The sequence below is a fragment of the Lepus europaeus genome, chromosome 6 (assembly GCF_033115175.1).
Source record: "Lepus europaeus isolate LE1 chromosome 6, mLepTim1.pri, whole genome shotgun sequence".
In the NCBI taxonomy this organism is placed as follows: Eukaryota; Metazoa; Chordata; class Mammalia; order Lagomorpha; family Leporidae; genus Lepus; species Lepus europaeus.
The window spans coordinates 114,677,199-114,821,377 of NC_084832.1; the positions used below are offsets into that span (position 1 = coordinate 114,677,199).

A 144,179-nucleotide genomic window follows, 5' to 3' on the forward strand; every position below is an offset into this window, starting at 1 on the left:
GTGTGTTTTTCACATGCTGTTAACACATAAGTCGTAGGTATTAGCCTTTGTCTCGCACACAATTGCTCTGTAATCCTTTCTTCAAAATATAAAAATATTTGTCAACTACTTGTAAAAGAACCAAATAGGCATAAAAATACAGACATTAAAAGTTTTACTGGGGCCGGCACCATGGCTCACTTGGTTAATCCTATGCCTGAGGCATCAGCATCCCATATGGGTGCCGGGTTCTAGTCCCGGTTGCCCGTCTTCCAGTCCAGCTCTTTGCTGTGGCCTAAGAAAGCAGTGGAGGATGGCCCAAGTGCTTGGCCCCTGCACCCGCATGGGAGACCAGGAGGAAGCACCTGACTCCTGGCTTCGGATCAGCATAGCTCCGGCTGTAGCAGCCATTTGTGGAGTGAACCAATGGAAGGAAGACCTTTCTCTGTCTCTCTTTCTCACTGTCTATAACTCTACCTGTCAAATAAATAATTTTTTTTAAAAAGTTTTACTTAGGAATCGGTATTAAAGTGATTATGTACATTTGGGGGAAATCTGGAATGGCAGTAAAACAATAAAAACTGATTATTCAATTTGATACACTTTGGAGCCCAGAAAAATTGTTTTAAACCGTAATGCAGAATATGTGTAGCCTGTCACATATTTTACCCTTCAACATTTTTTTTTTTTCAGTCTGAGAGGAGACACAGAGAGAGATACAGGCAGATTTTTCCATTTGCTGGTCCATTCCTCAGATGGCCCCAACAGCTGGGGCTGCAGTGGGCCATGGAAGCGAGGAGTCAATTCAAGTCTTTCGCATGCATGGCAGGGACTCAACTACTACAGCCTCACTACCGTGCGCCAGGGTGCACACTAGCAGGAAACTGGAATCAGGAGCCAAGCTGGGCCATGAACTCAGACACCCTGAGGATGGGATGTGGGCATCCTAACTAGAGGCTCAGCCGCTAGGCCAAATCCCTGCCCTGGCAAATAGTTATTAGGTGCCCACTAAATGCCAATCATCAGCTAAGCCTAGGGAAATTAGAATTCAAGAAATTCCAGAATTTAGGTATGCTAGATATCTGGGTATTTTTTAACCTTTAAAGTAATTTATTTGCCACTTATATATTTGTATATATATTTATATAAAGTTCTCATAAAATATTGATCAGCATGTGTGAGCTTTTCATTACTACCATTGAAATAACAACAACAAGGACTGCTAACGTAACTTTATCAAATTATGCAAGAAGTAGTATCTCAACATTATTTTTGAGTAATCTACTTTCCTGATTTAGAATATTGCCTTTATTACATAGTAATGCGCTTTGTACACTTTTTTGTTGTAGTGGGATTTGGTTATTCCTGGCAGGAAGACGTGATGCAACATTCAGTAAGGTGCATTCCCCTCTCATTTTGCACGTAATGGTCTTCAATAAGTTTTGACCCATCAAGATGTTAGATGATGAAAATTAGGCACAGTTCGCTATGTTTCTTAAACCAAACCCTTATTGTAATTTATAATGTGCAATACACTGTCTTAACCCTATGGAAGGTAAAAAGACGAAAATCATAGGATTCTTGCTCGTAGGAGGACATCTGATATATGAAAAAGAGCTACCTGATGCTAGGGATGTGATAGAACAAGTACCAGTGACGTGCTGCATAGCGTTAAATGTTTATGAGGTCTTATATCTGAGCGCACAGCAGAGAGCACAGCTTTTCTTAGATGTTTAATGAGGTTATTACAGCAGATTTATAGACGATGGTTCCCTCTGGTTATGTTAAAGTTGCAAAGTGCAGAACAGGTAGTATCTCTAAAATCTAAGTACTTAAAGGATTCTTCCTTTTTCTTTTTCTTTTTTTTTTTTTTTTCGGTCAGGGAGGGGGAGGGCAAGCTTGTCCTTGAATATCTGGTATTGCAGATGTTTTAAATTCCTGTACTTTACACTACTTCGCTCTACAATGACATTAACTAACTCTGATTCTCTGTTAGGTGTACAGGTGCGGTTTCATTTTAAATATGTTTTCCAAGGGGCCAGCACTGTGGCATAGTGGGTTAAAGCCCCAGCCTGCAGCATTGACATGCCATATGGGCATCAATTGGAGTCCCAGCTGCCCACTTCTGATCCAGCTCCCTGTTAATGCTCCTGGAAAAGCAGCAGCAGATGACCTAAGCGCTTGGGCCCCTACACCCAAGCTCCTAGCTCCTGGCTTTGGTTCAGTTCTGGCCATTGCAGGCATGTGGGAGTGAACCAGCAGATAAGGACCTCTCTCTCTGTCTCTCTCTCTATATAAATCCGTCTTTCAAATAAATACAAATAAATATTTTTAAAAAATGTGTTTTCCATTTGGTGGGTGACCTAATGGTTAGACATGCATATGTAATCTTATCTTACAGAAGTTTGTTTTGCAAATTCCTTACATTGTTTCTCTGGTAACTGAATCTAACTCCATTGTAATTAAAACATTTATGACCAGAGCCCTGGGATTTCTATTCAGTGATCCCTTCATTCCCTCATACAAAATGCTCATTATGTAACTTGTTATGAACTGTTCTTCCGGTCTTTTATATGTGGCATAATCATTAAAACCTAAATCCACAATGTGGGTGTCACAAGGCAGAATTCTTTTGGTGTCTTAACAGATGTTAAAAACAAAACAAAACAAAAAAAAAAAGGACAAGGCAAATTTGGACTGGGAAAAATCCAGATAAATTTCACGAAGAAGATTTCTGGAGAGTTAAGCTGTGAAGAATGAATGCGATTTGAAGAAGCGAACATGGGAGGTAGGAAATCCTAGGCATTACACCTTCTCCTGGTCATGCAGAATACAGGAAGAGGGCTGCAGTGCTTCATAATTCCTTTATACCTTCATAGCTTGTACCCTCCAGGTATGTTTTGCAAGATGCTGGACACTTTTACTGATACCCTGATCTGTAGCCATGATTTGTTCCAAACCCAAAGACAACACATGAGCTGGCCAGAGGCCAAGGAAATGGTTGGGCAGGAGAGCTCAGCATAACTACTACTGCGCTGGGATCACAGTGACTAGCTGAGGGCTATTCTTACCTGAGATTAACAGAGTTTCTAGAAGTAATGAGGCAGGTGTAAGCATGTATTTATCAAGGATCTTGAAACATGTCAACAGAAAAGATCAACTGTGGCTCTGCTCTCCTGGGGCTAATGTTCCATTAGAAGAGATAGGCACTGAAAAGTACACACAGATTTCAAGATAGCCTACATTGCAAGAAGCCACATACAAAAGAGTAAGACAAGTTGTTAAGAGAAGCAATGGAACGTATCCTCTACCTCCAACAACTTTTGAGAAAGATTTGAATGACAGGAAGATATGTGGAGAGAAACCAACAGGCAGAAATCATTTGATACCTAACTTGTTGATGAGAAGAGGAATAGAGGTAAAAACCAACTGCAGAAAAGAGAACTAGAAGTCAGTCAGCTATTTTCAGGCTAACGAGAAGTGCTGTTAGGTCTCCAGTACTACTGTTTCCTTTTTCTCAAATTTTATTTATTTATTTTATTTGTTTAAAAGGCAGGGGTGGGGAGTAGGGGGAGAGAAGGAGGGAAGGAGAGAGAGAGCGAGAGCGAGAGCGAGAGAGAGAGAGAGAAATTATTTTCCATTGCTGGTTCACTCCTCCAAATGCCTGCAACAGCTGCGGCTGGCTGGACCAGGCTGAAGCCAGCAACAGGAAAGTCAATCCGGGTCTCCATGTGAGTGGTAAGGACCCAAGTACTTGAGTCACACCCGCTCCCTCCCAGGGTGTGTACATCAGGAAGCTGGAATCAGGAGCACAGCTGGGGACTCACAGCCAGCACTCTGATAGGGATGCAGGTGTCCTAAGGAGCAACTGTTTTTATTATTATTATTATTATTCAATTATGCATTTGGAAGGCAGAATGATGTAGTTAGAGACAGATCTTCCATCTGCTGGTTGACTCTGCATATGGCCTCAGCAGCTAGGGCTGGGCCGGCTGGAAGGCAGGAGGCAGGAACTCTGTCCAGATCTCCCAGAGCGTCAGGGGCCCAAGCACTCAGGCCATTTTCTACAGCTCTGCCAGGCGCATTAGCATGGAGCTGGATCAGAGTGGAGCAGCCAAGACCCAAACAGGTGCACTGATATGGGATGCTGGAGTGATAGGCAGTGGCTTAACCAGCTGCTCTAACCACAAGGCCAGTCCTAAGTTTAAAATTCTTAAAATGTCAACTGTTTAACAAAAAATACACACAACTTTTAAAAAAACAGAAGTGATGCTATCTGAAATGTGGAAACTAACGGTGTATTCTTTCTCTCCAGATTGGAAGGAATGCACAATCTAGCATTTCTTGCAGTACATGATAAAACAAAACAAAACAAAACAAAACAAAACTACCTAAACAGGAAAATGTTGAATCAACTTCTTGTGCTGTATTGTGAAATTTGACTTTTGCTTCTCTTTAGTTGATGTTTCCTGTTATTTATGAGATATTCCTTTTGTGATCTGTAAAGTTTCTGAACCATCAGAATGTAAACTTTGGCAAATAAGGTGAATAATCTTGGATGTTAAGTCCGGTAAGGTTTAACTAACCACTAACAGGCGTATTGGCAACGCCAAGGGTGCCGCAGGGAGAAGACACGGATTCAGAGGTCAAATGCCAACCCTTTTTCCTCCATCGCAAGGAACGGCTTGGGGATCCCCCGGTCCCCAGCGCCGCCCTAACAGCAGAGACAGCCGCTCTACAGGCATTGGGACCAACGAGGCCAAGGGCACACACCCTGACCCTCAACACTCCTCCTTTGCTCTCATCCTTAGCCCAGACTCCCAGATGCGCGTCCCGGCTCTGGCTAACCCTCGGCACCGTCAAACCTCTGGCCCTAAGAACGACTCCCTTCACGGGCAGCAGCCGGCTGCCAATGGAGATCTCAGCGCAACCCCGCGGTCCCCAGCACGGCAGCTCCTCGGGGCCCAAGGCGAGGCAGGCTGCCCACGCTCAGGCCGAACACCGAGGCTTTCCAGAACAACTCAGGCCCGCGCCCGGTCCCGAGCAAGGCGGCCGACGCTCGGCGCCCCGCAGGGCTCCGGGTCCTTCCCCACCGCGCCGCTCCCGGGGCTGCGGGTGCCAGTCCCCCCCGCCCCGCCCCCACCGCGCCCGGGCGACCCCGCACCCCGCACGCGGCCCATTGTGCCGAGAGCCGCAAGCCCCGGCCGCGCAGCCTGACGCAGGCGGAGGCCCCGCCCCGGCGTGACGCCAGCGTCAGGCCAGTCCCGGCAGCCTCTGCGGCCGCCCGCGGTCGAGCCCAGGCGAGAAGGAGCCTTTTGCCCCGTGAGCGGCTCCGGCTCAGTTCCGCTGCTGCCCAGACCCCGCTCGGCGACACCGCCGCCGCCATCCGCTCTCCTGCCGCTCGCCCGTCCGCCCGAGTGCCCCCCAGCCCTCCCGCGAGGGCGCCCCGGCACGGAAGGACCCAGCAGCCTGTCGGCGCCCGCCGTGCTCGTGGTCGCCGTCGCCGTCGTCGTCGTGGTCGTCTCCGCCGTCGCCTGGGCCATGGCCAATTACATCCACGTCCCTCCCGGCTCCCCGGAGGTGCCGAAGCTGAACGTCACGGTCGCGGATCAGGAGGAGCAGCGCTGCCGGGAGGGGGCCCTGAGCCTCCTGCAACACCTGCGGCCGCACTGGGACCCCCAGGAGGTCACCCTGCAGGTAAACGGCCCCGCTCCGCCTTCGGGGAGGTGACCCCGTGTCGGCGGCGTCGCACCTGGGAAGGTCACCACTCCCCCTCGCCTCGCCGGGGATGTCCCGCGGGCACGCTCTCCGCTCTGGAAGCGGCTTCGTGGCCGACGCACCCATTCCGCACGGGCAGGATTCCTGTTGCTGCTTGCCCCTCCTCCCACCGCTCGAACTGCAAACACAGACCTTTCCCCCTGCCCTCGCACGGGATCCCGGCCCGCGGGCCCGAGCCGCCGCCTCTCCGTCCATAAATAATGCAGTAATTAATCCTCTCTGATCTTTCCCTTTGCCTCCCCTCCTCCGCTTCAGCCCCATTGATGCCTCGCCCTGCGCTTCTTTCTTTCTTTCTTTTTTTTTTTTTCCACCTTCCAAATCCTCAGACTGGAGAGAGAGTACTGACGGTGGCCACGCGTGGCTAGATGGAATTCGTAGGTAGCACTGCACACGGTGTTTTACTGGATCGTTCTGAATCGCTAGAACTGTCTCAGATCAGTCTCTGATCCTACAGCGAACGGTGCCTTGTGGCTGTTTCCTTTTCCCGAGCCCACTGCATTATTCACACACAGACAACAACCAAACCTGGGAGGGGAGCAAAACCGCTGAGAATCTAAAGAGTTTAATATCTTGGAAGTTATCCTATTCGTATACGTGACGTTTATTTTGAATATTAATTGGTTTTCACTATCGCAGTATGTAGTTACAGGAACTATTTACAGAAATGAGCCTCCTTTTCCAATGTAAACAAAGCAGAAAGTTAGAAAATTTCGAAGCCTGGGGTATTTGGGGTTTTGCTCCAAAAGCGAGCAGTAATGAACGGAACTTTGGTTTGAATTAGCCAGATGATTGGCCTCGTTGTGACGGCTGATTGACTCAACATGTTTATTGATTTAATTCTTGCCTAAACTAGCAGGCTACCTATACAAAGATGAATAAAACATGAAGAGTGTCCAGGGCCAAGGACAGTTCCTGACACTGGAGCTCTCGGGAGTGGGACTTCCCTTTCCTACTGCGTAGAAGTTTCTAGCAGATTAAAAGGACCCATATGTTTTTTGGGGAAAAAAAAGTTAGAAATTTAAAGGAAGTGTTTGTTAGCCAAGTAAATAGGAAGGAGTGAATCCAAAAATTTGCTCATGTAATTAAAAAAATTTAACAACCTTTAATTAAGGAAATGCCTTTTAAATTGAAACCTCATAATTGTTTTAGTTTATTATTTATTAACTTATTTGTAGTTAAGGTCTTAAAGTGATTTTTTTTTTCAGTTCATTATAAATTAGTTGTTTTAATAATTAAAGGCAGTGCTACTTCCTGGTATGCTCTGCTGCTGGCAGATCATGTTAGTTCTTAGGCAGTGACTTTAAAACCAGAACCTTTGGAATTTGCTTTGATGTATTTGTCTGTAGAATGGTAATAATGGCTGCTGTAGGGTTCCGTGTGGTAGGCTCTGGGATTAGGTGAGCTTTATGCTTTTTTTTTTAAATCATATAGTTACCCCAACAATCATATTTGGTAGGTATTGTCTTTTTTAGCTGAAACTCAGTGAAGTAAAGCCAGGATAAAGGTAAAAGAAGAACAAAATATAGTAACATCAAACTGATGGTTGGAAAGTATTTGCAACTGAATCTTAGCTTCTTTGTGGCACATTTTAAGACCCTTGGGTGCAGGATCTAAACTTGTGATGTGAGCAGGTGAAGGGAAATGCTCCTACTTACTTTGCCCTAAGGGTGATTATTAGCTGGAGATACACCCCCTCCTTCTGCAAGCCAAGCTGTTGGAACAACCAAGTTGAAATGATTCACCTGTCACCTCAGGAGATCTCTCCCTCACTTATCTGGAGGTTTACAGTTTTGATTGTTTACGTTTCTTTGGATAGTCATTGTAGGGAGGAATACAGTATTGAAGTTCTCTTAGGTTCAGCAAAGTAGTCTTCAGGAGCCTCTGAAAATTATTTTTCATTCTAAAAGAGCTGACAAATGACTGAATCAGTGCCATACGTTCTCTCAGGGCTTTCGAAGTTGAATGATGATGTTTGTCGTTCATTAGTCACTATGTGAATTTTTTCGTTAACTTGGGGCCTATAGTAGATGATGGCAAAGGCTTAATAGGTAGGATAGTAAGACCCTACTTATTATTTAGTATTATAAAACTAACATCTGTTCTTTCTGAAGGGTCTCAGTGAGATTGCTTGCTCTCTGATACCTTAACCGAATTTAGTTTTTTGTTGACAATATATTGTTATGGTTAAGAACGTGCGGTTTGGACCTAGTGCTGGTTTTGAGTCCAGACTCCGTTCTTCACTAGCATGCTCTGCTGATCAAGTTACTTAGCCTTAAGCCTCTGTATTTGCAGCTGTAAAATGAATCCATTGATAGTTCCTACCTGGAAGAGTTATTGTGAGCGTGAAATAAATGCTGTCTCTTCTGGTTATTGCTGCCAAGCATCTGTTACATGTGGATGCCTGACTCCAAAAACAAATGTCTTCCCTTTGAAATTCCCAGTCCGATGGGGAAATCAAATAAGAAAATAATTGCAGTTCAAGGTCCTCGCTCAGTATCCATGGGGGATTGGTTCCAGGACTCCTGCAATACCAAATCCACAGATGATCAAGTGCCTTATTTAAAATGGCCTAGTATTTGATTATAAGTTACACACATCCTCCCTTACTTGACATCGTCTCTAGGCTATTTGTAATTCGTAATACAGTGTAAATGCTGTGTAAGTTGTTAAACTGTTTTGTTAGGGAGTGACAAGAAAAAAAGTATATGTGTTCATTACAAATGCAGGTTTTCTTTTGGAATATTTTGTTGGTAGAATCTGTAGATAGAAGGCTGCCTATACAGTGTTTTTGAAATGAACATTCAAATTTTGTTCACATCCAAAGATTATAGAAGAGCACTTAAAAATATATTGTTCTTTCTGCTATACTACAAGTTTATGCACATTTTTGAATACCACGTTCTTGAAATCTTCATTTTATTTTTTAAGCATATACACGGACACACTCATCTTTGTATTAGGTGTGTAGCTGCACAACAGTTTTCCTATCCCCTTTCTCTCTTTATTGGAGCTTGTTACCTAAATATTCTATTAGAAATCAATAACCCCCTTTAATACTGATATTTAACATTTGATATATTTTTTTTAAGATTTATTTATTTCAGAAGCAGAGAAACAGACAGTCTTCCATTTGCTGGTTCACTCCCCAAATGGCCGCAACAGCCAGAGCTGGGCCAATCAAAGCCTGGAGCCAGGAGCTTCCTCCGGGTCTCTCATGTGGGTGCAGAGGCTCAAGCGCTTGGGTCCTCTTCTGCTTTCCCAGGCCCATTAGCAGGTAGCAGGAGAAGAAAGATGGGAAGTGGAGGCAGCTGGGATACAAATTGGTGCTGGCATCACAGGCAGTGGCTTTATCCACTATACCACAACACCAATCCTATAAAACTTTTAAAGTATCTTTCACTTAAATAATGTGGTTAAAGATAATATATATTAGGGTGGGTGGTTTAACCCAGGGCCATATTGAGTATGGCTAGAGAGATGTACGGTGTTTGATAGGGTTACATATATTTTTTAAAAGATGTAGCTATAAAGTCAGAAGCTTAAAGTGCTAGTTAATTTTCCTTTATTAATGACGCTATGATTTATACTAAGCCAACTGCTTCATCTTTCTTGAGTACCTTAGACCTAGGTACTGCCTGTTGTGGAAACAGTTTAGAGAATTAAGCGTGGTGTCTAAAATTGTTCATTCACATGTTTTGGTGCTTCATTCTTCATTACTCTTTTCCAGAACTCCTGTCCTCCCCATGCTATTGGGAAAAATAAACTGAAAGTATTGTGAACTCCTAAAATTCAACAGTTTTGGCACTAGGCGTAACACTAAGTTTTGACTGGATTAATACAACTAACTGTAGCACAAAGCAGGCACTGATGAATGTGATGAATGTGTGAAAGAAGACTTCATAGAGATGAGGGTGCCTGAGCTAATCTGTGAAGGAAAGATGTGAGCAGATGGAATAGGGGATCACCTCTGGGCAATGAAAATTTTCTCACGGAGGCCATGAAGCTATCCCATGCATACTTTGGGCAAAATGTGAACACGAAAAGAAGTGGGAATGGTCTTGGGAAAGGAGCTGATTAGATAGGAAGTTGTTATTTTATTATCAAAGACATAATGGGTGCTATTATTTTTAAGCAGGTGAGTTATAGTGAATATTTTTCCTTTTTTGAGGGAAGTAACAGAGTATACTGTATACTGTAGAGAAGTGTTGGTCAAGGGAGATGCTTTGAATTGAGGGAATCGTGATCACTTAGGACATTGGTTTTGAAACTGATGGTTACCACATGCTAATAGATGCCAAATCAGTGTAATAGGTTGAAACCACTACAGTTTAAAAAGATGAGTTAGAATAAAACATGATGTGCTACATCAGAGAGTCTTTCAAATAATATGGCAAATATTGTTTTTTGAAGTATGTTGTAATTTTATACAAAGGTGTATGTACTACCTCATATGAGAAATACATTTCTTTATTGGTAGTGCATTCACAATGGTTTAGAAACACTTGACCTAGAAGAGACTATTGTGTTAGTCCAGACCAGAGGTTCTGGGGCCAAATAAGGACAAGTGGCCTTGGAGTCAATGTCAGGGACAGATGTGACTTCAGAAAATCAAGGTACAAGAATTTTTTTTAATATTTATTTATTTGAAGAGCAAGAGTTACAGAGAAAGAGAGAGAGAGAGAGATCTTCCACCCGTTGGTTCACTCCCCAAATGGCTTGGACCAGGCTGAAGCCAGGCACCTGGCGTTACCTGGGGGTATCCCACTTGGGTGCAGGTCTTCTCTTGCTTTCCCAGGCACATTAGCAGGGAGCTGGATCGGAAGTAGAGCAGCTGGGACTTGAATCAGTGCCCATATGGGTTGCAGATGGCTGCTTAATTCACTGCGCTACAGCACCAGCACCCCTCCCCACCACAAGACTTCTTAATTGCTTACAGGTGAGGGGAAGATAAAGGTTTTGTTTTTTTGCTTTGGTGAGTGACAAAGATAGGGATGTAATAGAGGAACTATATTAAGGAATCAGAGTGTATTGCTCTCTCTCTGTTGATTTTAAGAATTTGTTTTATTCTCTGATGTACCAGATTGTCTATAAATAAATTTTAACATCCTTTTAAAAACTGAAACAACAAACATACAGAAAAAGACATGAAACACAAACTGTAGAGCAGATACCTGTGAAATTCCAACTTAGGGAAAGAAAGAATTTTTGATAATCCAGGATACCTCCATATCCTGTCCTGGCCATAACCTCTCCCTCCCTCTAGTGGTAACCACACTAGCAGTGTTTTGTTTCACTTTTTAATTAACAAAACAATACTACTCCTTTTTTTGCAAATTAGCATTCTTAGAAACTAATATGTTAAATGTGTGATGATTCTTTTAGGAGACCACGAAAATGTAAAATAATTTAGTTTTATTAGAAAAACATGTATATTAAACTTTGAATAGGGAGGAAAAAGTCATTTATTATTCTTTTTCTGTTCACAACTGTTTTTATTTTTATTAGCTTTTACTTCTCCCAAACACTTTATATAGGTGCACTCAAATGGAAAGTTTTTGTATTCCTTTTTTTGTTTGCCTTCATGAACATTTCCCATATTTTTATGGTATTAATTACTTTTTGATAGCTATACACATAAAATTTTATCATGTTAAATATTATATGGCTTAATTACTATTAAAATGACATCAAGTTTTAAATCCTAAAGAGTGTAGAGAAAATAAGAAAGGCCTCATAATTACCTAAACCTGCTAATTTTGTTTTAAAAATATAGATCATTTTTCTCTTAGTAAAATATTTAAAGTATAAGACTATATAGTGAACAGTAAGAAAATCTGTTTCTAATTTGAAGTCATTCTTTTTAAAGGTGATTTTGTGTACATTTTCTTTTGTTCTAAAAATTAGTTAATTATGTTTTTCAGTGTATATGTTTATAAATATTAATAAATATATTCTTTTTGTGTATCTGTAGCTGTTATTCCTCTCTCCTTTTTTTAAAGGTTGATTTATTTGAAGTCAGAGTTACACAGAGAGAGAGGTCTTCTGTCTGCTGGTTCATTCCCCAGTTAGCCTCAATAGCCAGAGCTGCACTGATCCGAAGCCAGGAGCCAGGAGCTTCTTCCAGGTCTCCCACGCGAGTGCAGGAACCCAAGGACTTGGGCCATCTTCTACTGCTTTCCCAGGCCACAGCAGAGAACTGGATAGGAAGTGGAGTAGCCGGGTCTTGAACTGGAGCCCATATGGGATGCCGGCACTGCAGGTGGCAGCTTTACCCACTATGGCACAGCACTGGCCCCTGTTATTGCCTTCTTTAAAAAATATTTATTTCATTTATTTGAAAGAGTTACAAAGAGAGAAGGAGAGCCAGAGAGATCTTTCAACTGCTTGCTTACTCTACAGATGGTCACAACAACTCGGGCTGGGCCAGGCAGAAGCCAGAGCCTGGAATTCTGTCTGGGTCTCCCATGGGCTGTCTGCTGTTGCTTTTTCAGGCACATTAGCAGGAGCTGGATCTGAAGTGGAGCAGCTGGGACGTCAAAAGGTGCGCATATAGGATGCTGGTGTCGCAGGTGGCAGCTCAACTGGCTGCACTACAACACTAGGCCCAATTCAGTTATTTTTAAAATAAAATGTTTATGTATTTATAAGTTTTATTTATTCATGAGAGATAGAGAAGGGGGGAAGAGCTCCCCCATCCACTGGTTCACTCCCAGATGTCCACAGTGGGCTTGGGCCGAGCCAGGAGGCAGGAATTCATGGTACCAGGGAACCACTTGAGCCATCACTGCTGTGTGCCAGGGTCTGCGTTAGCAGATAGCTGGAGTGAGGAATGAAACATGTAATCGAACCCACACACTCTGAACCCAGGCGCTGTGATGGGAGAGGCAGACATCTGAACTGGCGGCTTCACCACTTGGCGGAAGGTCTGCTCTTCAAAAGGCAGGGATCTGCCATCTGCTTGTTTACTCCCCAGTGCCTGCAACAGCTGAGGCTGGGCCAAGATCAACTGGGCTGCATCACAGGATGCGTTAACAGCAGTCTGCCTTGGAAGCAGAGTAGCTGGGGCGGGGACTGGCATTCTCATCTGGGATGTGGGCATCACAATGCAGCTCAACCCAGTGAGCCACAGCACCCACCCCATTTTATTTATTTATTTGTTTGTTTTTTAGAGATTTATTTATTTGAAAGTTAGAGACTGATCTTCTCTCCACTGGTACCTTCCCCAAATGGCTGCAACAGCCAGGGCTGGGCCAAGCTGATGTCAGTAGCCTGAAGCTTCTTCCAGGTATCCTGTGTGGGTGTTGGAGGCCCAAACACTTGGGCCATCCCTGCTGCTTTTCCTAGGCCACTAGCAGGGAGCTGGATTGGAGTGGAGCAACTGGGATTCAAACTGGTGCCCATATGGGATTCTGGCATTGTAGGCGATGGCTTTACAATACCGTCAGCCTCCCCTTATTATTTTTTAAAACTCTTTATTTTTAATTGACACATAGTAATTACACATATTTATGGAGTGTGGTATGACATTTCAATACATGCCATACTTAATCTTTTAATTGGATTATTCTTTTAAATTTAATGTAACTACTTACATATTTGAGTTTTTCTGTCCATCTAACTTTTTGTTTACCCATTTGTTTTTTTGTTTTGTTTTTTGACAGGCAGAGTGGATAGTGAGAGAGAGAGACAGAGAGAAAGGTCTTCCTTTTTGCCATTGGTTCACCCTCCAATGGCCGCCGCATTGCGCTGATCCGAAGCCAGGAGCCAGGTGCCAGGTGCTTCTCCTGGTCTCCCATGCGGGTGCAGCCCAAGCACTTGGGCCATCCTCCACTGCCTTCCCGGGCCATAGCAGAGAGCTGGCCTGGAAGAGGGGCAACCGGGATGGAATCCGGCGCCCCAACCGGGACTAGAACCCGGTGTGCTGGCGCCACAAGGCAGAGGATTAGCCTGTTGAGTCACGGCACTGGCCTACCCATTTGTTTTTTAAAAGAATATTACTCAGTCTTTTTTAAAAAAAATTTTAAAGATTTTATTAATTATTTGAAAGGTAGAGTTATAAAGAATGAGAGTGAGAGACAGAGAAAAAGGTCTTTCATCCACTGGTTCACTCCTCAAATGGCCACAATGGCTGCAGCCCGGCTGATCCGAAGCCAGGATCCAGGAGCTTCCTCCAGGTCCCCCATGCAGGTGCAGGATCCCAAGCACTTGGGCCATCTTCCACTGCTTTCCCAGGCCATAGCAGAGAGATGGATCAGGAGCAGCTGGGACTAGAACTGGCTCCCGTATGGGATGCCGGCACTGCAGGCAGAGGATTAACCTATGGCACCATAGTGCCAGCCCCTACACATCTGTTTTATATGCCTGTATCTGTCTTCAGGTTTCCTTCATTTGATAATTTGTCCAAGTCTTAGAGGAAATCACAGTGTATTATGGAGTGGCAAATATAATTAAACAAATTATAGTGCATGTTAGTAAATGTTACAGATAGGGTACTAGTCTTATAGAGACGGTCTGTCTCCTAGAAGAGTTATCTGTTGTGCTAGAATTTTAAAGGAAGTTAAAAGTTAATAAAATGAAGAAAAGAAAAGGCAAGTTCATCAGATTGTTAGATAGCTTGAGATGTTTCAAGAAACTTGTATAATTTGTATTTTAGATAAATTATTCTGGAAACAGTATAAAGTGATTCCCTGCCTCCCCCCCAACAGGAGAGGTAATTAAACTGGCAGTGAGGCTATTACAGTGCTCTGAATAGGAGATTATCAGAGTTGTACCTAGATTATTGTTTGCAGTAGAGATGGGGAAAGGCAGGAGGAGTTAAGAGGCACCTATGATGTAAACTTTTAAAGTGTGAAGATGGAGAGGAAAGGATTCAGTAATGGCTCCCTGATGTTGGCCTGAATGCATGGATGGTAGAATGAATTGGTATCATTGAATAAACAGTTTATCACTGGTCTTGGGCAATTTGATGATGTATTTTCATGTAGTTTTCTTTAAGTTTTTATTTCTTTGAAAGGCAAAATTAGAGAGAGAGACAGAGGGAGAGAGCTTCTGTCCACTGGTCCACTCCCCAAATGACTACAACAGCTAGGGCTGTTCCAGGCTGAAGCCAGGAATCCAGAGCTGCTGCTTAGTTTCCCATGTGAGTGCAGGGGACCAAGCACTCGGGCCATCTTCCACTGCTTTCCCAGATGCATTAGCAGGGAGCTGGATTGGAAGTGCAGTGGCTGGGACTTGAACCGTTGCCCACATGGGTTGCTTGCATTGCAAGCTGCGTGCAGCTTAACCTGCTGCCCCACAGTGCTAGCCCCCAATATTTTTTGTTTATTGAATCTTTGAGGTTAGGGTTCTTCATCATATTTGAACAATTTTTTTTTAATATTTATGCATTTATTTGAAAGGTAGAGTTAGAGAGAGACAGATCAGTCTGTCTGCTGGTTCACTCCCCAAGTGGCCACAGTGGCTGGGGCTGGTCCAGGATGAAGCCAGGAACCTGGAACCCCATCCAGATCTCCTACATGGGTGACAGCTCTTCTACTGCCTTCCCAGGCATATTAGCAGCGAGCTGGATTAGAAGTGAAGCAGCTGTCCTCAAACCTGCATATGGGATTCTGGTGTTGGAGGTGGTATCCAGATTTGCAAAACATTTAAAAAAAAAAAAATATGGAGCTGGCACTGTAGTGCAGGAGGTAAAGCTGTGGCCTATGGCACCAGTATCCCATAAGGGTGCCAGTTTGAGTTCTGGCTGTTGCACTTCCTATCCAGCTCTGGGGAAAGTGCCTGGGAAAGCAGAGGAAGATGGCCCAAGTCCATGGGACCCTGCACTCACATGGAAGACCAGGAAGAAGCTCCTGACTCCTGGTGGAAGATATTCTTTCTCTCTCTCTCTTTTTTTTTTTTTTTTTTTGACAGAGTTAGTGAGAAAGAGACAGAGAGAAAGATCTTCCTTCCCCAAAGGTCTTCCTTTACCCCCCAGATGGCCACTACGGCCAGTGTGTTGCGGCTGGCACGCTGTGCCAATCCGAAGCCAGGAGCCAGGTGCTTCTCCTGGTCTGCCATGCGGGTGCAGGGCCCAAGCACTTGGGCCATCCTCCACTGCCTTCCTGGGCCACAGCAGAGAGCTGGCCTGGAAGAGGGGCAACCGGGACAGAGTCTGGCGCCCCAACCGGTACTAGAACCCCGGGGTGCCGGCGCCGCAGGTGGAGGATTAGCCTAGTGAGCCGAGGTGCTGGCTCTGGCTTGCGCTCTCTCTAGCGCGTGCGCTCTCTCTCTCTCACCCCCCCCCCCACCTCTCTCTCCCTCTCTCTCTGTAACTCTGCCTATCAAACAAACAAATAGGGGGCCCGCGCTGTGGCGCAGTGGGTTAATGCCCTGGCCTGAAGCGCAGGCATCCCATATGGGTGCTGGTTCGAGACCTGGCTACCCCACTTCTGATCCAGCTCTCTGTTTTGGCCTGGGAAAGCAGTAGAACATGGCCCAAATCCTTGGGACCCTGCAGCCACGTGGGACACCCGGAAGAAGTTCCTGGCTCCTGGCTTTGGATCGGCACAGCTCTGGCCATTGCGGCCAATTGGGGAGTGAACCATAGGGTGGAAGACCTCTCTCTCTCTCTCTCTCTCTCTGCCTCTCCTATCTCTGTGTGACTCTGACTTTCGAATAAATGGATAAATCTTTAAAAAAAAATCTTTTTCTTGTAAAGATTTATTTATTTGAAAGAGTTACAGAAAGAAGTAGAGACAGATAGAGAGATAGGTCTTCTGTGTGCTGGTTCACTCTCCAGTTCTCTGCAACAGCTGGAGCTGAGCCCATCTGAAGTCAGGAATCAGGAGCAGCTTCTGGGTTTCCTACGTGGGTAGAGAGACTCAGGGACTCGGGCCATCTTCTGCTGCTTTCCCAGGTGCATTAGAAGGGAGCTGGATCAGAAATGAAGCAGCTGGGACTCAAACCAGCACCCAAATGGGATGCTGGCACTTCAGGCTAGGGCTTTAACCCACTGCACCACAGCGCCGAAAGGCAGAGTTAGCAGAGAGAGGTAGGGAGAGAGATCTTCCATCCGCTGGTTCACTCCCCAAATGGCTACAATGGCTAGGTCTGGGTCAGGCAGAAGCCAGGAACCAGGAACTCCATCTTGGTCTCTAATGTGGGTGGCATGGTCCCAAATACTTGAGTTATCATCTGCTTTCCTAGGCATGTTGGCAGGGAGCAGGGACAGGAAGCAGACCAGCTGTGACTTAAGCTGGTGCTCATATGGGATGCCGGGGTCTCACTTAGCCTGCTGTGCTATAGTGTTAACCGCTGGAAAACTTTCTCTCTCTCTTTTTTTTTTTTAAATTTTATTTGAGAGAGTTATAGACAGAGAGAGGGAGAGACAGAAAAGTTTTCCATCCGTTAGTTCACTCGCCAAATTGCAACAACCAGAGCTGGGCCAATCCAAAGCCAGGATCCAGGATCTTCTTCAGGGTTTCCCATGCGGGTGAGGGGCCCAAGGACTTGGGCCATCTTCTAATGCTTTCCCAGGCCGCAGCAGAGAGCTGGATCGGAAGTAGAGCAGCTGGGACTCGAATTGGTGCCCATAGGGGATGCTGGGGCTGCAGGCGGAGGTTCAGTCTACTATACCACCGTGCCTGCCCCCTGAAAAACTTTTAACCATCATGTTTCTCCTCCCTTTTTCTCTTCTTTGGAGACTTGATATATTTCAAAAAGTTCATAGAAAAGACTGCACATCTCCCAGAAACTTTGAAAACCTTTTCTGTGTGTGTATTTGTATATGTGTATGAAGTTGTTTTTTAGCTCACTCACATTCTTCTCTCTCATTTTTTGGAAAAAAAATTATATATTTGAGAGGTAGAGAGAACATGCTCCTATTTTCTCACTGATACCCTGGATCTCTGTAATGGCCAAGGGTGGTCCCGGGGCGAGAGTCCAGAACTCAGCCCAGGTCTCCCGCATGGGTGGTGGGAACCCAGTTACTTGAGCTATCACCATCAACAACAGTGCCTTCTGGGATCTGCATTAGAAGGATGCTGGAATGGGGCCAGAGATGGGAATTGCATCCAGGCACTACTGTGTGGGAATAGAGTGTCTACACTGGCATCCTGACTACTAGGCCAAACACCTGCCTTTGAAATTACTTTTTTTCTTTGTTTCATTTTTCAAAGTTTCTTTGGCTGTGTCTTTAAGTTCACTCTTTTTGGGGGCGAATGGGCAGTATCTAATCTGTTATACTCAATAGAATGTATTTTTCACCTTAGGCATTTTGGCACGTTTGGGGTATACACACACACACACACACATTTACTGTCTTTAAATTTTGTTACGGAATGTAGAACATTTTTAGGGGATATAGTTTTTAAGTTTTTGTCTGCTATTTCTAACACCTATTTATGTCACTTCTGGATTGATTTTGATTAATTTGATTCCTTCCTTTCTCTAATTATAGATTGTATTTTTCTGCCTTTTTCATATGCCTGATAATCTTTACTGGCATTCACTGTGAATTTCAGTGTATACTGAACCCATTAACCCATGAATTTGGAATTTTTCTCACGTGCTTGATAGGAACAAAACCATTTCCTGCCCCACGTCCGTGTCACACACTGTTTCCTGTAATTGTTTAGAGGTGTTCTTCCTTGAGCCTGTGTCCAAATCAGTATTCTGAATGTTTAGCGGGGACACTCGCAGCTGTAGAGCTCGCTCTCTTGCTGCCTCTTCCTGCTGTAGTACTCTGTGCTGTATAGTTTACCTGCCTTAATCTCCCTGACTTCTCAGGTCATCTCAGCTGAAGAAGTCCACACAGCTCCATCTTAGTTCTAATCTGTGCTGGGGCTGGCAGTTCTCTTAGGGCATAAAGCCGAGGCAGTGGTAGGGCTCACTTCATTTGTTTGCCCTCTTTCAGAGATTACTGGTTTCTGTTGCCTAATGTCCAGTATCATTTTTTTTTAAAGATTTATTTATTTCAATAGTTAAACAGAGAAGGAGAGGCTGAGAGAGAGAGGTCTTCCATACACCGCTTCACTCCCCACTTGGCCACAACTGTTGGAGCTGTGCCAATCCAAGGCCAGGAGCCAGGAGCTTCTTCTGGGTCTCCCACATGGGTGCAGGGGCCCAAGGACTTGGGCCATCTTTTGCTGCTTTCCCAGGCCATAGCAGAGAGCTGGATTGGAAGTGGAGCAGCCGGAACTTGAACGGGTGCCCATGTGGGATGCCAGCACTGCAGGCGGAGGCTTTACCCGCTACGCCACAGCACCGGCCCCAGTATCTTTTTTTTTTTTTAAAGTCCAGTATCTCGAAAGCTGTTACTTTCATATATTTGGTCTTTTGTTTTTGCAGAGGAGTTTTTTCGAGTAGGAGGGTAAATTCTGTCCCCGTTAGTTTGTCCTTGGCTGGAGAGAATGTGACCCAATAGATTATTTAGTCCAGTGATTTTTCCACCCTTTTCTCTCTGTTGAGAACCGTTTGTTCCAATAAAATCGAATGCCATAGTCCAGTCTGTAAAATAGATGAAAGTGGGCTGATGTTAGTGTGATACACATGTCATAGTGCGTGTTAGGGAGACAGCAGAACTTGGCCCACTTGGATTCCTATTTTTGTTCTCTCAGGATTTCACAGCCCTGTTTGAAAACCACAAATAAGTATATAAAAAATCAAATGAGGATATGATGCAGTTACTAGTTAAAGAAGGAACAGAGGCCAGCATTGTGGCCTAGCAGATAAAGCTGCCACCTGCTATACTGGTTCTTGCCTTTGGCCTGACGCAGCGCTGGCTGTTGCAGCCATCTTGGGAGTGTACCAATGGATGGAAGATTTCTTTCTCTCCTTTTCTCTCTGTAACTATGACTTTCAAAAAAAAGGGGAGCAAACCATCCAGGAAAGGACATTAATCCTACAACTTGAGTTGGGTTGTGGCAGTGTGTATATATAATAGTATAACTTAATGTTGACAGACCAAAGGTCTAGTAATATGATTGTATTGGGAAAATGAGGATAGGATAAGTAAGGGTGCGTATGTAGGAGGAGATGATAAAAGAAAGCTGCATTTTATAAGAAGCCTTTACATAATATGTAGACTTTCTGAGAATGATACTTAAAAATAATTAAGCTGTATGAGAGTTGAAAATCAGTTGGGAGTGATATTTACTGTTGATTGTTAACAAGCTTCTAGTATTAGTTGATAAAAATATAAATTACAAAAATAACAGATAATAGTGTCAGAAGTGAAAACATTGAATACAATATTTCTCTTTGAAGAAACTTGGGTGAGAAGAGAAGAAGGAAGTTTGCGACTAGAAGTGGGTGGGATACATGACCATGTAATCTGTTTCCAGTCTCCTGGCACTTGGAGCTTTTAACCTTTTCCTACCCTTTTTATAGCTATCTGCTAAACCTAATTTGTTTTGGAATTGGCTAACAAATCAATCTTATGTTATATTATGTGATTCTCTAATAGAAGCTCTAGAGTGTTCGTTGTGCATACATTGCTTAGTTATACATATCAAAAATACAGTTTTCTAAGATACTCAAGTTAAAATGAAGTGAATACTCATAGGTCTGTTATCAAATTCCACATTTGCTTCATTTGTCTTTATTTATTTTATTTTATTTTTAAAGATTTATTTATTTATTTGAAAGTCAGAGTTACACAGATAGAGGAGAGGCAGAGTGAGAGGGAGAGAGGTCTTCCATCCACTGGTTCACTCCCTAGCTGGCTGCAACGGCCGGAGCTGTGCTGATCCGAAGCCAGGAGCCAGGAGCTTCTTCTGGGTCTCCCACACAGGTGCAGGGGCCCAAGGACTTGGGCCATCCTCTACTGCTTTCCCAGGTCAAAACAGAGAGCTGGATCAGAAGTGGAGCAGCCGGGTCTCGAACCGGCACCCATATGAATTGCCGGAGCCTCAGGCCAGGGTGTTAACCCACTGTGCCACAGCGCTGGCCCCCATTTGTTTTTAATTCCTTTGAAGTATTTAAAGACAAATCTCAGAATTGAAGTCATTGTCATTGTGTATTTCAGTATACATTTATGAATATAAAGATAGCATTTTTTTACATACTGATAAAGCCATTGTTGCACTGAAGAAGGTGAGGAATAATTTCTAGCTATTCTTTAGTAGATGCTCCATAATCAGATTTCCCCAGGTTCTTCAAAATGTGTTTTTTACACTTAACTTGTTTGTGTCAAGAAACAAAGCTGTATTCATAAAATGGTTACTTTTTTATTAAAACAGTTTTTCTTTTTGAAAGACAAGAAGAGGAGGGAGAGAGATCTTCCACCTACTGGTTCACTCTCCCAAATGCCTGCAACAGCTAAAACTCTGGGTCAGGCTAAAACCATGGACAGTAGAGACCCAGGTTGTTGAGCCATCACTTAATGTTTCCTAGGGTTCACATTAGTGGAAAGCTGGAATAGCGAACAAAACTGAGACTTGAATTTAGACACTCTGATGGGGGATGTGGGAATCCCAAGTGGTGGCTTCACTGCTGAGCCTAACTCCTGGCCCCTTTGATTTTTAAATTAGTTGTGCGACAGAGAAACAGAGCGAGTGAGCAAGAGTGAGTGTGCTCACTGGATGGTTCACTCCCCAGATGTTTGCCATGGCCCAGACAGCCAGGAGATAGTTTAGTCCAGGTTTCCCACTTGAATGGCAGGAACCCAGTTAACTTGAGACATGACCACTGCTTGTCAGGGTGTACGGTAGTAGGAAACTGGAGTCTGGTGGTATAGCCCAGTGTTGTACTCAGGCACTCTGATACAGGATATGGCTGTCTTAATTGCTAGAGTAAATAGTTGCTTTGATTGTTAATATTTTTAAGTCCTTTTTTTTATGCAAAAGATTTATTATAGGCAGAGTGACAGATCTTCTGTTGGCTGATTCACTCCCCAAATGGCTGCAATAGCCAGGTCTGGGCCCAGCTGAAGCCAGGAATCCCATCCTGTTCTCCCATGTGGGTTTCAGGGGCCCAAGCACTTGTACCATTTTCCACGGCCTTCTCAGGCAGATTATCAGGAAGCTGAATTGGAAGCCCAGAAGCCAGGACTCCAGCTGATATGGGCTGCTATGGCTTAACCCGCTGCACCAAGATGCTGGCCCTTTTTAGGCCTCTTTAACGACCCTCATTCTGAATTTGTATGTTTTCTGTTGTAATTCTTTGTGGTGGTTCTTTTTTTAAAAAAATGTATTTATTTATTTATTTGAAAGCCAGAGGGAGACAGATCTTCCGTCCACTGGGTCACTTTGCAAATACCTAGCAGGAACTCAGAGTTGAATGTGGGTCTCCCAATGTGGGTAACAGGGCCCCAAGTACTTGAGCTGTCATCTGCTGCCTCCCAGGGTATGCCTTATCAGGAAGCTGGAATCTGACGTGGAGCTGGGACTCCAATCCAGGTGCTCCAGTATAGGATGTAGGTATCTTAACTGCTGCAGCAAACGCCCATCCCTGTTCTTTAATTCTCATACTCTAAAAATACAAAGATCTGAAAGCTTGGTTAGATTCCAAGTCAGGTGGTACAGCATACTTCATATAGCATCACATCAGGAAGTGTACATACCTGGTGGTTTAGTGAGTTCAGTATGTGACAGATAATTCCTATCCTAAAATTCCCCATCAATCTTTTCATCAAATGGTTTTATCTATTGAAGATTATTGTGTGAGTAGTAATTTCATTCAAAGTTGTAAGGTATTGATTTTCTAGTTCTGCTGTTTCTTCCACATTTGTCAGTTGGAAATTCTTTGGTGAAGAACTTTTTCTCATTCATTTGGGTGGCTTCAGTACTATGAGATATATTTCATAGAAAGTACGGGATGCATGCTTAGTTCTGTTTATTTATTTATTTATTTATTTTTAAAGATTTATTTATTTATTTGAAAGAGTTACAGAGAGGGAGAGGGGAGAGGGGAGAGAGATAGACCTGCTGATTCATTTTCCCAAATGGCTACAACAGCTACATCTGGGCTAGGCAGCAACCAGGAGTGAGGAACTCCATTCTGGTCTGTGAAGTAATTGAAAAATTTTAAAGAGACGTTTGGATTGTTGAAGTTTGTTAAAAGCTAGGTCTTCTTCCTATTTCTGATTAACATGTACATTGTTTTTCAAACCATATAATAACAAAATAGGAAACAAATTTAAGAACCATTATTAGTTTACCTAGTATTTAAAAGTTGGTAATATTTAAAGATTAAAAGTGATTAGGATTAAATTGACTAATTTGCCGGATCCCTTTTAGGGATTAAAGTTTAACAGAATATAACAGTCATATAGAACCAAATGTAGGATAGTGATAACTTGAGAGGATAACTGCAGAACGACATTTCTGACAATTAATGGCTTTGTACTTTTTTTTTTAAGAGATTTATTTATTTGTTTGAAAGGTAGAGTCACAGAGTGAGGAAGTGGAGAGAGGGGAGAGAGCTTCCATTCCCTGGTGCACTCCCCAGAATGCCCCCAACAGCCAGAACTAGGCCAGGCCAAACCCAGCAGTCAGGGACTCCATCTGGGTCTTCCTTGTAGACAGCAGGGACCCAGGGACTTGGACCATCATCTGCTGCCTTCCCAGGTGTACTAGCAGGAAGCTGCCTCTAAAGTGGAGGACCAGGACTTGAACTGGTACTCCAGTAAGGATTGTGGGTATCCCGAAATAGCAGCCTCCAAAGTTTTAAACTATAGTTGGGTAAATGATGAGTTAGTTTTAGTGCCTAGTTAGTACAGAGGAGGATGAAAGTTAGGATTTTTGAATGGACTTCAAGAACTAGTATTACTGATTTCCCACTTGCTTTAATATACGTTCTGTGCTCAGGTGTTTTTTTTTTTTTTTTTTTTTTTTTTTTTTTTTTTAAAGATGTATTTGAAAGAGTTACAGAGAGGCAGAGGGGGAGAGAGAGAGAGAGGTCTTCCATCCTCTGGTTTACTCCCCAAATGGCTGCAATGGCTGGAGCTGGGCCATTCAGAAGCCAGGAGCCTGGAGCTTCCTCCAGGTCTCCCACACAGGTGCAGGGGCCCAAGGACTTGGGCCATCTTCTACTGCTGCCCCAGGCCATAGCAGAGAGCTGGAGGGGAAGTGGAGCAGCTAGGACTCGAACCAGCACTCATATGGGATGCTGGCACTGCAGGCAGTGGCTTCATTTGCTATACCATAGCACTGGCCCCATGTGCTCTGATTTACAAAAGGGTTTGAAGTACTTAGAGCTGTTGAAAAGTCCCAACACTTTCATTTAGAAAATACTGTAGGAATCTCTGTTTATCTCTTTATCTTCCTCTAATTAAAATTGTGTTTTTTTAAGACATAGTATTCTATTTTAAGCTATTTGAACTATTATAATTATTTTAAACTATTATAGATTGAGTACTTAACACATGTTTAATGTGTGCTTAGTAATTAAAATTGTTTAAATTGAGTTTTTTGCAAGTAGAGATTTGCAAAAATGTAAATTATGGTAGATTATAATTGTATGTTTAAGCCTGTGAGCATTGGTAAAGTTTTGTCTGTGTAATGTGCGATACTTGGAAGAGGGCGATGTTCCCCTCCTCAGAGACATTCCTGTCTATTGGACTTAGGAGAGGTTGTGTATAAGCAGTACACAAACTTTGCAGCACAAGGCAGACAAAGATACAAAAGATATTTGAAAAATTGTATAGAAATACTAGAGACGCTACACTTCTGGATCAAAGAAGACATTGTAGGCAGTAAGGGCAACGTTTTAAACACTAGCATTCCTTTTTGTTTAAAACTAGAATTAATTATAAACAGACTAAACAAAATTGTATCCAAAGATTGTTTTATGTTAAGTATTGGATATTTCCTTTTAATTAGCATTTAACTCATTATTTTCAAACTCTCTTGTATCCCATTCCTTAAAAATACATAATTTTTTTCTCTTTCTTTGCAGCTCTTCACTGATGGAATCACAAATAAACTTATTGGCTGTTATGTGGGGAATACCATGGAGGATGTAGTCCTGGTGAGAATTTATGGCAATAAGACTGAGTTGTTGGTTGATCGAGATGAGGAAGTGAAGAGTTTTCGAGTGTTACAGGCTCATGGCTGTGCACCACAGCTCTACTGTACCTTCAATAATGGACTGTGCTATGAGTTTATACAGGGAGAAGCATTGGACCCAAAGCATGTCTGCAATCCAGCCATTTTCAGGTACATTTCTTTTCCTAAATTTCTACTTTTGAAAAATGAGAGTATTATGTGTGTGTTAAGGAAATTTTTTTTTTTTTTTTTGATAAAAATTTTTTTATTTGAAAGGCAGAGTTAGAGGGAGGTACTCCATCTTCTGGTTAACTCCTCAGTGGCTGCAGTGACCTGCCTGGGAGCCTAGAAACTCCATCATGGTCTCCCATGTAGGTGGCAGTGGCCCTAGCACTTGGACCATCTTCACTCCCCAAATTGCTGCAATAGCCAGGGCTGGGCCATGCTGAAGCCAGGAGCCAGGAACTCCATCTGGGTCTCTATTTTTTTCTAAAAGGGGCATTATAACAAATAAGCATGTTCACCAAAGTCCCATTAGTCTTGTTACAGGGATGGATGTATTATACCAACTACTTGGAAGTTGGCAGAACTTACACTGTTACAGTAAGAGAAACTTATATTTAATTTATTGAAATCCTTACCTAGAGGCACTGGGAGATGGGGGAGAGAGTGTCCAAAAGCAAGAAAAAGATTGCAGGCCTGTGTTGTGGTACAGTGACCTAAGCTGCCACTTGCAATGCTGGCATCCCATGACAAAGCACTGCTTCAGGTCTTGGTTGCTCTGCTTCTTATCCAGTGCCCTGCTAGTATGCCTGGGAAGATAGCAGGTGACAACCAAAGTACTTGGATCCCTGCCAAGTAAAGTTAGTGGAAAGTAATGGAATCTGATGCCATGTTGATAGTGTATTTTAGACAATATGCCTCTTTTTTTTTTTTTGGACGGGGCAGAGTTTGTGAGAGAAAGAGACTGCCTTCCGTTGGTTCACCCCCCAGATGGCTGCTATATCTGACACGTTGCACCAATCCGAAGCCAGGAGCCAGGTGTTTCCTCCTGGTCTCCCATGCGGGTGCAGGGCCCAAGCACTTGGGCCATCCTCCACTGCCTACCCGGGCCACAGCAGAGAGCTGGACTGGAACAGAGGAGCAGCCGGGACAGAACCAGCGCCCCAACCGGGACTAGAACCCGGGGTGCTGGCACCACAGGCAGAGGATTAGCCAAGTGAGCTGCAGCGCTGGCCAATAAGCCTCTTTAATGAGCAAAGTATCTTAACGGAGCCACACTGCCTCAGCTTTATGAACTATGTGAATTTGGACATCCTATTTAATCATTGTGTGTCTTAATTTTGTCATTTGAAAAATGTGAATTGGTCAGTGTTGGGCAGTGGGATAAGCCAATGCTTAGGGCACTCGCATCCATTATCAGAGTGCCTGCTTTGAGTCCTGGCTACTCTGTGCTGCTACTGCTGCTTTTTTTTTTTAAGATTTATTTTTTATTTATTTGAAAGGCATAGTTGCGCACACACACATACACACACAGACAGAGAAGTCTTCCATTGACTGGTTCACTCCCCAGATGACCTCAACAGCCTGGGGCTGTGCCAGACCAAAACCAGGAGTCAGGAACTTCTGGTCTCCCATGTAGATGCAGAGGCACAAAGCATTTGGGCCTTCCTCTGTTGCCTTCCCAGGTGCATTAATAGAGAGCTGAATCAAAAAGTGGAGCAGCCAGAACTATGGGAGGAGTGAACTGGTGCCCACTCTGCCACAGCACCAGCCCCTTCTCTGTGCACCTGATCCGTTTCCTGCTAGTGCACCTAGCAGACAGCAGATGGCAGCCCATGTACTTGGGTTCCTGCCTCTGGGCTTCATCCTGCCCTGGCCTTGGCTGTTAAAGGCATTTGGGGAGTGAACCAACAGATGTAAGATCTGTCTCTTTCTCTCTCTCACTTGTCTTTCTGTCAAACAAATAAATAAATAAATCTTAAAATAATAGTACTTTCCACTAGGGTTGTGGTAAGGGTTAAATTTGTGAATATGTATCGAATATCTTATCTGAGGTGCTTGAGACCAGAACTGTTTAAGATTTGATTTTTTTTCAGATTATGGGATATTTGCATATACACAATGAGGTGTATTGGGCATGGTGCCCAAGTCTAAACATGAAATTCATTTATGTTGCCTGTATACCTACATACATATCCTAAAAGTGACTTTATTCAGTATTTTTGGTATTCCTGCATTTTGATGATGACCAATCACGTGAGGTCAGATGTGGTTTTTCACTTAGCGATGGCATGCTGATACTCGAAGTTTTGGATTTGGAGCATTTCAAATTTTGTATTTTTGGATTAAGAATGCTCAAGAAGTATGTGCCATTGAAAGCTTATACCAGGGGCTGGTGCTGTGGTATAGCGGGTTAAGCCTCTGCCTGTGTGCTGGCATCCCATTTGGGTGCCATTTCGAGACCTGGCTGCTCCACTTCCGATCCAGCTCTCTGCTATGGCCTGGGGCAGCAGTAGAAGATGGCCCAAGTCCTTGGGCCCCTGCACCTGTGAGGGAGACCAGGAAGAAGTTCCTGGCTCCTGGCTTCGGATTGGTGCAGCTCCAGCCATTGCGGCCATTTGGGGAGTGAACCAGTGGATGAAAGACCTCTCTCTCTCTCTCTCTCTCTTTCTCTCTTTCTCTCTGTAACTCTGACTTTCAAATAAAATACATAAATTTTATTAAAAAAAAAAAAAAAGCTTCCACCAGTGCCTGGCATATGTTAGATACTATGTGTATTTTCCTTTCTTTCTTTTTTTAAAGATGTATTTATTTATTTATTTGAAAGTCAGAATTAGAGAGGAGTGGTTTCTAGGTACACTGTTTCTTTTTTAATAAGACTTACCTTTCTGGACTTCTGAAGAATTTCTGATGACTTGAATGTTAGCTAAAAAAACTATTAAATATTAATTATGCTAATTATCATGGATGTTACTAATCCATTGGTTTATTATGCTTGTTGAAACCTATAATTTTGAATTTTGAGATTCAGACATAGAATTTTTGTTTGTAGGTCCTATTTGCTTTGACATGTAGTGTTCCTGGGAGTATAGGAAAGCAGCATATAGATGTGGCAAAGCAAACCGTTATTGTTAGTAGCTTTCCTTCTTTGTTCTTGCCGGATGGTATTAACCAATCTTGGAACTCTTGACTCCTAAGCCAGGATGAGGCCTCAGAATTCTTACCAACCAAGCAGTTTTATTACCTGTTTGTTCTCCCTTGTCTATATTTGTTTTTATCTTAACTTTTTCAGGGAGACTTTTATATTAAAAATTCAATATTTTGTTTTAAAAAATGATAGTAGTGGGTATATTGCAGTTCTGTTAATAATTGTCAGGACTGGTTATAAGCATTTGGTGCAGCCTTTAAGATGCTGCTTGAGTGGAAGATAGCCCACGTACTTGGGTCCCTGGCACCCATGTGGAGACCAGGATAGAGTTCCTGGCTCCTGGCTTTTGCCTGGCCTGGCCCACCATGGCTGTTGGGGAGTGAGCCAGCAGGTGCAAGGTTGATAACTCGCTCTCTCCCTCTCTACCCCATTCTTTTTTTTTTTTTTTTTTTGACAGGCAGAGTGGACAGTGAGAGAGAGACAGAGAGAAAGGTCTTCCTTTGCTGTTGGTTCACCCTCCAATGACTGCCGCGGCCGGCGCACCGCACTGATCCAAAGCAAGGAGCCAGGTGCTTCTGGACTCCAATGCGGGTGCAGGGCCCAAGCACTTGGGCCATCCTCCACTGCACTCCCGGGCCATAGCAGAGAGCTGGCCTGGAAGAGGGGCAACCGGGACAGAATCCGGCGCCCTGACCGGGACTAGGACCCGGTGTGCCAGCGCCGCTAGGCGGAGGATTAGCCTATTGAGCTGCGGTGCCGGCCTCTATCCCATTCTTGATCATTGTAACCCTCCCCTCTCATTTCTCTGCCTTTCAAATAAATAGCTTTTTTTTTTTTTAAAGATGCCCAGGTTCAAATCAGATGTCTAGGTTCAAATCCCAGTACCACTTCCAGTTCCATGTCCTGCGAATGCACACTCTGGGAGGCAGCAGGTGATGGCCCAAGTGCAAAGGTTCTTGCCATCCATGTGGGAGACTCATGCTGAATTCCAGGCTCCTGGTTTTAGCCTGCCTTGGCCTCAGCCATTGTAGGCATTGAGGGAGGGAACCTGCTGATGGAAGATCTCTTTTGTCTCTATCTCCCTGCCTTTCAAATAAGTAAATAAAAGTTGAAAAAGTTGTGAGTACTTACACATTAGCAGTTGGAGAAATGACATACTAAAATGGTTATGATGGTGACTAATAGGGAGATAGCACTTTATATGAGTTGGGCACTATCCTAAACATACTTTAATAAACCTAGGACATAGGCAAAATATTACAATCCCGTTGCAGTGAATGTAAACCAAGGTTTTAAGTAATTTGCCTGTGATTGCATGGCTAATAAAAAGCACACACTGAAAGAGACTAATGATGAGTAACAGGCCTTTCTACTGACTCATGGAGAAAAAATTTAAAGGAAAGTAGTAAAACCTTTTTTACAGTGCTTATAAAAAGAAACCTGTGGGGTGTTTGGCCTAGTGGTTGAGACACCTGCATCCCGTGTCACAGGAGCTGGGTTTGATAACCGAGCTCCAGCTCTTGTTGCCAGCCTCCTGCTGGTGTAGGCCCTCGAAGGCAGCAGGTGATGGCTCAAGTAGTTGAGTCCCTGCTACCTGTGAGGGAGACCTGAGTTGAGTTCCCGGCTCCAGGCTTCAGCCTTTGCTGGCAGTTGAGATGTGAATTAATAATTGTACAGGTTTTTTTTTTTTTTTTTTAAGATTTTAACTTGAAAGAGTTACAGAGAGGCAGATTCAGAGACAGAGAGAGGTCCTCCATCCGCTGGTTCACTCCTCAGATGGCCGCAGTGGCCAGAGCTGCACCGATCCAGAGCCAGGAGCCAGGAGATTCCTCCAGGTCTCCCACGTGGGTGCAGGGGCCCAAGGACATGGGACATACTCCACTGCTTTCCCAAGCCATAGCAGAGAGCTGGATTGGAAGTGGGGCAGAGGAGACTTGAACCAGTGTCCACACGGGATGCCGGCACTGCAGGCAGTAGCCTTACCCGCTATACCACAGCGCTGGCCCCTATAGAGTTTTTTTTCCAAAGATTTTTTATTTATTTATTTGAGAGGTAGAGTTACAGACAGTGGGAGGGAGAGAGAAAGAGAGGTCTTCCATCCGCTGGTTCACTCCCTAAATGGCCTCAATGGCCGGAGCTGCGCCGATCTGAAGCCAGGAGCCAGGAGCTTCTTTCGGGTCTCCCACGTGGGTGCAGTGGCCCAAGGACTTGGGTCATCTGCTGCTGCTTTCCCAGGCCACAGCAGAGAGCTGGATTGGAAGAAGAGGAACCGGGACTAGAACTGGCACCCATATGGGGTGCTGGTGCAGGATTAACCTACTGTGCCACAGCACCTGGCCCTAGAGTTTTTTTAATAGGAAAGCTTTTCATAACTATTAAGTAATGTCAAGTACAAAAACTCAGATAATTATACAGTGATTAGTCATATTGATGAGGCTGACAGTATTGATGGAGGATGATAATTTGAATATTCAAACTGACGTAAAGGAGAAGGAAATAAAGACTGGATTTCAGAGGTGCACACTAGGATCCTGAGTGAGATAAGGGTCCAGTGATGAGTCTGATCTTGTTTGAGTCATGACTCTAAATGTTAAAGTTGTTCAGCATGATGCAGTTGACGTTATTCATTACCATTGTGGTTGTTGTAGGGACCATAGCATTGGCCTCTTGGTGGGGGAAAAGACGTTGGGCTCAACTGCAAATACAGCAAAGGCACCTGGGATGAACAGCTGAGGAGCACGGTGGGAGGTCAGCGGCAGAGGTAACAATAGGTGCAAGGGGGATACCCGAAGGCAGACCAGCGTAGTCAGCATCACTTGGGGGATGGAGGCTGATGACAGCTGGTCAGATGTCAAGGGAGATCAGGTGTAGAGGATGGCTGTTCTTGCAGTGAGCTGACTGAGCAGGATTCTTGCTAAAACTGATTGTTTCAAGGAAATACACAAAATGCTTAGACGATGGTTCAGGAGGCTAATATTTGGACAAGTGAAGAAGAATCTTGGTGGACATGAACTTTAGGATGCGTAACTTTTTTTTTTCATGCTTCTTTTGTTTTCAACAGGCTAATAGCACGTCAGCTTGCTAAAATCCATGCTATCCATGCACATAATGGCTGGATTCCCAAATCTAATTTGTGGCTAAAGATGGGAAAATATTTCTCACTCATTCCCACAGGATTTGCAGATGAAGACATTAATAAAAGGTAAGTGTACTTCTGTGTTTTAGACTGCTGTGCTCTATAATGGAATTTCCAAAGTAATTACAAGGTTTTTGTGCATAAAATCTGTTTTTATTTCTCTGTTCGTATTGAAGTAAAATAAACATGGTTTTTTCTTTGTTGTCTTATTTTTTTTAAAAAAACTTTTATTTAATAAATATGAATTTCAAAAGTACAGCTTTTGGTTTATGGTGGTTCTTCCCCCCCATGACCACTCCCACTCGCAAACCATCCCATCATCTACTCCCTCTCCCATCCCATTCTTCATTAAGATTCATTTTTAATTATCTTTATATACAGAAGATCAACTCTAAAATGAGTAAAGTTTTCAACAGTTTGCACCCACACAGCCACACAAAGCATAAAGTACTGTTTGAAGACTATTTTTACCATTAATTCTCATAGTACAACTCATTAAGGACAGAGATTCTACATGGGGAGCAAGTGCACAGTGACTCCTATTGTTGATATAGCAGTTGACACTCTCATTTATGACGTCAATAATCACTCGAGGCTCTTGTCATGAACTGCCAAGGCTATGGAAGCCTCTTGAGTATAAACATGGATTTTGACTCTTAGCACTACTGAAGTCACTGCCTTTGTACCCTTCAGTGCCACTACTCCCAGAACACCGATTATGGCAGCAAGCAGGGGTATTCAGGAGGAGGTCAGAAGACAAATATAGAACATTTGTTTGGAAATGATTGTGAAGAAAAGAACACTGTGAATGGGTACATTTGCTCATATTATGAGTTGATCATAGAGACCTTTTTGAGAAACATTTCCTTTTGTTCAAGCTGTTTTGAAAATGCCTAGAGGTCTGCATTAGAGCAGTGGAGTAAAAAAGTTCGGTTATTAGTTTACTGTGACTATTTGTAAATATCAATGAGATTGAAAATTGAATTACAGGGGCTACCATCTGCAGTGCTGGCATCCACATCCCTGCTAATGTGCCTGGGAAAGCAGCAGAGGATGGCCCAAGTCCTTGGGCCCCTGTGCCCACATGGGAGACCTGGATGAAGCTCCTGGCTTCAGCCTGGCCCAGCTCTGGCTGTTGTAGTTATTTAGGGAGTGAACCAGAGGATGCAAGATCTCTCTCTTACTTTACTCTCCTTCTATTGCTGTAACTCTGACTTTAAAATAAATAAGTCTTAAAAAAAGAAAAGAAACTTCAGTTATGGGAATCTTCATATAAAACTGACTCTTCAAGTTCAAAAGATATTTCATTGTTTTATATATAAAAACGTATGGATCAGTTATTAAGACACTAATGTCTCAACATTTTTATATAGAGTGATTATTACTATCACAAAAATTGGAGATTTTATTATATTTAAAACACATGGGAAGGCCGCACTTTATATTCAGCATGTCTTTGCTTGAACAGCAGAGGTAAGCAGGAACTATAGATGTCTCTGCTTATTTATTTTTTATAGTTCATTAAGGAAAAGTACTTATTAAATTGTTATTTCAAAATTTAATTGATTCCCTGTATACCATTGATCCTTCATGTTCCTTGGTTCTGATCCTCTGATTCAACCAACTGTGGTTTAAAAATACTAAAAAAAATTATATCTCTATACTGAACGTGTAGACTTTTTTCTTGTCATCATTCCTTAAACAATACAGTCTAAGAACTATTGGTAGACCATTTACATTGTGTCAGGGACTGTAAGTAATCTAGGGACTCTAAGTATATGGGAGAATGTTTATGTAGTACAAGAGTGCACCATTTTTAGGGAGTTAAGCATCTGAGACTTTTGGTATTTGAGAGAGTGAGGTAAAATGGGTGTGGGAGGTGGGTGCTGGAAGCATTCTCCCTCATGTAAAGGGACAATTGTATGCTTGTATTTGCAGGTGGTTTGTCAAACTTTGAATTTTTTTTTTAAGATTTGTTTATTTACTTGAAAGTCAAGAGTTACACAGAAAAGGCAAGGCAGAGAGAGAGAGAGAGAGAGGGGTCCTCCATCCACTGGTTCACTCCCCAGTTGACCACAATGGCTGGAGCTGTGCCGCCGATCCAAATCCAGGAGCCAGGAGCTTCTTCCATGTCTCCCATACAGCTGCAGGGGCCCAAGGACTTGGGCCATCTTCTGCTGCTTTCCCAGGCCATAGCAGAGAGCTGGATCGGAAGTGGAGCCGCGGGGATTTGAACTGGCACCCATATGGAATGCCGGCGCTGTAGGTGGCAGCTTTACCCACTATGCCATAGCGCTGGCCCCAAACTTTGAATTTGATAGGAATATTACACCCTTTAAATTAGGATAGGTAGGGCCGCTGCTGTGGTGGAGCAGGTAAAGCCACCGCCTGCAGGGCTGGCATTCCGTATAGGTGCTGCTCCACTTCCCATCCAGCTCTCTGCTATGGCCTGGGAAAGCAGTAGAGGATGGCCTAAGTTCTTGGGCCCCTGCACCTGTGTGGGAGACCCAGAGGAGGCTCCTGGCTCCTGGCTTCAGATTGGTGCAGGCAGCTCCAGATGTTGCCGCCATCTGGGGAGTGAACCAGTGGATGGAAGACTCTCTCTCCCTCTCCTTCTCTCTCTGTGTAACACTGACTTTCAAGTGAATAAATAAATCTTAAAAAAAAAAAAATTAGGATAGGCAAGCTTATGTACTATGTGCAGTAAGCTAGATATTCAGGAAGGCACAGCATAAAAATAGAGAATTCTCTTTTGAATGACTACTGACATACTTAGTGGAAAACCTTTACATCCATTTTAGTTTGTATACAAAAACAATGATACATTCGGCTTTGAGTCCTGTTATTTCCATTCAGCACTGAACCTTCTTGTAGATAGATTCTTGAACAGTGATACCATTTTGAAAAAAAGTATAAAACTTTGGGAGTTGTGTGTAGAGAAGAGTGTGGTAGTGGGGAACATAATAGGCAGGAGCCACCTGAATAGGCAAATTCGATGTTGTACAAAAAAAATTTGTATCATATTGTAAAACAGAAATTTTACAGCTTTACAGTTACAGGGTAATTTCTGAGACTGGAGAAAGAAGCAAGAGAATATGATTTCAAAGTAATAAGGGACAGGGATGGGGCCGGTGCCGTGGCGCAGTAGGTTAATCCTCTGCCTGTGGTGCTGGTGTCTTACATGGTTGCCGGTTTGAGTCCTGGCTGCTCCACCTCCCATCCAGCCCTCTGCTATGGCCTAGGAAAGCAGTAGAAGATGGCCCAAGTGCTTGGGTCCCTGCACCTGTGTAGGAGACCAGGAAGAAGCTTCTGGCTCCTGGCTTTGGATTGGCGTAGCTCTGGCCATTGGGGAGTGAACCAATGGAAGGAAAATCTTTCTCTCTGTCTCTTCCTCTCACTGTCTGTAACTCTACCTCTCAAATAAATAAATAAAATCTTAAAAAAAAAAAAAGCATTAAGGGAAGGAGAGAAAGAGTATATTAATAGCAATTTTTTTTTTTTTTTTTTTTGACAGGCAGAGTGGATAGTGAGAGAGAGAGAGACAGAGAGGAAGGTCTTCCTTTTTGCCGTTGGTTCACCCTCCAATGGCCGCTACGGACGGCGTATCTCGCTGATCCGAAGCCAGGAGCCAGGTGCTTCTCCTGGTCTCCCTTGCGGGTGCAGGGCCCAAGCACTTGGGCCATCCTCCACTGCCTTCCCGGACCAGAGCAGAGAGCTGGCCTGGAAGAGGGGCAACCGGGATAGAGTCCGGTGCCCCAACCGGGACTAGAACCCGGTGTGCCGGCGCCGCAAGGTGGAGGATTAGCCTAGTGAGCCACAGCGCCGGCCCTTAATAGCAATTTTCTAAGCCTAGTGATGCTATTGTAGAATTAGTGGTAGCAGCCTACTTTGTTTCATTTTGTTTGTTATCAAATTAATAAAAACGGCATAATTGTGGTGGGCATTGTGGTATATACCCACATTCCATACTGGAGTGCTGGTTCTGTCCTGGCTACCCCAAGCTAATCCAGCTTCCTGTTCGTAGAATTTGCCTCAGAGCCATTAGATGTTGGCCCAAGTACTTGGATTCCCGTCACCCACATGGGAGACCTGGGTGGAGTCTCTGGTTCCTGGCTTCAGCTCAGCTGATCTGCTTTTGGGGACATCTGAAGAGAAAGCAGCAGATCCTCCCTCTTGCTCGCTCTGTTTCTCCCTCTCTGTCACTCCTCCCTTCAAATAAATAAATACATGCTCAAAAAGATACATAATATGACGTAGAGGTGTGTAGGATTAAAAAAAACCTCATTATTTCTAGTTTTACTTGCCAGTTGTCTCCCAACCTTCCCATTTTCACTATGATGAAGTTGCAATAATATTTCTCCTCTTAACATATTCAGATAGTGTGATACACCTTCTTTGCTTAGGAGCTGTAAATAATAGTCTATTGACTTTCTGAGAATTTAGCTGATTTCTGTTACGTTCACACTTTGAAACTTGAAATACTAGTTTAATACAGTCTTTGTAACTTTAAATAATGTACTTAATATTTTTTATTAATGTATTTTCCTGTATAAAATGGAGATCAATGTATTTAGACTAATATTTAGCATATATTAGATGTATGTATTACTTTTCCACACAATTTGTAATACTGTAGATACATTTTTTTTCTGCCTGTAATTTAAAAGATTTTATTGTATTTGAAAGGTTAGGAAAGAGGAAGGAGGCAGGGAGGGAGGGAGAGATTTCCTACCTGCTTGTTCATTCCCCAAAAGTCCACAACAGCCAGGACTGGGCCAGGCTGAACTCAGCTGCCTGGAACTTAATCCAGTCTCCCATGTGGAAATCAGGGACCCAAGTTCTTCATCCATCGCTGGTGCCTTGCAGTGTCTGCATTACCAGGAAGCCGGAATCAGTAGCAGGGCTGGGACTTGAACCTGGCACTCTGATACGGAGTGCAAACATCCCAAACTGCGACTTTACTGCTAGGCCAAACGCCTGCCTGCTTCCCCACATTTTAACTATTGCTTGTTTTCTTTTTATTTATGTTTAAGTTCAATTGCAGTTTCTTTTATTCTGACTTTGGAACAAAGTGGTCTATTGTGATTCAGGAGTGAAAAATAATGGAAGAGACTTAATTAAAGTAGATGTTAATTATTAATAAAACTTGGACAAAATGTCATTGAGATAAACAAGGTGTAACTCTTCTTTTAAAATGAAAAGGTTCCTAAGTGATATCCCAAGCCCTCAGATTCTTCAGGAAGAGATGACTTGGATGAAGGAGATTCTTTCCAACCTGGGCTCACCTGTTGTGCTTTGCCATAATGATCTATTGTGTAAGAATATAATCTACAATGAGAAACAAGGTAGGTATTTGACCTTAGCAGTAAGTAAAGTTGGTTTCTTTTGTGTTCTTAGTGTTACTTTGATCTTTGTATTAATACAAATACATTTAATTCAAAAATGCAAGTATATGAAGTCCTTAAAGATTTTCTTTTAGGTTATAAAGTCATGGTCACTGTGATAAATTAGAAATATGTATTGGTGCAAAATATTCTTTTTAGAATTGGTTTGTTAGAAACAGTTTGTGGTTCTGTTGGATTTTTAAATGTACAATGATGAAATGATTTTCTTTATAAATTTATGTGTAAAATCTAATTTGGTTATTCATGATTTTAAAGTATACCTGCTTGTAATGGGGTCATGGAATATAAAGACATTGGCATTGCACTGTTTTATAAATACAGAAATTGTCTCACAGTATTAGAAGTAAACATGTCCCCAGGTTTCCCATTACCTGTTCATTATGCTGATTGGTTAGCTATCTGGACACTAAGGAGAGAGCCACAGATGGAGTATATGTTATTTATGATTGATCAAATTTATATGTACTAAAATAATAATCAAGACCTTCTAGTAAATCATTTTAACATTTTTGATGTAGTCAGTGATACTTTCGATGGAATTTTTTGTGTGTTCTTATCTTGCTGTATTCAAATTCCTTCTGTTTTCATATTTAAGAAACACTTGATTGTATTATATCATTGGGTAAAGTGGTTTGAGGTTTGGTTGCTGAGTGATAAATGTCCTTCAACTCTAAATTGGAATTTAAAAATGCAGTTTTGGTTGAAGGATTAGTATTAATTTGAAACTATTTGAAACTGTGAAGCTATTGCATTTTATAGGAAACCAGTTTTTGAGGATAGTCATTATAGTTGGAAGGCTTGATTTTCGAATCAACAGTGTGCTGTTGTAAATATACTGAAGCCAAAGGAGTCTCATTAACATGGTCATATTAATGGTAAATTACTTTTGTCACCCTTCGTTTTGATTGTAAATTGAGATTATTCTGATAAAAGGGTTGTTAACTATTTATAGCTAACTTGAAGATGTTCAAAGGAACACTGTCAAGGGTAGTAGAATTAAGCACATATTTTGAAAAACATTTTTGAATGTCTTTGATACTTTAATGTAGTTTATTAATTCTACTTTTTAAAAACATACTGAGCTGACATCTTTATTTGTGAATCTTGAAATTTTTGTGTTTAATCATTGTTTTTTTTTAAACTAAGGTATATACTAAAACATTAAGTACTTGACAGTGTCCTTAAATGTATTTTTGTCTGTTTATTAGTTACAATTGTCATAGTATATATGTATTATATTATATCCTGGTAACCAAATCTCAATGCCATTTGTAAGACAAGGGCATTAGTTATGCATTAAAGCCATGTATTAGCTTTTAAGTTCAGTGCAAGACCCAGTACATTTTGTATAATGGAATTTAGAGTGAGGGACTTCATCTTACATTTGAAGTGGACACTCAGCTTTATTTTTAACTGCAAGTTAATCAAAGAGAATCTTTATTTTCTTTGAAATATAATTTTAATCTTTCATATTTTTATTTTTACAAGTTTTATTTTGCATATTCATTTCACAGAATAAACTTGCTTATACAACTAAAAAATATGGGACCAAAAAAATCAGATTACTTTGTCTTTCACATTTTTAGAGTGTGTCCTGTTTCATGGTAGTCAACTTTGTACCATTTGTTTCTTGTCTTTGTGCTTATGTTTGTTTGTTAGTTATGGAAATGTTTTCCCCCTTTTTCCTTCCCAGTGGTTTTCTGTAATGTCCGTTAGGAAGTCTAGCTCCAATCCTTTGGCGGCCACTGGGGGTGAAAAATGACCTGTGATTTGTTGATGCATAAGCATTTTAAAAAAGTTAGCTAAAATGCTCAGGTAAAATCTAGAATTAATAAAAGTGTGCCAAGAAACTTTCTAGTGTTTGGTATTGTTTAAAATTAGTAGCTATTGGTTTTGAGGAATTGTAACATAATGTACTTGAGTCTTTAGTTATAACTAGAAGATAACATTCCAAAAATAGGTAAGATTTGGTAAGTTTAATATGCCAAAAATATGTATTTGAGACTCTAGCTAGCATAGGATTAATACTATACTTATGTAAGTTATCTAAAGATCGATTAATAGCTGCAAAGTCATTTACCTTAGCTTATCTTGTTGTTCTAAAAAACCAAGTTGAGTATTTGGAGATAATTTCTACATAGAGTAAATGATTAAGCTACATGTTCTATTCACAAATTTTTTTTTATTACTTCATTCATATGACTGAAGCTCAGGGCTTCACTATTTTATACCTACGCATGAGATACAATTAGATAGAAATAATTAAATAAAAGCCAAAGGACTGACCTTGACATCAGCAGGCGAACTGTCTAGATTATGTTTCAAACCATAATTTCTCAGAATCACTAATTTTAGACAAACTTCATAAACTTACTTGGATCATCTTGAAGTCTGCATATATTTTTAAATCATAGCAATTTACATTTCATATACATTAACTAGAAAATCTCTGTAAAGCAGATGTTACAAAGCTTTGTAACAACTGAAAAAAGTCAGAACACAGGTTTTGTTGCCATTCTCTGCTCAATCGCAGAAGTTAATGGTATTAGAGGTCATTTTATCTTTGTGTTTATGTTTGGTCTTTAACTGTATCAAAATCATCTAGAGTATTTGGCCAAAATGCAGATATGTGTACCCATTCTGTGACCAGCTGAAAAAGAATTCCTGTAGATAGAATTCAAAATATGCATGTTTAGCAGTTTCCCTGGCACCTCTTGTCTTTTTGATAGTATAACACTTGAATTTATTTATTTTTGTGACTAATAGAAAATATTTACTTTAGGTGGTTGCTGACAAGGTTTAGATCCTGTATGTAAATGTGTATAGCTCTGGACCAGGTACTTTGCAGCTCTCGGCTGTGGCTGAGATGGCCTGGCCATTTTTTTTTTTTTTCCTCTGAGAGGCTAGATAGCATGCATGTCTTTGAGATTTTGTGTCCCCTCTGTGTTGTAGCACTGCCATCAATACGTAGATACGTGAATGTGGCTGAGTTCCAATACATCTTTATTTTCAAAAACAAGTGGTGAGTTGCATTTGGCCTGAACAAATAACTTAGTTTGCCAACCATGTGTTATGTTTATAGCATGCATTTTACAAAATGTATCTGATCTGAAAAAGTGAAAAATGGTTACAATAGGCTGTAAAGTTAACTCTGTGCTGTAACAAGAAGAATTAAGGTTTATGGTAGTTTGATTTATCTCTAAGTGGAGCCTATAGTTCCTATCATAATTGTAACCCCAAGTGATGAATTTAAAATTTAAAAATTGTATACACGTACAAGTTAATGGGTATATGTATACCTATTTACATATTCATATACAGTGCAAACAGAGGTTTTGAGCACCCTGAAGGCTGTGGGCATTTTTGCAGCACATGTTCCAGGAACTCGAGGCATCTCAGGAAGAAGTACTGCCTCTCCCTGCCCTCAACATGTCTGTTGACAGGTCTCAGCAGTGTGGGGCAAGAGTGAGCTTCCTTTCTGAAGTTGATCCTGTTAAGAATTTTGAAAAGTTAGTGCCAGAAGTTAGGTGGCTGGTAAACAGCAGCCCATTCCTTGCCTGAAAGGACATCCTAAACAGGTAAGAGAAGAATATTTAATGACGTAGAATTTGTACACAATGAGCAAACTGAAAGCAGTGGTCCTTGCTCCAGAATCATGCCTTAGCAGGCATCTCTTAAGTTAATCCATTATCAGTTGAGTAGACATTATACTAAGTGAACAGATTGTACTGTTGCTATTGACTAACTGACTTCAACTCTGATATTTTGATTTCACTAATCTTTTGACTTTCAACATACCAGAAGTAATTGCTAAAACTTGAGAGCTTGCCGTCTTATGTCTGGATGCTATCAGAATGTTTGTTGGTCTGATGACTGTTGGTGGCTATTTCGTTGCCTTCCCCCCACCCCCATTTCTTCAGAAAAAGCTCAGTAGAGATTGAATACAAAATTTTAAATTTCAGTAGTGACAATCACAGTTTATTTTCTCTGTCAGCAAAATGTAAGTGGATTTGTAGCTCTTTAAGGAAATACAAATCAATAGAAGAAAAGGAATTTTTTTCCTTGTAATTATGGAGTAGGCCAGATTTTTCTTTATAGAGTTTTACACACTGTAAATAGGAAGTGAGTGAGTCACCGTTCTTAGTCATTTGATTGGCTCTAACTCTTACCACTACGTTATTACTCAGGAGAAGGCGATGCTGTGATTGCATTTATTTTATTACGGTTATAATGACTGTTTTCCTAGTAGTTTCAGTTTTTAAATTTAAATAAGTGCAAATTTAATTCTATATTTGATAACCTACATTTTTCAGGTTGAAAGTTTTTATTTATTTATTGAAAGGCAAAGTGAAGGAGGGAGATACACAAGAGCAATTTCCTGTCTCCTGGTTTACTCCCCACATGTCCACAAAAGCCAGGGTTGAACTAAGCGGAAATCAGTAGCTATGTCCTCCATTGGTGCATTCGAAGGGGCTTGTAATGGATGCTGGAGTAGCTGGAGCTTCAGTTGGCCCTCTGACACGTGACGCTGGCATTGCAAGCTGTGGCTTCGTCCTCTGTGCCTCAATGCCTGCCCTGGAGATTCTTTTTTCAGTGAGGGATAATCTTAACCCTGTTTTAATTTTGTGTTCCAGACCACTGATTAGCAGAAGATAAAATATCCCTAAGTTTATGGAATAAAAAGTTAGATTGTAAAAATCAGAATTAAATTACTAAGGGAAGAATGCTCTAACTTTACTAGATTAAATGTTCTTTTTCTAAAACTTAATCTTTGAAACCCACACTGTGTGCTCAATCACGCACTTGAATAAGAATGTCAGAAATGCCATACTTTCTCCCTCAGTATTTCATGTCTGGTTTGTCCCCTTCCTCCCAAAACGATGTTATTATTTTGTCTCAGAGTTCCCTGCAGAACCTCCATTTGTTTCCCTGGTGTTTGACTGTTTCCTGTGTCTGGGGTTGCTCTGTGATTAGCAGGATGGAAAGGTGGAAGGAAGCCGTGTGCTTAGCAGAGGTCTCAGATCACCACGTGGATACTTCATGTGTAGCACTGTGGTGAAGTCTGAGTGAGCACTGCTGGGCGGCGGCCAGCAACGCAGAGAAAGCTTCCCAGACTGGAATACTCCTGTCTTTTTCTGTGTAAGAGAAAAACCATTTTGCTAGCATTAATATGATTGTGGTTACACTTCTGTGTTCTCCTTCCATCCGGCTATCACAGTTAAAAAATAGAATGAGTTGGAAGGATTTTCAGGTTCTCATTTGACATTTGCTTTTTCACTTCTGTCCTACTTTCCTTAACAAAGTAAAGGATTCCAAACAAATGTATCATGTGGTAATTATGTAGCCTTGGGTAATATATTATTAACTACTTTTCGGTTTTTAAAGTACTTTAAAAATTAGAAGATCATTTTTAGTGCACTGAAATTTGAACAGTTTAACTCAGTAGTGTGTTGATTTTATTACTGTAATGAAGATATGCAAAAAATGTAATAAAAATGTAGATTTTGAAAATTGAATTTATAGTTTTATCCATTAATCACATTTTATTCATTTTGTGTTTGTCATTGTGCTAATTGTACAAAGGTAAATGATATAGCAGTCCTAGTCTATAAAATAGTATTCTTTATTTTGTAGAGGTCAAGGATCCCTTGAGAATCTGGAAAATTGGAATTCCCCTCCAAAGAAAATGCACATGTGCATAAATTTTTGTCTTTCTGCTCTTTGAAACTCCGGTTAAAAAGTCATGTCTTAAAAGAATGAACAAGATGGCCATGCCATAGGAACCTAGTAATAGTGAAACGGACATTACTCTGAAAGTAATGAGAAATTGTGGAAGTCAGTTAAGTTATTAGGTGGATAAAGGTATAGTGTTTGTTGTTAGGAAAGCATTTTTCAGTAATTTGATTTTTCTGGCACCCTAAGTAAGGCTGTGGGCCTCTTTAATTTTGCTTGGTTGCAGAAGATTAAATTTAAGGTTGAGTTCCACTTTGTTTGCAGTAGTTTGAAAAAGAATAGTTAATGCAGATTTTTAAAAAAAATTTTTTTTCCTTTTAAGCTTTGTGTCTTGTAAAATGTGAGTTTGCCAAATTTTCTTCATCTGCTACAGATTAGGTATGCCATTGTTGCTGCCATGTGGCGGCGCACCCCGTGCTTCTTAAACGCACTGACTGGAGGTTTATCGCATCACTTGTTCACATGCACGGAGCCTGGTAACAGCCTCATCTGTATCTTGTTAGCTTCATTTTCTTATTATTTAAATTTCATTATTTATAAACTCAACATAGCATTTAAAGATAAAGGCTAGTTTTAATGAATTAATGTTACTACAAAAAGTCACTGCTAAAATTTTCATACTGAAACTTTTGTTAAAATGATCTCTATGTTTTAATTAAATTATATGTACTCAGCAAGCAGGCATATTTTATGTGCCATTTAAACTGTATTTGCCAAACTCTAAATATAATTTTGAAAATTGAAATCAAAGCTTTTATTTATATGGCAAAGTAACTTCAGGTCTAGGCTGTGTATTTTTATTGGCATCTTCAGTTTATATGAGCTCTACAAGAATTTGTGTTTAGAGAGCTACTATGATCAACAGCTACAATTCTAAGATTATGTAATCAGACTGGTTGGTTCAGTTGCACAGCTTGGTCTGTCTTACAGCCTGATTTTCTGAAGGCTGCTGGGTAGGTATCTCCGTTGAATCAGTGTGGTCAGTTTCTTACATACTGCTAAGTAATTTAAAAATTACAGAAAAATGAAAGAAAAATTCACTGTCACCTATGAGATGAAACATTTTGCTTTGGTTTATTTCCATTCTCCTCTCTCTCTCTTTTTTTGTTCCCATGCACTGTGTAAGGTTTTGTTTTTTCTTTAGACATATTTTAATACTCTGGATCACAGTGTTGTTTATTATTTAGTATCATTTTTCATGTTACTTCTCTGATTCCCCAGTTATTCTGAACACGAGATTTTTTTCATGACTTTATTTTCCTTTTTGTGGCTGCACGTATTTTACCATGATGAAGGTCTTCACCATGTCATTCCTGATGATTTCTAGAAAAGAAATTTAAAAGCATGTTCCATTCTGTAGCTTAGTAAAATGTTTCAGCTAAATGTAAGACTTTGCGAAATAATGTTCTGTGAATTCAAGAATATACTACTTGCTTGCAGTATGATGATTTATTGTCACTAGCATTTAAAAAATCTTAAATTTATTAAATTTTGATAATTGATATGATTCTTTGATTATTCTATTTTGCTCTAGATTTGATCATTTATACAAGTTTAGAATTACATGTTACATACAATCTTAACTTTTTTTTTTGTAAAATCCTGGATTTGCTGTGACTTATTTTTGTCATGTAATTTTGTTTTTCTCTGTGTTGGAATATGATCAACATAATTCCCCAAATAAACATGCAAATCTATATTGAGACATCATAGTTCAAAAGCTGTTTTCTTTGAAAAATGCAAAAATGTGTAAACCAGAAGTTTATTTTTTTACATCAGCTTGATATTTATTTAAAAGACAAGATCATTAGGCAGTTCTTAGACATTTTCTCAATAAAAGCAGCTTAGAAACTGTTGCAGCCACCTCTGTTCATGTGTCCATGCTCCTGTAAGTGTTTCAGTTTGTGATCCCTGATGAAGACAGATTTTTTTTAAATGTCTTTCTCTTTTTTTCTTTTTTAAAAATCATTCCTATGTCTTGTCCAGCCAAATCCTCTATCATGCTGATTCCTCAAGAAATGAAAATTCATAGTTAGGACTATGTCATTTGGACAGAAAGAACAGAATGATCTTTGGAGAATCATAAAGAAGTATATATTTTAGAATAAGAATGTTTTTAGCTTTTGTGAGTATTTCTCAAGTTTATAAATGTTAAAGGGAACTATGGGCAGCCGTCAGTGTTGGCTGTGCTGCTTGCCTGCTGCTCCTTGCAGCATGTTCGATAAGTAAATTAACTATTTAAAACAGAAAACAAAAAAAGAAAAAAAAATATGCCTCTGCTTTTTTTTTCAAGGATGATAACCTTAGCTATGTGGCATCCAGGAACTATAGAAGAATATGATAGCAATGAACCACATTGGTGATACTGCTAAGTTAATTAGCAATTAAGGTTTTGTTAAGATTGTATAAATTTGTAATGATTGCTAGTTAGTTAATTCTAATGAAACCTGAATTTTTAAGTAACTGATGCCCCCATGTGGTGAAAAACGTTTTTTACTTTTGTTGGAATGTGTTTCCTCTTTGTTTTATAAAGTGGACATTACTGTTCTCAAAGAAGCTGTTGACTAGGAGATACAATTTGAGTTTTGTAAAGCTCATTGCCATTAAAATTCACAGCCTTGTCCTGTATTGTCTCAGAAGTGCATATAACCAAGCACGTACAATGAGACAAAATATTGGAAGCTATTTAATTACAAATAGCATAGGGATTTTCTGATCTTATATGTGATTTCTTAATGTCTTTTTTTGTGTCTCACATAGGTGATGTACAGTTCATTGATTATGAATATTCTGGCTACAACTACCTGGCATATGATATTGGCAATCATTTCAATGAATTTGCAGGTAAAATCCAGGGCTTAACTAATATAGTAACTTATTTAACATTGAAATGTTTTCAGAATTTTGGTTTTCTTTCTTTAAAGAAGGTGAACTGGGTGCTCGAGCAACATTTTTCCACTTTGTTTTTCTCTTTATTTATTACTGGAGGGAAGAGGAGAGGACCAAAATTTCTTGCTTAATTGCCATCAGAAAATAATGGGTAGGAGAAACGTAATGACCATGGCTTCTGTTGAGACCTGATGTAGGTCACAGTGCTTTATAAATCTCATCTGATTTTTTTTTCCTTCACAACACACATAAAAGGTAATAATCCCAGTTTACAGATGAGGCATGTAACACACCAAGGTCAAAGTGAAACACAGAGACCTAATATTTGAACCTAATTTTTAATTTTGTAAAGTTTTGTTTATTTGGCTTTTGGAGGGGAATGGGGAGAGAGAGAGAGACATACCAGTAGGGATGAGTGGGCTGCCTTCTGCTGAGTCACTCCTTACGTGCCTTAGAAGCCAGGATCGGGCTAGACCAGAGCCCGGAGCCAGGAGCTCAGTCCAGGTCCTGGATGTAGTGGCATGAACCCAACTGCTTCAGCCATCACTGTTGCCTGCCAGAGTCTAAATTAGGAGAATAGAGTCAGGAGCCAGAGCTGGGCATTGAACCCAGGTTCTCCAAGATGGGGTGCGAGTATCTTAACTGTAGGCTGAACACCTACTCTTGAGTTTAATTTTTTGTTCTTTAAAAAAAGCCTTTGCTGTTTTCCATTATAAACTTGAGCTTCTGGGGTGTTGTTTAACTTAAAAAGTTTTGTCTTTAGCTATGAATATTGAAGAGTTATTCATTTTTACTCTGGCATATTAATATAGCATCACTTAAGCAGAAAAGTTTTAGTGTTTTTATGTAAGAGAAATTAATTTAAAGTTCACTTTATGATTAGAAACACAAAATGCTCTAAAACTAAAGGTTAGGAAATTGCCTTGGTTGGTTTTTTTATCTAGCAGGAATTTTTCATTGCTGAATTTGTGTTTTCATACATTTGTGTATTCGTGTATATACTTTGGGTTTTAGTTTACATGCTTTAGTTATTTCCCTCTACCAGATCTAACTCATTTATGTCCCATGTATGTGCTGTACATCTTTTCACAGGGGCAAAAATCAGCTGTGCATATGAGCTATCATGGTATTTGAATTAAATTAGCTAAAACTGTAAAGCTAGGTAGAATTTGGATGTGCAAATAGATGAGAAATCAGGGTGCTACAGTTAACAGAGGAAAGCTTCAAAATGAGTTATTTAACTTTTGTAGGATATAAGATTGCTAAGACTAGAAAGTTGTAAGACCCTGTGCAGTAGGGTAAGCCACTGCCTGTAACAACAGCATTCCTTTTAAGTATCAGTTCAAGTCCTGGCTGCTCTGCTTCTGAACCAGCTCTCTGCTAATATGTCTGGGAAAGCAGTGGAAGTTGGTCCAAGTGCTTTGTCTGCTGCCACAACATGGGGGACCCAGAGGGAGTTTCAGCTTCCTGGCTTCAAACTGGCCCAGCCCTGGCTCTTGTGGCCATTTGGGGAGTGAACCAGCAGATGGAATATATTTCTCTCTAACTCCAATTTTCAAATAAATAAATCTTCAAAAAAAAAAAAAACCTAGAGATGTATGTACCTCTAGACTGATTTATGAAGAACCTTGAATGCTAGGTGAAATAGTATGAACTTTATTTTCTAGATCTTTCAGGACATGCAATGAACTTTGTATGATAATAGGTTTCTTTCTTTTTTCCAAGGCAAGGAATGGAAAGAACAATATTTCAGATTTGTAGATACAGTTGGAATTATTGTTTTCTGAGACAATATTACATGGACAAAATCTCAATAAAACCTATATTTCTTAATGTGAGTCATGATTTTAAAAAGTTAAGAGCTGTAATTTGAGGTAGTGCCCCAAATGTTAAGAACTGACGGCATTTTTTACTGAAACTTAGCTTTGGGACTTCTGATACAAGTGGTTCAGTGTACACATTTTAGAAAATAACAGAAGCAATAAGAGTTGCTTTTTGTGATCAACACTGTTTCATCTTAATTTAAGATGGAATATAGAACAATTGTTTCTTTTTTTAATAAATACTGTTTACTTAACATCTAGTATTGCAGTCAGAATTGGAAGGAAGCATTTTGTTTATTTTGTGAAAAAAAATGTTGATGCTAATGATTATTAAGGTATGCAGAAGAGTGTTGTTCTTAAAACCTTCAGCCTGTTTTTTTCTTTTAAGGTGTGAGTGATGTAGACTATAGTCTCTATCCAGATAGAGAACTACAAAGCCAGTGGCTGCGTTCTTACCTGGAAGCCTACAAGGAATTCAAGGGCTTTGGCAATGAAGTTACTGAGAAGGAGGTAGAGATACTCTTCATTCAAGTCAATCAGTTTGCATTGGTAAGTGTCTATAAGTAATGAAAAATTCTAAAAGTTTTCATCATCTTATAATAACACAGTTTCCTATTTTAAGTTTTGTGAATTTTTGTTGAAAATTTGAGGAAACAGGAAGTTTAGAGTTTATTATCCCATTGTATTGCTTTGGAGGACAAAACCTCTGTGTCATTCACTACTAATATCCCAGCCCCTAGAACAGGGCCTGGCCAAATGACAGCTGCTCAGTACTTAGTTGTTTAATGAATAAATTCTAGTTGGGGTTAGGATTAATGCGTGATACAGTTTTTTGTATCAGTTCTTTCTCTTTACATTACATTAGGAAAAACATAATCAAAAACAGATTTATAGGATGGCGACATTGTGGTGTAGCTGTTTAAGTTGCCCCCCATGACACCAGCATCTCACTTAGGTGTCGGTTTGAGTCCTAGCTGCTCCATTTCCAATCCAGTTCCCTGCTAATGGGCCTGGGAAAGTAGTGGAAGATGGCACATGTGCTTGGGCCCCTGAACCCATGTGGGAGACCTGGAAGAAGCACTTTCCTCCTGGCTTCAGTCTGGCCCAGCCATCGCTGTTGCAGCCATTTGGGGAGTGAACCAGCCCTTCAAATTAATTAAATAAATTTTTTTAAGATTTATTTTATTTCAAAGGCATAGTTACGAGGGGAGTGGGGGGTCTACCATATGCTGGTTTACTCCCAAAATGGCCACGATGACCAGAGCTGAGCTGATTCAAAGCCAGGAGCTAGGAGCTTCTTCCAGGTCTCCCACATGGGTGCAGGGGCCCCAGGATTTGGGTCATCTTCTACTGCTTTCCCAGGCCATAGCAGAGATCTGGATCCAAAGTGGAATAGCTGCTACTTGAAATGGCGCCCATATGGGATGCTGGTACTGCAGATACTGGCTTTACCCACTACACTACTGTACTGGCCCCAAATAAATAAATCTTAGAAAAAGAATATATAGAAGAGATGAAGTTTTCCCCAATACATTTAATCATCACATCTTGATGCTATCATGATATGAGGAGGTTGGGAGAACCAGTAGAATTCTGTTTTCATGATTTGTCTAGTGTTTTGTCTTCTTGGCCTTCTTTTCCTTAAGGCGGCTATTTCTTTTTTGATTTAATGCTTTAATGCATGATTATTTTGACTGTACAAGCATCTAGTTTTAAAACAATAGTTCATTTAAATTATCTTCTGAGAGTAATGATGCACTAGAATGAGCTTTCACAAGCTAAGGTGTTAGACAATTAAATTGAATACCAGGAGAAAGTTATTTTAGCTGTTTCTTTTTAGTTTTAATACAATTAGTTATAATACAGTTGACCTGAGGAGTTATTTGCTGTGTTGTCTACAAGTAGACCTGAATGGTGAGCCAAAGTGTATTGTTGCCATGGTCATAAAAGCAGCATTTCCCTAGAGTCACTCAGAATACATCTCAAGTAAGAGTGCAGAAATTCGACTTTACCTGCTGCTCTTCTATCTATTTTTAGTGGACCTGTTGGATCAGTTAAAGGTGTGCTCTCCAGATGGTCCTAGGATATATGCTCTTTCTGTTTATTTTTTGCAAAACATGATATTAGAAAATGTAAAGTTTTCTTATTAGGTCATTTAAATCTTTAGAATCAGCTCAATGCTACCATTTGGGCAGTTTCTGTATTAACAAGATAATTTGTATTTTCTCCATGTAGCCATTTAATTTCTCATTTGTGTGTGGCACTGAATTTATTAATTTCCACATGAAGTTCATGTAGCTCCTAAATTCTTAGTTCATAATCCTGTTGTTTGCTATTAAAGTTCTAACTTGGATTCCTTTGCAAACTTTGATGGTATACGATACCTTTTTTGGATACTGTGATTTGTATCTGTATAAAAGATAATGACTTCCAGCTTGATCACCAAATTGTTCATAGATATTATTTTTTTGAAAATTTTATTTATTCATTTGAAAGGCAGAGTAAGACATACACACAAACACAAAATATATATAGAGAGAAAGAGAAACAAATCCTCCATCTGCTGGTCCATTTCCCGTATGGCCCAGGCCAAAGCCTGGAGCCCTCTAATTATTATGTATGTGCCTGTCACATCTCAAATGCTTGAATGAATAAGTGATTGGGAATGCAGGATGAAATAAAAACAAACCCACAATCTTGTTCCTTTGTCATCTTTCAAGTGCTCTTGAGAATAGTGCAATCTGCTTTTCCCTTACCTCTACAGAAAACTGATTTAGTCAAGGGTTCCCGCTAATGATGTAACTGCTGTAATCCATTGAAACCTTCTAGTCCTTGCATTCATTGCTTGATCCTCCCATAGCATCTGACAGTACTTACCATCCTATGTTAAAGTTTTCTCTTTTATTGACTTTTGTGATATAAGGAGATGCACAAACTATGATTGTAAGAGTCATGCAGTTAATTGCTGTACATAGAGAATTTCCACTTTAGGTTCACAGTGCTGAAGAGGGAGAGAATTCTGTGACCAGATCTCACAGGGAGGGTATTTGATAGGAGAAGCTATTAACCATATGTTGAATGAGTCTCCCATAGGGGTGCAGGGGCCCAAGGACTTGGGCCATCCTCTACTGCTTTCCCAGGCCATAGCAGAGAGCTGGATGGGAAGAGGAACATCTGAGACTAGAACCGGCGCCCATATGGAATGCCGGCATTTCAGGCCAGGACGTTAACCCGCTGCTCCACAGTGCTGGCCCCAAAGCTTTCAATTTTTCTTTGCAACAGAGATGAGTAGCCCAGAAGTTGAAATGCTCTTTAAAGGAGATGCTTAGATACCCATTCAAATGTGAAAAAATTTAGGTAAATCGCAGAATTTGTCATTTCATTTGTACTTATTTATCCTTTTTGGGGATTGAAAGTAGTCAGTGCCTTTCGCTTTCATCCATTTTTAAATATCCTGTTATATAACTTTTGTGAATATATAAATATATAAGTATACTGTTATATAAATTTTATAACTATATAAATATATAAGTATACTGTTATAAATTTTTTCATTTTTCAATCTATACCAAAATAATATTTTTGTGAGGTTTTATGTGCGATGATTCTCTAGTGTAGAATAATTTAGTTAATTTATATTACTATAAGAATAAAAATTGATAAACAGTTACCTAATTCTGCTTGAAATGGTCAGAAAACCTAGGTTGATGCTATTTCTGTTTTTTTTTTTTAATTGCTCTTGTTTGTGTGTGTGTGTGTGTGTCTCCCTCACACACACACACACACACAGATGAGGCACAAAGTGCCTATCTTCTGGCTTACTCCTCAGATGGCTGCAGATGTGCGGGCTGGGTTAGGCCAGGCCAAGCCTGGAGTGAGAAACTCAGTGCAGGTCCCTTAGTGAGTGGCAGGAACACAGTCACCTGAGCCATCCCTCCCAGAGTCTGCCTTTGCCGAAGGCTGGAGTCGGAAGGCAGAGCTGCGTACTGAACTCAGACGCTCCGATGTGGGAGTCTGAACAGCTAGGCCGAAGCCACAGCTGCTGTTACTTTTGAATGCTGAGTGACTCCTGATTTTTTTAATCTGTTTCGCCACTGAACAAACTTAGTGGAAGAGAACAGGGTGCTATCCACAGATGATTTTATAGCACTTAAGATATGCAAAGGTAATTTAGACTAGTGGTTCTTGAATTGTTGGATCCTGGGACTCTGTGATACTTTTATTATTTCTTTGAAGGCCTTTATGAGCTTTTGCATTTTCATGAGTTAGTTATCAGTATTTAATATTATAGCATAAAACAAAATTCAAAATATTAGATATGTGTTTTAAAAATAAATTTATTGCATGTTAATACAAATGAATATTTTTAAAATGAAAGGAATTCCTTAAACATAAGACAATTTGGTGAGGAAAATGGCATTATTTTATATTTGTGCAAATTTCTTTAATGTCTAGCTTGGTAGAAGACAGCTGGATTCTTATCTGCCTCTGCATTTCATCTGATACATTGTTCTGGTTGAACTATATAAAGTAAACAGTTTCACACATGTTGTTGCAAGAATAATTTGCTTTTTCAGATAATTGTGGATATCTTTTTTTGGTACTATGCCAAACTCAACAAGTAGTATTTGTTTCTTTCTCTTTCTCTTCCTCTCTCCCTCCCCACCCCCTTCTTTGTTTCTTTCTATTCATTTATTTGAAAGGTGGAGTTGCAGAGGCTGAGGCACAGAGAAAGGTCTTCCCTCCTCTGGTTCACTTCTCAAATGGCCGCAACAGCTGGAGCTGCACCAATCCGAAGCCAGGAGCCTGGAGCTTCCTCCAGGTCTCCCAGGCAGGTGCAGGGACCTAAGTCTGAACCATTTTCCACTGCTCTCCCAGGTCATAGCAGAGAGCTGGATGGGAAATGGAGCAGCCAGGACTCAAATTAGCACTCATATGGGATGCTGGCACTGCAGGTGGTGGTTTTACCTGCTTTGCCACAGCACTGGCCCCAGTAGTAGTTTCTTAAAAGATTAGTGGTAGTGTGTATTCTAAACCTATTCACTTTTTTTTTTACACACTTACATAAAAATGGTGTGCATTTGGTGCAGTAGGTGGGATGCCTACATCCCATTTCAGCATGCCTGGTGTGAGTATTGATCCTGCTCCTAACTCTAGCTTTCTGCTAATGTGCACTTTGGTAGTCCGCAGGTGATAGTTCGAGTACTTGGGTCCCTGATGCAGAACTGGGAGACCTAGACTGAGCTGGTTTTGGCCTGGCCCAGCTCTGGATGTTGTGGACATTTGGGGAGTGAAGTGAAGATGGGAGATCTCTCTCTTATTTTCTCTCTATCTTTCAAATTAAGTAAATTAAAAAATTTATTAAAAAAATGTTTTTAAGTTTTTTTTTTTCTTCAAAGTCAGAATTACAGAGGGAGAGGGAGAGGCAGAGAGACAGAAAGATCTTCCATCTCCTGGTTCACTCTGCAAGTGGCTGCAACAGCTGGGGCTGCGCCAGGCTGAAAGCCAGGAGCCAAATACCTAAATCTGAAAACTAGTTCATATACCAGTTATTTTTTCAAGTAAAAATGATATTCCATTATAAATAATGCAGATTCAACCCCAAATAAATTTACGTGCTTTTTCTCAGACAACCATTGTACTTTGTGTACACAGAAGACATGCTTTATGTGTATTTCCTATTTTGTCCTACTGAGTAATAGAACAACATATACTCTGAGGGAGATAGTCAATAAAATTCATAGTTTTTATGGCTTCTTGATAGATATTTGTATGTAAGGTTGACTTGACAAGTAACATTACTATTAGGAAAATAGCCTAGAGCCTCAGAAACCTCCCATTGAGCTCATGTACTGCTTTAAGAATTACAGATTTGGATTTCGGTAATTCCTTTCTCGATTTTAAGATACTGCCTTAGAGGGACCTTTTTTGAAAATCTGTCATTTCAAAATAACAATAAGTAATATTCTGTTACATTTTTCTTGCATACCACGTATAGATATTAGTATTAGCTTTAGTTTATAGATGAAGAAACAAAGGCACGGAGTTGCTCAAAGACATACTCCAGAGTTGGATTTTTTTTAGAATTGTCATGTTTCAGATGTGTGTGCTTTATCTGTTTACCCTTTGCTACTATCTTGTTTATACTTTTCTACATGTGTTTTTGAAAAGTGTATAACCCATTAGTGGTGGTATTTGAGTAAGATAATCAAATTATGGTTGTACTTTTTTTTAAGGTTAATTTTATTTATTTGAAAGGCAGCATTACAGAGAGAGAGAGAGAGACAGATAGACAGATCTTCCACCTGCTGGTTCACTCCCAAAATGGCCGTGACAGGCGGATCTGAAGCCAGGAGCCAGGAGATTCTTCCAGGTCTTCCCACATGGGTGCAGGGGCTCAAGCACTTATGCCATCGTCCACTGCCTTCCCAGACCATTAGCAGGGAGCTGGATTAGAAGTGGAGCAGCAGAACTCAAACCAGCAACCATATAGGTGTTGCAGACAATGGATTTACCCACCACGCCACAGCACTGGCCCCATGGTTGTACTTTTAAAATAGAGATCTTTGAAAAAGTAATCTTCAACAATTCTATATGGAAAATAGAATGTCTAATATTATTCCTCTCTCTTTTTTAAAGATTTATTTATTTGGAAGGTAGAGTTACAGAGAGAAGGGAGAGACAGAGTAAAAGAGATCTCCCATACACTGATTAGATTCCCCCAAATGGCTGCAACAGCCTGGGCTGGGCCAGCTGAAGCCAGGTGCCAGGAACCTCCCATTTCAGGTGGCAGGGGCCCAAACATTTGGGCATCTGCTTTTTCAGTGAGGTGGATCAGAAGTGGAGTAGATTGAACTCAAACTGGCATTCGTATGGGATGCCTCCGTCATGGACAGTGGCTCAATCTACTGTGTCACAATGTTGGCGGCATTATTTCTTTTTTAAAAATAATAGCCTGGCCGGCGCCCTGGCTCACTAGGCTAATCCTCCACCTGCAGCGCCGGCACCCCGGGTTCTGGTCCTGGTTAGAGTGCCAGTTCTGTCCCGGTTGCTCCTCTTCCAGTCCAGCTCTCTGCTGTGGCCCGGGAAGGCAGTGGAGGATGGCCCAAGTGCTTGGGCCCTGCACCCGCATGGGAGACCAGGAGGAAGCCTGGCTCCTGGCTTCGGATCAGCGCAGCGCCAGCCGTCGCAGCCATTTGGGGGGTGAACCAACGGAAGGAAGACCTTTCTCTCTCTCTCTCACTGTCTAACTCTGCCTGTCAAAAAAAAAAAAAAAAAAAAGAAAAGAAAGAAAGAAAAAGAAAATAGCTTGGGGGCTGGCACTGTTGCATAGCGGGTAGCAGGTAAAGCTGCCTGCCGCCTGCAGTGCCAGCATCCCATATGGGCACCAGTTCGAGTCCTAGCTGCTCCACTTCTGATCCAGCTCCCTCCTAATGTGCCTTGGAAAGGAGAGGAAGATGGCCTAAGTCCTTGGGTTCCTGCACCCACATGGGAGACCTGGAGAAAGTTCCAGGCTCCTGGATTTGGATTGGCACAGCTCTGGCAGTTGTGGTCATTTAGGGAGTAAATCAGCAGATGGAAGACCTTTCCCTCTCTCTCTGCCTCTGCTTCTGCCTCTCTGTAATTCTGCCTTTCAAATACATAAATAAATCTTTTTTTAAAAAATAGTGGGTCTGACACTAAGAATCTCTGTTGCTAAAAGTTGCAAAGGAAGTTAGTGATGGAGCCTGTAATTGCATCTCTACACGTTGTAGTTTAAATTAAGAATTCTTTCTGGTACACTGTGCTGTTTGACCTAGCAAATAAGATTTTATTTTGAATACTGAGGTTGTTGCTGTTGATTAATTTTTTCTTAGAGGCCATTTATTACTAAAGTGAATTTAGCTGAAACAAAAGCTTTGACTTTTTCTCTAGAATATTTCTAATTAGCATAGATGGAGTATCTCTTGGGAAATGAAATCCTATTAGTACTAACATAGCATATTTAACTGAAAATAGACTGTAAACCATACACATTTGTTTTACAGTTGTAATTTCACAGTAATTCCCCTTTATGTCCTGAGATCTATTTTTCTCTGAGATAAATAATTTGTTATTTTATACTGTAGTTTATTGTGCAGAATTGATCCACTAAAATTATTTTCAGATGTTTGTCACTGTAGGGAACTCTTTACATTTAAATATATTTTTTGTTTCTGAGATTTGGAGGTTCTTTTTTGTTTATAGTTTTCTGTCACTTAGCGGAAGACCTTTGAAAATGTGTTATAGGAAAGCCTGTTAACAAATATAGCCATTAAAAACATTCACAACAACCTCCATCAGCATCCTGCTGATGCTGAACTCTGCTTTATACAGGTTAGGGGAATTGGACTTTTAAAAAGCTGATTTATTTGAGAGAGAGAGACAGAGCTCCTGTTTGCTAATTTACTTTCCAAACGACCTGCAGTGGCCAAGGCTGAGCCAGACCCGTAGCTGGGAGCCAGGAACCCAGTCCGGGCCTCCCATGGGGTGAAGGGACCCAGTTACTTGAACGAATGCCTGCTGCCTCCCTCGTTGTGCACTAGCAGGAAGCTAGAATTGGATTAGAGCTGAGACTTGAATTTAAGCACTCTGATATGGAGTGTGGGTGTCTCAAGCCATGGCAGCTCCTAGGCTAGACAGTCACTCAGATTTTTAAGAAATATTTAAATATTTAATTTAAGAAGCAGAAAGAGAGAGAGAGAGAAGTTCATCTACTGGTCTGCTTTCCAAATGACTATAAGGCCAGAACTGGGCTAGGCCGAAGCATGGAGCGGAGAACTCAATCCATGTCTCCATGTGCGTGCCTGAGACCTAACCCTTCAACCATCACTGCTCACAGGGTTTGCATTGGCAAGAAGCTGGAACTCGTATCAAACCCAGGTACTGCGCTATAGGATGCTGGCATCGTAACTGCTAGGCCAAACATGCACACTGTTTTTAAAGTAATTCTAATGTACCTGAAATTCTTCTGGTGCGGACATAGGTGAAGTCTAGTAATTGTACACATCACATCAGTGTTACTTGTTAAGCTGCTGCTGCTTCCAGTCCAGCTCCCTGCTAATGTGCCTAGGAGAGCAGCAGAAGGTGGCACACGTGCTTGGGCCCCTGCCACCTGTGTGGGAGGTCTGGATCCAATTCCAGGCTCCTGACTGGCCCAGCCACACCCATGGTGGCCGTATGGGGAGTGAACCAGCTGATGGAAGATGTCTCTTTCTCTGACTCTGTAACTCTGCCTTTCAGATAAATAAATATGTCTTAAATGAGCAGCAAGGGGATAGAATCAACGCTCTGACACTTGTTTTTTGGAGAAATGCATTATTGTAATTCTTGATTTTTCTTCCTTTTAAGGCTTCCCATTTCTTTTGGGGTTTGTGGGCTTTGATTCAAGCCAAATATTCCACTATCGAGTTTGATTTTCTTGGGTAAGTTTAATTTTATTTACACTTTCCTCTACTTTGTTTGGATTAACATTTAGAGCTCACAGGTAACATAGCTATTATTTATTGTTTTCAGTCAAATATTAGTAAAGATGGTATATATTAAGCAGTTCGTCCGTGAAGAGATACGCTCTAAGTGTTCTCACTATTAGAAAAGTATCCAGTAGGTGATGTAATAAATCAAACATAGATCCTTTGAACAGCTCGAACTCAGAAAAGCAGCTTAGAAGGGTGAATGGGCATGAAGGATTACGTTTTTCAGCTTTGACTAATTTTGCTATTATTTTCTTTTCTCACTAGGTATGCAATTGTTCGTTTTAACCAGTACTTTAAAATGAAGCCTGAGGTTACTGCATTAAAAGTGCCTGAGTAAAGAAGAGATTTAATTATTCTCAAGTAGCTGAGCAATGCTTGTGAATCTTTTCCTAAGAAATTCCAAAAAAGCCAATATTTGTTAAAATTCTGTTACTTAATTTGGTTATCTTGCTTTAAAAATTATGCCTCTAAACAACCAATCTATTTTTTAAATAGACTGAATGATGTCAAGAAATATATCTACTGCTATTGGAATGTGGTGGATTAGAAATTTGTTAAATGTGCAAAAGGTATAAAGATGTCCGTTTCAAGCCTTTTTTTCATAACTTAATCCATGTTATATGTGAATTATTTATTATAAATTCAACAAGATTCTGTGACTGCTTTCACTGTTTCATCTGTTTGTTGAGAGTAAGCAATGAAAATGTTCTAGTTTAAATTTTTTGAAGTTTTGCTTTAATAAGGCTAATTCTCATAGGCATTCTTGTTGTTCAGTGTAACCTTTTACTCCTGATGTACTGTAAGTAAAAGGAATCATTTACTCTTAGAATGGCAGTCATGTACTGGTAGAGATAACCTAGAATGTTCATATAAAAACATGTGTTTAGGTGGGTAAAATATATTCTGTTGGTGGTACATCTTTTTGAACTGAATATTAGAAAGCATTTCTTTTTAGGGAAATGTAACTTAGCATTAATTCCCATCTCTTTATGTAGTCTACAGTATAAATAGAAGTATTTACCATATAATCCTGGAATAAGTATAATGATTTAATGTTACCAAAATCTGTATTAAATAATGTTTTCAAATGCTAAATATGATCATTTAAGTTACTAGTTTCAGTTCTTAAAATTTGCTTTGTCAAATTGTTGCTAACTGAAAATTTTGTTTTCTTAATTGAGATGCTCTGCTTTTGTTTTTTAAATAATAACTAGTATTGTTAATTTTTGAAACATATGTACAAAGTCCATCCTACCTGGAAACAAGTAAACTTCATTTAGATTTTTTTTAAACCTAAATACATCATTCCTTATATTTTGGTTTTATGTTTTAGTTTGGTTCCATGTTTTTAGAGTGATAGCAAATGATTACTTGATACATGTAAGTTCAGAGTGATGTTGAGGTGTTTAGAAGAACTGATAAGAAACATTTAGCACATGGATCTTGTACACTTAAAGTCTGACAAATAACAAAATGTGAATTAAGCAGAAATACTCATGTTAGGAGGATTTCTGTTTTGTTTAGGTGCGTTTTTAATTTTGTTTAGAGATTAAGAGGGAGGCAGTTATTACATGAAAGGAAGTGAGATCTTTGGAATAAATAGAATTCAGGTTTTGAAGACTGCTTTGTGGAGTTGAGCAGTCATGGTGAACTCTCCTTAAAGCGGAGTCTGATGAGCTTTGCACTTTGGTCACATAAGTGCCCATGTACAAAGTTGGCTTAATGGATCTGCATATTCACAATATGCAGCTATAAACTGTATGCTCGGGAAAATCTAGGGAGTCTGATGTATTATTCCTAATGACATTCTGAGATGAGTGCTTTAAAATACTTGGATTATCTCAAGATACTTAAAGCTGATAAAGTGAGTAGAAACACAGGCCATTTAAAATGGTAAATTTCTAGTTACATAAACAGAATCTTAAAAAAAAAAAACAACAAAAAACAACTTTGTATCTATACCAGTGTTAGACCAAGATTTGGTTTCTACCTCCCCAATTTTGTAAATGTTCATTTTTGTTTTTGTAAACTTCATTACACTTAAGATCAATAGAATTTTGCCTGGTAGATTAAATGAGTGGAACCAATTAAATAATTGATAGCTTTTTATAATGTAGTGAACTTGAAAAGTTGTTTTTGGTAGGATTTTCATCTTTGGTTAAAATGTTACAGAATGAGGAATATGTAATACTCATGCTTTTTTTTTTTCTGTCTTAAAATGAAACAGCATATATCTTGTAGAACTGTGGGAAAGAGATTTTTCTACCTTAATCCATATTCTTCAAACTATTTTGAGTAGAGATTCACTGAGCCATTGGTCGTAGACTATGTATAGTTAGTAGCTGTGATACTATGTTTCAGAGTGGTTCACTTTGAAGTGAATGTAACTGGGAACAAAGGCTCTCCCATTAGCCCTGGGAATATACATTGGATCTTGGGTACAAATGCAGATATTTAAGCTGTTGCTCCCACTCTTTGGCTAGATTTTGGGTTGTGATGCTTTTACTTTATGGACAGGTTTTTGGGATCTTGGTGCAGGCTAGCGGTAGGGTTCAAAATTATTTCCCTTTATTTTGACCATGTAAGGGACTCTAAAGGAGGGTAAATCTGAACAGCACTCTCAAGTCATCTCTAAAATGTGTCCTGTGGCTTGCTGAGATGTCAGTTGCCTTTTCATGTTAAGCTAAGGAACTTGAATGCCTTATGTAACCACTCAGCTGGTAGTAACTCCTTTTGTAAATATGAAAATGATTGTTAAAAGTGGCATTCATGTTTTTCAATGTTAGTCAATAGACCATAGTGGCCTGGATGCTTTAACAAGCAAAATTCCACATTTCCCCCCTTTTTTCCCTTGCATACATGTATGATCTTACCCAAACAGCTGTCACCATTTTCTGGAAATCAAAGAGATGTGGTAGTAAATCATACTGTTCACATCGTCTGAGATCAATATGAGCACAAAACTCATTCAACTAGGTCTGTCTGGAATGTATATAAAATAATGTAAATAAAAATTGTAAATTAGTGTGAATTGTATCTTGCATATGAGACTGTGTATTGTTTTGCATTCTCTTCTCTCTTTTAGAAATTGTTCTGTAAGGAAAAGATCCAGCTCATTGGTTTTAGACTGGAAATAGCCAACAGTTCTGGCTGCACAGTGAGTTAACAGGAACTGGAAATAGGGTTTATCAGCTCTGGTTAATGTCAGTACTTATTTATTAGCCTTTCAGTGCCTAATGAGACTTTGCTCCATTTTTTAGTTGGCTGTTCGTATATGTGAGGTTGGCTTCCTGGAGGCAGTGAATGTATACAGTTGCAATAACGCTGCAAGCTAAAAATATAATTTTGTTGATTGCAAACTGAAGTGTATTACATTTTCCTACATTCAGGATTGTTAACCTTTATGTACAAAAAAGCCTTGAAATTTCATGTATTTCAATGTGAACCTAAGTCTGAAATAGAGCAGAGATAAGACAAATAGTAGCTCTTATTTCAATTTAAGCATATCTCAGGTGACTTCTCTAAATTAAAAGTTGCTCATTGTAGGATTACAGAAGAAAAGACAGAAGCAATCTTGTAATTACAGCTGTTGCCACCTTGTTGCTGAACTGAATAGGTTTATTTTAAATTCATAAATATGTTATTGAAACTTCCAGACTTACAGAAAACCATCCCAGACACTCTCAGTCTAAAACTCCACTTTTCAGCTAGGCAGATGCGTCTTTTTACACGGAAGACTGCGGTACCATTCCTTGAATTCCTTACTTGATAATATAAATGAAAATACAATCAGTTTGATTTCCTGCTTTAAATTGCTTTTAACGAGCAATCTTTACTGCATTCCAAAGTGACAAAGACAAAAGCTTTTAATAGTCATCATTCAGCTGGTAGAAAAAGTTAATGCTCTGTGCTAGGAGAGTTTTGCTATTGGCAGCAACTCATGTTATGTTACATGGAGGGAAATGCTGGTGATTATGCACAGAGGATTTGGTAAAGCAAGTTCATCTTTATTTCAAAATTGAATTCACTCTGGTTTTTCTTCTGTCGTTCCTTAGATTTCAGAATATCCTGTTACTGGGAATCTAGCCACATATTAAGGCAGTCTGTTTTTGTATCTTTATAAAAAGAAGACATTATTATATTGGACCATTTTTTTTTTTTCCTTCTCATTACATACCATTTGTGTGATCACAGTGTTAAGTGTTAGTTCTTACGTCTTTGGGCAGAAGAGTACCAGTTATTTTAAATGAATTTTTCCCTGTCTTTGAAGCTCAGTCTGTGTGTTGTTGCCACAAAAGAAAATACCTGGGTTTGCATTACTTGAATACTTGAAAGCTGAAATTGATAAGATACGTTATGGAATGAATTAGGTTTTTATTTCTGGATAAAATTAGAAATGAAATAAAGATTTGAACTACTTAAAGGATGAAAATAATGATAGTGCTTATAAGCACTCTGAACCCTTTTGTGTTTGAGGCACCCAAAATTCAAGTGTTCACTAGGTTTTCTCCTGAAGTCCTGCGCTTTTCTGTGCTTCATGCATTTATTCTTATTACTGATGTTGTAGAACAGCAGGGTAAAGTGTCATTATACCTGTGCTCATTATGAACCCCACAGCTTTTCTAGTTAAGGAAAAAATACTCTCAAAAATACTCATAGTGTCGGGTTTTTTTTTTTTTTTTGTTAATGTTTTACCCACTAATGGTATTTTAGATACCTTTGATCATTTTAATAAGGTGTTTATAAAGTTTAAAACATTACATATTGTATTTGAACTAGTTAGAGTAAGAAAAAAAAAACCTAGCTTATTGAGACCGTAGATATTCTGTTAGTTAAATTTCAAAATTTTTAATAAAGGAACTTTCAGAGATAAGTTGAGACCTGATGGTATCCATTAAACCAGCTCCTGTGACGTGGGAAGGGGCCCCAGAAGCCGTGAGGACACGCGAGGGCATTTGCTGGCCATGGTTGAGGTGGTAGTGTGCTCCTGCTTAAATACAGGTAGTGACACACTGACAGCTTTGTTGCCCAATCATCTGGAGTAGTGCCCTGCATTTATCTGTACTGAAATAACTATACATTAATGAAATCTACAAAAAAAAAAAAAAAAAAGAAACTTTATGACTGTACTGTATTTAGGAGCCCTTGTACAGCTAGGTAAAGTTTCCATGATATAAAGTGTTTGGATTTTAAACTTTACGATTATAAGGAAGAAGACATGGCATTATTCCGTGTGCTTAAATGATAATTTGCTTATTGAGTTTCAGAAGAAAAAAATATGAGTAATTGTCACTGCGTTAGCTGTAATGTTAAATTGGCAAGTTGTAGCATAAAGCTGAAATCTGTGTTTCTCAAATGTGAACCATAGTAGTCTAATGCTGCTTTGTATATACTGTAAGTGCTACAGATAGTCTCAGCACTGAACATGTATTGATACCTCTCAGATGAATGCAACCTTTGACGTAGGTATTCTGATATGCCTCAGAAAGTATCTGAGTGTCTGCGAATTTGTTAATCTGTTTGGTAATGAAGATACTTCCTGTTCTTTTTTTGTTGTTGTCCCATATTTTCATGTTTAAATTTGAATTTTTACATTTTTACTACTGTTAATTTAAGTACAATTTGTTCAATGGTTAAAATGGGGTTGTCAGTGAAGAAACTTAAAAACAGCCTCATTCATGTCACTGATTAAGTAAAAACTACATTTTGTGTTCTATGTTCATACACTTTAATGATCTGTATTTCTGTTTAAATATAAGTGATGATGTTTAGGCTTTGTTTCTGTTTAATAAGGCTTTTTACCATTGATTAAATGAAGGAATGTATCTTTTTGAAGAGATTTATATTCTGTAAATAAAAATTGGTTGAAACAATAAAGTTGGGTTCTGACTACAGTATCCATCAATTTTGTTATTTCAAGTTATTTTGATTTTTAATAGAATATCTTGAAAAAAGAAGACTTCACGATCACTTTTTAAGTATTTGTTGAGTGATTAAAGTTTCTCATTTTCTGGTTTTATAAAAACTTGAAAAACATTTACTTAAAATTTGGTTGAGGTGAAAGTGTAGAACATTACATAAGTTATGAATGACTTCTGTTGGCCTAGTTTAGAAATTCATTTTTTTTTTACTTTTTTAATTTTTTGACAGGCAGAGTGGACAGTAGAGGGAGACAGAAAGGTCTTCCTTTTTGCCGTTGGTTCACCCTCCAATGGCCGCCGCGGTAGGCGCGCTGCGGCCGGCCCACCGCGCTGTTCCGATGGCAGGAGCCAGGTGCTTCTCCTGGTCTCCCATGGGGTACAGGGCCCAAGGACTGGGGCCATCCTCCACTGCACTCCCTGGCCACAGCAGAGAGCTGGCCTGGAAGAGGGGCAACCGGGACAGGATCGGTGCCCCGACCGGGACTAGAACCCGGTGTGCCGGCACCGCAAGGCGGAGGATTAGCCTACTGAGCCACGGCGCCGGCCTAGAAATTCATTCTTGAAAGCACTTTACTTAGTGTCTTCACTGTCCATGGGACTCGGGGGAGACAGATGAATAGACACTGGGATCTGACGTCTTGGAGTCTAGGCAGGGGGCATTCATTCAACCAGCAGTTACTCTTCCAATTATCAGAGACTCTGGTGGTGGTGGGAGGGAGAGAGCGGAAATAAGGTCTCTGCCTGCAGGTGTGAAGATGCGGTCTCCATAGGTAGACTTTTGTCCAGTTTGTTTCTGCTGTTTTCTGACAGCTGGCTTGACGTCATGTGTCTTCCATCAAAATGCCCCAAGTATCACGTGTCCTTGGGAAGGGCATCACGTCTGTGGTGAGGCTCTCATAAGTGGTGGCAGTTTGATCAGGACCAAAGTGTGTGCTCTGAGTCTTCAGCGCACAGGCGATCTGTGGAAGGTAGTTTCAGATGATTCACGCATTTTCTCCTTATCGTACATCCACCGATCTCCCCTGGTTTGGCAGCATTTGATAATTCTTGCCCAAGCCAGAAAAGTAGTGTTTTCTTCCCCACCCCCCTTTTAAAACACTCATTTTTATTTGAAAGAGTTAAAGAGAGGGTGAGGCAGAGGCAGAAAGAGGTCTTCCATCAGCAGGTTCATTACCCAAATAGCTGCAGTGACTAGGGTTTGGGCCAGGCTGAAGCCAGGATCCTGGAACTGCTCTCAAAAGGCCCAGGTGGAATTTGTTATCCTAAAGGCTGATCCCGGAACAAATGAGTATTTCCTTATATATGGTTTTAGCTTCTTTGTCTCCCTTATATGGCTACATACATATGTTTGATTGGATATTCTGTCCTTACATGGTGTTCACAGGAATTGATATGGTACTGCACATGTGTACATAGTTACTGATGTTTTCCACCCATGTACTGAGCTGTAAGCTGTCAAGGGTTAACACCACTGCTCCATACTGACAAGCAGAACCTGAAATGTTTACATAGAAGCAGATAGTAACTACAGTTGAAACATTCATAGGCAAGCAGATAACAACCACATTTCATTCCCAGAGCAGATGCCTCCCTTTCTCTTCTGACCTTGGGAAGGCGCCTACAAACTTTGAATCCTTCCAGAAACAAGTTTAATTAAAAGGCAAAAGCAATAAAAGAAAAGAAAAGAAAAAAGAAAAGGCAAAGGCCACTGCCACATTATGCTTATTTATATTGATACTAAGTTGCCTGAGATTTGCTTTGGGGGAGCCTGCATCACATCTAGTCCTGTCCTTTTGAAAAGCCCTCCACAATATTTCTTCTTGAGTGCTTCCTTTCCTAGCCAAAGAAGACATCTCGGACCCCTATCCTCCTCACCTCAGTCCTGGAATTGGCAGTTTCTGCAGGGAGCTTGATTCCTTTTAGGAACAGTGGTATTTAGAAACCATAGGTCAGGGAACTAGGCACACTCATGGTTCTGGGGATAGCACTGATCCTGGGTCCTTTTTTGCTGGTAGAGCAAGGAAACTTGGTTACATGTGTTTCAGGAATTTTAACTCCATACTGACACCTCCAGTTTCTACACATGATCTTAGCCAGAGACAGAAGAAGGGTTTACTTTCTAATGCAACTGTGGTGTTTTCCCTTGCCTCTCCAAATCCTAACTGATTCTCCCTTTATCCTTACTAAGATAGCACAATATAACTGCGTGTGAAGCGTATCGTAGAAGTATCCTTTTCAGTGGATCATGAAGGTGTGCAAGATGTTAACTTGTAAATTAATGCAGAGTATCTAAGATGCTTGGGACTAGAAGTGTTTTGAATTTTAGGTGCTTTTTTTTGTGATTTGCATACTGCTACATCTTGGGGGTGGGACAAGGGGAACCCTAGTCAAAACAAGATTTTTGGTGCTAGTGCTGTGATGTAGCCGATAAAGCCACTGCCTGCAGCATCAGCATCCCATATGGGCGCCGGTTTGAGTCCTGACTGCTCCTTTTCTGATCCAGCTCTCTGCTAATGCACCTGGGAAAGCAGTGGAAGATGGCCCAAGACCTTGGGCCCCTGCACCCACGTGCCAGAACTGGATGAAGCTCTTGGCTCTTGGCTTCGGCCTGGCCCAGCCCAGGCCGTTGTGGCATTTGAGGAGTGAACCAGTGGATTGAAGACTCCCTCTCTCTCTGCCTCTCTGTAACTCTGCCTTTCAAATGAATTTTTTAAAAACAATTCATTGGGAAATGATATTTGTAAACTATGATGTGGGTCCCCCACTCTTCCTTTCCTAATTGCTGTTAGGCCCATCCAGTTATATTTTTTCTCATTTCAGATATTATGCTTTTCAGATATTAAGATTTCCCTTTGACTATTTTAAAATAAATTTGTTGTTTTTGAGGTTTCTTATTTACTCATTATGAACATTTCTTCAGCCCCTTGAGCATAATTATAACAGCTTTTTAAAAATCCTTCTTCCCAATTTTTTACCACTGTTAACTCTTGATTCTATTATGACCCTCTGGAAAGAGGAACGGGCTTTATTTCTTTGTCTTAGCAGGTGTGTAACTTGGCTGTACTCAGATCCCATGCTCTGACGTCCGCATTGTGGGCCCCCCAAGTACATGGTTCACAGGCCAGCCCGAGGTTTTGCAGAATGTCTATGCAGATTTTTAGTTCCCCCTTTCTCTGCTTCTTACTGGAACTGATTTCTGTACTTTCCAACTGTTGCAGTCGCCCTGAACTCTGTCCTGTGGTTCTTCAAGTAAGAGCGGAGGTTGTCTGAGTTTCATCTGTTCCCCCTAACTTCTGACTTCCCTCAAGGCTTACCTGATTGATGAGGTTGTTTAGATCTTTTGCCTTATTTTTGTTGCTGTCCCATGACCTATTGTGCACTAATGATATGTTAAAGTCCCCAATCATTAATATGTGGTTCTGTTGATTATTCCTGTATCCCTTAGTATTTTCTGCTTCATCTGTTATTTGGTGCGTATATGTACATAACTGTTGTGAATTGTGGCTTTTACCATTGTGCAAGTTCACTCTTTTCATTTAATGCTTTTTGGTCTGAATTCTACTTTGATGTCAATATTAGAAGGCTGCTTTCTCATTCTTTCTCATTGTCTGGTTTATCTTTGTCCATCCCTTTAGTTTTTTTGAGTCACTGTTTTCAATGGTGTTTCTTTTATAAAGCATACATTTGGGTTTTGCCAATGAATCACTTCAAAGTCTTTTTCATCTTAATAATAAATCCATATTTTTATGTGATTGATATGTTTGGATTCAATGCGAGCCATATTAGTCTTAAAATTACTGTGCATTAAGTCGTATTTACTTTGTTTTTTCTCTAGCTAAAGTGTCTTTGTTATTTTGCTGTTCTTTGTATTCAGTTTTGTTATTGTTGTTGTTTGGTGGTTTCCTTTGTATGTGAACCTTCCTCAGGGCTCTTCTCTTAGCTTTTCCTGTCTTTCCTGTGAGTTTTCAGTTCTACCCTTTGACTCCAGCTTGTTATCTGTTGAGCACTTGTTATGCTATTCTCGGGTCTTTCTCCCATTTTATCTAGCTACATTCTTTTCCTGTCTGAACTTATATTTACATACTGCATTTCGCACCCTTGGTAACTCTGCAATGAAGTCTATTAAATACATGTCTTTTTTTTTTTTTTTTTTTTTGACAGGCAGAGTGGATAGTGAGGGAGAGAGAGAGAAAGGTCTTCCTTTTTGCCGTTGGTTCACCCTCCAATGGCCGCTGCAGTCGGCATATCTCGCTGATCCGAAGCCAGGAGCCAGGTGCTTCTCCTGGTCTCCCATGCAGGTGCAGGGCCCAAGCACTTGGGCCATCCTCCACTGCCTTCCCGGGCCATAGCAGAGAGCTGGCCTGGAAGAGGGGCAACCGCGATAGAATCTGGCGCCCTAACTGGGACTAGAACCCTGTGTGCTGGCACCGCAAGGCGGAGGATTAGCCTGTTAAACCACAGCGCCGGCCTATTAAATACATGTCTTTTTACTATCATTTTTCTGTTATCTCTTAGTGTGTGATAGAGTTAATCTTTTTATGTGGATTGGCAAACTAAGGCCTGTGCACTAAATTCAGCCCTCCAGTTAAGAGTATTGTTACATTTTGATTTTATTTTTTCAATTTTTTTTTTGTTTATTTGAGAGACAGATAGACACACACACCTGTGCACACACACACGTAGAGCTCCCATTCACTGCTTTACTCCCTACAAGCCCACAGTGGCTGGTGCTGGACCGACCTGAAGCTGGGAGCCAGCAACCCAATCCAGGTCTTCTAGTAGGTGGCAGGATTGAGCCGTTGCTTGCTGCCTCACAGGATGCAAATTAGCAGGAAGCTGGAATGAGGAGCTGAGCCAAAACACATTCACTCTGACCCGGATGCAGGCATTCCAAGCAGGTGTCCCAAGTGGCTATCATCAATAGACCAAATGCCTGCCCTGTTAAATTGTTAAAGAGTTGTTTTAAAAAAAAAAATCAGAGGACTTTGGAAAAGTGATCATATGTGACCCACAAAGCCTAAAATACTTAGTATTGAACCGTAAACAGAATGCTCGCACTTGCTCTAGTCCATTCCTCGGGAAGTGCTTTAACGTTGTATATTGGGTACTTACGTAATAAAACATTTTTTGTAACTTTGGTACTAAATCTTGAGATTATCTCATTATTGGCTTGCAGTTTCTTGAGTTCTTTTAAAATGTAATTCAGTTGTTGCCTTGCTCTTGAAAATTCTAATGCTGGCCTGATTTTCTTACCATGGTGCGGTGATTGATTTTGATTGGTGTTACTTTTTGCCTGTAGGCCTTCATGACTGTTTTCTTTGTCCTTCAAATCTAACAGTTTTACTGGGATAGTTTTGTGCTTGGTTGCTTTTTGTTAATTTTCAACGTATGTATGGTTTCTTTCAGTAATCTCCTTGTTCTAGCTTTGTCCCTTCACGTTGATCTTAGATAGACTGGCAATTCTTCCAAGTCTTCATATGACCAGGAGTGTTGAACCAAGGTCTTTAAAATGTCTTATAAAAATTTCCATGGTTTGGTCTCTGCCTTTCTCTTCATTTTTAAATCTCCCTCCCCACCCCCAAGATTTATGTACTTATTTGAAAGGCAAAGTGAGAGAGAGAATCAATTTTCCATCTGCAGGTTCACTCCTCAAATAGCTGCAAAAAGCTAAGTGTGGGTCATGGACCAGGCTAAAGTCAGGAGCCAGGAACTTAATCATGGTCTCCCAAATGGGTGGCAGGGACCCAAGTACCTGGACCATCATTGCTGCCTTCCCAGGTGCAGTAACAGGAGCTGGATGAGAGGTGGAGCAGCTGAGACTTAGACCAGCACTTTGAAATGGGATGCTGGCATCACCAGCAGCAGCTTAACCTGCTACACCACGATGCCAGCCCCTGTTTTCCAATCTTCTCTCCCCCGCCTTAGACTTTGAGATACGGTAACACGTCTTTGTTTCTGGTTTGGAGACATATCAATCTTGCTCCAATCCCTACCTTTGTTCATGCTTTACCTCTCACCCTTTGGATCAGGTTAATTCTTACTGTTTTAAATAAAAGTCTACCTTGGGGGTATCACTTCCTAAAAGCCATCTCTGGTGAGTGGGCTGATGTGCCTCACAGCCCCCACCCCCGTGGTGGCCTGGCAGCACTTCCTGTGGATGCACTGAGTTCACTTCATGGTCATTGCCTGATTTTGAATGTGTCTCCCAGACGAGCCTTTGTGCTCCTCAACGACATGAGCCTAAATTATTCTAATGGTTTCGGAGCCTTACACAGTGCTAGGTACATAATGAACTTTAATATATGCTTGTGAAATGAAGGAGTGAAATACTGAATAGTTAGGAAGTGGAAAAGACTTTAATTTAGGGGGAACAGGATGGGGAGGAGTGACGAGGGTGGGGGTTGAGCCTGCCCAGACTGAGCAAAGGGGTTCAAAGCCAGATTTGAACAGCAGGGGCCCTTAAGCGGCTCTTTGGGGGAGCTGCGGAGAATCCCATGGGCCCCGAGCAGGTGGGTGGGGGCCGTGCCGAAAGGCTCCCTGGTGAAGTCCACAGTGCATTGTCTGAGCGGTTTGGAAGGTCCCCAGGCGTGGGGCTTTCCCCAGCAGTCAGCATCCCGCCAGCCTGCAGGTGATCTCTGCACCCAGTTTCATTGGGCCTGGGACTGCCCTCCAGCCCCACACCCAGTGGCTTCCCTGGGAGTCTGCACTTCACTACTTCGAAAGGAATAACTCCATTGGATTTTTAAAATCATACCATTCTTGATGTTTTGGTTTTAATTTATTTAGCGGAACCTCAACAGGGAAGTGTATAGTTTGTTAGTCACCATTGACTTTCTAAGGGTAGCTGAAGTTCTGTGTTCTTCGAATCTAGTAACCCAAGCAGCTTTTGAAATTCTACCAGTGTGTTTTTTGTAAAATGTGTGCTCGTAACAGACGCAGGCAGTAAAACATTTTTTTTTTCTGTCTAGATGAGCTTTCAACCAGTGCCTGTAATTGTGTTTCTTATAATATTACATAAAAGTCAGTAAAACCCAAGGCAAGCATCGTTGGTATTCTAGAATTTTTTTGTTAAACGTGACAGTCACTGGGGATGGGTGGAGAGATGCAGGTTGCTTGGGACCCTTATCCCACATGGAGAGCTGAGGTTTGAGTCCGGGCTCCATTTCCGATTCCAGCTTCCTGCTCGCGCACACCGTGGCAGACAGAAGTGGTGGGGTCCCTGCCGCCTGTGTGGGACTGGGATTGAATTCCAGGCTCATGGTTTTGGCCTGCCTCAGCCCTGGCTGTTTTGGGCATTTGGGGAATGAACCAGCAATGGGAAGCATCCATTTGTCTGTCTCTCTGCCTTTCCAATAACTTAAAAAAATTTATTTTTAAAAGTGGCACTCAGGGGGCTGACGCTGTGGCGCAGCGGTTAAGCCTCTGCCTGTGGCGCTGGCATCCCAAATGGATGCCGGTTCTAGTCCCGGCTGCTCCACTTCCAATCCAGCTCTCTGCTATGGCCTGGGAAAGCAGTGGAAGATGGCCCAAGTCCTTGGGACAATGTATATGTGTAGGGGACCAGGAAGAGGCGCCTGGCTCCTGGCTTCAGATCTGCGCAGTTCCGGCCGTTGCAGCCATCTGGGGAGTGAACCAATGGAAGGAAGACCTTTCTCTGTCTCTCCCTCTGTCTGTAACTCTACCTCTTAAATAAAATAAATAAAATCTTAAAAAAGGTGGCACTCAGTTATGCAGGCCACACAGTCTATTTTTCAGTAAAAATCTGGCAATTTTATTACATTACCTCCTCAGTCGCCTCCGGCCTGCAGAACGGAATCAGCCTACAACGCTTTCTTTGATATTTTGGGTATTTTTACTGTATTATTGTAATTCAGCGTGAGATCATGAATCAGGCATCCTAGTTTGTGTAACCGTTTCTCTAGTTTCTTCCCTATTTATATTGTGAATCTTAATAGTTGAACATTATTTGGGTTCTTTTATAGAAAACACTATGTATTTAGTAATCAGATGATGGAATATTCATTTTAATCTCACCACCACACTGTAAGATGCTAACTCTGGCTGGCGTCGGGGCTCACTAGGCTAATCCTCCGCCTGGGGCGCAGGCACCCCGGGGTTCTAGTCCTGGTCGGGACACCGGATGCTGTCCTGGTTGCCCCTTTTCCAGGCCAGCTCTCTGCTGTGGCCCGGGAGTGCAGTGGAGGATGGCCCAAGTGCTTGGGTCCTGTACCCCATGGGAGACCAGGAGAAGCACCTGGCTCCTGCCTTTGGATCAGCGCGGCGCCGGCCGCGGTGGCCATTGGAGGGTGAACCAACGGCAAAGGAAGACCTTTCTCTCTGTCTCTCTCACTGTCCACTCTGCCTGTCAAAAAAAAAAAAAAAAAAAAATTAAAAAAAAGACGCTAACTCAGACATCTCTTCTAGTTTTATAAACCTGGAAAGAATTCAAAATGTTACTGTGCTTCTTGCAGGACTGCATTTTTCTTTTCTTTCTCTCTCTCTCTCTCTCTCTCTCTCTCTCTTTTCACATGGAAACAGAAGGTTGTGTAGATGCCTTGAAAAAGGCTGTCTTGGCTGGTGTTGTGGCTTACTTGGCTAATCCTCCGCCTGCGGCGCCAGTACTCTAAGTTCTAGTCCTGGTTGGGGCGCCGGATTCTGTCCCGGTTGCTCCTCTTCCAGTCCAGCTCTCTGCTGTGGCCCGGGAGGGCAGTGGAGGATGGCCCAAGTGCTTGGGTCCTACACCCGCATGGGAGACCAGGAGGAAGCACTTGGCTCCTGGCTTCGGATCGGCGCAGTGCGGCCATTTGCGGGGTGAACCAATGGAAAAGGGAGACCTTTCTCTCTGTCTCTCTCACTGTCTAACTCTGCCTGTCAAAAAAATCAATCAATAAAAAAAAAAAAATTAAGAAAAAGGCTGTCTTGGTGCATCCTGAGCAAGAACCTAATGCAAGCCTACTAGAAAAGATTTCTGAGTTCCAGCTTTGAAATATTCTAAACCAGAAAAATCATTAGAATGAAAATGCAGCCCCTCGACCAAGTTGGTCAGTGGGTTTCCCTCCGTGGGTGGAAGACAGGATTATTTTCCTTTGTTTTTTGTTGCCTGATGGTGTGTTGACAGCAGCTCATTCCCTTCTGCAGGAAGCCTGGGCAGTGGGGGGAGGGTGGAGGTGCTAACCGCTCTCCTCTCTGTAAAGGTTGAGTGGAGTTGAGCCTCTGCTGTTACTTCTTTCTCCTTGCTGACCCAGAATCCTGGCAGCTGGAAAGCAGAAGTGATGTATTGCCCGGTGGAAAGGCCCACGCCCTAACAATGCCCATAGAAGTTTTATGGACCTCATTTTCTCATTTGTAAAATGATCAAATTCTAGAGTCTTCCCTAGCTCTTTTACTTTTTTTTTGGACAGGTGGAGTGGACAGCGAGAGAGAGAGAGAGAGAAAGGTCTTCTTTTCCCATTGTTTCACCCCACAATGGCCGCTGTGGATCCGAAGGCAAGAGCCAGGTGCTTCTCCTGGTCTCTCACACGGGTGCAGAGAGCCATCCTCCACTGCACTCCCGGGCCATAGCAGAGAGCTGGCCTGGAAGAGGGGCAACCGGGACAGAATGTGGCTCCCCAAACAGGACTAGAACCCAAAGTACCGGCACCCCAGGTGGAGGATTAGCCTATTGAGCCACGATACAGTAACCAAAATACTTTAGAAAAAGATTCAGTACTAAAACTGAGACCTTTTGTTACTTTTCTGTTACTTTGATAGACACTTTGATACATTGCCTCACTTTCCCCCGAGGTTGTTTCTCTGTACTTAAAAACTGACTGTGAGAAGGCACAAGACTGTTGCAGGGGGCCAGCGCCGTGGCTCACTTGGTTAATCCTCTGCCTGTGGCGCTGGCATCCCATATGGGTGCCAGGTTCTAGTCCCAGTTGCTCCTCTTCCAGTCCAGCTCTCTGCTGTGGCCCGGGAAGGCAGTGGAGGATGGCCCTGCACCCGCATGGGAGACCCGGGAGAGGCACCTGGCTCCTGGCTTCCGATTGGCGTAGCGCCGGCTGTAGCAGCCATTTGGGGAGTGAACCAACAGAAGGAAGACCTTTCTCTCTGTCTCTCTCACTGTCTAGAACTCTACCTGTCAAATAAAAAAAAAGAAAGAAAAAAAGAAAGACTGTTGCAGACTGCCCCTGTGGCTTGCTGCATCTGATACACTGTGGGTGCAGGTGTCAGGCTTTGGATTTTGTTTCCGGTGGTCTTTTCTCTTACGGAATAAGGGTCATTTTCACCATAATTTGTTTGGTGTTATAGAGTGAACGTGTACCCCCCAAAACGCATTGAAATCCTAACGGCCAGTGTGGCAGTTACCTCTAAGGAGAGCCAGAACCTCTAAGGAAGTCAGTGCAGTTAAGGAACGCTGAGGGATTAGGGTCTTACTAAGGGGAGGCACCTGAGAACTCGGCAACCCCGGCCCCATGGCTGCCAGGTAAAACCCTGTGAGCACGGAGCAAGAAGGTGGTGGTTTGTAAGCTAGGAAGAAAGTCCAAGAAACGGAATCACCTTGGTCGTGGACTTGGAGCTTCTAGAACTGCGAGAAAACCAACTTCTGTTGTTCAAAGTCTACTACACGTGGTGAGACTCTTCTAACTTCTCTCCTGCAAGGACATGACGGAAGTGTGTGTGCTGGGGGTGGGATTTAAGGGACAGGGTCTGCGCGTTGTTCACAAGGTATTTCCCTCATTTATTTTGCTGTAACCAAGCACGAAATTCATCCTGAGCCTATGTAGTGCTTAGTCACAGTCCCCAAAGCAAAGACCCCCTTGTCTAGAGAGGGCTCTATGTCAGTCTTTATCTTGTGTATTAATAATCCTCTTTCTGCTTACTCTGCTGTTTATTGTGCATTTATAAAATGTACTATGCCTGGATAAAGGCTATACATTGTACTTTTATTCTTGTGCTGGTAGTTCTTAGTTTATAAACCATGCTCGTATTTACTGTAACAAGGTAAATGCTTGAATTTATCACTGTTTGTTTATCTGTCAATATCAACGGCAGATTTGGACATAACGCTGCTCAGATTCCCTTCCAGTGAAGAACTTTGTAGAGTGGGGTTAGCCAAAAGGCACCAGCTATTAGTTTCTTCGGGATCCACATTGTTGTTCAAGCTCACATCTCACTCTCCCATGGGCAGCCCCAGCCAATGACTGGTACAAGGGCCTAGCCATTTCTGCCCCATGTGGAAGTCCTAATGAGTCGTCTTTGTCTTGGAGCTGCCCATCGGTCTGGCAGAGACTTTGTGAGTTCTGTCTCCTGGGATGGAAGATCGGCCCCCCCCCCCCCCCCCACCGTGGTTGATCCTGTTTCTTTCACTGGTGCTACTCCCCAGAGGTCTTTTACACCTCAAACTCTTGGCATCTGATTAACAGAAACCCAATCTGCAGCAGCTGGTGATGGGAGTCCTCCAAGAAGTCCGGCAGTAAGAGAGTTTGCGTCTGAGTTACTCGCTACCCTAGGTGGTGGTGTGCAGAGACCTTGGCACTCGCTGGTACTTTAACTGGTGATTCCTTGCACTGCTTGTGACCTGACATGGTTAACTGGGGGACTAATATCCACTGTCTACAGTCACTGTCCAGGGCTTTGAAATGGGGGAATGAGAATACGAAGAAAATTGAGTTGGATTACTGTTACTAAATTGCACTGATTCCCTGCAGATGGATAATGAAAAGCTGAGGTCAATTAACAACTGAAAACTAAGAGAGCCATTCTCTTTGGTAACTTGCAGCGAGTTTGTTGATTTAAGGGCACTCTCTTGGGATACGCAATATAACATCCTAGTCAGAGCTCTAGGGCATGATGCAAACTTGCTACCCAGGTGGTTCCTAGAAGCTGGGAAAGTATGGAAGAGGTCTCATACGAGACTGAATGCCTGAACAGCCATGGCCGACGGTAGAAAAAGGTACCAAAGGGTTGGGAAGTGGATATACTGCAATTGAATGCTTTGTACGAGACCAGAAGCCTCATCAGAAAGTTGTGCTCCACAGGGAGGCCCAGAGGGGAGCTCATTCACCTAGTCCATAAGGAATGAGCTGTCAGCAATGGCTCTCCCTGTAAGCTGGGACTGACAGTAAGTGAGGCTTTCTTAGAACCTGTCTCATTAACGGTGATGAGTGCTCTGAGTGGAGAGTCTGGATGGTGCAGCTTACCAACCAGAGCCAAGGGGGTTGTGATGATCAAAGTAACCCACTGAACTTAAAGGAACAGCCCAGGGAGCTTGGCCAGTTGAGACTTATGGAGATGCTTGTCACTGTTAGATGGGGGCCAGCAGAGCCCTTTTCATGAACCCGGTGCTTGGGAGCACCTCCCTGTAATTCGGTCTCCCTCTGGTGCTGGGAGCAGCTGGGACAGGGACTTTGGTCCAGGAGGGATGCCCTAACACTAAACTAGAACACTGGTGGGCTCTAGGTCTCATTTCTCCTCTGTGAGAGAGTTCAGACTCGAACTTGCATGTGGAGTCAACCAGAGCCCCAGTAAGCTCAGCGACTCCTGCATATGGGGTTGGTCTGGAGCCCTGTGGCCTGGGCACATTCCCAGAGGCCATCCAGGTAAGTGGATTGCTCTTGCTGGTTAGTGGATCATGCCAGTAGTGTGTTGGTTGATATTTTTCAGACCAAAAAAAAAAAAAAAAAAAAAAAAAAAAGGAATCCCTGTAGCATTTGCCAATTCCTGTGATGTAAATACTCCCATCATGACCACATTCAAGCTACCAGTGTGATGCCACTGAATGCAGAGCAGGGATAGATGTGAACTGTTGGCTGTCATGAGCTGGAGTTCAATTTCAGTACATTGATGGATAACCCAGGACTGGGCTGCCCGGCTAGTTCTGACATGCTAGCAGTGGAGTGACTTTCACTCATGTCAGACATAGAAGAAGTTCAGGGCTCTGGGCCACCAGCAGGGGTTCCTGCTGACTGCTGGCGCTGGACCACATGGTGCCTGTGCATGGTCTCTTGTCCATGTGTTTTGGCTCCGGTTTCAAGGCATCATTACCTCTGTGACTGTGTGCCCTCCTGCTCATCTCTGGCATCCACAGTGATTGGTCCACTCCCTCCTTAGGCTCAGGTCATTTTATAAGGGGTGATGCCCTTAACTCCACTGAGCTCTTTCTAGACTGCTATTCTGTGATGCCACTGGCCCCTTCTGATTAATGTTCCTCTATTAAGGACCAGCCTGGGTCTAGTGATACAGATCCAGATAAGCTGAGCAGGCATATGGCATGGATATATTCCTGCATTGCCTCCACAGATACCCTTTCTATTCTCCATGCATAGAAGAAAGTTGTTAGGATTCTCCAGCACACTTCAGGAAGGTGTGGTGATGAGGGAATGGGGCAGCAGTGGAAGAAGGCTTGTGTGGATAGTTTGACCCGTGGTATTGACAGATGGCACCTTTTCCTCCCAGCTCCCTCTTCTGCAAATAATTTCCATTCACTGCGGCTGACCTCAAGTACTTATTGATTGGAGTATTTGACATGCAGGCACAAATGACCAATTGGCTTACCCTTCTGCAAAAAATCTGTAGATACTCTTGTTATAAAGATGCTGTCACTCTTAAATTTGGGTTTCCGATGTTCGTTCGTTCTTGTTGATGGCTTCAGGGACACAGCCTCCTTTATTTTTTGCTCTTCTTTTACATATCATCTATTTTTCCCCACAAAGGCAAAATCTGTTCAGTGGAGAAAAATGGGAAGCTACAGAGAAGCCCCAAATAAATTATAACCCTATTTTCATTTTGGTTTATAATTTTCCAAACTTCCATCTTCGTGGGTATGTGTGTCAATGTTAATGTATGTGCTTAAGTCTAATGCATTAGCCCAAGATAGAAATGACCACAAAAATGCACACAGAAGCACACATGTGAGCTAGGAAATTGGCCACAGTTGTTCTATTCCAGAATTTTTAAAGTGTTTTTGCTTTTCAGAAGAATAACTTTCAATTTTATTTTAATGACTGCTTAGGATACTATTTAGGTTATACCAAAATTAACACTGGTAAGCTCCTATTCCTGAAATTTTAGGCTCCCAGTTTATTATTGTTATTATTGAACATTTCTGCCTTTTTTTTTTTTTTTGACAGGCAGAGTGGACAGTGAGAGAGAGAGACAGAGAGAAAGGTCTTCCTTTTTCCGTTGGTTTACCCCTCGATGGCCACTGCGGCCGGTGCTCTGCGGCCGGCGCACCACGCTGATCCGAAGGCAGGAGCCAGATGCTTCCTCCTGGTCTCCCATGCGGGTGCAGGGCCCAAGCACTTGGGCCATCCTCCACTGCCTTCCTGGGCCACAGCAGAGAGCTGGACAGGAAGAGGGGCAACCGGGACAGAATCTGGCGCCGCGACCGGGACTAGAACCCAGTGTGCTGGCGCCACAGGCGGAGGATTAGCCTAATGAGCCACAGCGCTGCCTGCTTTTTTAAAAAATGAATGAATTTATTTGAGAGGCAGAGAGAGAAACAGCAGGAGAGAGAAGTGTGCCCCTCAGTGCTCACAATAGCTGGGTCTGGTCTGGTCTGGGCCATTGCTGAGACCCAGAACCTTGATCCGGGTCTCCCATGTGAGTTGGCAGGACCCCAATTACTTGAGGCATCACCAAATGCCTCCCAGGTCTGCATTAACAGGAAGCTGGAGTCAGGAGCGGGCTCTGTGTATCAAGCCCAAGTACTCTGATACGGGATGCCAGTGTCTTAACCACTAGGCTGACCATCTGTGCTGCCTTTATGTTTTCGTGTTTTTTGCTTATCTAACAATACTACCACTGCCATGCAAAGCATTCTTTTTATTTTCTTTTAAACTTTTTAAAAAATTTTATTTGACAGAATTAGACAGTGAGAGAGAGAGAGAGAGAGAGAGAGAGAGAAAGGTCTTCCTTCTGTTGGTTCACCCCCCAAATGGCCACTATGGCTGGAGCTATGCCGGATCTGAAGCCAGGAGCAAGGTGCTTCCTCCTGGTCTCCTATGTGGGTGCAGGGGCCCAAGCACTTGGGCCATCCTCCACTGCACTCTCAGGCCACAGCAGAGAGCTGGCCTGCAAGACGAGCAACTGGGACTAGAACCCGGAGCCCTATGGGTTGCAGTCTCAATTAACTGTACCTTGCTTGGCCCTGTGCTAGGTTCTGGGAACGCGGGCATAAATATGGCACATCCCAGTCTACATCACCATTGAGCTTAATGGGATTGGAGGCAGGTGGTCAGAGACTGGTGGAGACAATTGCAATGCAGGGAGTTAAGTGTAATCATGCAAAGGGGAGCACTCAGTTGGGGAGTGAGGCCAGCCATGAGCATTAAGTCTGAATTAAGACAAGCTGAGATTAGGAGTTCATCAGGTATAAACGTGGGTTTGTTTTTTTTTGTGTGTGTGTGTGTGTGTGTGTTTGTTTTTTTTTGACAGGCAGAGTGGACAGTGAGAGAGGGAGACAGACAGAAAGGTCTTCCTTTGCCATTGGTTCACCCCCCAATGGCCACTGTGGCCAGCGCGCTGTGGCCAGTGCACCACGCTGATCCAAAGCCAGGAGCCAGATGCTTCCTCCTGGTCTCCCATGGGGTGCAGGGCCCAAGCACTTGGGCCATCCTCCACTGCACTCCCAGGCCATAGCAGAGAGCTGGACAGGAAGAGGAGCAACCGGGACAGAATCCGGCGCCCTGACCGGGACTAGAACCCGGTGTGCCGGCGCCACAGGCAGAGGATTAGCCTATTGCACCACGGCGCCAGCCAAACATGGGTTTTTGTGCAGGGAAAACAACCTTTACCAAGACAAGGAAGTGTGATGCATAAGTGGCCTTGTTGGGAACAGCAAGTGGCCTGGTATGGCTGCAGCAGATAAGTTGGGGGAACAGCAGTGAATGAGAGTAGGAGGCAACAAAAATGATGTTCTGAAGACGTTGCCTGTCAGTATTTGGGGTTCTTGTCTTGTAGGTGTTAGGAAGTGCTGGGGTGGGGTGGACATCAGGACAGCCGTGTTCTGCACTGGAATAGCTGTTTCAATGCCCAGCTCTAGCTCCTGACTCCAGCTTCCTGCTCGTACAGACTAGGGAGGCAGCAGTGATGGCTCAAGTAATTGGACCACTGACAGCCATGTATGAGACCTGGATTGAGTTCCTGGCTCTGGGCTTTGGCCTGGCCCTATGAAGCTGTTGCAGGCAACTGGGGAGTGAACCAGTGGATAGGAGCTCCTTGTCGTCTTTGTGTCAAATAATTAAAAAAGACCTTTTAAAACAGAAATGCTGGGGGCCGGCGCCGTGGCTCACTTGGTTAATCCTCCGCCTGCGGCACCGGCATCCCATATGGGTGCCAGATTCTGTCCCGGTTGCTCCTCTTCCAGTCCAGCTCTCTGCTGTGGCCCGGGAGGGCATGGAGGATGGCCCAAGTGCTTGGGCCCTGCACCCCATGGGAGACCAGGGGAAGCACCTGCCTCCTGGCTTTGGATCGGCACATTGCTGGCCGTAGCAGCCAACTGGGGAATGAACCAACGGAAGGAAGACCTTTGTCTCTTTCTCTATCTGTCAAATAAAAAGAAAAATGCTGAAAGATATTAAGTGTGGAGTCACGTGATCAGATGTGTGTGTTGGAGAGGTGCTGAAGCTGCAGAGCTGGCTGGTCCATTGCATGCATCCCCAGCAGGGAGGAGAGCGGAAGGCACTCAGACAGGAGTGTGCATACACAGTGGGGTGACTGTAAGAGCTTTTCTGCTGGTGGGGGTGCTCAGTAGGAAAATGAGGGAATGTTCTAGCTTGGGTTGTCTGGCTGAAAAGTGGGGACTATGATTTGACTACTTGCCTTTTGGTCCCACATCCCCAAGCCCCCCACCCTTTGCTGTGTTATGTGGCCACACTGTAGGAGTACACTGTGCTGGCTGGTCATGCTGTGCAGGAAGAAACAGCTTCTGGGGGCATAGAGGAGGTAAGAGGTGAAGAGAGCGCTCAGGAAGACAGAGGAGCTGCAAGTGTAGGTTACTAGGGCAGAGCTAAAACGCCAAAAAGGGGATTTAAAAACCAAAGGCAAGAAGTTGTTAAGAGCTCATCAAGGTGAACAAGCATTTGTCACACACCCTGAATAGATCAAGTTGGCAATTTAGGACAATAAATCTTAGTAAACATTGGGAGTTTGTGACAACAAGTAGAATATATATGGAAATAGTAGGAGAGTTAAGAAAGTTTATGCTACCTATAAGAAACCTCTAGACCAAAACTTTTTTATGATCTTTCACTCACTCCTTCCTGGTGTAAGTATAGCCTCTCTATCCCCACAAATGCCTGTGGGTATGAAAAATTCGTGATTTGAGAATTTGAGGCAATATCTCAGTAGACCACAAGGTGGCGATGTAATGTCACAAGTCTGCCTCCATATCTGCGTTGGTTTCTTTGGTTGCTCCCAGTTTTTCTGTTTGTGCTATCTCCCTGTGTCTTGTTAATTTTTCTGCCTTTTCCTTTTCTGATTTATGTATCCTCTTTTTATAATTTTCTCATTTTATCCCCATCTAATCTCTTTAGCTAACCATCATTGTAACAAATGCAGTTTTTCCATTACTGACAATTTTGTCAGTTGAGACAAAAGTTATTTTAGGAAAATTGAAACTTACAGAAAGTGCACAGAGTAGGGCAATGAATCCCTGTGTACCTATCAGTCAGCTGCAAAGTTATCAGCTCATGACCATTATCTCACCTGCGTCCTCCCCAGCTTTCTGATTTCCCTGTTATTTGGAAGCAAGTTCCAGCTTTTTTTTTTTTTTTTTTGACAGGCAGAGTGGACAGTGAGAGAGAGAGAGACAGAGAGAAAGGTCTTCCTTTTCCATTGGTTCACCCCCCAGTGGCCGCTGCGGCCGGCGCACCACGCTGATCCGAAGCCAGGAGCCAGGTGCTTCTCCTGGTCTCCCATGTGGGTGCAGGGCCCAAGCACTTGGGTCATCCTCCACTGCCTTCCTGGGCCACAGCAGAGAGCTGGCCTGGAAGAGGGGCAACCGGGATAGAATCCGGCGCCCCAACCGGGACTAGAACCCGGTGTGCCGGCGCTGCAAAGTGGAGGATTAGCCTGTTAAGCCACGGCGCCGGCCGCAAGTTCCAGCTTTGTAACAAGGTCAGCTGTACGTGAGGATTCTTACACATAAAAACACCAGTGTTATCCCTAAATATATTAACAGTTTCTTAATATCACTAAAATCTTTTAATGCCCAAATTTCCAATTGCTCTTCAGTGTGAATTTAAAATGATAATTATATGATTTTGTCCATTGAAGTCAGTATCCAGGTAAAGTTCCCATATTGTGACTTTTCTCAATATTTTTTTATTCTCAGGTTCCCACTTTCTCTTTTTTTTTCAGCGTGCAATTTATTTGTTGAGGGAACTAGTTATTTTTCTGTAATTTCTGGCGGTCTAGATTTTTCTGATTGCTGTCGACTCTTAAAACAGAGAGTGAAGCATTTTGCAATTTTCTCAAAAACTTAAGAGGAAGCTAACCACTTGATTTCTTTGTTCCTGTTGCTGGATATTGCAAGAAACAAAATCACATAACCAGACCGTTTATGGCCCAGAATGCAATTTCAAGTCACCTTCTGTATTGATCAGATCCTCATTTTTCCTACTTCGGATACAGCTAATTTTCCTGTGTTTAAAACATTTATCATGTTTCTTAACTTTTTTACATTTTAGATTTCTATTTGTTTGAGAGGCAGAGACAGAGAGAGAGAGGGAGAGAGGGAGGCAGAATTCGCACTCACTGGTTCACTCCCCAGTGCCTGAAGTGGCCCTACCATTGGGACCAAAGCCAAGAGTAGGAACTCAATGGCTCCGCCCACCGTGGCTGCCTCCCGGGGGGGTCTGCATTAGCAGAGTGTGAGTCAAGAGTGACACCAGGTACTGAACTGAGTCATCCTGATAGCAGATGCAAATGGCTTAAATAGTGAGACCGAACGCTGGACGCCACCATGCTTCTTTTTTTTTTTTTTTTTTTTACAGGCAGAGTGGACAGTGAGAGAGAGAGACAGAGAGAAAGGTCTTCCTTTTTGCCATTGGTTCACCCTCCAATGGCCGCTGCGGCCGTCGCATCTCCCTGATCCGAAGCCAGGAGCCAGGTGCTTCTCCTGGTCCCCCATGTGGGTGCAGGGCCCAAGGACTTGGGCCATCCGCCTCTGCCTTCCCGGGCCATAGCAGAGAGCTGGCCTGGAAGAGGGGTAACCGGGACAGAATCCGGCGCCCCAACCGGGACTAGAACCTGGTGTGCTGGCACCGCAAGGCGGAGGATTAGCCTGTTAAGCCACAGCGCTGGCCCATGCTTCGTTTTTAAAAAGTTTATTTGATCAGCAACTTGAACAGCTGCCTGTGATGCTGGCATCCCATATAAGAGTTTCGGTTCAGGTCTTAGCTGCTCCGCTTCCTATCCAGCTCCCTGCTAATGTGCCTGAGACAGCAGTGGAAGATGGCCTAGGTTCTGGGAGACCTGGGTGAAGTTCCTGACAGCTGGTTTCAGCCTGGTCCAGCCTCAGCTGCTGTAGCCATCTGGGGAGTGAGCCAGCAGATGAGAAACCAATCTCTCTCTCTCTGCCTTACAAATACATAAAATAAATCTTTAAAAAATTTATTTGACAGGGGAGAGAGAGGAAAAAAGAGGTCTCTCCTATGCTGCCTCACTCCCCATATGCTTGCAACAGGCAGGGATGAGCGAGCCCAAGGAAGGGAGCCTGGAACTCAATCTGGGTCTCTCATGTGGGTGGCAGAAACCCAAATACCCGAACCATCATCTGCTGCCTCCCAAGGTGTTCGTTAATAGGAGTGGGACTTGAACTCCGGTACTCTGATACGGAGTGCTGGCATCCCGGCTTAATTATTGTGCCAAACACTTTTCCCTCTTCCTTGAGTCTTCTGCTGCCTTCTAGCTTGTAATTTCATGTTGGCTTATAGTTTCCCTTCTCCTCCCCTTGCTCCCCTTGTAGGTCCTGCCTGTTTTATCCATTCCCAGGGCGTCGCCACCACCTTGGACTCTGTACTGATAACTCCACAGTCAACCTTGCTGTGCCGCGCCCGTCTGCTTTGAGCAGTGAGTGTCATGGTGCTTTGAGGCAATGCTGATTTCTGTATCTCCCCATGCTCTTCTCCGAGGAAGACATTTCTCTCATTTCCCAGGCATCCCATCCTCTCATCTATCAAATCCAAACCGTCCCAGAATTCCTTGGATGTGGGTTCATTTATTCTGAATATGTTCATGGAGGACCTGCAAGGCAGCGTCCTTGGCGCTAGGAATTCAGCAAAAACCCTGCTCTCCTGGAATTTACAGTCTAGTGGGAGACAGAAGACAATAGGAGGATATCCGGTGATAAGTGGTGCGAAGTTTCCACGTGTGTCTTGCTGTCTTGCTGTTCTTGTTTGCGGTGCTATGGGTCTGGGTCAGCCCCTTGTGGGTGTCTTGGCTATTTTCCTGGCCTCCCAACAGGTGCCTTTACTTCTGGTCTTTTTTCTCTTCTGCATTTCATAATCCACACTTGGACGTGGATAGAATTCCTAAAAAAAATCCCCCCCCAAAGTCAACTTGAACCGTGCAATTACTTTTGCAATATTTTGAGCATTGCGAGTAAGGCCCTGTGTATACTTCTGGGGCCCTGTTGATCTCCCCTCCCACTCTCTGCTCCTATCAGGTTGAGCTTCTGGCCAGTCCGACACCTGCTGGAGTGCGCTGCTCACTGTCCTGTCTTGGCCACTCCCGACCACATTCATGCCTTGGCTGACACTCCCCTAAGGAAACTTCCTTCCGGCCACTAGTTTGAGCAAGCCTTCCCCTGGGCCATGTTGGGCCCCCATGCTGTTCTTGGCCTTGTAGCAGCTTTGAATGTATTTTTCTTGGAACTGGAGCCTGGGGTGGAGGTGCTGTAGAGAACCCGTCTTGTGCATCTGTGTGTCTCGTCAACCACTTAACTCCAGGACCTACCACAGGGCGCTGGTGGTGAGGAGAAGGCGGTCATCAGTGTGAATGATCTTGACTTTGGGACCAGGCAGATCAGAGTCCGACTCCTGGACTTGCCCCTCACTAGCTTTGGGCAGTTACCTACACCCCCGGTGCCTCTGCTCTCCTTGTGTCGAAATGGATATTAGCATTTGAAGATATCTCATAGACTTGTTGTAAGTCCGGGGAGAAGAATGCTTAGGAATTGCTTTGCGCAGTGCATGGAAGCCGTCATGGCTCCATCATGCTTACCTTGCCAGTTGCCTGTCACATGGATGGTGCTACTGTGACCTGTGTTGCTCTCATCTCCAGTTAAATGATTGCACTGTGAGCTAGTGCCCCAGAAAGGGAAAAGACAAGTGTGCTCACCATTGGATAACGGAATTCGAAGGGACAGTTCCATAGAGGAAAATTGAAGGACCCTGGGACTGCTTTGATAGGGGCCACACTGTTTTACACCTCCCTCTGGTCCTCACCTGCACCTGTGCCTGGTGGCTCTTTATCTAGGGCATCAGCAGACCGCTGTGGAGGGGGGCAGAGGATTTGTGTAGAGGAACATGGTGGTAGGGAATCTGGGGAGACTCTGAGGGGCCTGTTAGCCTGCCCAGCTGCCCTTGGAGATGCAGGGAGAACAGGTTCTCAGCATGGGTCTCCCAGGGGAGGGAGAGAAGATGCCAAGGATCATACGGGGAGGGGCTGGCACATTCTGCATGAATGTGGCCATTTGGATGACGTGCCTCGAAGGCCCCAAGATAGCACTACAGGCTGCAAACAGATGAAAGAGAGAGAGGACCAAGGGATGTGAGCTTCTTGCCCATGAGTCTACATAGAGCTTGTGTGCAACTCAGCTGATGCTGGGGGTACTTGGGATAAAGATGCTAGCCAGAGTCCTCTTCCCAACAGAGCATCACCCTGGAAGTGCGGTCTCATTCTGCTTTGCTTCCAGAATGATGTCTGCTGTTTGTGTGAAGCCCCTACTCCTGGTGCAAAAGAAAATTCCTATGGATCAATACGTGGAATTCCTCTCCCACGTTAATTGGAAACGGCTCATTAGTATGGAGAGTTTGAGGGGGTGTGTTTTCTGGGCCAGTGAGGAGCTGACTTACGCCATTGTGTGGGGTCAGTGTCTGCAGCATCCCCCCAGACCTCAGCCACCCCCTATTAATCACCTGTGTCAATATCACCCACTTGTGTTTGGCCTGGACATGTCTGCAAAAGGTTAATCTTCCATAGCTTCCTGGGACTTGGAGGCCAGCAACCTGAAAACCCAGTTTTAATTTTGATAAATGAATTGGGCCGGTAGTTAATCCCTGAAAAGGCCCAAGATTTACAAGAAAGCCAGGAAGCAAAGGTAGCAATTTTTTATACACGTGGGATGCTCCTGTCACAAACTAACCCCTCTGCTCTCTGACAAATGGAACGAGAAGCAAGCGGATGCTGTGCAGTTTGCTCGGATTCTGCCCTCGCCCTCTGCAGGCCTCCGTCTGCCCTCCCTTCACCATGAACCACTGGTCGGCAAATCTGGCTGTGTGCTGCTCCCTCCTCCAATGCGGCCTCTAAGGGCTCTAAGGGCCTGGTCTCCATTGCATGGAGGATCCACAGGAACGCGCACTCATTCGATCTGGAGTGTTCCATCTTCTGGACAATCTATCCTATGGGCACGATGCCTTTGTAACTAAGTTTCCTGTATCCTTTCCATCTTAAAGAAATCTGAGAATGACATTTTACCCTAACCGGAAACAACAGAGGAAGATGTGGTATGGATCTCGGTGTGCTAACCTTTTCCTGTACATTTATTCTCACCTGAATTTTGATGTTTGTGCTGTAGTACTATAGTGTAGCGTATCCTTGTGCCACTCTGTTTGGGCTTATTTTAAAGTCGAGGGCCACTAAAACTGTTGATTTCTCGAGGACTTTCTGAGGTCTGTGTGGTCACTGCTTCCACATTTTCTTTCTTTCTTTCTTTTTTTTTTGACAGGCAGAGTTAGACAGTGAGCGAGAGAGACAGAGAGAAAGGCCTTCCTTTTTCCGTTGGTTCACCCCCCAAGTGGCCGCTATGAAGCCAGGAGCCAGGTGCTTCCTCCTGGTCTCCCATGTGGGTGCAGGGACCAAGCACTTGGGCCATCCTCCACTGACTTCCCGGGCCACAGCAGAGAGCTGGACAGGAAGAGGAGCAACCGGGACAGAATCTTGTGCCCCAACCGGGACTAGAACCTGGTGTGCTGGTGCCGCAGGCGGAGGATTAGCCTAGTGAGCCACGGCGCTGGCCCCTACATTTTCACAGTTGTGTGTGAGGGAGCTTCAGAAGTCTCTTGGAAAATGGAAACTAAAGGATGATGTGCTTTGTCCAGGAACTTTTTGAAGCCCTGAATTCAGTTGTGCTGGTATCAATAAACTACTATTAATCTATTCTACTATAATAGTCATTTGGGTTGTTTTTAAGTTTCTGCAATTTCAGACAATACTGCTACAAAATTCATGTACAGATGCCAAGAACAAGAGCTCATATGTATGCTTAGGAATGGATCTGGTGCGTCCCAATGCATACTGCATGATTCATTTGATTAGTAATGCCATATTGTTTTCCAAAGTGGTTCTACCAAGTTATGTTCAAGCAGTCACTGTAAGAGCATGCTGGATACTCTGCCCTCTTACCAATGCATAGTGCTTACAGAATTGTAGATGTTTTCCAACCTGGGATATGTGACATGAAATCTCACTGTGGCTTTAATTGTGTGTCACCTATAACTGATGATTTGAACATGTTTTGATGTATTTATTGTCCACTTCTTCATCTTCTGTGAGGTGCCTGTTTGTGTCTCTTGCCTATGTTTCTATACAGTTTCTTTTTCTCAAGTATTTATAAGATCAAATATGTATATTATCCTGTTCTTGGTTATATAAGTTGAAAGTATTTGTAACTTCTTTCAGATTTGTAGGATAATCTTTTTTTTTTTTTAAAAAAAAGATGTATTTGAAAGTCAGAGCTATAGACAGAGATGGACATACACACACACACAGAGAGAGAGAAAGAGAAAGGGAGAGAAAAGAAGGGAGAGGGAGGAGGAGGGGGAAGGGGAGGGGGAGGGGGGAAAGAGAGAGAGAAAGAATATCTTCCATCCATTGGTTCACTCCCCAGATGGCCGCAATGTCCAGGGCAGGGCCAGACTGAAGCTATGAGCCAGGAGCTTTATCAAGGTCTCCCATGTTGGTGGCAGGGGCCCAAACACTTGGGCCATCTTCTACTGCTTTTTCCAGGCTATTAGCAGGGAGTTTTTTGGAAGTGGAGCTGCTGGAATACAGATTGGCCCCATACGGGATGCTGGTGTTGCAGGAGACAGCTTTCCCCACTATGCCATAATCCTGGTCCCAAACCTTTTATTTTCCTAATGCCATCTTTTGTTGAATACAAGTTTTAAATTTTAAATGGAATAAAATTGATTAGTCTTTCCTTTATTAGTTAAACTTTGCTATATTTTTCTTTCTTTTTTCCAGAAACAGCTTTTTTTATTTTTAAAAAAATTTTATTTTAATTTTTAATTCATTTTAACAATCCAATGTGTTTTATAGGTACAATTCTAAGAATAAAATGATATTCCCTTCTCCATCCCTCCCTCTGCCCATCCTCCCTTTTGTTTTGTTTTTGAAATAACATTTTAAATTTACATTACAGTAAAAAAGTTAATGCTTTGCCAGATAAGAAGTTTAACAAGTAAAATGCAAAAATATTCTTTTTTAGAGGGAGTATAGACAATGGCTATAAACAGTAATTGAATGGAAAAATGACCATTTCACCTGTTTACAGTAAAAATTAATCACAGATCATTAAAACTATAGTATCATAACGTTCTTAACCATTGGTTTGACAAAAGCATAAAACAGTTTTGCAAAACTATAGTTAGAGCAATACTGATACATATGGACATTTCTTTTTTCTCTCTTTCTTTTTTGTTAGTTTTCTAAACTTTAGCTCCTATGTATAAGGGAGAACATGCAGTATTTGTCTTTCTGGGGCTGGCTTATTTCTTATTTCACTCAACATGATGTCCTCCAGTTGTATCTATTTTGCTGCAAATGGTAGAATTTCATTCTTGTTTATAGCTGAATACTATTCCATTGTATATACATACACACCTTGGTTGATTCCCGGCTATTGTGAACAGTACCGCTATAAACATGGTGGTGCAGGTATCTCTGTTCAAGTCTTTTGGATATATAGCAAGTAGTGGCACTACTGGATCATATGGCAAGTCTACTGTTAATTTTTGAAGAAATCTTCACGCTGTTTTCCATACTGACTGCACTAATTTACATTTCCATCAACAGTGTCCACTTCCTCTCCAGCATTTGTTACTCTCTGTGTTTTGGGTTTTAGCCATTCTGACAGGGGTGAGATGGTATCTCATTGTGGTATTGATTTGCATTTCCCTTATGGCTAGTGATGTTGAACATTTTTTCATATATGTGTTGGCCATTTGTATTTTTTTTGAGAACTTTCTGTTGAAGTCCTTTGCCCATTTCTAAACTGGATTCATAGTTTTTCTGTTAATGAGCTTTTTTAAGTTGCTGATATATTTGAGATATTAATCTTTTGTCAGATAGGTAGTTTGCAAATATTTTTTCCCATTCTGTTGAATGTCTGTGTACTTTACTAATCATTTCCTTTGCTGTGCAAAAGATTCTAAATTTCAGTTGTTTGGTCTTGATTTTGTTGCCTGTGCTTTGGGGGTCTTGCCCAAGAAGTCTTCCCCTACACCAATGTATTGGCATGTTTCTCTTATATTTTCTTTTAGCAACTTCATAGTCCCAGATCTTAAATTTAGATCTTTGATCCATTTTGAATTGATTTTTTTTATAGGGTGAGAGGTATGGATCTCATTTCAGTCTTCTACATATATACATCCAGTTTTGCCAGCATGATTTATTGAAGAGATTATCCTCACTCCAATGTATGATCTGAGCACTTTTGTCGAAAATCAGTTGGCTCTTTGTATGTGGATTAATTTCTGGGCTTTTTATTCTGTTCCACTGATCTGTGTATCAGTTATTATGCCAGTTCCATGCTGATTTAACTACTATAGTTTTGTAGCATGCTTTACAGTCAGGCATCGTGATGCCTCCAAGTTGATTTTTCTTGTTCAGGATCACTTTGGCTATTCTGAGTTTTCTGTGATTCCCTGTGAATTTTAGAATTGCTTTTTCTAATTCTGTAAGGAATGTCATAGGGATTGCATTGAATCTGTAGATCACTTTAGGTAGTATAGACGTTTTATTGATATTGATTCTTCTGATCCATGAGCAAGGAATATCTTTCCAGTTTTTTGTGTCCTTGGTGATTTCTTTCACCAACATTTGATACTTTTCATTGTAGAAATCTTTCACTTCTTTGGTAAAATTTATTCCTAAATATTTGTTTTGTGTGTGTGTGTGTGTGGCTATTATGAATGGGAGTTTTTTCTTGATTTCTCTATGAGTTCATAGTTTGCATACAAAAATTGACTGTATGTGGGTGAAATGGTCATTTTTCCTTTCAATTATTGTTTATAGCCATTGTTTATATTCCCACTAAACTAGAATCTTTTTGCTTTTTACTTTTTGAACTTCTTATTTGGTAAAGTATTAAGCTTTTTTACTTTAAGGGCATTTTAAAATATGTTATCTCAAAAACTATAAAAGATAAAAGAAAGAAAGGGAGATGGAAGGAGGGTGGAGGGAAGGGAGAGGGAGGGAGGAAGGGAGGAAATATCATTATGTTTTTAGAATTGTTATCTACAAACCTGTTCCTGAACATGCAGTGCTCTCTCCATGAGGCGCTCTCTCTCTCTCTCTCTCTCTCTCACTCACTCTACTTTTCCCCTTTTCCTTCTTCGCCCCTGTCCTCCAGTCTGTTGGGTTTCCCCAACAATAAACCCTTTCCCTTAAAAAAATTGTATCTACAAAGCATACTGAATCTGTTAAACTAATAAAAAAATTAAAATAAACAAATCCTATGCACCCTAGAGGGCAAAAAAGAAAAAAGAAAAGGAGCTGTTGTTTTCTGTATGTTTATTTTGTAACCTGCCACTTTAGTGAATTGGTTTATCAATTCTATCAGCTTTTGGAGTGTTTAGGTTTGTCCATGTACAACATCATGTCATCTGCAAACATGGGTAATTTACTTCTTTTCCAATTTTGATGTCCTTTATTTCTGTCTCCTCCCTAATTGCTCTTAATATAACTTCCAGTACTATATTGAATAAGAGTGGTGCAAGTGGACATCCTTGTCTTGTTCCAAATCTGAGGGAAAATGCTCTCAGCTTTTCCCCATTCAGTATAATATTGGCTATTGGTTTGTGATATACAGCCTTTATAATTTTGAGAAATGTTCCTTCTGTACCTAATTTGTGGAGGTTTTTTTTTTTATTATAAAGTGGTGTTAAATCTTATCAAATGCTTTCTCTGCATCTATTGAGATGACTATGGTTTTGTTTTCGTTCTATCTATGATATTTATTGGTTTCTGAATGTTGAACCACCCTTGCATTTCTGGAAGAAGTTCTACTTGATTGTGATGTATGATCTTTTTGATGTGGTTTTGGATTAAATTTGCTCATTTTTTTTTTTATAATCTTTACATCTACGTTCACTAAGGATTTAGGTCAGTAGTTTTCATGTCACATCTTTGGTTTTGGTATCAAAGTAATGCTGGCCTCATAAGAAGAATTTGGCAGAATTCCAATCTATTCAATATTTTGGAATAGTTTGAAGAGTATTGGAGTTACTTTCTCTCTGCATGTTTTGTAGAATTCAGTGTAAAGCCATCAGGTCTCCGACTTTTCCTTGATGGAGGAAAAGTCCATCAAGGAAATAATCTCGTTACTTGTTATGGATTTGTTTAGGCTGTCTATATCATCTTGATTTAATCTTGATAGTTTACATGAATACAGAAATTTACCATTTCTTTGAGGTTTTCCAGTTTAGCACACACTTCTTCAAAGTAGTTTCTTATGACCCGTTGTGTTTCAGTGGTGTCAGTTGTAATGCCTCCACGTTCATCTCTAATTTTATTTATTTGCATGTTTTCTCTTTTTGTCTTTGTTAGTCTGGCTAGAGGTTTATCAATTTATTATCTTTTCAAAAAACCAACTTTTTGTTTTGTTGATCTTTTGTACTTTTTTATTTCAATTTCATTTATTTCTGCTCTGATCCTTATTATTTCTTACTTCCTGCTGATTTGAGGTTTGGTTTGTTCTTGATTTCTTAAGTCTTCAAGATGCACCATTAGATCTTTAATTTGAGGCATTTCTCTTTTTTTACTGTAAACACTTAATGATAAACTTCCCTCTTAATATTGCTTTTGCTGTATCTCGCAGGTTTTGATATGTTGTTTTTTCATTTCCATTAATTTCAAGAAAGTTTTTGACTTCCTTTTTACTTTTTTTCACTGACCCATTTATCCTTCAGTAGGGTGTTGTTTAATTTGCAAGAATTTATGAATAGTCTACAGTTCTTGGTGTTGATTTCTAATTTTATTCCTTTATTGTCTGAGAGGACACATAGCATGATTTCAGTCATTTTACATTTGCTAAGACTTGATTTGTGGCCTAATATGTAGTCTATCCTAGAAAATGTTACATGTGCTCATGAGAAGAGTATATGTTCTGTAGCTGTTGGGTGAAATATCTTGTAAATGACTGCTGGGTCCATTTGCTTGATAGTATGTTTCAATTCTGATATACATTTATTGATTTTTTGTCTGGTTGATCTGTCAGTTGATTAGAGTGGGTGAAGTCACCCACTATTATTGGAGTGGAGTCTTTTCCATAGGTGTAATAGTATTTGCTGTATGTATCTGGGTGGTCTTTGTTGAGTTCATATGTATTTATGATTGTTAGTATTTTTGCTGAATTGAACCTTTTGTCAAAATATAATATCCTTCTCTTTTACAGTTTTTATTTAGTTTTATCTGATAGCAGGATAGCTATACATACTCGCTTTTGGATTTTTCTCATTCACTTTTTTTTTTTTAACAAATATTTTTTTTTTTCCTCTCTCTCTTTTTTTTTTTTTTGACAGGAAGAGTGGATAGTGAGAGAGAGAGACAGAGAGAAAGGTCTTCCTTTTTGCCGTTGCTTCACCCTCCAATGGCCGTTGCGGCTGGCGCATCGTGCTGATCCGAAACCAGGAGCCAGGTGCTTCTCCTGGTCTCCCATGTGGGTGCAGGGCCCAAGGACCTGGGCCATCCTCCACTGCCTTCCCAGGCCATAGCAGAGAGCTGGCCTGGAAGAGGGGCAACCAGGATAGAATCCGGCGCCCTAACCGGGACTAGAACCCGGTGTGCCAGTACCACAAGGTGGAGGATTAGCCTGTTAAGCCACGGCGCTGGCCCTCATTCACTTTTAAAGGATAGCCCTGCTGGATATAATATTCTTGGTTAGAAGTTTTTTCTTTTATGACCTTGAATATACCATCCTACTCTATTCTGGCCTGTATGATTTCTACTGAGAAGTCTGCTGTTAGTCTAGTTGGTTTTCCTTTAAATGTAACTTGATGCTTTTTTCTTACTGTCTTTAGGATTTCTCCTTGTCTTTAACTTTTGACAATTTGACAGCAAAATGCCTTGGAGAAGCCCTTTTTGGTTGAGTCTGCTTGGGGTTCTTTGAGCTTCCTATATTGGATGTCCACAGCTATTTCAAGACCTGGGGAATTTTCAACTATTATTTCAATCACTTTTTCCTTTTTTTCTCCTTCAGGAGTGCCTATGATACAGATATTTCCTTGTTTAATGGTATCCCATATCCTGTATAGTCTTTCTTCATTTTTTGAATTCTTTTCCCTTTATTTTTGTCCGACTGGGTTATTTTAAAATTCTTGTCCTTGAGGGCAGAGAGGTTTTCTTCCACTTGGTCTATTCTGTTGTTAAAGCCCTCAATTGTATATGTTATTTCACTGATTGAAGATTACATCTCCAGAATTTCTATTGGTTCTTCTTAATGAGTTCTGCCTCCCTAGTAATAGTGTCCTTCATGTCACTCATTGATTTCCTCATTTCCTTAATCTCTCTGTATTTGTTTTCACCTCACTGAGTTGTTCTACAATCATTTTTTTGAAGTCTAACCTCGCATTTCATAGATTTCCTTCAGTTCAGGATCTAATTCTGGAGGAGTATTGTGTTCTTTTGGAGGCGTCCTGCTACTTTGCTTCTTCATGTCTCCTGTGTCCATATGTTGACATCTACTCATCTGGTGTATTTGTCCCTTCTTTATGGAATAGATTTTGTTGTAAAAGAGCTTCTTGTCGGGCTGGAATGCAAGGTATCACTTAGCTTGTTGCTTTGACTTTAGTTCCAGGTGAGCCCAGGAGTATAGTCTCTGAGTGAACTCTTTTGTCTTACTCAATCAGCTGTGTCTACAGTGACACAGTGGACTAGTGTGCTGCAGTTCATAGGGGTAGAAGTGTGGCTTCGAGATGAATACGGGTTTCCTTGGGTGTGCACCTTTGGTCCACAGAGAGTTCAGTGTCAGTCTCCCTGGCGAATGTGATAGCCAGTGCTTTGTTCTTGGTGTGGAGAGAGACAAGGGTGGCTGCCCCTTGTCCTACTGGGAGCCCGAGTGATGCCAGGGCTTGTGGCACCAATTGCTTTGGCTCTAGGACTGTGATACAGATGGACCCTTCTTCAGGGTCTGTTAGGAGAGTCCAGCTGGTGCTCTGGCTTATAATATCAATAGCCCTATAATACGAACTGGACCCTGTTCCAGTCCTACAGGGTGACTACAAAGTATACAGGAGATTCTACTCTGGAGGGTATGAGTCCAGAGAGGGCGGAATACAGGTAGGTTCTTCCCTATGTTCAGTGGGTAGATTTCTGTGGCACCAAGAAATTTAGAACAAATTGTTACAGTCCTGATGTTGCAGGGTATGGTGGTATCATTACCCAGGTCTCCCAGGGTGAGAGATTTTTTTATGGGCTGCTTCTGGTGTTAGCCCCCCAGAAGCTAAGGTGAATCCCCCTTGCTCATGTAGAATATGAGAGCATAGCTCTGGGGCTAATGCCCCAAAGATCCCACAGTTGCAGTCTGTAGAGGATCTGTCCTTTTTTTTTTTTTTTTTTTTTTAAAGATATTATGTATTTTATTTGAGACTTAGAGTTACAGACAGTGAGAGGGAGAGATAGAGAGAAAGGTCTTCCTTCCATTGGTTCACTCTCCAAATGGCTGCAATGGCCAGAGCTGCACTGATCTGAAGCCAGGAGCCAGGCGCTTCTTCCTGGTTTCCCATGTGAGTGCAGGGCCCCAAGGACTTGGGCCATCTTCTACTGCTTTCCCAGGCCATAGCAGAGAGCTGAATTGGAAGAGGAGCAGCCGGGACTAGAACCGGCACCCATATGGGATGTCAGCACCGCAGGTAGAGGATGAACCTACTGTGTCGTGGCGCCGATCCCAAGGATCTGGCCTTTACACCAAGCTTATAAGCTTTGTTTTTAACATTTTCATTCTTTTCTATATGAATAATTTTTTCCTCATACCATTTATTGATGGTTCTTTCCATTTCCCAGGGATCTATAATGTCAGATCTGACATAAATCAAGTTTCGTAAATGCCTACTTGCTATTATAGTCCTTTAATTCATTTGCCTGTTCCCACGCCAGTGAGACTGTCTCACTGTCTCACTGTCTCACTCATTATAACTTTGATTCAAAATTTCTCATGTGTTAAAGCATTTGGTTCTTCCTTTCCAGGAGGGTCTGAGCTATGTTTAGCCCTTGGCCTTTCTGTATGATTATCCTCCAACATTTTGCAATGAGAAGTTCAAAATGAAGGTTGAAAGAATTTTTATAGTAAGCAAATACTCGGGAGCCCTCACTAGATTCAACAACTAACATTTCTACATCGCTTTGTCACGTGACTTGCCATCTTTCTGTACATGTTTTGAAAAATTAGTTTTTAATGACACATCAAAATCTTAAGCACTGTAGAATTACACTGAGTGTATAGAACAAGTTTGGAGTAATTAGTATTGGTACAATAGATCATGTTCATCTATTCCATGAACAAAGTGTGTTTCAAGTCAATGGTCATTTCTGCCTGCTAGTAAAGTGTATTTCTCTTCATAGACTTCTTGGAAAACTTTTATTAAATTTATTCACCTTGGGGTGGTTGGTTAGCCGAGTGGTTAGGAAGCCCATTAAGATGCCCACATCCCATAACAGAGTACCTGGGTTTGACAGCTCTGGCTCCTGGGTTCTGCTTCCTGCTAATGCTGACCATGGGCGGCAGTAGTGATGGCTGAAGTCCATTGATCCTTACTCAGGAGACCGGGACTGAGCTCTGAGTCCTGGCCCAGACCTGGCACTTGGGGAATGAACCACTGGATGGGAGCTCTGTCCTTCTCTACCTCTCAAAACAAGAAGTTTAAAAAACATATAGCTGATTTCTTTTTTTAAAGATTTATTTATTTGGCCGGTGTTGCAGCTCAGTAGGCTAATCCCCCTCCTGTGGCGATGGCACCCCGGGTTCTAGTCCTGGTCAGGGCACTGGATTCTGTACCAGTTGCTCCTCTTCCAGTCCAGCTTTCTGCTGTGGCCCGGGAGTGCAGTGGAGGATGGCCCAAGTGCTTGGGCCCTGCACCCACATGGGAGACCAGGAGAAGCACCGGGCTCCTGGCTTCGGATCAGCGCAGTGCGCCGACCACAGCGTGCTGGCCGTGGTGCCCATTTGGGGGGTGAACCAATGGTAAAGGAAGACCTTTCTCCCTGTCTCTCTCTCTCTCACTGTCCACTCTGCCTGTCAAAAAAAAATATTTATTTATTTATTTGAAAGGCAGAGTTACAGAGACACAGAGGCAGAGACAAAGAGACAGAGAGAGGTCTTCTATCTGCTGGTTCACTCCCCAAATGGCTGGCACTGCATTGATCCAAAGCCAGGAGCCAAGACCTGCTTCTGGTTCTCCTACGTGGGTGCAGGGACCAAGGACTTGGACCACCTTCCACTGCTTTCCTAGGCCATAGCAGAGAGCTGGATCAGAAGTGGGGCAGCTGGGACTAGAACTGGCCGGCGCTCATATGGGATGCTAGCATTGCAGGTGGAGCTTTACCTGCCATGTCTAATTTCTAATAATTGTCTTTTAAGTGCTATTTGTACAAATTTCTGTACTCTAAAGGTCTCTTCTTGTGGTATAAAAATGCAGTTGACCTTTTATTATTTTTCTGAACACCAATAATCTTTTTTTTTTTTTTTTTTGACAGGCGGAGTGGATAGTGAGATAGAGAGACAGAGAGAAAGGTCTTCCTTTGCCGTTGGTTCACCCTCCAATGGCCGCTGCGGCGGGCGCATCTCGCTGATCCGAAGCCAGGAGCCAGGTGCTTCTCCTGGTCTCCCATGTGGGTGCAGGGCCCAAGGACTTGGGCCATCCTCCACTGCCTTCCCGGGCCATAGCAGAGAGCTGGCCCACCAGTAAACTTTTAAAAAGAGATTTATGGGCTGGCGCCGTGGCTCAATAGGCTAATCCTCTGCCTGCGGTGCCGGCATACTGGGTTCTAGTCCCGGTCGGGGCACCGGATTCTGTCCCGGTTGCCCCTCTTTTAGGCCAGCTCTCTGCTGTGGCCCGGGAGTGCAGTGGAGGATGGCCTAAGTGCTTGGGCCCTGCACCCGCATGGGAGACCAGGAGAAGCACCTGGCTCCTGGCTTCGGATCAGCGAGATGCGCCCGCCGCAGCGGCCATTGGAGGGTGAACCAACGGCAAAGGAAGACCTTTCTCTCTGTCTCTCTCTCACTGTCCACTCTGCCTGTCAAAAAAATAAATAAAAATAAAAAAAGATTTATGTATATATTTTAAAAGTCAGAGTTTAGAGAGAGAGGGAGAGACTCACAGAGAGATCTATTCCATCTGCTGGTTCACTCCTCAGATAGCTACAATGGCCAGTTTTGGGCCAGGATGAAGCCACGATCTCTATCTGGGTCTCCCATGTGGTTGGCAGGGGCCCAAACACTTGGGTCATCGTCTGCTGCTTTTCCCATGTGGGATGCAGGCATCAGAGGTGGTGGCTTTATTCGCTATGCCACAAAGCCGGCTGCAACACTAATAATCTTCTGTCTAGCTGCCTTGTTAAAAATCTTCCAACGGAAAAGGAAGACCTTTCTCTCTCTCCCTCTCTCACTGTCCACTCTGCCTGTCAAAAAAATAAAATAAAGAAAAATAAAAAAAAAAAACTTCCGATAGTCCTAACGCTTTAATTTTAAATATCCTTTTGAGTTTTCTATGTATAAGTTATTTATCTTGTGATTAATAATAATCATTGTTTTTTCTTTTCCATTCCTGAAGCTTTTGACTTCTCTCTTCTTCGTTGTTATACTCATTTTTACATCCTGTATGATGTGAGCTAAGTAGTAATATCAGCTGTTTTTTGTCCTGTTTCTAATTATAAAATTAATGCTTTTAGTTTCTCACCATTGAGTTGCTATTGGCTGTATGTTTGTCAGCAAATTTAACATTTACTTTTGAAGCGAACTATGATTTCCTGTGCAGTTCCGAATGCTTTGAGGTTTGAAACAATGAGTTTGAAACTCTAAGAATTGTTTCTAGAATGGGATAAAATTTTTCAGGGGAAAAATCTCAGTCTCTTTCATGTATTTTTATTTCTAGCCACTCCTCAAGTCCCATTTCTAATTGTCACATTTGTCCTCAGAGTAATATTGCATAAAAGTGTAATGAAAACTAATTTATTAATATTATTTTTCAAAGTTTTATTTACTTATTCAAAAGGCAAAGTAACAGAGAGAGAGAGAAGGAGAGGGTGGAACACAGAGAGATCTTCCATTCACTGGTTTACTCCCCACACGCTCACAGTACCTGGAGCTGGGCCAGGCCAATGCCAGGAAGCAGAAACTCCACCTGGATCTCTCATGTGGACACGGAACCCAAGCACTTGTGCTGTCACCTGTTGCCTCCTAGGCACATTAACCGGAAGCTGGGTCAGAAGAGACGGCAGCACTGGATCCCAGGCACTCCAACATGGGACACAGGCATCCCAAGTGGCAGCTTAACCCACTCTGCACCACAGTGCCTGCCCCAGCACCAAGGCATACATCTAGGCCTGGGAGTTGATAGTTCATTTTGCATAAAAAAGATAACCCTGTTCATCTTATAACTTGTTGATTGGTTGACTCAAGGGGTAGCTGTCCATTCAGTTATCTTTGCATCTCACACAAAGAAAACAAACCAAAAAGCGAGAATGATGGTATACATTTTGAGTTATTTTAGTAATTCTGAATTTCTGTGAATTCTTTCTAGAACTCTTTTCCAAATAATATTTCTCAACTTCTAGTAGTAACTACAACTTGGAGTCAAGATATTCAAATTGGGACAAACAGGAAGTATGGGGAAAACTGGCATAGAATGTTATTTTATCCTGATGATGAGCAAAAATTCTTTTTGGCTAGGCCTCTGTGTTAGTCAGTTGTTGCTGAAGCAATGCTATATACCAAACTGCCCAGAATACAGTGGCTTACCACAAACATTGATTTTCCTAGCTTGGGGCTTGCAAGTTTGTTGGGGCATTTTGCTTCAGGATACTCGTTGGTTAGCCTTGGCTGCAGGCTTCAGGCTGAATTTAAATCTGCTCTGTAAGTTTCTTCATGCTTCCTGGGCCAGCACCAAGCTTAAGGAGGCAAGATGACAAGTCAAATCATACAATTTACAGAATGACAGAAGAAAGAAAAAAGAAAAGGTTGCAGTACAGACTAATGTCTCTCCTTGTGCTACATGTGCTAATATCCCAAAGCCAGCCACATAGTCAAGTCCAAGATTGGTGGGTGGGAGAGATGTGCTGTGCCCTCTACAGGGCACTGGGCAGTTACACAGCAGAGAGAGGACATACGGCCCGAGAACAGTAATCTACCGTGGTCATTCACATATGACGGTTAGACAGAATCACATAACATATAAAAAGTGCTTAAAGCATAGTACATGTTCAATAGCATTGCTTGCTAATGTAATTTTATGTGAAGTGCAGATATTAAACTGGTTGATTTTTAGAAGCCTGGATATATCCACACTTTGATGATCTTTCCAGTTTATCATTTCAGATTCTTTCTGTTCTTTCCTCTTTGTTCCTTTTCTGTTAAAAATATAAATAATTATAACTTTCAGTTTACATCCCCAGATTTTGGCTTTAATTAACAAATCTCTTTGGTTTTCCTATGATTATAGTCTTGTAAACTTTAATGCCCTCAGGAATTTAGTGCTGTGCCTGGTAGAAAAAAACGGGGGTTGTTTATTTACTTTTCCATGGCTGCATTGGTTTGATGTTATCTTGTGTGGGTAACAGTTTTGACTCAGATAGGCAACAGGATTTCAGGCCTAATTGCTGTAGACATACTTGCTCCTTGGCAGATGGGGCTGGCCAGTGAGCCCAGACTTCAAATGTCAAAGAGCCAAGTGAACGCAGGGCACGTTTGGAGATCCTGGCTAATGGAAATCCATTGACCTCCTTTCTCAGTGTGGCTCTCCAGAGGCCTGGGATTATAGTCACCGCATTGTGAACGGGGACTCTTGAAATTCCTGTTTTGCAGCTAAGGCCTCAAGACAGTAGACGTTGCCGTGCATGGGAAAGATGTCAGCTGTAAACTGATTTGGGGCTCTCTGAGTCAGCTTGTGAGCACTCCAACAGAACACCTGCAACAAGCGAGGCAGGAAGCAAAGGCAGGCTTATTTAGGTCGTAGTTCTAGAGGCCAGGGTAAGAGAATGAGGGCATGCGTGCAGAAGAGGGGTTACCCGGGGAGGGAGAGAGCAGAGAAAGGCTGACTCTCTCGCAAGGATTACCTTTCAAGAATGCACTCCAAGTAGCCCAAGGACCTACCCCTAGCCTCTACCTCCTAAACACCGTGATTGGATTAAGTTTCTACCCTCTAAACACTGTTAGCCTATGACTTTGGGACTTAACAGCCCTGCAGGAGTTGGAAAGCTACTAAATCATATACCAGAAAAGAGGTTGAAGAGATAAAGAGCTTTTGGTTGGAGATCAAAGAGAGGACTTTTGGGGCTGGCTCTGTGGTGTAGTGGGTAAAGCCACTGCCTGCAGTGCCGGCATCCCATATGGGCACTGGTTCAAGACCTGGCTGCTTCACTTCCTATCCAGCTCTCTGCTATGGCCTGGGAAAGCAGTAGAAGATGGCCCAAGTCCTTGGGCCCCTGCACCCACATGGGAAGACCTGAAGGAAGCTCCTGGCTTTGGATTGGCGCAGCTCTGGCTGTTGTGGCCAATTGGGGAGTGAACCAGTGGAAGGGCGACCTCTCTCTCTTTCTCTCTCTCTGCCTCTCCTTCTCTCTCCGTGTAACTCTGCCTTTCAAATAAATAAATAAATAAAAATCTTAAAAAAGGAGGACTTTTAGAGGAACTTTTAAGTATGGTGTTCACACTCTTCCTTCATGCAAGTGCAGGAGGGGAGAGATTTCTTCATTTAAAGACAAGCAAAGTGAGCTTCAGAGATCAAAGAACCTGGCATCTGGAGGACTCCCTGGACTGGTGTCCCACACACACTTGAAGAACCTAAATGCAAGAAGCTCTGGGTGGAGTTCCCTGTCTTGGTGGTGGTATAAGGACTGAAGCCTGAGTCTTTTCCATGGATCAGCTGTGGGCCCCTTGGGATGGGGAGAACTGCCTGTGAACTGTCTTAGGTTCTGCCACATACCTGGGATAGCACGAGCAAGGAGCCCGCATCAGAGAAGGCTGCAGGTGCACAGCGCATCTTGGCTGTTGCGGCCACACTTGTGAACCACATAGAGGGGCAGTGACTCCACCTGGCTCTGCAGGTGAGCTGTTTCCAGTGCTAGCAGGAGCTCTTTATTAACTCATAATGAGCACCTCAGCTTTATATGCTGGCCCACCAGAGGGAACTTGTGTCAGATTGCATCAGAAGGGCTCGGTGAGACCTTTTTCTCTGTATCCTTTTTTTTTTTTTTTTTTTTTGACAGGCAGAGTGGATAGTGAGAGAGAGAGAGAGAGAGGTCTTCCTTTTTGCCGTTGGTTCACCCTCCAATGGCCGCTGCAGCCGGCGCATCGCGCTGATCCAAAGCCAGGAGCCAGGTGCTTCTCCTGGTCTCCCATGCGGGTGCAGGGCCCAAGGACTTGGGCCATCCTCCACTGCCTTCCCGGGCCATAGCAGAGAGCTGGACTGGAAGAGGGGCAACCGGGACAGAATCCGGCGCCCCAACCGGGACTAGAACCCCGTGTGCTGGCGCTGCAAGGCAGAGGATTAGCCTGTTAAGCCACGGCGCCGGCCTCTCTGTATCCTTATCTCTTCTCCTTTGCCGACCCCAACCCAAGTCCCACCTTCTGCCTAAACGTGTGGGAGAGGAGGCTGATCGAGTGAGCTGGAGAATGGGGAGTAGCAAGGGAGAATGGGGAGACTGGAAAGGGGTTGACTGTGAGGGCGCAAACTGGGAGAGCAGATCCCCAGCGTGGGAGGAGGGGAATCCTGAATTTAAATTCCATAGTTTTGACTTGGCTTCTAGTTATAACTTGAGATTCTTTTTTTTTCCCCCAGACAAAACAGCTTCATTATCTGAGACTGCCTGGAACAAGCAGCTTCACCTTCCCAGCCTTTCTTCCAGGAACAACGAGCCCCAGAATGAAGCAGGGTTAAGGTAGGTGGCGGAGAAGACAGTTGTCTTATGATCGCATCCTCCTTGTTCTACAAGTCATGCTATCAGAGAGGGAGAGGTTGTTGTGTTGTTTGTTTGTTCCTTCCCCTGATGCTTCATTCCGAAGAGCATTCATTCTCAACGTGCGGATCATAATCACCCTGAGTATTGCACCTCCTGCCACTAGGAGCCAGGAAGTCACTCAGTGGGGTGGGGTGGGGGGCATTTGTGCATGACAAGTTACTCAACTGATTCCTTCTATAGCCAGCATTTCATTTGCAAATTCTCCCCACAGATTTCGGATTCCTTTAAATTGTTCCCTAATCAACTGGAATAGCTTGGGAGGTATACAGTTTGCTGTGCTGTACCCTGGACCCACTGACTGGGAATCTCTTGGAAGTTTAGAAGCGTCTTAGACTAAGTCTCCCAGGCAACTGTGGTCCACTGGGCTGTAAAGTTTGGCCTTGGGGAAGATGGGTGGAATAATTTGAGGGTGCGTTGTGGCCAAAATATTGCTCTATAAAGCTCAGGTATCCGGTGAAAGAAGTGAGACTTGAGTTTCTTCATTTTCTCTTTTCATCTTTGGAAAGTGTAGATGGCTGTTTTAAGTCAGTAGATACATGCTGGAGTGTTTACTGGATTGGTCTGTTTCCACTATTAGAGCGTTACTTCTATTCTAAGGACTTCTTGGCCATCTGGTGATTCTGTTGATGGGAGCAACATTGGAGAACAGAGGGCACTGCTAGCCCACAACTCCAAAACATGCCAGCTGTCCGACTTTTTCCAGCCCTGGCAAATCGAGGCCAAGGACAATGTTGTTTCTTACCTACGTGCCTCCCTCAGGCCATCTCTTGGAGAAGAACAAGTCTGGCTCTGATGGAAAAGGATCGACAGGTTAGCAAATAAAGATCAGATCCAGGACTTTTGGGGGGCATCAGGAAATGTGCCTTGTTTGGGCTCAGTAAAGGATAGCAATAATTCTTACTTTTTTTGTCTTTCTCTTTGGAACTCTTTGCAGTTGTTGAAAAAGGACCAAATGAAATGAAAGCACTGTTTTATTAGGGTTCTCTTAGCCAGTATACTAATTATTTTTCCTGACAAGTATATGTGAGGAGGGTGTTAGAGTAGCCTGATTTATGGCTACTTTACTTTGCAAGTCATATGCTCATGTTAGGATAGCACAAATAGAAGAATATTTTAAGTGCCAAAAATATGAAATGTTAAACTTTATTTCTGAGTGATTTTTGTTCTTGATTTAGAAGCACTAATATATTTTCTTGACAACTGGGCAGCAAGGGAGATCTTTGGCTGGTTGTAAATACCGATAGGCTGAAGAGGAATGCATTGTCTACCTTGTCTCATGTTGATTGTTGAATTGAGAAATTTTAGGTAAGGCACCCTCCATACCTAATGAAGCACTGGAAGACAGGAGGGATGGGGAATGGTGTCTTTTTTTTTTTTTTTTTTGCATCAGTTGAAGAGACAAGAATTGGTTTGGTTGCTTGGTGAGAGAAAGAATGTAATTATTTTTACTATTTTATTGTTATAGTGATGGATTTTGTCATGCTTGGGGGCAGAACTAGAACCCTCTTCTGCACTCCCCATATTGATATGTTTTGTTACTAAGTTCAGGTGACAATATTGTTTGTTTATCTCTCAAGTATGTCGATTCATCTATGTCCTTGGTCTTATTATCTTAGTTAGAAATTCTATCTATTTGAGAGGTAGACACAGAGAGACATAAATAAAGACAGAGAGATTGGCAGAGAGGGGGATTTCATCTGCTGGTTCACTTCCCAAATGCTCACTGTAGCTGAGCCTGGGCCAGGAAGGGCAGCCATAGCTAAGAACTCCATCCAGGTCTCCCACATGGGTGAAATGGACCCAACTACTTGAGCCATCACAGCTGTCCTCCAAGATGTGCAGTAGTTAGAAGCTGGAACTGAGAATGGAGAGTGCAGCTGGGACTCAGACCCAGACGCTGCAGTATTAGATGTGGGCATCCCAAGCAGTTTCTTAACCAGTGCAGCAAATGCCTGTCCAATAGGTGTATTTTCCTTTACAAGAGGAAAGAACAGATTGTAGAAGAAAGAATGGGGAAGAAACTTTTAGATGATTTATAGGTCTCACCTTTTGCTCTTAGGTTTCCTCTTTTCTCTGGTTTATTCCCTATGCAGATACTGCTTGTCTTATGATGGGGTTATATCCTGATAAACCAGTTACAACTCTGTTATAAAAATAGAGTATGTTGAAAATGAATTTCATGCACTGAACCCATCAAACATCCCAGCTGCACAACACAGCGCCCTGCAGAGCCCCTGTTATTTCCCTGGATGGAGCTGTGCTCACTGCCATTGTGCGTTGTCATGAGAGCAGGTCTGACATCCGATTGCTGGACAGGACAAGAGGCAAATTCGAAATTCTGAGTATGGCTTCTATGTAATGTGCACTGCTTTCATAGCCTTGTGAAGCCATGCTACTTTGAGTGGAGGACCACTCCAACTTCTCTGAGAGTAATCTTTCAAATCTTAAATGTGTCATGTCACTCTCATATCACATTCCTTTCTGATTCCTTGCTGGATGCAGAATCAAATCTGAACTTAACCTGATACGTAAGACTCTTCCTTGTGTTCTTTGCCAATTTTTTCCCTTTGCCTTCTTTTTCACAGCCTTTTATTTGGGATATCCTGAGTTACTCTAAGCTTCCTAATGTTTCATGCTCTACTGTGCTTCCATGCTTCTATCCAAACTCTGTTTCTCTCTCTTCTGATTTCTATTCATGTTTTAGGATTCTAATACCTTGTTCTGTCTAAAACCTTCTGTGGCCATTCGACTAGCAGAATTACCTGGAGGCTTCCTCCCTCATTTTCTTAAAGCACTATGAACAGCTGTGCACTGGATTTGTTACTGCTGTTAACACTAGGAGTGGTTTTCTCTCTACCTCCTGTCTCTGGTATAGTAGCCATTTCCGTAGTAGAGCTGGAATTAAGCTACTTACTGGAGGATTTTGTCTTGATATGAGTTGGAACTTTTAAACATCTACACCTGTTCAAAAATTGAAGAGACTATCTGGCACAGAATAGGTACTTTGCAAAGAAATTCAATATTGAATTAGCTGTGAGCACATGAATCTTCTTGTCACCAGGAACTATTCAAGTCAAGTTTAATGGGCTCATTCACGCATAAGAACTTCATGATGAACCATTGAAAAATTTCCATCAAGAAGTTTTAGACTGTAATATATATGTATATATACACACATATATATAAAATACACATACATTATGTATTTTGATCTCTATAGTATATATAATGTGTATATATATATAGTGTATATATATATATATAATGTAGTCTTTCTATCTATGTATATAAAATGTATTGAGTCCAGTTCTTTTTTCCTACTTGAAGAACAATCAACTGTGAATATTATTTAAAACACTACTTCTCTTACTTTCAGCAAGTAGGGCTGTTCATTTTTTTTCACTTCCTTTGAACAAGGCTTAAAGGCCATTTCCTAGTTTATTGAGAACTGAAGTACCTACATAATGCAAGTGGACTAGAAAAAGTAAATAATTTGGAGAGCAAAAAAGTAGTAGTATTTTAAATGTTTGAGTGTTCATGGGACATAAATAGAAATGCTATTCAATTGTTGATTCTCTCCAAATCTGTCTATAGATTTAATACAAACTCAATAAGAACCTTGTTTTTTTCTCATAGTTATTGACAAGCTGATTCTAAAATCCATATGGAATTGCAAAGGACCTAAAATAGCTAAAATGATAAAATATTGGAAGGCTAATTACCACCTGATTTCAAGACTTCTATAAAGTCACAGTTAATAATACTGTGGTTTTCATTAATTGAATGGTGTGTGCCCCTAAAACTCGTGTTGTGGCCTTGACTCCAATGTGATAATAATTGGAGATTGGGCCTTTGGGAGATAATTGGGGGTAGAAGAAGCCATGAGGATGGGGTCATATGATGGGATTAGTGCCCTTATATTAAGAGACTTGCTCTCTGTCTTTTTTCCATGTGAGAACACAATGAGAAGGCAGTTGCCTGCCAGTCTGGAAATGACCCTTTGCCAGACACTGACCACACTGGCAGCCTGATCTCAGACTTCCAGCCTCTAGAAACATGAAACAGACAAACACAGCTTTGTGCTGTTGGAGCTGCTCAGACTGGTATTTTGTATGCCTTCCCAAACTGAGATAATATTAGAGGCATGAGAACAGACAAATAGATCAATGAAAAAGAATACAGTCCAGAAAAGGACTCACAGATAGATGAACAAGTGAGTTTTGACAAAAGTTTTGACAGAGACAGATCAGTGGAAAAAAGGTAATCTTTTCAACAAGAGGTGTTGGAACATTTGGATATGTACATGCCAAACAAGCTAAATATCCACCAATCCAAACCTTGAATCATCTAAAGTAAAGACGAAATGAAAATCCCAAATTGAATTAAATCTAAATCTAAGCAGTAAAATTGGCAAAAGGAGATAAAAGTTAGAAATCCTTGTGACCTTAGGTTAGGCAAAAATTTCTTAAAACACAAGACCAGGAATGTTATTTGTAGAAGTAAAATATTGATAAATTAGAACTCATCAAAATAAAAGACCCAACATCTCCAAAGGATGTTGTTAAGAGGATGAAAAACTACCTACTAGAGGCAACTGTTTGAAAAATATGTATTTGCTAAGGGACATTCATCCACAACATAAGAAGAGTTCTCAAAACTCAATCATATGAAAATAACCCTTCCAAAAACGGGCAACAGATTTAAATAGATTTCATCAGAGAAGATATGTGATTGTGAATAAGCGCATGAACAGATACTTCATATCATATTCATTGGGGAAATGCAAATTGAACCTGCATAGTTATTAGAATGGCTAAAATTAGAAACATTGACATACAAGTATTGGCCAAGATGTGGAGGAACTGAAACTCACATGCGATGCTATTGGGAATGCAATGTGGTATAGCTGGTTTGGAAAAGTTTAACAGTTTCTTAAAAACTTAAGCATGCATTTATTATAGAATTTAACCATTGCATTCTGAGGTATGAATTCAAGAAAAAGGAAGTCATATGTTCATACAAGGACTTTGTCATAGCAGCTTTATTTGTAATAACCTCAAACTGGAAAAAAGCCAAATGTACATCAGTAGGTGAATGGATACACAAGTTGTGGCATATCCCAACAGTGGAATGCTACTCATGGGAGGGAACTGTGGATGCAGAGAACAACTTTGATTTATTTCAAAATTACCTTGTTCAGTGAAAATGGTCAGACACAGAGCATATATTCTATGAGACAATCTAAAATGTTTTTACTAATATGAAGTGAACAGATATCATTTATTTCATAGAAAGACCAATAACCAATACGGAGATCGAATCAGTATTAAGACCCTCCCAACAAAGAGAAGCCCAGGACCAGATGGCTTCACTGCTGAATTCCACCAAATTTTAAAGGAGAACTAACCCTAATTCATGATAAAAAAAAAAAGCCTTAAGAAAAATGGGTATAGAAGGAACATATCTCAATATGATCAAGGCAGTAAATGAAAGACCCACAACCAGCATCTTACTGAATGTGGAAATACTGGAAGCAATTCTACTAGAATTTGAAACCAGACAAGGATACCTGCTTTGACTGTTGCTATTAAATACAGTTTTAGAAGTTTTAGCCAGAGTCATTAGGCAAGAAAAAAAAATCAAAGGGATACAAATTAGAAAGGAGTAAGTAAAATTATCCGTGTGCAGATGGCATGATCCTATATACAGGAAAACCAAAGACTCCACAAAGAGACCATTGGAACTCATGAGCCGTAATTTTTTATAAAGCTTTAAAAATAAAGACATCCATACTGACAAATAGAATTAAAAGATGTTTATTCTGGTATAATGAAGTTTTTGAAATCCATGCAGATTTTTGATCATACATTTCTCCATGCAGTTTTTGAAGATTTTCTTGTGTGCATGGATTTCAAAAGTTTTAAAAATAAACTCTCTTAATTCCATTTTTCTATGAACTTGATGTACATTTATACAATAATAATTAAGTATAAATAGAGCCTCAGGAATGTGTCAGCACCAACCAGGAACTGTTGAAGGACTAATGAGACTATCTCCCTGGCTTTGGAGAACTTAAGTGAATTATTATCTCATGTAAACTACTGCGTTTTGGCCCAAGCTACTACACTTTACAATCAGGACTACACATATTATGGAGTGATTAAGTTACCTTGGTGGGAGTCTTATTTTATTGCAACAGTAAACTGTAAATTTTGTAGTCATTATGTTCTTGTATATATTACAAAATGAATTTAGAGGCGATTGGGTTGACATAGCCCCAGGATTTTGGGTACCTACATAGGTGAACTGCAGCCCCATTGGAGCAATGATAGGAAATGCAAATTTAATCTATCAGAAACCACGAACTAACCTCTAACTGGGGAATTGCCACTTTAACCAATCAATATATACTCCCTGTTTTGGTTCTGTATAGCTCACCTGTTCCATGGAGTGTAGAAATGTTTGTGGTTTGGTGCTGCTCAATACATGAATTAATGGAAGCTCAAAAAACTCAAAGATTTTTATGAAGTTCAGTCTATTTTTTAATGTCCTCATACCTGATGCTAAGAAATCCAGATGAAAAAAAATTTTTAAATTATCAATAAACAATGGGTGCCAAGATGCCAGGATCATCTCTATCCGTTACCCAAAGAGTAAAAACTATGCTTAAAACAAGTAGTTAAGTTTTTCAGGAGAAAAAGTTATGGCTGCCTGGAGTACTCGCGTTTTTTTGTAAATTTTATTTATTTGAGAGATAGGAAGAGAGAGACAGACAGAGAGAGACAGAGAGACACAGAGAAAGGTCTTCCATCGCTGGTTCACTCCCCAGAAGGCTGCACTGGCTGGAGCTGAGCTGATCTGAAGCCAGGAGCCAGGAGCTTCCTCCAGGTCTCCCACGTGGGTGCAGGGGCCCAAGCACCTGGGCCATCTTCTACTGCTTTCCCAGGCCACAGCAGAGAGCTGGATCAGAAGTGAAGCATCCAGGGCATAAAGTAGTGCCCACTGGAGTACTCGTAAAAATACACAATGTAAAAGCATAGTCACTGGCACTGTGCTAATCTCACTTCATCCTCATGACAGTCCTCTAGGATCGTACAGTTATTTTACTTCTATGCAGAGTACAGCATCAAAGTGGTAAAGAACTTGCCCAAGGCCATACAACTTGTAACTGACATAACTGGATTGCAAGCCCAGGCTTGGCTGCAGAACCCAAGCATTGGCTGATGACGTGTACAGCCTCCCCCAGACCAGCAAGTAGCACTCAGTTCTCTGCACCTGACCCTGACCTAGGTGCTATATACAACTCCTCTAAAGTGTTGACGGTCATACTCGGTGCTAATCCAGCCAGTCTGAAAAAGAACACAAAAAGCTTAGAAAATGTGAGTTCAAAGAGGAAGAATAACCTGGAGGGGGCAGGACTCTGGTTCAGTGGTAACAATGCAAACACCTTGGTGTTGGAGAGGGATGCTTCAGATCAAAGCCATGAAGCCAACCCTTCTTGCTCTGATGTCATAATTACTAACCATTCTGGTTATAATTTTATTTCTTAATTTTTTTTTCCTGTACAAGGAGAGAAGGAAGGAACCATTGGCATGACTTCACAACTTTTTCAGAAAAAAAATTTAACAAATTGACGTCTGGTTTATACATAAGTATTCTGTAAATTGGATTAAATCAAGTTGGTCTGTATGGCTAACCTGTCACCGTTGAGTTCTTTGACCTGGAACAGTGTGACTACCACAACGTACAGCCACCCTGAGCCCCTGCTGATGAGCTATCTCCATGACACCTGTTGTGTGTCTAACTAAATATATATGTACTCTTTTTTTATGCATTTTTATCAAGTCTACATATGTTCTTTTTAAAGATTTGTTTATTTTATTTGAAAGTCAGAGTTACACAGAGATAGGAAAGAGAGAGAGAGTGAGAGAGAGAGAGAGAGAGGTCTTCCATCCGATGGTTTACTCCCAATTGGCTGTAACGGCTAGAAATGCACCTATCGTAAGCCAGGAGGCACGAGTTTATTCTGGGCCTTCCACATGGGTGCAGCGGCCCAAGGACTTGAACCATCTTCTACTGCTATCCCAGGCCATAGCAGAGAGCTGGATCGGAGTGGAGCAGCTGGGTCTTGAACCGGTGTCCATATGGTATGCCGGTGTTTCAGGCCAGGGCATTAACTCTCTGCACCACAGTGTCGGCCCCATACGTATGTTTTGAAATGAAGAAAATCTCTTCACTATGGCTAGTTGTCATGTACAAGTCAACAAAAAGATGGAGAGAAAGGTTGAAAAGGGGAGAAATAACCACTGATTAATTACCAACAGGGAGTGCTGATTGGGGAGAATGACTTAGAAGAGAAAGTTCAAAGTTCTTTTCTTGCTGCCAAGGGGGGAAATGGAGCAGAAATCTAAGCTAAAGTCACACAAAACCAAGGCTGCACAAAAGCCTTAGAAAAAGTTGGAATCCTTTGGTCTTAATTTCCAAAAAAACGCTTTTAAAAGTGGTCAGGCAGTTCAACGTGTCTGAGATGTAATTGTGTCACGGCTAGCAAACTAGTTTGATGTTCTCCTTTTAGAAGAGCAGATGGAGTTGTCTGAAGACCACGAGAAATCCCGTGGGAAAGATGCCGCGGTCTGAGGGACAGACTTAAATTAATGTTTTAAAAAATAAATGATGAATTAGCAGGGACTTTTTCAACCCAGATCTAAATGAGATTTTCAGCATCCCTTAAACAATGTCTAAGTAAGTTTCTGACTGTACAGAAGAAAATGGGACAAGCATTTAAGAAAGTAAACTAAAATCTATTGAATTTGAAGGGAAAATACTGTAAATACTTTTTGTATAGAAAATTTCTTAAAAATAAAAGAGCAATACTATAAACACATAGTTTTATAAGTGCTAAAATTTTAACTTACTTTGCAGAGAAATAAAGCGTTACATGCACAAACATAAGCTGAAATTTCCTGTGCTCCCAGGCCAATTCTCTTCCCCTTCTCCCCGGAAGCAAGCCTTATTGTGTGTTTTGAATCCATTAGATATGTATGTGGTATTAAAATGCATATGCAAATTAAGACCACTATGTTGCCGGCGCCATGGCTCAATAGGCTCATCCTCTGCCTTGCGGTGCCGGCACACCAGGTTCTAGTCCCGGTCGGGGCGCCGGATTCTGTCCTGGTTGCTCCTCTTCCAGTCCAGCTCTCTGCTATGGCCCAGGAGTGCAGTGGAGGATGGCCCAAGTTCTTGGGCCCTGCACCCCATGGGAGACCAGGAGAAGCACCTGGCTCCTGCCTTTGGATCAGCGCGGTGCGCCGGCCGCAGCGCGCCAGCCGCAGCGGCCATTGGAGGGTGAACCAATGGCAAAGGAAGACCTTTCTCTCTGTCTCTCTCTCTCTCACTATCCACTCTGCCTGTAAAAAATAAAAATAAAAAAATGCATATTACCTAGACTATATATAATGCTATATTTTAATATAAATAAATATATATGTAGTATATAAAATAGATTTAAAAGGAGGATTGAAAAATACATCAAATGTTTCATGTAACTTATATATATTTTAATTTAATTTTTAAAATAGATTTACTTATTTATTTGAAAGTCACCATTACGGGGAGCATGACTGAGAGAGAGAGAGAGAAAGAGAGAGAGAGATTGAGAGAGAGAGAGAATCTTCTATCTGCTGGTTGACTCCCCAAATGGATGCAATGGGGCTGGGCCAGACCAAAGCCAGGAGCCAAGAGCTTCATCACATGGGTGCAGGGGCCCAAGGATTTGGGGCTTCCTCCAATGCTTCCCCAGGTGCACTAGCAGGGAGCTGCAGCCACAGTATGGTAGCTGGGTCTTGAACTGGCTCCCATATGGGATGCAGCCATTGCAGGGAGTGGCTTACCCTGTGGTGCCATGGCACCGGCTTTAACACACATGATTAGGATTTGTTGTAACAATGAGAAATTTCAGACTTAGTTGATATGACTAAAAGCAACTAATCATTTCTTCTTGGAAAATAATTAAATTCAAACAATATAGTGGAAAAAGATGTTATGGAGAATTCTGAAAGCTGTCAAGAATTCTGAAAAGATACTGAGAATGTGAAAGAATTTCTAAGGTGGTGATATGATTTAAAGTTCTACCAAGAAGCTCATACTTAATAAATTTAGAATTAGAGAGGAAACAAGTCCAAAATAGATTCCAGGGGGTAGACATTGTAGCACAACAGGTTAAGCTGCTTCTTGGGATGTCCACATTCCATATTTAGTGCCAAGGAGAAAGCCCTGACTATTTGTCCAACCGAGCTTCCTGCTGATGTGCATCCTGCGAAGTGGCAAGTGATGGCTCAAGTATTTAGGTCCCTACCACCTATGTGGAAGGCCCAGATAGAGTTCCTGGCTCCTGGCTTTGGCCTGACCCAGCCTCAGCAGTTGTGGGCATGTGGGGAGAGGATTGGTGCTTGGAAGATCTTTTTCTCTCTTGCTCCAAGTTCCAAATAAATTAAATAAATCAACATCAAAAAATAGGTTTCAAAGGTGACTCTAGACACTGTAAAAAATTGTGATGTCCCATTGAACTGTCTTCCATCCTTGCTAAGCTGCGCTGTGGAAGTAATTTACACAGCTATAGAAATTATATTAACTCTTCAAACCTCCTGGGGACTGTCAAGTTAGTTCCTACCTGATGTACTCAATTTTCTTAGCACCTAAATTATTCTCACAACTCCAGCTATTCCCTGGCCTCTGTAAACCATATGGTTTTCTGATCACTTAAACATTCATGCAACTCCCCAAAGTGCTCAACCCACTCACAGTGAGGGTTTAGGCCACTCGGAATATCCAAGTAAACAAGTGAAGTTCACTCATGCTACTGTGTCCATGTGTATTAGACAACAGAGTGGAAAATGTCAATCTGAGGCATTCAAACCTATTTAAGATAGAATCTATGCATTGTGCAGCCAATCCAAACGGCCATTATGGCTGGCAAGCAAAGCCAATTAAATAAAGAATGGCTCACTTATTGGTTTTCTGTAGTTAGAGTTTTAGTGGTAATAAATGCTCTACAAGTCTGGCTCTTGGTCAGTCCCTTGGCAATTTTATCTAAAGGAGAGGTATCAATCCTGGTGTTCCAGCCAAATTCTAACTTAGGGAATTACAGTCAGCCTTCCCAAATCACCTCAAATTAAATGGCTTGCTCCCAGAGGAAAACTATTCTGGCCTTTAATATTCTTCTACCACTGCAGGCTCTCTCTCTCTTTTAAACAGATTTATTTATTTTATTCAAAAGGCAGAGTTAGAGAGAGGGAGAGACAGAGAGATCTTCCATCTGCTGGTTCACTTTCCAAATGGCCTCAATGGCGGGGGCTTGGCAGGCACAAAGCCAGGAGCCAGGATCCAGGAGCTTCTTCCAGTTTCCTAGGTGCGAGCAGGGCCCCAAGCACTTGGACCATCTTCACTACTTTCCCAGGCCATTAACAGGGAGCAGGATTGGAAGTGGAGTGCTGGGACTCAAAGTGGAGCCCAGATGGGATGCTGGTGCGGCAGGCAGAGGCTTAACCTACTACACCACAGCACTAGCACCACTGTAAGGCTCTCTTGGGAGGCTAAAGTCAACTTTCTCTGGCCCAATTTGGTAACATAGTGGTCTTTTTTTTTTTTTTTTTGACAGGCAGAGTGGACAGTGAGAGAGAGAGACAGAGAGAAAGGTCTTCCTTTGCTGTTTGTTCACCCTCCAATGGTCGCCGCGGCTGGCGCGCTGCGGCCGGCGCACCGCGCTGATCCGATGGCAGGAGCCAGGTGCTTCTCCTGGTCTCCTATGGGGTGCAGGGCCCAAGAACTTGGGCCATCCTCCACTGCACTCCCAGGCCACAGCAGAGAGCTGGCCTGGATGAGGGGCAACCGGAACAGAATCTGGCACCCTGACTGGGACTAGAACCTGGTATGCTGGCGCTGCAAGGCAGAGGATGAGCCTATTGAGCCATGGCGCCGGCAACATAGTGGTCTTAATTTGCATAATCTCCTCCTATTATACCTTCAACAATATAAATGTGCAGATTTTAATCCTTTTTAGCATGAAATGTGTCTTTGGTCCTTCTGTTGCCAGGATCAACTGAACAGGACTGTGACAGATACGTATTTGCCATTGTCTAATTTTCCCTCATACCATACCAGGAGCTATAGGAGGGGCAGGGGAAGGACACAATTGTGAGTCTGAACTCGTACTAGAAGAAGAATAAGCCAGCCCCAAAGGGACAAATGCCATATGTTCTTGCTAATCTATGAGAACTAATAGAGCACCTGAAACGAAATCTGCAGAAGTGAAATTGAAACTTTGAGAAGGGATGACTTGAATGGTCCGTGTGTTGACTGTGGAGGAACAGTTTTTTTTTTATTTTTTATTTTTTTTAATTTTTTTATTTGACAGGTAAAGTTACAGACAGTGAGAGAGAGACTGAGAGAAAGGTCTTCCTTCCATTGGTTCACTCCCCAAATGGCCATTACAGCTAGTGCTGGGCTGATCTGAAGCCAGGAGCCAGGTACCTCCTCCCAGTCTCCCATGCAGGTGCCTGGGCCATCCTCCACTGCCCTCCTGGGCCACAGCAGAGAGCTGGACTGGAAGAGGAGCAACTGAGACTAGAACCTGGCACCCATATGGGATGCTGGCGCCACAGGCAGAGGATTAACCAAGTGAGCCTCAGTGCCAGCCCCCTTTTTTTTTCTTTATACTATTTGTTGAACTCTTTACTTAACACAGAGTCAATCATATGTGTATAAATCAATCGAGGATGGATCTCAGTAAGAAATAAGAGTGGGAATAAGAGAGAGAGGAGGAAGTTTGTAACTGTAAAGCTGTATAGTTCTGCATACATTCCTATGGACTTATTTCTAAGGGTACAATTTAAAAATTTGTCATGGGACCCCAAATCCCATTAAGCTGGGTGGTAAAAATGCCATCTTAAGTGTTAAAGTAATCATACTAAATGTTAAAGTAAACATATAGATAGGATTAAGTGTTAAAGTGACCATATAAATAGGATCAATTTTTAGGTAATAATAATAGATAGAATTAAAAAGGAGAGAATGTTCCAACATGGGAAACAGTCCACACAGCAGACTCATAGAATGACAATCACTTTAAGTAACACTCTGACCTCAGAATCAGCCCTTAAGGCTTTCTGGTCTACTTAAAAGCCTTTGAGAGCATTTCAGACAAGGAAAGCCAAGATACTGTGGCAAAAAATGTTCTATGTGAAGGATCTCCCTGAGTGATCCCAGTGGAAAGAAGTGGCCATCAAAGAAGGTTGTACTTTTCTCTAAAGGGAGAGAGAGAGCTTCCACTTTGCTTATGGCCTTGTCTAAATACTCACGGAGTTTGTGGATTCAAAAGGCTTCCAAAGCCTAGACAGCTTATGTGAAGAGCCTCAGGTGGTCACTGGCATCATACATAAGAGTATTAATTGTTAAATTAATAACAAGAGTCACTGTGGACTAACTCCCCATGCAGAACCTCTCTCCTCAAAGAGTTGTATTATGAGAGTTAACTGTAAAACTAGTTCTAAAACACTTGTGTGTGTGAAAATTGTTGCAATCTTTACTTAGTATAGAGTCAGTCTTCTGTGTACAAAGTTAATTGAAAATGAATCTTAATGGAGAATGGGACCAAGAGCAGGTATGGTGGGAAAAATCACTATTTTCCTAAAGTTGGGAAATTTATATTCCTTAATAAATAAATATATATATATAAATTAATTAAAAAAAGAAAAAATAAGTAATTTGCCTTCATGTTACTTCCCTTGGAAATGAACATTAGTCTTTCTGGTTCAGAAATGGAAAACATTCAGTAACTCTATAGTTTTGCCAATTCAGAGATACGGATTGCTATTTTTTTTCCCTTAAGAAGGAATAATCTTTAAGGAGATGTAAGCAAGCATGGCTGGGCAGGTAAGGAAGTAAGAGTAGTGACCCTCAAGTCTTCAGTATGGCTTGGAGGGAGAATCCTCAGCCTTATCACTAGGAAAAAATTAGTTGACGCTGTGGTTTGACATCACATTGGTTTTAATAGGTGTCACATTGGCATTACTAGGTTGACGGAGCTGTAGTTTTCATAGGCTCGTATTGGGATAATGTGTGTGCAGCTCACAATACTGAGAAACTCTTGGGAGAGATTTCTTTGCTAACAAGGTTAGTGGCATTGTGACTGTGGAAGACAATAAAACAACCATAGCTCAGAAAGCACTAATGCCACTTGCGTACATTTAAACTACAGCATAATTGGCTGTGAAAAATAAATACATCTAGTTGAAATACAAGCCCATATTGAAGTCTAAAAGAACCATGCATTCTCTTTTTAAGCAATACTGACACTCATTAGCACCTTTGAATATAATTTCATGCAATTTAATTTTTTTATTTATAAAACTGTTTCCAGGTGTGATTATTATTCATCCATCACAGATATATTTTTAAAAATAAAAATGACAGCATTCATTTCCAAAGTTTGTGTGTGCTGTTAGAATACTCTAATTATACAAGAGAATAATTTTGTTAATGCAATTTTTTATATGTGGTTATACTCTCTAAAGATGTTTGCAAAGTTAAAAAATATTAAAATTCCAAAGTCCAGATATTTTTCACTTGGCTCTCACTATTTCCTTGTGGATTATGGCTATGAAACCTAAAAGGATATTTAGTAATTCTTAATGAAGTGTTTTTTTTTTATTAAACTTTTATTTAATGAATATAAATTTCCAAAGTATAGCTTATGGGTTACAATGGCTTCCCCCCTCCCATAACTTCCCTCCCGCCCGCAACCCTCCCCCCTCCCGCTCCCTCTCCCCTTCCAGTCATGTAAAGATTCATTTTCAATTCTCTTTGTATACAGAAGATCAGTTTAGTATATACTAGGTAAAGATTTCAACATTTTGCCCATATAGCAACATCAAGTGAAAAAACTACCATTGGATTACTAATTATAGCATTAAATAGCAATGTACAGCACATTAAAGACAGAGATCCTACATAATTTTTTTTTTCAAAATAATTAATTTTCTATGCCATTTCCATTTTAACACCAGGTTGTTTTTTTTTTTTTTCATTTCCAATTCTCTTTATATACAGAAGATCACTTCAGTATATAATTAGCAAAGACCTCATCAGTCTGCGCCCACACAGAAATGCAAAGTATAAAAATACTGTTTCAATACCAGTCATAGCATCACTTGGCTTTAGACGACACATTAGGGACAGATCCCGCATGGGGTGTAAGTACACAGTGACTCCTGTTGCTGACTTAACAATTTGACACTCCTGTTCATGGCGTCAGTAATCTCCCTGGGCTCTAGTCATGAGTTGCCAGGGCTATGGAAGCCTTTAGAGTTCGCTGACTTTGATCTTATTCCGATAGGGTCATAGTCAAAGTGGAAGTTCTCTCCTCCCTTCGGAGAAGGGTACCTCCTTCTTTGATGGCCCTGTTCTTTCCACTGGGATCTCACTCACAGAGATCATTCATTTAGGTCTTTTTTTTTTTTTTCCATGATATCTTGGCTTTCCATGCCTGCTATACTCTCATGGGCTCTTCAGCCAGATCTGAATGCCTTGAGGGCTGATTCTGAGGCCGGAGTGCTGTCTAGGACATCTGCCATCCTATGAGTCTGCTGTGTATCCCACTTCCCATGTTGGATCTTTCTCTCCCTTTTTGATTCTATCAGTTAGTATTAGCAGATACTTGTCTTGTTTGTGTGATCTCTTTGACTCTTAGACCTATCAGAGCTATCAATTGTGAGCTGAAATTGATCACTTGGACTAGTGCGATGGCATTGGTACATGCCATCTTGATGGAATTGTGTTGGAATCCCCTGCACATTTCTAACTCCACCATTTGCGGCCAGTCCGATTGAGCATGTTCCTAATTGTTCATCTCCTCCCTCTCTTTTTCCACTCTTAGATTTAACAGGGATCACTTTTCAGTTAAAATTTAAACACCTGAGAATAATTGTGTGTTAATTACTGAGTTCAACCAATAGTACTAGAACAACAACAAATACTAAAAAGGATAGAGTATTACATTGTACATCTAAAGTCAGGACAGGAGCTGATCAGTTCATTGTTGCTTATAGTGTCCATTTCACTTAACAGGTTTTCTCTTTGGCGCTCAGTTGTCACCGATCAGGGAAAACAAATGATATTTCTCTCTTTGGGACTGGCTCAATTCACTCAGCATGATGTTTTCCAGATTGCTCCATCTTGTTGCAAATGACTGGGTTTCATTGTTTCTTACTGCTGTATAGTATTCTATGGAGTACATGTCCCACAATTTCTTTATCCAGTCTACTGTTGATGGGCATTTGGGTTGGTTCCAGGTCTTAGCTATTGTGAATTGAGCTGCAATAAACATTAAGGTGCAGATGGCTTTTTTATTTGCCAAATTAAATTCCTTTGGGTAAATTCCAAGGAGTGGGATGGCTGGGTTGTATGGTAGGGTTATGTTCAGGTTTCTGAGGAATCTCCAGACAGACTTCCATAGTGGCTTAACCAGTTTGCATTCCCACCAACAGTGGGTTAGTGTCCCTTTTTCCCCACATCCTCTCCAGCATCTGTTGTTGGTAGATTTCTGAATGTGAGCCATTCTCACCGGGGTGAGATGGAACCTCATTGTGGTTTTGATTTGCATTTCTCTGATTGCTAGTGATCTTGAACATTTTTTCATGTGTCTGTTGGCCATTTGGATTTCCTCTTTCGAAAAATGTCTATTGAGGTCCTTGGCCCATCTCTTAAGTGGGTTGTTTGTTTTGTTGTTGTGGATTTTCTTGATTTCTTTGTAGATTCTGGTTATCAATCCTTTATCTGTAGTATAGTTTGCGAATATTTTTTCCCATTCTGTTGGTTGCCTCTTCACTTTCCTGACTGTTTCTTTTGAAGTACAGAAACTTCTCAATTTGATGCAATCCCAAATGTTAATTTTGGTTTTGACTGCCTGTGCTGTTGGAGTATTTTCCAGGAAGTCTTTGCCTGTGCCTATATCTTGCAGGGTTTCTCCAATGCTCTCTAATAATTTGATGGTTTCGGGTCGTAGATTTAAGTCATATTTATTGAGGCCAGTGTTGTGGTGCAGCAGGTTAAGCGGCCACTGCAACACCAGTATCTCTTATGCATGCTGGTTTGAGTTCTGGCTGCTTCACTTCTGATCCAGCTTCCTTGCTAATGTACCTGGGAATGCAGTGGAAGATGGCCCAAGTGCTTGGCCCTGCCACCTTGCGGCAAGTGGATGGCCCCTGACACCCACATGGGACACCTGGATGGAGTTTCAGGCTCCCAGCTTTGGTCTGGCACAGCCCTGGCCATGTGGCAATTTGGGGAGGGAACCTGTGGATGGAAGATCTCTGTCTCAATCTGCTCTGCCTTTAAAGTAAATGAATAAATGTGTTGGTTCACTCTTCAAATGGCCACAATAGCCAAGGCTGGGCCAGCCTTAATCAGGAGCCAGGAACTCTACTCCAGTTTCCTATAGAGATGGCAGTGGCTAAGCACCTGGGCTATCTTCGACTGCCTCCCCATGCATATTAGCAGGGATCTGGATCAGAAGTGAAGCAGCTGGGACTCAAACCAGTTCTCTGATAGGGAATGCTGGTGTGGCAAATGGTGCCTTGACCCACTGTGCCAGAACGCCAGACCCTTACGTTCTTTTCTTGATCGGTATAAGTAGAAACCCTGAAGACAGGGAAAAATGTCTGTGGGCTTACTGTTCCCAGAGCAGACTGTGGCAGTAGAGTATGAAAGAAGTTGAGAAAACTCAGAGAAATTGAAAACAGACCATTTATTTGCAAAGACAACAAAACTGCCCCTAGTACTGTAGAACTGCAGAGAGCTTTTAGATTTTTGGGAAGGAACAATTGCAATCACTCACTCATTTGATAGGTTTTGAACACTAGATAATAGGCAGGGTAGTAGAGGCTGGGCACTCCAGGATCAAAAAGCTGAGACTTGGTTTCCTTCTGATGAGGTCAATGCACACTCTAGGGATTTGCCCCCGGTGATTAAGGGCGAGGGTGGAAGATGAGGAATGATGATGATCCTGGAAAAGCATCAGTGAGGCCTGCTGTGTGGGAAGATGGCCATGGTCAAGAACCACAAAGTGTGAAAGGTCTGCTCTCCCAGCTGCCTGAGAGCCTAAAGCAGGACGCTGCGGTTTCCAGCTTCCAAGTCCCCTCCACGCACTCTGGGTGCCCACAGACAACGCGAGCTCAGGGGCACTCTCCGACTAGGGTGCTGCGAGGAACTCTGTGTTGACTGCACTGTTTATTTTTCCTTTCTTGTAATTAAAGCTTGTTCTAATCCTATAAGGTAATAATATTTGCAAATGGAGAACACCTGGCTATCCAACAGGATGAATTATCCAGACTTCTGGGGGAAAGAGCTGTTGCAGCCAAAAGAAATTGCACACACCTCCAGAAGTAACTTGAGTCCCCCAGAAGTAACCGAAGCCCCTCACAATGTGGGTACGTGGGTGCAGAGGTTAAATGTGCATTCAACACAGAGAAGCCTTGAGCATCGAGTCTGAGTGTGTGTGTGCGTGTGCGTGATCATGGAATGCTAAGTGTGCGGGATTGCTTTATATCTGTATCATATGCTATGCAGCTACCAGTTGTATATTATAAGCTGCATATGCAATACCATATGGACACCATAAAATATCACATGTGTTGTCAGGATAATTTTACATTTAGTGCTCGATTAAAATGTCCAGTATTACATACCTATTCTTTCCGTGTGTTCCTGGATTTGTCTAACAAATTGCTTTCATGAGAAAATTCAGATATAAATCAAAGTTAAAAGTCCCTTTACTTAAATTTAATAAAAAGCAATATGGAAACATGAATACAGTTTGTTTTTTTTTTTTTTTTTGCTAGATTTTTCTGCCATGCAGCATTTAACACTGGTGCAGCTGTCAATACCCATTCATCTGCTATCGGGCAGCTTTTTCCTTTCACTCACTGTGACATTTTTAAAGTGGCAAAAAAAGCTTAAAACAGCATATTTGTCACTTTTTTCTTTCTGGTGACCTTTTAAACACTAGGGAAAATTACTCTATATGTACTAAATCCTTTAATCATTACACATACATCTCCGAATAATGCCTTATCTAGGAGGTGCCATTTAATTAAATTTAAGAAATTTACATTGTATGTTCTGTTGTTCATTTAATTATTCAAACATTTAAGCTATATGAGAAACTCATAGCTCTTAGCTATGGCAACCATGTAATGCAACTGTAATTTATATTAAACATCATTTATATAATTGGAATTTTAGAAATAACTTGCACACACCTTCAGTTTCCAGCTTTTAAATTTTGATAAATAGCTACACAAAATGCATTTCTTCAGTAAATAAAAACTATATATCAATGGTGAGGCATGACAAGGAAGGTTTTGAGAGGGAAGATATCAGAGTGAGTCTTTTTTTTTTTTTTGACAGGCAGAATGGACAGTGAGAGAGAGAGAGAGAGAGAGAGAGAGAAAGGTCTTCCTTTGCTGTTAGTTCACCCTCCAATGGCCGCTGCGGCTGGCGCACCGCGCTGATCCAAAGGCAGGAGCCAGGTGCTTCTCCTGGTCTCCCCTGCGGGTGCAGGGCCCAAGTACCTGGGCCATCCTCCACTGCACTCCTGGGCCACAGCAGAGAGCTGGACTGGAAGAGGGGCAACTGGGACAGAATCTGGTGCCCCGACCGGGACTAGAACCCGGTGTGCCAACGCCACTAGGCAGAGGATTAGCCTGTTGAGCCACGGCGCTGGCCAGATTGAGTCTTGACTGCATTTTGGATCCGCTCTGTTTCCTTGAGGGAGGCCCTTGTAGGAGTGTCTACTTTGTACCTGCTGTCTCACTATGTGCAAAATAAGATATAGATAGCCACCACTTTCCATCACAGTGTAAGTGTGAAGACCCCTTAGCCAACATTTACACATACGCTCTGAAAGCCATTTAAGGAATGAAGAGTAATAGGATTTTCTGATCAAAAGCATAAATAGATTTTGTTTTCTAGAGAGAAGGTGTAGATGTTTTAAATTCTTATAACACACCAGAAAAGAAATCAAATGTTTAAAACAAGTTAAATATCAACATTAGCAACACATTAATTAAAGTTATTGCATTGCTAAAAATAGAAACAGAAATACTGCTGCATCTGCTAGAGAATGGCTTTAAAAACTGCAGAGGATAATGATTCTGTACCACCCGGTAATCTCATCTTCATCCTCATCACTTGCAATACAGTTGGTATGTCTTTAAAGATGACCAAGTCTTTCTCCTCCCACCTTCTCTACTATGGGCCTGGCGCAGTAGAAAGGGAACGGCTTGAGCATAAGCAGCCCTGGGCCAGAATATGCTCACCGTGGATGAACTGGCCACCAGGAGACTTAGCTTCTCAAATCACCAGCTTCCTCCTCTCTGAGAGACAGCCTGTGATGCCTACATAGGGGGTTCTTTTGCGGGTTGTTGAGTTGTGTCTACTCAGTGCCTGGGACATGGTATACTCTGGATAAATGGTAATTATTACTGTGGCTCCCTCAAGAAATCTCTCACCATGCTTTGCTACGACAGCAACTCAACGACCTCACAGATTCTGCAGCTCAGCAAGAATCCAGGCAGGAAACAGACATGCAGGTGGCCTCGTCACTCAAGGAGTCGTCTTAGAGCTTCCTGCATTTGGCTTTGGAAAACCAGTGAGGCTGGGACCAGGAAGGGGAACCCTCTTTCCAAGGCCAAGGTTCATAGTGCTTTTCTCATCTGTATACCCAGTCTTCTCACCTAGAGACCACAGCAGGGGAATGGGATCAGGGGATGCCTGCTGGAGACAGAGTGCACTGCGCATCATTGCAATGTGAATACTAGCACTGCTTGAAGCCATTCATGTCAAGAAGGTTTAGAATAGGGACTTGGGCTGTGTCATTAAGTAAAATTTTTCAGGATGGTAGGAGTGAAGGGTAAAATTCCTTAACAAAGATGATAGCATGTTCAACCCTCACAGGAATGAAATGGCATGGAGGGTTTTGTCACTGTCACTGAACATGGTTTGAGATCATGTGGAGATGGGCATTGGCTGTCTTATGGTAGCACCTGAGAAATCCAGGGTTATTCTCTCTCTCTCTTTTTTAAGATTATTTTATTTATTAGAAAGAGGTAGAGAGAAAGAGAGAGAGAGGTCTTCCATCTGCTGCTTCACTCCCCAGCTGGCCGCAATGGCCGGAGCTGCACTGATCTGAAGCCAGGAGCCAGGCGTTTCTTCCGGGTCTCCTGGTCTTCTATGTATATGCAGGGGCCCAAGGATTGGGCCATCTTCTGATGCTATCCCAGCCCATAACAGACAGCTGGGTCAGAAGAGGAGCAGCCGGGACTAGAACCAGCGCCCATATGGGATGCTGGCGCTTCAGGCCAGGGTGTTAACCTGCTGCGCCACAGCACCGGCCCCCAGGGGTATTTTCTATTCAGCCAGAACCCAGTGAAGTTTCAGCAAGGAAATCACAGTTACATGTTTGCACTCATTTACAGTTAATCCTTGTGTGTAAGCGATACCTTTTGTTGTATTTGACATTTTGAAATAAAGGGTAACTAAGTGTATTCCATTATATTCAAATTCACTTTGAATGTTCATGCTACCAGTGTGCTTGGTCATCTTATTGGTGATGGCATTCTCTTCCAAAGTGGGAGAAAGCTTAATTCTATATTGTCATGTTTGATGGCGCTCTCAACCAAGCGTAGAATAATTTCCCTTTTAGATTATAGGAAGATATATTCTTACAAAATTCTGTGAATATTTAAATGGTACAAATTTGCTTAACATTCATAGGTAAATGGCATTGCATCCTAAGCTTAGAAAATTGTAAAGGTCTCTTCTGACCTCCATGAATGGTTGGTGGGGACATTGGAGATTGCATAGGATACAGGACAATTATTTGTGTGAGACTGTCCTGTGAAACACAGGATGCTTAGCATCCCTTATGTTGTTAGGAAGGAAGGTAGATATCACCCTATGTGTATGAAAGAGACCCAAGGGAAGAGACAAGAAGTTTGTGTGTGTGGAAGGAAAATAGCAACCTTAGAAGCATGCCTTAGATGCAGCTCAGCATTTGCACGTCAGAGTCCTGCCATGTCCTGAGAATTTTGCAGGGAGTCCCAGCCTTCTCCCTTGGAAATATCCCAGGAGAATCCTTCTGCCCCAGACCCATGGAGGTATTTGGTTGGATGACATTGTTTAAGAAAACCTTGTGTGGAATGTTACACTCGGAAAGGCCTTTGTCCAGCTATATCCCAGAAGAGGGAGGGGAAGGACAAACAGTGGCAAGAAGTGGACCTCGTATCCGTGTAAGCCACAGCCTCCATGTAGTCGGGGCTCTCAGCTACCTGTGACGAGCTGCCCGTCCAGCTTGTTGGATGTACCACCTCACTAGGCAGTGCCAGCCTGCGGACTGCTGCCCTCTGTCTCACTTTGGGATTGTTGTCTTGTGGGAGAAAAGGACCTCCATCCCAGCCTTCTCTACTAAATCTACTGAAAGACCGAGGTCATCATGACACCTAAATCAGAGATGACTGAAAACCTTCCCCCCAGACTTCCCAAACCTTCCCAGGAGATAAGTGTCTCGTTCCACTGAGAACTACTGTGCCTGGGGAAAATTCCATGGAAAACACCATGATTACCCCTCATCTCAGCAGCTGTGAGGATCGTTCCAGTTTAGAAATGAAAAATCAACTTCCTTAAAAGGAACTTTGATACTACTAATAGAGAAATCGGTTGATACAGCTCTGACTAAACAAAATGCACTGATGGTCCATGAGAAAGAATGAGAAGGGCGAGCAGGCAGTTAGCCTGGAAGTTAGGATACCAGTGAGGATGCCCATGGCCCTTATCAGAGTGCCTGGGTTAGATACTCAGCTGCAGCTTCTGAGTCCAGCTTCCTGCTAACCCTGGGAGGTAGCAGCGATGGCTCAAGAAGTAGGATTCATGCTACCCTCATGGTAGACCTGGATTGTATTCCTGGATCCCAGCTCTGTCTTAGCTCCATCCATTGCAGGCCTTTGGGGAGTGAACCAGTGAAAGGAAGATCTCTTGCTGTCTGTCCTTCAAGTAAATTAAACATTTTTAAAAAGATTTATTTATTTGAAAGGCAGAGTTAGAGAGAGGGAGAGGCCCAGGTAGAGAGCGAGCAAGTGAGCGAGCTGCTGGTTCATACCCCGAATGGCCACAATGGCCAGGGCTAGGCCCGGCTGAAGACAAGAGTCAGGAGCTTCATCTAGGTCTCCACAGGATGCAGGGTCCAAGCACTTGGGCTGTCATCTGCTGCTTTACCAGGCGCATTAGCAGGGAGCTGGATCAGAAGTGGAGCAGCTGTGACTCAAACCAGCGCCCATATGGGATGCAGGCATCACAGATGGTGGCTTTACCAGCCACACCACAGAACTGGACCCCAAATAAATAAAAACAATTTTAAATAAATTAAAAACATGAAGTGGATTCTTCTAAATGGACACCTCTAAGAAATCAGTCTCCTCTGTCAAGAAATGCACTTGAGAGCTTCCTTAATGTTAGGGTAGCTGTGTTTCTCAAAGCACAGTTTGCATAGTTTCTCTATGCACTTAAGCACAGATTCAGTCATGTTTCAATCAATCTGCTACACATTTTGCTTATGCAGGAAAAAGGCCAACAAAAGCTGAATGGTGAAATATTTCCAGGGAGTGGTACAACTAAGGAGGACCAAAAGAGGCCATAATAGGAACAATTATAATAATATATAACTATATATATATATAAAACAGTTATAAAAACAATTGTCATAATAGGAACAATTTCCACTTGAAACCATCACTTTAACTGTATACTCTGTCTCCTCTTTCTGCTTTGTCCTGGGAATACAAGGGTACTTCCGAAAAATGCTAGAGTATTTGAACTCCATATATAGTTTGAACTCTATATATAGTTTTTTTTATAATGTATCACTTTCTTTTGTTTATATTTTTTATTTTATTTTAAAATGTTTTATTTATTTTTATTATTCTCCTCCAGTCCTGATACAATCACTCCGCCTTCTTGTATTTGGTCATTTCATAATGTACCAATTTTTTTTTGACAGGCAGAGTGGACAGTGAGAGAGTGAGAGAGACAGAAAGGTCTTCCTTTGCCATTGGTTCACCCTCCAATGGCTGCTGTGGCCGGCGCGCTGCAGCAGGCGCACCGTGCTGATCCGATGGCAGGAGCCAGGTGCTTCTCCTGGTCTCCCACACGGGTACAGGGCCCAAGCACTTGGGCCATCCTCCACTGCACTCCCGGGCCACAGCAGAGAGCTGGCCTGGAAGAGGGGCCACCGGGACAGAATCTGGCGCCCCGACCGGGACTAGAACCCAGTGTGCCAGTTTTGCAGGCAGAGGCTTAGCCTATTGAGCCGCGGCGCTGGCCAATGTACAAATTTCATAAACTTTTTGAAGACCTCTCATATGCAGGGATTTCAAATTTTTTTTTGCACCAAAATGAACATAGCTTTTAATTCTATTAATCCATGAACTTTTTGAAGTATGCTAATATTATTTTCGCCATTTGACAAGTGCAAAATTTAAATGATCAGGTACATAGCTTAATTTCAGGACTTTTGGAGAAATGAGAACTAAAATTCTAGTCTTTGGTATCTTCCTCTCACTAGTTCTTACTGTATAGATATGTTTCCCATTTGGTAACATGAAGATAATATAAGCAAAACTTCCCCAGAACCATATATAAGGTTACACTTTTCTGTACATGAACCTGTTTAAAAAATAGTTGAGCATCAAACATCATTCAGTTTAATTCTAGCATTTAAAAAAATCAATATAATCTATGTTGACTCCCTATGTTATTTGTCCCTGATATCTTGTCTTTTTTTTTTCATTTTGCAGCTTTATTGAGGCATAGTAGACATGCAGTAAACACAGCAAGTGCACAATGTGACATTTTCCTGTATGTTGAAACCCACAGAAGCATTACTATATTCAAGTTAGAGACTATGTCCATCTCCCTCCAAATTTCTTCATGCCTTTTGTAATGTTCACCTACTCCTTTCCAAACCCACCCCCCATCCTCAGGCAACACTAAGTCCATTGATATAAAGAAAAGCATTGGAGGTAATACTGAGCTGGAATGTCTTGACCCTCCTTGGCCTTCCTGCACTCCGTCTTCAAGCCTGCTGAAGGCTTCCTTTGGGTCTGCTTGTCTCAAGGGTCCCCTCCCAGACTGCAGAACTGCACAGCTCAGGGGGCATCTTTCTCATGCTGTTCCACAGTCACTGTGCCCCAGGAGATGTGGGGCCCCATGGTCGCCCTGTGTGGTACCCAGCAGCAACTGCTTCCCACACCCCTTCTCTCTATCCACCTCTTACTGTTTTAGGATTTACTTATTTGAAAGGCAGAGTGACAGAAAGACACACACACACACACAAACAGAGAAGGAGAGACATAGAGCAAGACGAATTCCATCCAGTGGTTCATTCCCCAAGTAGATGTTGTAGCCAGGGCTGGGCCAGGTTGAAGACAGGAGTCAGGAACTCCATCGGAATCTTCCACATGAATGGCAGGGGCTCAAGCATTCTGGCCATCTTCTGCTGCCTTCCCAGGCACGTTAGTAGGAAGCTGATTCAGAAGTAGAGCAGCTGGGGCTCCAATTGGCTGTCTGATATGGGATGCTGGTATCAGAAGTGGCATCTCTTGATGGGTGTAGTGAGGCTTGTGGCCCTGGCACGAGGCTGTCAACTGCCAGCCCAAGTTCCTGCAGTCATCAGGGAGTCGGGAAACAATTCAATATCACTTCTCTGGTGAAAACCACAAAACAGGGAAGAGCTACAGTGTTCCCCTGCGTACCTTGAGTTCTGCTCTCTTTAAGTGTGCGCTCGCGCACTTGTACAAAGCTTGAGCTTGGAAGGTGACTTCCAAAATGAAGATGAGGGAGTCACCTAACATCTGGGTCAAGAATCTACTTGAATGGATCCAGTCACTCTGATCTCTAAATAATATTCCCCCAAAAAGGGGCCTTGTTTGTGACTGCCTCTTCCTCTCCATTTGTATGATTGCCATGGTAAAGAATGGTAGCAAACAGGCACGGTGGGTGACAGGTAGGTGAGATGTGAGTCACCTTAGTAGCTTCAAGATTTGCAGGTCTGGGAGCAGAGTGGGCAGGCTAGAGTTAGGGAGACCAAGGAAGAGGGAGATGGAAAGGGGCAGCTACTTGGAGCACTCTGCATGAGACTCTTTGGGCCTGGGATCCTTCCCCTGGAAACTCTGGGGACAGGCCTTGTGTGGCTGTAGCCCAGGTCTCTCCTCCAGGAAATGAAGATCCTTGAGAAGCCTCCAGAAGGGGAGGGGACTGCTCTTTCACAACCTTTGCCACTGAGCCCCCTAAAGCCATATGGAGGCTCAGAACATAATTTATGCACTTGTTTCCTACATAGTACTTCCACTTTATGATAATTAAATTTTTTTTTTAGTAGAAGATACAGGTTTTCCTTTTCTAGAGCAAAAATGACCAGGCACTCTCCATGGCGGGTCACCTCCCTTTCTTCTTCCTGCTGTGCCCACACACGGAGGACCAAGCCTTTCCCTTTGCTTACTGGTCCTCTGCCCCCCACACTTCAGCTGCCTACCCCTTCCTCATTCAGGGTGTCCTTTATTGGCACAAAGGTTAGCTTCCCCAGAATCTTGCTTCTCAAAAACGTGGACCATGAGCCAGCAGTGAGTGTCACCTGGGAACTTGTTCAAACTGCGGGGCCTTCTGCCCACCCTGGACTACTGAGTCGGAATCCACACTTGGACAGGCTATCCCGGTGATGTGTGATGGGTGCCAGCATTACAGTTGGAGAAGCTGTGGCCTAGAACATTTCCTTAAATGCCTGTAACGGCCAGCGCAGGGTCAGGCTGAGGCCAGGCGCTTGGAATTCTTTGTGGGTCTCCCCTGTGGGTGGCAGGGGCCCAAACACCTGAGCCATCACCTGCAGCCTCCCGGAGTGCACGTGAACAAGAAGCTGGAATCGGAAGGAGAGCATATGGAATGCAGGCATCCCAAGTGGTGTCCCAACTGCTGCACCAAACACCCATCCCTGTCACAACATTTTTTAACAGAGCATCGGTTAATTTATCACATGTCCAATCAATACATTTGGAGGGCCTGCTGTATGCTAGGTACTCTTCGTGCTGGGAGGGAGTCGAGGTTACAGGAGGTATCCCCGTACCATAGAACCCACAAGTATAGCAGGCTTATAAGAACAAAACAAAACTCCAAAACAAAGACAGGTTTCTGTTTGACGCTAGTGCATAGCTACGCCCACTGATTGATGCTGTGTTTTATTCTGCGTGTCTTTCAGTTTCCTCACACAATTCATGCAAAAACCAAACACAAACAAGCAAAAGAGTGAACCTGAAACATTGCCCTCTTTTCCCATTTCTTGGGTGTTATTGCATTGTTAGCATAAGCTTCTGGGATGAGTACTGCGACAAATTAAAGAAGTAGGAACAGTATCTCTGCCGATTTTTCTAGGTGGTTTCCCACATGTGCATCTCCTCTTCAATTAGCAGTGCCTCTTGCATTACTGTGGGCTGTATTCTGGAAGTTTGCTTCTTTCAGTTTTGGTGATGTGGGGAGTGAGTGGCGAACAGGGAATGACTGGAAATACCTATTAAACCCAGACAAGCCTGTCTGTTTTTTGGCGATAGCAGGATAGTTTTGGGGAAATAGAATCCACAATAATATCACAGCGTGTGGACCCCAAGGATGACAACACAGCTGCACCTTCGAGTGTTTGCATGAGCACAGAGGAGCTGATGCTGGTGACTTCAGGAAGAGACGTGGACAGAGTAGTGCAGAAAAGCCCCAGCTCGCGTGGCAAGACAACTGCTTCCTCCATGGGAAAGAGTTGCCTGGGCTGCAGCTGGGCTGTCCTGTCCAAGTCTCTAGCTCATTTGAGTCCAGGTTGTTTGAGCAGTATCAACTGATATGAAAAACCTGATTGCATTATCTGGTGGGAATTTATGGTATTTGTGTTAGTTTTGAGATAACTTTCTAGGATGTATTTCATTTTAGTTAATTCATTTGTGAGCCGGGTGGAAGAGAGAGTGAGAGAGAAGGAGGAGAGCTCCCATCTGCTGGGTCATTCCCTAAAGGACTGCAATGACCTTGGCTGTGTTTTGCTGATGGCAACAGCCAGAAACTCCCTCATGGGTGGCAGAGCCATTCTCAATTCCAGCACATATTATCAGAGCAATGTTTTGGTTTATATACTTAGACCATATTCTGCCATTACCCCTTTCCTAGAACATACATTGTGATACGCTAATAAGCCACTAACAGAGGATTCAGGATACTGTCCGAGCTTGGCTCCATTCACTAGGTTTTGCTGTTTTTGACTTTTACTGCCTTTGTCTGCTGGAGTTTTGGCTGTCACCGTGCTGACCCAGCAGGCTGCTCGGCTGGGGGAGGAGGGCACAGCATTTCTGTTGCTTACTCAGCATGTTATTTCTCTTTGGAGCAAAGTGCAGTGGCTTCTGGTCAATTTTTGAATTGATTTTAGGATGGTTTTAATGATTTATAAAGCAGCATTTAATCCTACACATCTAGGCTCTCTTTGCCTTGTGAAATCAGCTACGCCATGAAATTGTCTAAGGTCGTCCTCTAAAGGTACCCACTCGAAAAAACTCTTTGGAGAAGATTCTGCGTCAGTCTGTTTATAATCAAAGCTTCATATGTGGTCAGTTGGCTTTTCAAAAACTGAATTTCAGTGACATCATTCTGTTAAAATATATACTTCAGAAATTACAAATATGATTTATATAAATAGAAAATGAGCTATAGCAAAGAAATCGTTAATATCTTTGCTGAAAAAAATCTACCAGTTAGTATATGGCTTCCGAGTCAGAGTTAGGTAGGTTATCTAATCAACGGTAGACATCAGGTAAAGCGAAAGTACATTCTTGTAGAAAATTAAATAGATTCTGGGCAGATCTATTAGAGAATGCTGCTGGATGACACCCCCTTTTGCTTTGTATTCAAGTTCTAGATGGTTTTTATTTACTATTCATTTATTTTATGATTTATTTGAAAGGCAGACGGACAGAATAAGAAGGTGAGAGGTGGAGAAAGAGAGAGAGAGGGACAGAGGGAGATCAGGAGATCGTCCATCTACTGATTGACTCTCCAGATGCTTGTAATAGCCAGGCCCGGGCCAGGCCAAAGCCAGGAGCCAGGAGCCAGGAATTCCATCTGGGTCGCTCACATGAGAGTCAGGGACCCAAGTACTTGAGCCACCATCGGCTTCCTTCCCAGGCACATTAGCAGGAAGCTGGAGCAGAAGCAAATGGCTGTGACTGGAACCAGGCACTCTAATACGGGATATGGGCATTCTAAGCAGTGGCTTAAGCTGCTGGGCCCACTCACCTGCCCCTGGAGGATTTTTGTTGGCAATCTCTTCTTCTGATCATAAATAATCTCCATAGGTTAAAAGCTTAGTTACATTGTATCTTGTCCCTGGCCATTGATACTGATGGAGCAAGGCAGGTTAACTTGCAGAACCAGGCCTCTTTGTGGAGTATAGTCTACAGATTTGGAGCTGTTTCTATTTGGGTCCCTATTAAGTCACAGAATCACCCTCTATTCAGTTACCTTTCGGGTCTCTAACTACACATATTTAGACATTTCAATATTGTTTGACAAGTCTTTGAGGCTTTGTTCACTTTTTTCTATTATTCTCTCTTCAAATAGCTTCTACTGCCTTTCTTCTAAGTTTGTTGAATCTGTTTGCTTTACAAAATAATTAAGGGGTTAAAAATTCAGCACAAAGCAAAGAAAGTTATTCTGGTGAGAAATGGAGTCCCTGTTACGTGGGCAGATAACAGAAATAAAAATAAAACCCTTTCAGTACCTCTAATTAAGAGCAGGCTAATTACTCTCAGTACACTATTTCATTTTAATAGTGAGAACCCTAATTCTTAGCCTTCATTGAAACATTATGTTTTTGCTTTGGAACAATGCATCAAACTAAGCACACTTTGCTGGTTTTTGTTTTATATATTTCATTTTCTTTTTTTTTTCTCAGACTCATTGTTTCAGATATTCAAAACCAAAGCAAATAAGACCTGCTTTCTTTTTATTTTTTTATGAGACCAGCTTTCTATCCCTACCACTTTGTATATCCATTTTCTCTACCTTTCATTATTTTCTTTCATTATTTTCTTCCAGATTCTTGAACAGTGAGTCCCTTTACCATAAGCCATTCTCCTCTTTATTTGGGAAGAAAAACCACTTGCATCCCATTTTTTTTGCATACACATTTGTATTGTCGTGCCATATTGTTCCAGTATAGATTCAAAAACTCAACTTCTAACTATAGTAACCATTTTCTATTAATCAGAGAAAATTTGGAGTATGATTGTTGTGGGCTATCTTTAATGCACAAATGTTTTAGCAAACCAAAATGCAGCAAGTCCCAGCAACTTCTACAGCTTCCGTACCTTCTTGAAGCTGCAAACATGAATATACTTGTAAACAGACCCCAGAAGCATGGCCACTCTACAACGTGTAAAGAATAAGAAATAAAAGTGTATCTAAAGCAGTGATGTAGATATCTGAGAACTATCTATGAATTATCTCAATTTTATCCCAGTTTTCAGTACAAAATTTATAAAAAAGATCTTGGTAAACAAGTTTCAGTGGATGCACTGCAAGACATAACCACTGTTTGTATAAAATGTTTATAAGAATTCTAATTCTATTTAGTTGAATATATAATTTTTAAAATTTATTTGACAGAGTTAGACAGTGAGAGAGAAAGAGACAGAGAGAAAGGTCTTCCTTCCATTGGTTCACCTCCCAAAATGGCCACTGCAGCTGCCGCTGCGCCGATCCGATGCCAGAAGCCAGGTGTTTCTTCCTGGTCTCCCATGTGAGTGCAGGAGCCCAAGCTCCTGGGCCATCCTCCACTGCCTTCCAGGGCCACAGAAGAGAGCTGAACTGGAAGAGGAGCAACCAGGACTAGAACTGGGCGCCCACATGGGATGCTGGCGCCACAGGCGGAGGATTAACCAAGTGAGCCACGGCGCCAGCCCCTGAATATATAGTTTTCTACTTTTCTCAACTTCAAGACCTGTATGAAAGTAGTAATAATGGCTTATAACCCAGTATAAATAGAACTTACAACCCAGTATAGAAAGTTTAAGAACTTCACATTTTACTTTTCATGAGAGGCAAATATAAATCTTGCAAAAAATGTGCTTTTACTATACTCCATGTGGATAAAGTCAGGGTAAATACATGTAGCTCTTTTTAAGCAAAATCATGAAAATCCATTCTTGTCCAATAATATTTACTTTTACTACATGAACTTGGATTCTTATATAAAGATGCTTCCAAGGTAGCAGTTTCTGTGGAAGATTCTGTTTTCATTTTGTAAAGGCCAGCATACTCAGAGATGAGAAGTTCAATGTCTTTATTTTTTTGTTTATTTTTAATATATATATTTATTTATTTGAAAGAGATACATAGAAGGAGAGGGAGGGAGGGAGGGAGAGAGAGAGAGAGAATATCTTCCATCTGTTGGTTCACTCCCCAAATGGCTGCAGTGGGTGGAGCTGGGCTGATTCAAAGCCAGGAGACTTCTTCCAGGTCTCCCATGTGGGTGCAGGGGCCCAAGGACTTGGGCCACCTTCCCCTGCTTTCCCAGGCCATAGCAGAGAGCTGGATTGAAAGTAGAGCAGCCGGGACTAGAACCAGCATCCTTATGGGATGCTGGCACTGCAGGTGGAGTTTTAACCTTCTATACCACAGAACTGGCCCCCAATTTATTTTGTAAGAATTCTGAAAATGTTAAATTTATGCAAGCCCTCTTGATCTCTATGAAATAATCAGAACAAAGCTTCTTTAAGAGGTTTCATAGCTTGATTTATTAATATCCTCCAGAGGTGGGAGAATCTTTCATGCCCACACAAGGAAAAGAAAGTGCTTTTCAATTATTGATACAGAGATCCACAGAAAGCTGGCAGCTTCAGTCCTATGACTACAGAAACAAGGTTAAAGTGAACAGATACACAGAAACCCACCAGTCGAGATCTCAGTGAGATTTTTCTCCCTTCCAGTGGGCATGTTTTTCCTAATTGGGTTGAGCTCACAAATAGACAAACCAAAAGTCAAGCAACCTTGATAATGTATCATCACTTATTTGACAAAGAACAGTTCCCCATTACATGGACAGAGATCACCAAATGATCATAGCATAAAATTGAATTTTCAATGATTGGTTGCCCCACTGAGGAATAACTTAGCAGCCATGTGTGGACCAGACTCATGTAGACCCAGAATAATCTGTAAGCGTCATCATTTACCAGTTCCTGGGCGGCATGGTGGAAAACATCATGCCCAAAACCATGAGCTGGATAAAACAGAGTCAGTAAAATAGACTGGGCCAAGAAGCACAGAGTAAAATACAAACAACAACCAGAATACAAAACAGAATCAAGGAAGTAAAAGTTGTATTGCCTTTGGAATTCACTCCCGAACCCAAAGAGAGACATCCTCAGGAGAAAACAATTCATAGGTTTCCTTCTTGTACAACAGAGAATGATAGACTCCAGTAGATGGGTCCATCTTGGTGGGGAAAGGCTCACAAAATATTAAAGTGCACTTTTCAAAAAGCTAGAAACATGACTCTACACAAACATAAAGCTTGATGTCAGTGATCTCTAGCCTCATTTCCAAGTTTTCACATGCCCTTTCTGAATTCCAAGTTGTGAATTTCCAAGTTTTTACATGCCATTTCTATTATCTTTGTGTTCCTATAACATCAGTCTGTATTTACAGCCCTACAAAGGCTTAAATATTATTCCCTTGCTATATTATAACATGCTGCTTTTATGTCCTTAAAACTCTTTGTTAAAGTAATTGACAAAGAAATTTCCAAAATTTGATGTGGCATTTAATTTGTAAAGCCTTCTGCTGGTCTATCATTTATTTGTATTATGCAAAGTTTCAGCGGTGATTTTTTTTAAAAAATTTATTTGACAGGTAGAGTTATAGACAGTGAGAGAGAGACAGAGAGAAAGGTCTTCCTTCCGTTGGTTCACCCCCAAAATGGCCACTACGGCCGGTGCGCTGCGCCGATCCAAAGCCAGGAGCCAGGTGCTTCTCCTGGTCTCCCATGCAGGTGCAGGGGCCCAAGCACTTGGGCCATCCACCACTGCCTTCCGGGGCCACAGCAGAGAGCTGGACTGGAAGAGGAGCAACCAGGACAAGAACCCGCACCCATATGGGATGCCGGTGCCGCAGGCGGAGGATGAAGCAAGTGAGCCACAGCACCGACCCCAGTGGTGATTTTTAAAAAAAAGAGTCTGCAAATTCTTTGCTCCTCCTCCCTTCACTTCAGGAGATGGACGTTAATTCCTCTTCCCTTAGTTGCTTGTAGCACATTGACTATGGTGGACGTGATGGCATTGCACCAGTGAGATGAGATCATAAATGGCATGTGGCTTCTTCCATACTTTCTCTCAAACTGTCTGCTCTGGGGAAGCTCAGCAGCCACAGTGTGAGAAAAATATTAAACTGATGCCTCTTACCAACTGCTCACTGGAACAGAGGCCTCCGGCCAAGAGATACATAAACAAGTCATCTTAGGAGAAGGTCCTCTGGTTCCAGCAAAGCTTTCAATAATTGTGGTCCCTACTGGTATCTTTTCTGACACTTCGTCAGAGACCTGAGGTCACACCACTGAGCTAAGCTGCTACTGAATTCCTGACCTGTAGTTATTAAGAAATAATAAATGTTTGTTGCTTAAGCCACTAACTTTTGGAGCAATTTGTTATATAGCTGGAAAAGTAGAAATTGTCCCCACTATTAAAGAAGCAAATGTTCTTAAGCAGTAGAGAGAAGGAGCCTGCCCAGGAGTCTTAAACAGATGCATACTACGCACAAATGCATACTATGAAAAACTACATGGGTTTTCACATTGTTTGCACCAAAGTAAACTTATCTTTTGATTCCACTTTCCTTGGGCTTTTTAAAGTACTCTCATAGAACGGCTTGTGTGATCTTCCTACTTCTAGGTTCTTGGGTAACAAGTATGTTCACTTCTTGGTTATCAGTGTCTCACCAGGCATTACTTAAAACATGGATAGGGGGTTCTAGCCTTGGTCGGGGCGCCGGATTCTGTCCCGGTTGCCCCTCTTCCAGGCCAGCTCTCTGCTATGGCCCGGGAGCGCAGTGGAGGATGGCCCACGTGCTTGGGCCCTGCACCCGCATGGGAGACCAGGAGAAGCACCTGGCTCCTGTCTTGGGATCAGAGCGGTGCACCAGCTGCAGCGCGCCGGCATCGGCGGCCATTGGAGGGTGAACCAACGGCAAAAGGAAGACCTTTCTCTCTGTCTCTCTCTCTCTATCCACTCTGCCTGTCAAAAACAAAACAAAACAAAACAAAACAAAACAAAAAACATGGATAGGGTGGACTTAGTTTTCTAAAAAGGTTAATTTGAGAGACAGACTGAGAGAGAGAAAGAGAGTGAAAAGAGCACTCCTATCTACTGGTTTGCTCCCCAAATGTCCACAACAGCCCTGGGTGGAAGGTGGAAGCTGGGAGTTGAGAATTCAATCTAAGTGCCCCACATAGGTGGCAAGAATCCAGGTACTGGAGCCATCCCTGCTGCCTCTTGGGCTCTGCATTGGTAGGAAGGCAGCTGGTTATTGAACCCAGGTACTCCAATTCGGGTCGTGGGAATGTTAAACACTAGGAGGAATGTCTGCCCCTCAGGACTTGTTAGTCTACATCTAGAGTGGACGTTGGCCACTTGGTTCTTTCAGAGAAGACTCCCTGTAATGTCACCTCTCATGTCACAGAATATGATCCGTACTTCAAAGTTGGTTTGAATCCCTGGTTTGAGTGTTGAGCTCTATGCTTGTTTGGACAGCTTCTCTCTGTCCATCCCTCATGGCTAATAGACTGGGACATGTTCTGGCTATTAAGTAGGACATGTTTACATTTGTAGAAATACATTTGGAGTAAACTACAGATTTAAGTTCAGAGTCACCATTTATTTGTTAGGCAGAGAGAAATTCTCTTTCAATGCAGTAAATAATAATAATAGGGGCAGATGTTTGGTCTAGCAGCAATGACACTGGGTAAGATGCCTGTGTTCTGTGTCAGAACGCCTGACACAGTGCAACACTTGGCTCCACTCCCACGCCCAGCTTTCTGCTCGTGAACACGCTGGGAGGCTGTGGTGATAGTACAAGTCCTTGAGTTCCTAGCATCCAAGTGGGAGATCTGGATTGAATTCTTGGATCCTGGCTTCAGCCTGGCCCAGCCCTAGGTGCTGTGAACATTTGGGGAATGAATCAGTGGGTGGAAAATGTAAACTCCCTAGCCTCAGTCTCCTGCCATTCAAAAGAAAACAAACAAACAAACAAAAAAAAAAAATGAAGAAAGAAAAAAGAAAAAAAAAAAAAGCTGTAGCGTGATACGGTGGGGTGTTGGCGTAGCTGTTAAGATGCCCGAGTCCATATTAGGGTGCCCGTGTTCAATACTGGGTTCAACTCTCGATTGCAGCTTCTCGCTAATGCAGACTCTGGGAGTCAGTGGTGACAGCTCAAATAATGAGGTCCTGTCCCCTATATGGGATACGTGGATTGAGTTCCCAGGGGCCATTGTGAGCTTTTAGGGGAGTGAACCAGTGGATGGGAGTGCTTGCTCTCTCTCTTGTTCACTCTTGGCTCTTTGCCTTGCAAATTAAAATGAAAAAGATAAATTTCTAATTCCTCTCTCATTCTTAATCTTGTTTCTCTGCCTTGCAAGTTAAGACAGAAAGATCAATTTCTGATAGTTCTGAACAGTCTAACCTTGGAAAGCTGCAGAAAGAGGAAGTAGTGTCTGAACAAATGAAATATCAATGAGTCATGAGGAGCACTCAGGCAGAGAGAGGGGGATTGTGGTTTGGGGAGTGTGTGAGCCTGTGTGCATGTGGGCACCTGGCGACAGAGCTGAGAGAGGCAGAGCTTCTGAATTGTGTGTTTTTTCCTCTGGATGCATTGCCCTGGACAGGTTCGGCTTTGTTCCTGTGTAACCATGGAAGAGAAAGTGTGGTGGTGGCAGCGAGTGTGTAGGGCCACAGAAGGGCAGTGTCAGCCTGGTTTGAAGGTAGAGGAACAGCGACTTTCTGCCCCCTAGCGTTCCCTCCTGCTCCTTTCCTTGTCCCTTCAATCCCAAAATATCAAGGAAGAGCATCCTCTGAAGAGAGCACTTTGAATGTTAGAATAAAAATATGCGCAGGAGAGCAGGCAACAAAGGGCTGGTCGAGAGCCAGGGTGCACCTAGCAAGCGAGGCTGGGCTTTACCTGGCTCGCATTTCTGCAGATTGATCAGATTTTTAGGGGAAAATCATCCCTAATTAGCACAGAGCTGGAAATCCCAGTGGTCAGTTGGCCGAGAAGCACAACCCCCATGCTAGACTGATCAGGACTCATGACAGGGGAAGCGTTTCACATAAATGTTCCCAAGGGATGAGGACATTTGTTACACGGAGCACGAGGGGCGGTGTAACCACAAGGCAAGTGAAAATACTGGGCGTGAGAATGAGCACAATTAAATCACTCATTTCAGTGAGGGGTGAAGACCACGAGGGTTACAGGCAAAGCGTAAACCAGTAGTGAAAAGCGGGTGGTGGTGGTGGTAATGAGATGCAACAATATTTCTATAGGGCAGCCTCAAAAAGACAGAAAAAAGCTTCAACAGAGGTGAGGAAAGGATCGAGAAATAACCACTCAGGAGTTTTCAGAATTAAGGAAAGACAAGCAATAGCTATAGGAAAGAGTTTATGGGATACCAAATAGGATTCATAAGAACCTCATACGCCTGTGGATGGAATTTACAAAGATGAGATTCAGAGAGAAAAATCTAAGAGCTTTTAGATATGAAGAGGTGATCCACAAAATTAAATCGGATGGAACTAAAGCTTACCAGCCGTGCAGGAAGACAGTTGCAGCAGTAGGGTCAGCATCTCCAGGAAAATAGTCTCACCTGGTGTGCTGTGTTTTTTTAAAGTGGCTGTTGCTTATTTGGTACCTGCTGCGTTTCAGTTACTTTGCCTCCATTTTTTTTTTTTGTTCTGATGATGCTGTTTTTAATTCCATGTTGGCATTTTTTTCATCACACATGAGGAATTTGAGGGTCATGGATATTAAACCATTCACTCAGAGTAACAGAGAGTGATGAAATGGGTGAAGATTTAAACTCAGATCTATCTAATTCTAAAGGCTGTTCAAATTATAATTTCATATTTGGCTGTGTCATCTTTGAAATGCAAGAATACCATAAAGAGATTTTTCAGTCATGCAGAGCCTCGAGGTACTAACACAAAAAGACCACATTTGTTATTTTATTATTTTTATTTAAGCATTTCATAAGCAGAACCTTAGGAATATGGTAATTCTTTCCACCATACTTACCTTCCCACCCACACTCCCACCTCTCCTCCTCCCCCTCCCTCTCCCATTTCCAGTTCCATTCTCCACTAAGATCAGTTTTCAATTAATTTTTTACATAGAAGACCAACTCTATACTAAGTAAAGAGTTCAACAATTTTCATGAAAAAAATTGTTCCTCAAAAGTCAAGACAAGGGCTGTTCAAAGTCATTGCATCTTGAAGTTAATTTCACTTCTTTTTTTTTTTTAGAAACTTAATTAACTTATAGAAGCATCCAAGAATTGCACCTCTTTTGCCACCACTTAGACATAATTATAATACAACTCTTTGAGGACAGAGGTCCTGCATGGGAAGTTGGTGCACAATGACTCTTGTTAATTTAACAACTAACACTCTTATGTATGACATCAGTGACCACCCAAGGCTCTTGACATGAGCTACCTAGGCTATGGAAACCTTTTGAATCCACAAACTCCTTCAGTATTTATAGAAGGCCATAAGCAAAATGCAAGTTCTCTCCTCCATTCAGAGAAAAGTACCTCCTTCTTTGATGACCACTTCTTTCCACTGGGGTCTCACCACTGAGGTCCTTCCTTTTTTTGCCACAGTGAAAGACCACATTTAAAAACTTTTGGGAGAAATGTTTCAGGAGCAAGAGAAGTAAACCTGGGAGGATGGTTTGTTTGACATATGAAATATGGGTTATAAATAGCATAGGAAGGTTTATTATGACCCAAATAAAAAGGTCTCTCCAAAAAAGAAATTGAAGTATATTATTATAAGTCTGAAATACGTTCTAGGGGATACCAACATGACCAGTGATGGAAGGCAGATACAGAAACCAGAGAGAGGGGGCATTATGTACCCAGTGTGTTTCCCCCAAATTTGCTCCGAATGCGATGATGTTGGGAGGCGGGGCCTTTGGGAAGTGATTTGATCGTGAGGGTGGAGCCCTCCAGGATGGTTAGTGTCCTTGTAAGGAGAGGCCAGAGAGCAAGATCATCTTCATGCGCAGGGAAGTTGGCTGCCTGCAACCGTTAGAACCCAGCCAGACTGGCTGCATGATCTCAGACCCGTAAGTGTCCAACCTGTGAGAAATAATTGTTGTTCATGAGCCACTGGTCTGTGGTGCTGTGTTGTAGAGCAGCCCAAACAGACTAACCAGCGAGTGTGGTAAGGGGCTTTCTCCTTCGTGGGAGTACATCGTGAAGTGTTAGAAGGTTAAGGAATTGATGGGATAGATGGATGTGACGGGGTCTTTCTAAGCAGGGAGTCCACCGGAGGACACAAAAGATCAGTATTCTGTGGAAGAGATTCTGATTGAGCAGACAAGAGGAAGGGAGGGAGAAATGATGAAAAACAGCCAATAGAAAATGTGGAATGACAGAATGTCTCATCTTGTACCAGAAACCAGATAATACATTGTCTATTAGAGCAGTTTTAAAGTAAAGAAATGAAAATAATTGGCAGGTAAATGTGAACTGGAAACATATCAAAGAGAGTTTAATGTTAAAATCAAAAAGGATGAAGAGAGACTTGGAAAAAAAGATTAAAAGATGATGGTAAACATTATATATATTTACTTATATAAAACAGTGTAAGGGACAGGCATTGTGATACAGTGGGTTAACCCCTGATTGGGGTGCCCGCATCTCACATGGGAAGTGGATCTGGGTCCCTGTAGCTCTGCCTTTGATTTAGCTTCCTGCTCACGTTCTTAGGAAGGCACTGGATCATGGCCCTCGTCCTGGGCCTCTGCCCGCTGTGTGGGAGACCCAGACCGAGTTCCTGGCTTCCACTTGTCCCAACCCTAGTTCTTGAAGGCATTTGGGGGTGAATCAGTAGATAGAAGATCTCTCTCTCTCTCTCTGTTTCTTCCACTTTGTCTATCACTCTGCCTTTCAAATAAATAAATAAATAAAAAGAGGTTCAACATGTACAAAGGATTGATTGAGATTTATGAGGTGAGACAAATGACTCAACAATTATGGTTAGAGATTTTTATACACTCTCCTCAGGAAGCAATAAATCAAAGAGACCATAAAAATTTAAGTGTGGAAAATTTGGCTAGCGTAATTAATTTACTAAAATCTATACATGAAATTTTATTGAATATAAAGTTTATTGATGTTATATATATTAATATTGTAAATCTACATATCAACATAATTTCTTCAATAAGCATGGGATATACATTCTTAAAAAGGATGTGAAGAACATGCACAAAACCCATGACTCATAAAGGAAATTCTAATAAATTCCGAAGAATCAAGGTCACATTGATCATAAGTTTAAGCTACCAATCAATAATAAAGGAGTAACTTTAAAGTCTTTAAAAATCTGGAAACTAACATTACTATAAAAACCTTTATAGGAAGTATAAAATATTAATAAAATAGAAACATAATTAGAATTGAAGAATAAAGAAACATGATAAAACACGTATTCAGGTACTTCAAAAAGCTCATACAAAATGTGTATTATGAAAAAACTATGCCTGGGTTTCAAAAATGTTTGCACCAAAATAAAGTTACCTTTCAATTTCACTTTTTAATAACCTTTTTGAAGTTCCCACATACAACACAGTTGTATGTTACTTTTAGGGAAGTTTTATCCAAAACAAATGAGTTAAACCCTCAGCTCACGAAGTTCTGGAAACACTAACGAAGAAGACCTGAAAAATAAGAGAGAAGAAAACAGAAAGCTCAAAGGCAGAAATCAGGAAACACAAGTCAGAAACCAGAGGCCAGAAAAGCCCAAAGTTGTTTCTAGCGAAAGATTAATGACGTATCTAAGTCTTTGACAAAACAGATTTCGAAAACAAAAGAGACGGGGCAAATAAAATGAGGAGATAAAAATGAGACCATGACTCCAGATAGGGGATTTGAAATACATGATTAGTTGTATGCCAATAAATTTCATTACTTAATATAGATAACTTTCTGAAAAATAAATAGAAGCAGACAAAAAATAAGTAACTAATAGCTGTGTAAAATGCAGATGGATACTATGTATCTTTTCCCCATAATCTTCTGTTCCAATTTTTTTCTGTTCCAATTTTACAAATAAGTTTTATCAAAATATTATGGATCTGATAGTTCTTACTATTTTGCAATCAAAAACAACTTAGGGCTTTCAATTTACTTCATATAACTAAAATATCTTTAGTTTTAAAACCACACAATGAATACAGATACACTGTGTACCTATATAACTACACATAGTTACTGTAGATATGCTATATAACTGTATATGTACATAACGGTAAACACATACATGTGTAAACATACTGTCTAGTGTATGAACATAGATGTAAAAATCCTAAAGAATAGTTTGCTGAATTCAATAAAACACTCAAAACACATTTTTAATATTTTGTTAGGAATGTCAGAATGATTTAATACTGAAAAAATAATTAGTATAATTATCACATATGGAAGAATGAAGAAACAGTTTGTCTCAAGAGAAGCAGAAAAATCATTTGACTGAATTCAGTGTAGATACATAATACTTAAAAAAATCTTACAAAACCAGCAATGGAAGATATTTTCTTTGTTTGAAAAATAATATCTACTAAACAATTCAAGCACGCTACAATTATTGGACAACTTTCACCAGCATGTCTGTTAAGGTCAAGAGCAAGACAAACATGCCCACTATCACTACAGCTGTGTATAGTTTCTGAAGTCATGTTTAGTATTCTAAAGCAAGAAAAACATACGACATATAAGTTTTGAAATAGAATTATTATTTGCAAATGATATGATGATCATCTTAGATCCTTAAACCCAACAGGACCAACCTAAAATACTAGTAGAAATAATGTGGGGCTGGCGCTGTGGTGAGTGGGAAAAGCCACTGCCTGCAGTGCCAGCATCTCATTTGGCATTGGTTTGAATCCCAGCTGTTCCACTTCTGATCCAGCTCCTTGCTATGGCCTGGGAAAGTAGCAGAGGATGGCCCAAGTGTTTAGGCCCCTGCATCTATGTGGGGACCTGAAAAAAGCTCCTGGCTCCTGCCTTCATATCGGCGTAGTTCTGTCTGTTGTGGCAATTTGGGGAATGAACCAGCAGATGGAAGACCTCTCTCTCTGCCCCTGCCTCTACTTCTCTGTACCTCTGCCTTTTAAATAAATAAATAAATAAACTTTCAAAAAACGTAATAATGCTAAGGGAATTCAATACATTGTTTAGATAAAAGATATAACAAAGTCAATAGTATTTCTCTATGTCAGAATAATATTATATATTTATTATACATATATTTTTTTCCCAAAGAAACCTTTTATTTAAGTAATACAAATTTTATAAGTACAACTTTAGGAATATAGTGATTCTTCCCATAATACCTGCTCTCCCACACAAACTCCCACCTCTCCTCCACTCTCTACCATTCCCAGTTCCAGATTCATTTTCAATTAATTTTAGACATAGAAGACAAATTCTATAGTAAGTAAAGATTTTAACAATTTGCACACAGATGCATACACACAAATCTTTTGAAACAGGTTTTACAGTTAACTCTCATAATACAACTCATTGAGGACAGAGGTCCTACATGGGAAGTTAGTGTTCAGTGACTTCTGTTGTTAATTTAACAATTAACACTCTTATGTATGACATCAGTGACCACCCAAGGTTCTTGACATGAGCTGCCTAGGCTATGGAAGCTTTTGGAATCCACAAACTCTGTCAGTATTAAGACAAGGCCATAAGCAAAGCAGAAGTTCTCTCTTCTTTTAGTAAAAAGTATCTCCTTTGATGGCCACTTCTTTCCAATGGGGTCTCACTCACAGAGATTCTTCATGTAGAACATTTTTTGCCAAGTCTCTTGGCTTTCCATGCCTGAAATGCTTTCATGGGCTTTTCAGCCGACCAGGAAGACTTAAGGGCTGATTCTGAAGTCAGAATGCTACTTAAAGTGATTGTCAATCTATGAGTGCTTTGTGGACTGCTTCCCATGTTGGAACATTCTCTTTATAATTCTATTATTATTACCAGTCACTTGATCCTTTTTATATGATCACTTTACCACTTAATATAGTCACTTTGATACTTAAGATGACATTTTTACCAGGGAGCTTAATGGGATCTGGGGTCCCATGGCAAGTTTCTATACTGTACCCTTAGAAGTAAGTCTGTAGGAATGTATGCAGAATGATACAGCTTTACAATTGCAAACTTCCTCCTCACTGTCTTATGCCCTATCTTATTTTTTACTGAGGTCTATTTCTAATGACTTTACACACATAAGATTAACACTATGTTAAGTAAAGAGTTCAACAAATAATATGAAGAAAAAAACCAAAACTGTTTCTTGACAGTTAAGACAAGGGCCATTCAAGTCATTGCTTCTTGAAGTGTCAATCTACAGATTTACTTTTAGATGCTCAATTAGTTCTAACAGATCGGGGAGAACATATGGTATTTGTCCATTTGGGACTGGCTTATTAAACTAAGTATGGTGTTTTCCAGATTCATCCATTTTGTTGCAAATGACCAGATTTCAGTTTTTTAATCACTGTGTAGTAGTCTGTAGTGTGCACATCCAATAATTTCTTTATCTAATCTTCAGGTAATGGACATTTAGGTTGATTCCATGTCTTAGCAATTGGCATTGTCTGTATATACAAAGGCTGTTGTTTTTTGTGTATTGATTTTATATCCTGCTACTTTACCATACTCTTCTATGAGTTTCAACAGTCTCTTGGTGGAGTCTTTTATATCCCCTATATGTAGAATCATGTCATTTGCAAAGCTGGATAGTTTGACCTCCTCTTTCCTATTTGTATCCCTTTGATTTTTT

General features: G+C 41.9%; 1 protein-coding gene across 1 annotated transcript; it reads left to right on the forward strand.

Moving 5' to 3' along the window:
- The first annotated feature begins 5,267 nt into the window (after positions 1 to 5,267).
- ETNK1 (ethanolamine kinase 1) lies at positions 5,268 to 62,237 on the forward strand. Its single transcript, XM_062194936.1, has 8 exons — positions 5,268 to 5,676; positions 24,634 to 24,893; positions 30,935 to 31,075; positions 36,212 to 36,354; positions 44,908 to 44,991; positions 47,248 to 47,408; positions 56,229 to 56,302; positions 56,618 to 62,237. Exons 1-8 carry the CDS (start codon positions 5,521 to 5,523, stop codon positions 56,688 to 56,690), a joined length of 1,092 nt encoding a protein of 363 aa, XP_062050920.1. The 5' UTR covers positions 5,268 to 5,520; the 3' UTR covers positions 56,691 to 62,237.
- The last annotated feature ends 81,942 nt before the right edge of the window (positions 62,238 to 144,179 follow it).

Coding starts and splice junctions, on each gene's coding strand:
- ETNK1 (XM_062194936.1), top strand. CDS start 5,521: ATGGCCAATTACATCCACGTCCCTCCCGGCTCCCCGGAGGTGCCGAAG. Junction 31,076..36,211: donor GATGAAGACATTAATAAAAG/GTAAGTGTACTT, acceptor TAAAATGAAAAG/GTTCCTAAGTGATATCCCAA. Junction 36,355..44,907: donor AATCTACAATGAGAAACAAG/GTAGGTATTTGA, acceptor TGTCTCACATAG/GTGATGTACAGTTCATTGAT.